The sequence below is a fragment of the Eulemur rufifrons genome, chromosome 16, assembly GCF_041146395.1.
Source record: "Eulemur rufifrons isolate Redbay chromosome 16, OSU_ERuf_1, whole genome shotgun sequence".
Lineage (NCBI taxonomy): Eukaryota > Metazoa > Chordata > Mammalia > Primates > Lemuridae > Eulemur > Eulemur rufifrons.
In genome coordinates, this window is record NC_090998.1 from 69,213,854 (window position 1) to 69,358,032 (window position 144,179).

General features: G+C 35.8%; 1 protein-coding gene across 2 annotated transcripts; it reads right to left on the reverse strand.

Moving 5' to 3' along the window:
• Positions 1 to 6,346: 6,346 nt before the first annotated feature.
• ATP2B1 (ATPase plasma membrane Ca2+ transporting 1) lies at positions 6,347 to 116,984 on the reverse strand. 2 transcript variants are annotated; one of them, XM_069490865.1, is made up of 22 exons: positions 116,915 to 116,984; positions 65,475 to 65,903; positions 55,322 to 55,519; positions 49,313 to 49,567; positions 49,102 to 49,227; positions 45,186 to 45,326; positions 42,573 to 42,611; positions 41,345 to 41,506; positions 39,416 to 39,630; positions 36,670 to 36,912; positions 35,077 to 35,318; positions 32,248 to 32,485; positions 27,076 to 27,255; positions 26,301 to 26,388; positions 25,833 to 25,939; positions 20,150 to 20,341; positions 19,703 to 19,916; positions 19,008 to 19,219; positions 17,471 to 17,578; positions 15,534 to 15,716; positions 15,071 to 15,157; positions 6,347 to 7,792 (listed from the first exon to the last, which is right to left on the reverse strand). In XM_069490865.1, the coding sequence occupies exons 2-22, from the start codon at positions 65,680 to 65,682 to the stop codon at positions 7,481 to 7,483; spliced, it is 3,750 nt and encodes a 1,249-aa protein (XP_069346966.1). In that variant the 5' UTR covers positions 65,683 to 65,903; positions 116,915 to 116,984; the 3' UTR covers positions 6,347 to 7,480. The 2 variants fall into 2 exon arrangements, with proteins under 2 accessions (XP_069346966.1, XP_069346967.1); XM_069490866.1 differs by lacking the exon at positions 15,071 to 15,157.
• Positions 116,985 to 144,179: the final 27,195 nt, after the last annotated feature.

Genomic DNA, 144,179 nt, shown 5'->3' on the forward strand with positions numbered 1-144,179 from the left:
AAATAATAGTTTAATATAGATGTAAAATCCTCATCTTTGGGACCAAAACCCAAAAACAAAATGACAAAAGGAGGCAGATGTCTGCTAAAATTTGTGAAAAAAATCAAAGGTCTGGTTGACAGTGAGAATGGAAAAAGGTACATTCTAGAGTCTTGAATCCTGGCTCTGAGGGAGATATAAAAGTTTGGAATAAATGCAAAACCAGAGACAAAGTAAACGTTGGCCTGCGCATCAGTGTGGAAAATCAGGAAACGAGTGTAAATTTTGGTCACCAGCAAGACTGTAAGCATACTCTAAAGCTATGAACAGGTACGAAGTTGAAGGTGGTTCAGGTTTAGGCCCAAGATAGTGTAGCTTCAAGGAGGCAGCCACCTAAGTCAGTGGCAGCAGGAGTGAGGTAGCCAACTTGGGTGCCTTGCTTAGGATGGAGTCGGTAAAGGTCAGTAGGCTACAAAAGATGGGACGATGGAGGAATCATGAGACTGGCAGTCATGCCTACTGTTAAGAATGAGATCAGCAGCTGTGAAGAGCTTTTCCAACGCAAGAAAAAGGCAGTAATCTTGGAGACTGAACAGCTGAGAAATGGCCATTTTCTATCTGTGACTATATTGCTGAATAACAGTAAAAATGAAGGCTATTGTGATGCATGTGGAAAATGAGATATAGGCTAAATGTAGGTTGTGAGATGACTACAAAAATGGTACCAACCTTGTGTCATCTGGATGACTGGGACAAGCATGAAGTTAACACAGATAAAGGATATAAGGGGTCCATAGGACTCTCTTTAGAAGGCTACACAGAAGCAGAAAAAGTTAAGCTGGAATGGAATGAGTCTGGAAAAGGTGACTGCTTCCTACCTTGTTTCCAAGCTTCTAATTCCACAAAGCAGCCAATGATCCTTTCAAAAGCCAGACTATATTGCTCCTCCATTCAGAATCCTTCATCAACTTCCCATTTCACTCAGCACTAGAGCCAAAGTTCTTGCCAACTGTAAGGTGTGGCAAAGTCTCCCATTACCTTAGTGTATCTCCTACCTTTGTCCTGCTGGTTCATGCCACTCCAGCTACACTGGCTTCCTTGCTGTTCCTCAAACTCGACAAGCACTGAATACTGGAACCTCTGCTTGGAAGCCTCTTCCAGCCCTGCAGCTGGCCCCTTCACTTCCTTCAGGTCTTGTTCAAATGTCACCTTACCTGTGAGGACTTCCCTGACTCTACTATGTAACACAGCATCATCCCCTCCCACCTAAGTCTGTCTGACCTACTCACTAGAGCATGAACTCTCCAAGAGGATGGGTCTTGTTTGGGTTTCCCCAGAGTCTAGAACAGTATGAATTCTCCACAAAGTATTTGTTGAATGAATGGGGGGTGGGAGATAGGGACAAAAAGCATGAGAGCACTTGGGCGTTAGATAATTTTTAGGGCAAGAAAACAGGAACAGGACACGGGGTAGTGTTAGTGGATACTGAAAGGGTCAGAGGCTCCCAAGACTTAGTGTGGCTTTACTGTTATAATCAATCCCCTTCCCTACCACACTTCAGAGGTTGAGACTACTGGTCATCTTAAGTGTATAGCAGAAAATTTAAGATTAAAGATTTTAGGTGCACCACAGACTTACCCTTCTCGGAGAGTTTGAAGTTCACTGAAAAGGCAGGCTTATGGTTAAAAATTTAGAATACTAAGTAAGATCTAGTATTCATACAATAGAGTTAATAATTTATTGCATATTTAAAAATAACTAAAGTAGTGGAATTGGAATGAGGTAATGAATACTCTGATCATTACCCACTGTGTCCATATCAAAATATCACATATACCCCATAAATATACAACTATTATGTACCCACAATTAAAAATAAAACCCATGTACGTATCTTTAAAATTTTTAGTTTAGTTTTGTTCTTTTGTTGGAACTTCATAAATTAGAATAAAAAATTTAGATTACTAAATTAAAAGCATCCTAATTTGAATTTCTAACTTCAGATACCACAGGTCTTCCTGAGCTCCCATTCTTATTTATTATTTTTTTGCATTCATTCTCAGGCCATTCTTTAAGATATGCTTTAGACTAAATATTTACGATTTCAAAAGCAGCCTTACAGGAAAGAAGTTTTAAAATATTTTATCTTCACGAAGATGGCTTAAAGACTGTAACAATCAGCAAGCATTTCATTTTTACAGACTAAGGGGTGCCAACTGACTATTCACATTTAAAATCCAATGTGCAATTGGGCTAAATGTTACAAGAGCATTAAGAATTTTCATCAAAATAACTGAAGGACAAAAGAATTCTTTATAAAAAAAGTAAATTGAAAGTAAAACATTCTAAAGTTTCACAAATTTCAAAAACAAAAAAATGGAGATGATCTCAATGTGATAATTTTCATTAAATACCCATCTTAAAAGTACTAAATCAAGACTATTCAAAGTATGCTATTAAAAACACCATTCCACTGAGTTTATTTTTGACTCTTCAGCTAGAGGAGGTCTGATTATGAGGAAAGCTTGGCTTATACATCTTAATAGGTGATTCTTCTACTTCAGTCTTTTGAGCTATCCTCCAGGAAGGTTATGAAGATTCTTAAGATCATGTCTGAAACATTAGCTACCAGAAAAGAAGAGCAACAAAAGTAACACGTACGAGTTAAGCACAAATTTTTGGGCTTGGGCCCTGACTCAGGTTAAGGAGATACTAGTCCTGCAGTAAAGACCAGTGGCTGCCAGCTTGAGCTCTTAAAAGCATGTGCCTCACATGTGAATCCCAGCTCTACCACCTCGCCATGTGACCTACAGCAAGTTAAATTCTCTGAACCTCGGTTTCCCCACATGTAAAATGACAGAACGTTCACAGGGTTATTTACATAACCCATGTAAACTGCTTAGCATATAGCAAATACTCCATAAATACTAATTTATGTTGTGACAGTATCCCTTTTAATAATTAAAGTATCAGTGCTTATACCTAATAATCTGAAAAGTGATCTGGAAAAAATGGGGTCGTTGTAACCCTGATTTAAATTAAGAAAATCTTAGGGACTTCCTGCATTGAACCCAAACCCAGACGTGTTACTGATCTAGAAACTAGTTTTCCTAGGATATTGTACTGGTTAAGGAAGTTGTGCCAGAGACTGATACTGTATAAGCACATACGCCCATTTTCTTAACTTTGTCCCTACTTTGGAAGAATATTATACTGTTTAATAATGACACATTAGGGCCGGGCACGGTGGCTCATGCCTGTAATCCTAGCACTCTGGGAGGCTGAGGCGAGAAGATTGCTCGAGGTCAGGAGTTTGAGACCAGCCTGAGCAAGAGCGAGACCTGTCTCTACTAAAAATAGAAAGAAATTATCTGGACAACTAAAAATATATATAATAATGACACATTGGAGAATACAGATTAAAATGATTACATTTAGTACAGTCATTTATAAACTGAAGTTTTTTTTTTTAAATAGGGAAAATGTCAAAAAAATAGTTAAGACAAAGCATAAAAGTCAACACTCAATTAAGAGTTTAAGGAGCAAAATTATCAATCTGTTTAAAAAGTAATTATTTCGATAAAGGTAACTTCCTTTTTGACACAATCTGATGAGAGAAGTACAGGAACACAACCAACCTCCCTTACTATTTGAAACAGTCTTTATGCTATAAACATGCTTATTCTAAAAGAAAGATTATTTTTCAGATTACTTTTAGTAAGGTGGCAGAATTATGGTAACAAGGGTATCTTTTTACCCCTTTGGTCTTCAAATGAGTGTAACAATAATTTAAAAAGATAAAAGCTGATATGGAATTTGGGTCTCAGAGTAGGTTAAAGAAAGAAGGCAGCTACAATAAGATATGAGTCCTCTAAAAACATGAGCATGGAGAAATGTCAACAAGCAAAGGCTTAAAGCAATTCCCCTTTCTTAGTTCATTTTACAAACAGAACTTAACTCAAAATTCAATTCTAATACATAATACAAATAGAAAACCCAATTTGACAAAATGGACAATCTCTTTCATGTCACAAATATGGTACTTAAATATACTCAATAATTTACTGATTTATATTATACTAATTGAAAAATATGGTGTTCGTAATCATTTAAAGTTTACTCAGTACTTCAACATAGTTGGTAATTTATGTTTAATAATTTATTATAAAAACCAACCAAGGGCAATTTTATTTTATTTTTTTTACCATAGCATTCAGATAATTGCTATTGACAAGTTTGGATTACTTAATGAAAAAATAAGCTCTTACAGGTAATGTGAAAAACGAATCTGTTCTAAAACCAAAACCTTTACACTCCCACAGACTGCAGAAATGACCTACTGTGCCTCAAGGGTTGAAGATGGTGGGTAGAGCTGTGTACCCACTTTCATTTTGGTGGCAAGATCATGCATATCAGAACACTGATTCACTGTAATATAACCATAACATTTCAAGTACATTATAGAATTTTCATCAATTAGATTTTTAAAATTTCAAGTAGAAAAAAGTAATTCCAAAATCTGATGTTCAAATCAATATTCAAAAAGTTCAGTCCCCATTCAGAAACAGATAAACAGTATATTTATTAAATGAGTTAAGACAAATAAACTTTACAAATAGACAAATAATAAAAGGCTCAGTGGCTAAAATAGATGGTAAGCATCATTGAAAGAAATCAACACCGTCACGGTATCTCAGTTGGCTTACACGTGTAAAAAGAAATTTTCAAAGAGCAATTTCACAGAAATGAAGCCAGTTTTTTTTTTTCTTATAAACAAATCACCATTTCTTGGTTCAAAACTGACATCTGTTATGAAAATTACCATATCACATATTTGTAAGATGACAAGGAGTAACTCATCTTCAAAGTGCAAGTAAGTCTATTTACAACCACAAAAAAGGCAATGATGAGGAGAAAAGGATTTTTAAAAAATATACAAAGATTAAAAACATTTGGGATGCAAAATTAAACAATTTTTTGGTTAGAGGATAAAAGAGAAAAAGTGATTGAATTACAGATTTCAGCTATACATACTATATAATGGGATCCAAGATCTTTTAACAGCTTGCTTGCATTTTTTTCTACTTACATAATGCTCTGGAAATTTCTGGTAGAAATTACAGTGTCTCAAAGAGAGAAATACACACTAAGCATGTCTTGCTACTACTTCATGGATGTCATAAGACCCGTTTATGGATTAGAGTTGGTGTAAAAAGCCATTGCCTTGAGTTGAAAAATGAATACTGTAAAAGCTCAATACAAATCCTCCAAAGCACATGCACTTCTAAATCTTTTGGTAATTACATTCATATTTAAGCATAACCAAAATAAAAAAAAAACTGAAAACATTTCCCTTTTCTCTATTCCCTATGCCTTGCAGGCTCTCCAGTTGATAGGGTCAATTTTTAGAGTTGAAAGGGTTCTTCAAGATAGAGTCTAGTCCACCACCCTCATTTAGGGTAAATGATTTTCCCAAGATCATGCAGCACATTAATGGCAAAACCAAGACTAGAAACCAGGTCTTGACTCCTAGTCTAATATGCTTCCCAGCATATCATGCTACCTCTTTTTACAGTATGATTTGCTATAAATACCTGATGAAGAAATATACAGTTACAAATGCTGACAGAGCCAATGTGTTTCTAAGACTTGCAGAGGATTACTGCAAAGATTTGATGGAGAGAAAAAGATTTCCCCCACCTACCAAAAATATCAAGCACCATCAACTAAATGTTTCTCTGCTGAGTCAGCACTCTCAGATGTCATAGTAATCCTCATAAACTTTATGTCAGTTTGAGGATTGTGTATCTGGTGAAATCTGGGCCCTAACACAATGCTAGTTTCTAAAGGGTAAAGACAGAGGCAAAAAAGGGAAGGTAGACAAAGGAAAGATAAAGAGAGCTAAAGAATCCAATTGGCTGAGAGACAGGCATTCCAGTATATGGTTATTACATTTAAATATATATTTTTAGAACCTTTTCCACCTTTTCATATAATGTCATTTTACCTAATCTGTTATTTGGCCACTTCAGAATTAAAATAAGTGTATCAGAGATAATGGTGGTCATTATAATTTTTTTTAAACTGTGAGAGCATTTTAGACAAACTAAATTCTATGAGGAATGTGTCAAATGGTGAAATTGTAATATTTTTTTTTTAACCTATTAGATTACCACCAAGAAATTAAAGTGATATTTCATGGGGCTGTTACCATCTTGAAATTCATTCCAATTGTAGTTAAAGAGAAAAGACTGATGCACTATATATGCAGAATTGAGTAAAGAAGCTGAAATGTCTTTTAAGAAAACATTGCCATGAATTTATTTTATAAAAGGGCATATTTATTTATGTTTACAAACAAGTTTCAAAAACAAAAGGAAAACATGTATGCTTCTACTTATTAACCTTTTTCAAAATGCCAACAGCCCTCATGCTGTAGGAAGGTCTCTAAGGATTTATTAGAAAAATCAATACAGTTCACTCACAGTTCACCAAGACATCACTGAACTAACATGTTTAGACAAAAACAAAAAGGACTAAAGTTCTCTTGTAGTTTGATAGTTTGATTTAATTTGATTTGCCTGAAATAACAAAAGCATTTCAAGCATCTTTCATTATGTAGTTGATGTCCTGCATTAAACAATCTACTAAATTCTGAACAAAAGGTTATTAGCAAGTTTTCAAAAATTTTAAAAATTAAACAGTTGTTTCAAAACCATTAAGTAGTAAATGTATTTAAGAAACTAATTAGGACAGATGCCATAACTTCATTAGAACACCACTGCTCATGTTTTTTTGTTTCGTTTTGTTTTTTTTTTTTGTTTTTTTAAACAAAGCATTAGTGTTATCTATTTGGCTATTAGTATTAGCAATTTATCTACAATATTTAACAAGGTAAATTGTAGGCAAAAATTTAGTACAGTTTCAATAGAAACACCCCTTTTTTTTCCTGAAAATACAGCAGTATTTGAAGGACTAATTTTTCTCTGCATCAGTTATAAGGAAGCTTCCCATCTATGAACAGGAACAAAAAAAGTATCTACAAACCTTGTAAACAGATCTGTATCATTTATAAACATAAATAATCCAAATTATTAACAGCCAACAGCAGAAATTAAAGTATCAATTCAATGATCCAGGGCTCTTTGTCTCGCCCAACTTTACTCCTCCCTCTCTCCCATCAAGGACTGAGATAAACTAAAGCTCTGCTAATACACTGTTTAGGACCGTTCTTGGGTACAACTGATGACCCATGGGTCACTTACGCTGAGTTACTGTTTATCTGTCAGTTCATTTCTCCCACCCCCCAAAAAGCACCCTCAGTCTGGCAGAAAGCTTTGCTTTTTTTTTTTTTAAAAAAATAAATCTACATTCGTACAAGTGTGTCTTCTGTTGAAGTCCAAAGACAAGAATACTATCTTGTCCGTCACAATATGTGAAAAGACCCAGTTTCAATTTGTTTCTTTACAATGCAGCTAGTGTGTTAACATTCAGCTTACAATCAGAGTGATGTTTCCAAACTATGTAGTGGGCTTCCTGGGGATGAAGAGGTAGCAGACTTGTTCATTTCTATTGTAAGGTGAATTCCACTGTCAACAGCATTGTTATTTTTGTTGGGAGAGGGTGGAGGACTGGAGTTACGTTTTGTAGGAGCATCATCTTCAGCATCAGTGTCATCAATAAGGGGGATATGAGGCTCTGAATCTTCTATCCTAAACTCAGGATGTGTCATAAAGTTGTGAATAGAACTTCTTGATTCCGGTTTTTCTAACCCTTCATATAAAGAACTACGAAATGCATTCACCACTCGAATCTGTAAATACCAGAAAACACAGAAAGGTATCAGTACACTATTAACTTAACTTAAAAATGATTTATTTATGAGTTTGAATCCACAAACAGCTAGGTATGAGTGAATCATATTTGCATGTAATGCAGTGGAACTTGCAATACACTGTAAAAAAATGAATATTTTAGTAGGACACTACAGAACAACAAAACCACATACTCTAAGACTTAAGAGGTACAGAATTCAAAGTAATACTAAGAATTTCATTGTCACTGGCTAAAAATTTAATAGCCATTTTATAGGATTTTTTTCCCTAAGAGAACAAAATCAAACAAAAAACAAACAAAAACTTAACCATACACAAGCTTAGCTGATTTTTTTTCAATTAAAAAGAATGTATTTTTGAAAACAATTCAAATAAGTTAAACAAAGTCAAGCACAAAGGGTTACTTTTTATCATGCTAGGAATCAGGGTGTCACCGACTATGAAAAAGCCAAGCAAATATATGCCGAATGCCACAATGAACTCACATCTACCCCACTATTCCCTTAATTAAAAATAAAAATAAAGACAAAACCCAAATATCTATAAAATGCCATTAAACAGCTATAAATGTTTGAGTATATGCCATTTATCTATAAAGTGTTAGTGTTTTTCTTTATAACAGATTAAAACTTAAATCAATTACTATAGTTCTCTGTAAAGACGAGATTAAAAACAAAAACAAAACCAAAATTCTTTGGGATTCTTCTGTGAAAAATTTCCCATAAGGAAGACAGAAAGTTTTAAATTTTCCAGCATTTTTTCACCCCTAAACAAAATCCCAACAATTCATCTTCCTTTTCAGAAGTCTGCTGAATAACCAAAGAGGTTAATGGGCAGACTCAAAAACATTACAGCACACGCTGATGTTAGGTTGTCATTAACCCAGTGCCATTCAGATTAAAAAAAAAAAAAGGACAAAATCCAAGCAGTTGAGCACTTACTATATATCAATTCAAATACAGTATTTGCTTTGATTCTAACAAAGCCTGTTTAATAATGAAGATACTATTTACTCATAATGTTAAGAGAAATAACTGACACTCTGACATTCTAAGAAAAAGATATATCACCAAAATAGTCTCATAACACAGTAATGAATAAATTAATAAATTTCTTTAAATGAACATTTTGAATATATTTTTGAAAAATGTAATATAGAGCTTAGGGCCATGTGCCCAACTTCTGATTATAAACTCATCTCTTCTCAGTCTTCCCTGATTTACCAAGCCCTGTTTGTAAGCTGCATTTAGCCCTTTATACAGAGTCTGCATAGCCAAGAGAAAGATAGAGGTAAATGTCTGGATGTGAACTCGGCTCTGCCACTTATTATCTGAGGAACCCTGGTCAAACAGGTTTCTTCAACTATAAAATGGAAAATAATAAAGGCCTTATGGGGTAGTTACAGAAGATTAAATTAGTATACTACAGACTTAGAACAGTGTTAGCTCACGAGTATCAATGCCAGGGCTTCTCAAATTTTAATGTGCACATAAATTAGCCTGTGATGTTAAAATGCAGATTCTGATTCAGCAGAGGCCTGAGATCCTGCATTTCTAACAACCTCTGAGGTGATGCTGATGCTGCTGGTCCACAATCCACACCTGGAGCAGCGAGCATCTATTGTATATTGTCTTGCAACTTTATCATATGCTATTTCATAATTCTATTCGTGTGCAAATGTACTTTAGTTCCTTAATTTGACTGAAGAATAGCAGCAAGTAATTTTCAATTTCTTTCATTGCTCTTGTTCCCCTTTCCCTTTACTAAGATGTAAAGTGCTTTATATCTGGAACATAAACAATGCTAGCACTAAGTATACCATTATAATAATTCATTCTGTGTTTTATTGTGAAATCTTAAAATTCACATTTTATATGTGTGACATTTAGCAAGTATCCTGTCATAATAATAAACTTCAAAGAACAAAAAGAAAACTTTCTGGAGGAAAAAAAAAAAAATCAGTTGGTGTCAGTAGCCAGTAGGCACAGAGAATACAAACTGAAGATCAGTTGGCAAACTTGATGGGTGATGAAGGCTGTTCCAGATGACTCTGAAACTGTTGCTTATTTGACGAGGTTGTTGGTACTGTTGCTAATGAAAATAGAGAAACAGTTAAGTGATCTCTGTGTGTTTTCTTTTTCTTTTCTTTTTCAAAGCAATCTGAGTATAGAAGGGAGCAATGAAGGGGGAAATAAATCCACTTTTTGAATATGTTAAATTCAGAAAATATATAGAGCTCAGAAGTTAGAGATTTGGGAGTTAGCAAAGCTCTAAGAGGGGCAGAGTGTAAAGACTGAACAAGTGAGGGCAACAAGTGTATGTGTACACACAATTACACACACACGCTGTGGCAGGCAAAACTGGATTGAATTCCTTCTTACCAAAACTTCAATTTTGGTGTAAGGTTTCTTTTTTCTACCTGAAAGAATTTGTTGAAACAATATTAGAGACATTTTATTCTAACCACTGTATAAATATTGAAACTAAAAACTCAGAGGATGGGTGGCTGACTTGTCAAGTAACTCTTAATTAGTGCTAACGAGTCTTAGAACCCAGGTTTCTGGGCTCCTCATTCCCGGTTCCTGGGAAGTCAATAAAAGACCATATGGGCATTTATTTTATCACTAAACTTCACTAGAATAAAACATTTCCTAAGATTAAGGTTAATGCTTCCTTCTTCTCCCTCTTCTACATAAGCCACATGACTGCGGTTATTGTTTCACGACATATTAAAAGAACAGCTCAGCAATGATCCAAAGCAATTTTCAGGGAACAGTTCTCACATGAGACACATACAATAAAATCTAGATTAACCAGAAATCACTGAACCAGATATGTTTTACTTTCTACTTATAAAGAACATAAGAAAGCACTCGTGATCTAGGGCATGACACTGAGTTAGTTTGCACTTGCTCTGATCTTTATTACTTTCCATATGTTAAATTCTCACAGTACAGTAGCAATTCTGAGGAAAATAATAATTATGAGCATAATACTTTAGGTAGGTAGGAAACTATATTAATACCGTGAAGAATTTAGTTTAAACAGAAACATAAATAACTCTATCCATTCTTGAAATCTAAGCCTTGCTATTTATTCAGTTTTTAATTCAATTGCTACTTATTATCTATTGAGACTTACTATATACAACTATACCTCCTGAAATTATCAGAAATAGGAAAAATTCAATAATTTTGATGTCAAAATTTTTTTGGAAAATTAAATTATTCAACAGAGGGGAAAAAACAGACAAGTGCAGTGCATGAAGCATATAAGGTAAATAAAAAGTCTAAGATATAGATTATGATAACCAAGAAATAAATTTAAGAAACTGCAAATGATTATCAAGGTAAGCAATACATTAAATTTAAGTAACAAATCAAAACAAAATCATGTACCCCGCAAAACCACTCACTTTTCTAAATACCATCCTAACTTTTAATAGTAGAAAAGAATAATACAAGGAGATAGCTCTAAAATACCAGACTATCTAATCACTAGCTGACATATCGTATTTTCTACAATAGATTGCCCATTTCTGATGTTTGTATTCAACATTACTTTTACTATATGCACTAACTTAAAAAGAAATGCAATGGTAAAGTAAAAGACATTTCTAACAAAAAAACTCTAGGCTAGTTTCCAAAATTGGGTATTTGTATATTGAATTTTCTCAAGGGGAGACACACCTGTGTAATGTCTTAATTGTCTCGAACAGGGGTTGGCAAACTTCTTCTGTAAAGGGCCAGCTAGTAAATACTTAAGGTTTTATAAGCCATACTGTCTCTATCATAACTACTCAATTTTGCCCTTATAGTACAAAATTGCCATAGGTAAATACTTTATAAATGGGCATGGCTGCATTCCAATAAAAATTTATTTCCAAAAATAGGCAGCAAACCAGATTTCGCCCATAGGCTGTAGTTTGCTGACCCTTCACCTAGAAGATCAAATTTTCTCTCAACTTTTCATTTCCAGGAAGACTTAGCTATTTATTCGGCAAAAAATATATTAATGGTGAAGACTAATATTAGAAAGATATACTTTATAAACAAAAACTACAAAATGTTTTCTCTAGAGACCTTTAAGAGTAAAGATCTGACTAATAAATGAGGGGAAAAAGATCTTTCCAGAGATGTTCCAAGTCTAGTATATGACAAAGTTGAAATGGATTATTATTCCTCCTACTTGGCAAAGCAAAGACTCCAAATAAAGGTCAAAAGAAATTTGACATCCACAGATATTTCTAAGACTATTCTATATTAAGGCAAGAAACACAGTGAGAAAATGAAATCTTTCATTAAACGTAGGAACACTATTAATTAACTCTATAAATTGGCTGATGTTGATTAGTGCCTAGGACAATGCTCCACCAGCAAGGCTGAAAGATATTTATGGTAACAGCAATATAATTACTGTAACTGTTAGTGTAAAATGATAACCTCATTAACAAGATATGATTCAGCCCCTGGATACCTCCTCACATTCCGAGAACATGGGATATAGAATAAAGAAGTAAACATCTCAAACCTGATGAAGCAACAACTACAAACCCTCCTCTGCCATTCTCTGAAGTGTATCCCTACTTCCCTGAAGTCTAACACTATTCCCCTGGCCACATGGGCCCGGCAACTCAGAGGTTTCATATATAGCTGTGCATCAGAAAAGAGTGTGAGGTGAATGTGCAGGGGTGTGTGTGTGTGTGTGTGTGTCTTAAAATGGTTTATGACTCAATTGATATTTAACATAGTAAATACGGTATACTTAAGGAAGTGACACCCCTCTAAATGATAAAATAATTATTTAAAATATTGCTGAAATAAAAATGAATAGAGCACACTCCACCCATGAGATATACTTGTCAAAAAAAAGGTAACATGAAGCTAATCAATAGGAAACAATCAGACAAATCCAGAACATAGCTCCATAAGACAATCTGGACTCTTAAGGGAAAAAAAGTCAATGTCATAAAAAACAAAGGCAGGGAATGGATCCAGGTTAGAGACTAAAGTGTCAGAACACACACCGTCAATGATCCTTTCTTGGATCCTGGATTTAGAAAGCTACAAAGGACATGGGGAAAACTGACGAAATCCAAATATGGACTGTACAGTAGATAACATGATGGTATCAATGTTAAATTTCTTGGGTGTGATAATATAGTGTGATTATACACAGAACTTCTTATTCTTAGGAAGTACATGTTGAAGTACTTAGGGATGAAATATTGTGATATTTGTCACTTTCAAATGGCTCAGGAAAAAAGTATATATTAATATATAGGTGGATACAGCCGATATTATAAAGTAATAAGTGGTAAATCCAGGAAAAAAGTATATATTAATATATAGGTGGATACAGCCGATATTATGAAGTAATAAGTGGTAAATCCAGGTGAACAGTATTCATGTATTAATTTTTCAACTTGTCTGTGGGTTTGAAATTTTAAATTTTGAAGGAAGGGTCTAGTCTTAATCTGACTCCCCTTACTTTCCATTCCAGCTTCATCGACCCCTTACATGTTATTACTCTTTTAGTACTGGCTATTATCACTGAGGTCTGCTTTCCTCAACTGGTGAATTCTATCAAGGGTCAGCTTGGATGTCATCTCCTTTAGGTAACTTTCACTGACTTCTCAGGGTGGGCTAAGGACCCTGTTATAATATTCTGTGTTTCATTGCCATGAAGAAATTTCCAACTACTTGTTTCCCTCACTAGACTGCAGGTGCTGGAAGTTCTAGCACAGCCTTGACATATGATAGGGCCTTCCATAAATGTTTGTGGTACACTTACCATCCAGAAACCCTAGAGAACCAGGCATAGTTTAAATCCATAGATGTAAGGAGGAGGGGATAATTGACATTGATTGTACCAGGCATAAGGCCAGGTAATTTATATTTACCATGTCATTCAGGTACGTAATTTTTAAAAGGAAGATTCTTATCAATCTATGTATGTAAATTTAATATCCTACTGTTACAGGGTCAGTTTGTCCTTAGAGCACTTCTCTGCTCTTTGCTTTACTATGGGCAAGTCATTTAAACTCCAAGTCAGTTTTCACAACTGTAAAATGGGAGCAGTTCTTATCCTGCCTGTTTTACAACATTGTTAAAAACATCAAATGAAAATTGTTTAAGCAAACAAAGAACAGACACTGAGTAAATAGTCTACACTGTTTTCGCCCTTAACTTGTTCTCTTTCCAGCTTCCCAAGAAGGTTCTTCTACTCCTTAACCGGATAAAGACCAAATGGAAAAGAAAGTTCTCTGCCTACTACAAGGCTAAGTTTACTTAGGTAACTCAGCAGATTTTTGGAGTGGGGTTGGGTTTTTATCTTTAATACCTCCAATATATTGAGAATCCACTATGAAATCAGAAGACCCTAATTCACAGTAAGATAATATAGCTTATAAGGCTTTAAGGGAGTTTGTAATTTACTGCAAATATGAAAGAAAATTTGTTATTGCAGTCAATTGATGAAAATTACAACATGTAATGGTTCAATAATTAATCAACAGTACACTCTCCCTATTTCTTTTGAAACTTAACAGAACATGCAGTTTTAAACTAAACTGATTATACATATGGGGAAAAAAAGCCATAAATATCAAGAACTTTGAAGTTTCCATGAGGAACCCACCCCTCTTTCAAAAAAAAAAAAAAAAAATTCAAAGCACGGCAAACAGATTAAGAAGGCAAGCAACTGCTATATATACTAAGAACTGTTCTTCAGGCTACTAACTTATTTTCCAAACTGGACAAAAGTCAAAATACTAAATTCATTTTTAGATTTAAAAATGCAATTTCCTGGTTCTGTTAGATCAGTTTCAAATCACATGCTTCTAGGAACCATGCAGTATAAACAAGTTTAAAGGCATATACTCAAAAATTTATAGTAGTTTCATAAATTCTAAGCTACAATTTTATTCCCCATATTAACTGTAATAGCACAGAGACAAGCTCACAGATTTCATATTTAATCTTTGGTTGCAATTGTTCCACCTGTTATCTAGCCCTCTAAGAAATAAAACAACAACAATGACAACACTTTGAGGTCTCAATCCACTTTACGAAAAGAAAGCTTTATGAAAAGCCTGAACAATGAATTTAAACATTAAGGAGAAAATGAGAAACGTTAGGTGTGTGAAGTAGGAAATGTTAATTTCATGCACTTAGGAACACACACTCACACCCCACAGTAGTAGAAGCAGTAGAAGAGGAAAACACTACATGTGTAGGGGTAGAAATATTTGTTACATCATGATGCTGGCTGGCGATGGAGGGTTGCCGCCTTAGAGCCCCCTGAATGGAACTTCCACTCTGGAAAGCATTCACTACATCCATCTGCAAGGAATCAGAGATTGTGACAGCTTGCTCAGCAAGAGAGAGAGAGAACAAGAGAAAGGACCATTCCATCTATCAACATATAAAAAGAAAAAGGCACTTTTTACAGAGCAGATAAATAGGCAAGAGTAGCATTTTGAGATGAAGGTGGGGGGGGGGAAGCTAGGAAAAAAGGAGCTTAGGGGCATATAGACACGTTCTTTCATAATCAGTTAAAAGTTTCACTCATTCCAGGCACCAGTACAATTTTTCAAAAGAATAAATTTTGTGGGTTGGGAAGGCTAGAAAGGAAGTAAAGGAGCACACTCGAACCTCCTCCCCAGGTCAAAAAGCCCTTGCTCCCAGCATCTCTCCTACCTCTCTACCAGGCCCATACCTGTGTTTGGATTCTGTTCAGACCTCTAAACCACAAGATTTGGCCACGCCGCAACTCCCTTTCAGCGTGATCAATCTCTTCGACATCTTCTGCTAATTCCTCCTCAGGTATTTCTTCCTTTTGTGTTCCATGACCAGCTTCTTTTAAGAATTTTAAGCGGCTAGTTGGAATTGTTGAAATAAGCTACAACATAGGGGAAAGAACTTAGAAATAAATCCTATCAAGTACAGTTAAACCGATCAATTTACTACTAAAGGTATTAAAAGTTGTGGGAGTAGCCAACTATCTTTACCAACGAAGCAATGAGGTCCTGTTGGTTAGTCTTTCTCTCCCAGAACAAAAAAATATTCTTCTCTTAGCGACACAAAAGATTTAAGTTTGAAGGGTAAAAAGTTTTCCTGAATGGAAATTAACCTGATTACATTTTCCATATTTTATATTAGGACATTCAAGACAGTTAATTATAAAACCATGCTTTGATATGCAACTTTATATTTCATTAATGCTGTTAAGAGTTCAATGAGAAAAAGCATACCAAAATTTGAAAAATCATCAAGGTTACACTGAAAATAGTTTTGGTTATTAAATATTATTTATTTTTATAAAATGCAAACATTTAAAATTGTATTAACACTGATTGATAATGACACCAAACAGAAACAGATGCCCTAGGAAACAAAGAATACAAAAATCACCAATAAGTATGTATTAATATTAGTTTGTGTTAACAGCCACCTAAGGAAGTTGGGTTTATCGGAGAGAAACAAGCATGCAGTCAGATACAGAACTGCTCAGAGAACTTCTGGTCCAGCCACCTCATTTCACATAGGTGAAACAGGCTCAGAGACATGGAATGACTAAGAACCGAGGTCTCCTGACCACCAAAGCCAGTGCTCTCTCCACCATAGCACACTTAAAATCAATAGACAATGTCAACCATACAGCAACTTAAACTCGTTGGGTATGTATGCAGTATTGAATTTCCTCTTCCTGAAATCGGCCAGATTATCAGAAAACATTATGAAATAATCAGAATGGTAATCAAAAAAGAAATGTGGACCAAGTATGGGTCCTACTTAGAATATCTCTATTAATAATTAGGTAACAGAGTAAGAGAAACCTCAGAACCTAGAAACAGAAGAAAAAAGGGAAATAAAAAGGCATAAAGATTGAGCTAAATTTAAGGAAAACCCGAAAGTTTGGTTTCAGTGACTTGCAGAATGACAATAAGTTAGCTCACAAATTATATACTGTAACATATGTTAACTTTCCTTTATGAAAGCATTAGCATAGATTCTCTACCCCATAGTTTTACAGTAATGATAACGGGCTTAAAAGGAACAATGTATATGTCATTACTATTTATCTTTAAAAAATAATGACATGCATTTGCAAGTAGGCTGCCTATAGTTAAGATGAGGTATATCTCATTTTTCAGGCATTGTATTTTATATATACACTGTTAAAGCTACTCAATCCTAATAATCTAAAATATAATTCTGTGACCCTTACTTGCAGATATCATTATTTTTATAAAAACATTCTTTAAAGAAAGCTCAAGGTTTTTCCTACGCTATATTTTGGATTAAATTATATAACAAAATGATATATACATTATTTTTACATTTTTGTAAAAAAGCTTTATTCTGAAAATGTAAAAATAGGTCATAGAATAAGATACAAATATTAGCATCCTAACCAGTTATAAATACATCTTTAATTAGAAATTAAAATAGTATTTGTATAGGCGTAATTTGTAATAAACACACAACATCCTGGAATAAATACAACATTAAAAAAAATCCTTAAATTCCCTTTCTTAACCTAGAATGTTAACTATTTAGAATCAAGTAACAGAATTGACTAAAGAAAATACACACTAAAAATTTTCAAAAAAAATCACTTTAGGTTTGTACAAAAACTGATGAGATTTTTACCTGGCCCCAGAGTAATGTTCCCATTCCTAGGAATATTGACCATAGCCATTGTTCTATTGAAAGTTCTGAACAACTGAAAGGTTTTCCACCAAACTGCACAATTATTATCTGGAGGAATAATCGAGAGTAAGTTTATTTAAATGGTTTAAATTTAAAAATTCATATACTTTAATAAACACTCAAATTTATGTCCTTTAGATCTCAAGCTGAACAACTACTATTCTGATAGTGTATTATAATAATCACAGCTGAAAACAAGGCAACTGAAATAAAGTAAAATCTCTGCCCAATATTATAAATGTATGCATATTTCATGTTCAAATTATGCTTCTAAAAATCAAAAATTCTCATGATCAATAACTTTATACTGTTTCTGATATAACCCCAAATAACTACATTTCCCTGTATTTAGTATAATTCTTTGAATAATTTATGCCTTTCCCAAACAATAGTGTACTTTTGTAGAAAAGACCATATGTTACAGAAAAGTGGACAAAATATGCAATCTTTTTTTCCATTCCACATAATTGTTCATTCCTAGTTAACATTTAGATGTGTTAGGATAAATATGAAGAGACTTACAGAGAAGAAAAGCAACTTGAATGTTTTATGAAATGTGGGCTAGCTCAGGTGGTATGCCCTCAGATTTGCTATCCTTTATAAAGAGAGTAAAGTCCAATGATGTGCATACATTAAAATTCATAATACAGTGATATGCTTCCCTCCTTTTATTCTAAATGACCTAAAACAGTGTGCATGGAAATATTAAGAATTAAGTAACAATATTTACCCTCTTGTGAGTCTGACAGGCCTCTCTTTGATATGCCAGTTAAGTAGCTCCCAAATATTAAAATTGAAAAGAATAATTTTGGTAGTTAACAAAAATTTTTTTTAAAGTTACCAATTCCATTCTGTTTAGCTCTGCTTTATTCTAATTCAAGTGATATGTATTTATTTGTTAATTCTACTATTTTTTAAAGTCAAGATTATTTGTATACTTGTTCAGATAAAGTCCCAACTGGTTTGGTCGTAGCCCAATCAGTCAGATCGTAACAGATTTGACAACTGGGTCTGGATTTTAATAGAGATATAAAACTGGAAAAATTTTCTTCTGTAAACCAAGAAAATAATAAGCATGAAAAAACTCAATATTTATTTGTACAAATGTTCTTAATTTTTTTCATTTAAACTTTGTCCTTATTTTCTTATAGTAAGGGATAAGAAAATAATATTAAGGGGTTGGGGAAACAAACCAATAATTAATGTGATGGGCTGATTTACTTTCATAAGAAAGACAAACCTTTCATTTAAGAGTTGGAAGAAATAAAATTGTCTAGTTAGTTGTGGCATTTACTTCTAAAAATTAGAGACAGAGTTTCTATATTCTTTAATATACGCCTTGAATCAACATGATACTATACACATCAAAGCAACAGCTCCACACACATAGCTGTCACGTAATTTCTGGAACAAACTACCTTTTAACCTAATGTCTCCCATATAATCAAATTTGAAACTATCTTTTCCAATTACCCACCTGTATAACAAAAGTGCCCAAAACAATTGTGCAGAAGATGGCATTATTAAAGATTCCTTCAAACACATTTCTTTCACCATGAATTTTCCGGGCATTTATTTCATTGAAAAGTTGCATCAGCACAAAAGTATTAAAAACAATAGTATAATGTTCTGAAGGAGGAGCATGCAAAGGAGCATTTCTTCCACTATCAATATCAAAAAACTTTTCTCCTGAAAGAATGAAAAATTACTGTTTTGTAATTATCACATAAAATAATTTAACATTTTGGGGTTAACATTTCAAGGAAATATACAATAATAAAACTTAGCCAGAGCTTTTATTTCGTCTGGAATGATAGCGTGGAAAGAGCTGGAAGGGACCTGGGATTATCTAGGACAACTCTCTTGTTTTATAGATGAGAAAACTGAAGCCCCCAAAACACTACATTGATTTGCTTAAGATCACATATCTAAGTTAGTGGCAGAGCCAGGATAAGAAATCAGAACTCATTCCCCCCACCAACTACCTTTCATATTGCCTCCCAAAGTCTACTAAGCACCTACTGATAAGGAGGAGAAAATTAAAGATGAATGGGAAGTCAGGAATAGAACTTAGGTTCTTGAAAAATTTATAACATTAAAACATCTTAGATGATATTATTATAACTTGTAACAAACAATTAACTGAATCTTTATTAGACACTGAATTCTTACCAGCAAATAAGAGTGTAAAGACTACTACGAGTTGATAGAATGCATGACCCAAAATATTCTTCATCATTGTGCGTGAAATGAGAGGCTTATTTCTACCATAAGGTTTCCGAAGCAAGAGAGACTCAGTGGGTGGTTCCGTTGCCAGAGCCAGGGAAGCCAGTGTATCCATTATGAGGTTTACCCACAGCATCTGCACAGCCTTAAGCGGTGAATCCTAGAAAAGATATGTTTCCTAATACACATTCACAACTATTCAGGGACTCAGCAATTCTCAGGAAGCCTTGAGGATTTAAAAACTTAATGAACAGAACAGGATTATATTTTTATATCAATTAACCTAAAATATTAAGTTTCAGCTTATTTAAATATTTAAGTACTTTAAAAAGGCAGATTGTATACATTTTTGCTTTAAAATAAACAAGTTTTAATAAACAAATCATCACCTACTTGAGTAATACAGGCGCCCGTGAAAGCAACAATCACTGCTACTACATTAACAGTAAGTTGGAACTGAAGGAATTTTGAGATGCTGTCATAGACATTTCGTCCCCACATAACTGCTTTAACAATGCTTGTAAAGTTGTCATCTGTGAGAATAATATCAGACGCTTCTTTAGCTACGTCAGTTCCAGCAATACCCTGTTAAAAAAAATTCTATGAATTATTTTTTATTTATTTATTTATTTGTTCTGAGACAGGGTCTCACTCTGTCACCCAGGCTGAAGTGCAGTGGTGCAATAATAGCTCACCCCGACTTTAGACTCTTGGGCTCAAGTGATCCTCTTACCTTAGCCTCACAAGTAGCTGGGACTTTGGTGTGCACCACCATGCCCAGCTAATTTTTTTTTTTTTAAGGGATGGGATCTTGCTATGCTGTCCAGGCTGGTCTGGAACTTCTGGCCTTAAGAAATCCTCCAGCCTTGGTCTCCCAAAGTGCTGGGATTATAGGCATAAACCATCATGCCTGGCCAAATTCTGTGAATTATACTAAATCTTTTAAAAGTAACTTTGAAATATTCAAAAGGATAATATAATTAATAAAAATTTTACCATGATACCTAATAAATACTGACTTAAATTTATGCTAAAAGAAGGTAAGACAGTTATTCTAAGATATTGCTGATAAAGACATTCTGGCTTAGCAGGATCAAAAAATGAAACATTAAAAATAAAGTTCAAGTTGAATTAAAAATGGAGGAATGAACAAAGGCCATTATTCAAGTTCCTTCTAACAGTCACACAAAAAGGTGTATTAAAAAAAAAAAAACAACTCACAAGACAAAGTTAGAGGGAAAAGGAGATTCTATCAAAACAAACAGACAGAAACTTAGAGGCTGGAAAGCAGATAACCAAATGGTAAGTAACTCAGCAGACCCAAGAAATCTGAATCCTACGCCAATGGTAGGGCAAAAAGAGAAATAGTCTTTTTTTACACTACAGAACCCTCCCTAAAGCTCAGGACTTGACAGCATCAGGTAGCACTGGAGGCAGTAGTGAAGGTAGGGATAAAAAAGGAAGATCTCTTGAAAGTCTACTGAAGACACTGAAGATGCCCTTAGCTTCAAACTAATAACAACTATGTTGTCAATAGGAGAATGGGATAGATTAATAAATCATTGATTAATAAAAATGAGTGAACTACAACTACATGTAACAGATGAATCTCACAAACAATACTGAATAAAGAAGATGGACTCAAACTAACACATGTGATTCTTTTGTACAAAGTTCAAAACTAGGCAAAAGTAATAATTTTCAAAATACTGGTCATCTTTGCAGGGAGACAGGGCAGTAATTAGAAGGGAGTATGATTCATTCATAAAAATTATGAAAAAGTTTAACTCTTATGAATCCTGCTATGGTTTGAACATGTCCCCCAAACTTCATGTGTTGAAACTTAGCCTCCAACGCAACAGAGAGGTAGGACCTTTAAGAGGTGATTAGGTCATAAAGGCTCTGCCCTCATGAATGGACTAATGTCATCATCCTGGGAGTGGCCGTCTTATAAAATTGAGCTTGGCCCCCTCTTGCTTTTGTGCTCTCTTGCCCTTTTACCTTCTGCCATGAGATGACACATAGCAGATGCTGGTGCCCTGCTCCTGGACTTCCCAGCCTCCAGAACTTTGAGCCAAAAGAAATTCTATGATTCACAAATTACCAAGTCTTAGGTATTCTGTTATAGCAACACAAAATGCATAAAGACAAATGCTTTCTCAGGAAGCAACTGGTGGACATGGCTCAATTAAATGAGGAAGTCAACCAAAAAAAGATGATGCCACTGAATCCAGGAAGTACAAGATCCAACACAAGGGAGAAGGTAAAGGAAATCCTTCGGTGTGGAGACTAACAAGACAGCTACGGCTATGCAATAAGTCTAGCAAACTGAGTCATGATTAAAGCATGTCAAAAGACGTGAGACAGGGATCTTTAAGCCAGTGAAACTGGTAAAACTGCCAGAGGTCTCTGATGTATTAAAAGCAAAATTTGGGGATGAATTAGTGTTAAGTACATAGAAAAACTAATCATAAATAAATAAATACATAAAAAGGAAACAAAGACAACTTACAGGGAGGCAATACAAAAAGTTGTGCAAAGAATGAAAAGTAATTGTATATATAGTAGACCACATGGCTCAGCTTAGAACAGCATTTACAGTCACAGTGAGGACTGAATATTGATCTAACATAAATTATGATGTAACCTTACTGGGAGAATGATGGCATAGGTAGCAAGCACAGATGTACATGGGCTGAATGTGGTAAGGGTGCTTGTGTATGTGTGCCTGTGAAAGCACCAAGTCCTCATTTTCCGTAATGAAAGTCAGTAGCTAATGCTTTACATTTAAAACATCAAAATCCACTAGAATTATGAGATTCAGAGATAGGAAGGTATACAACTAAGCAAAAGAAACAGCTTTTTAAAATAGCTGGTTTCCTCTGGGGAGACAAATTGGAGTGGAATAGATGGTATGTAGCAGGGGACTTTGCTATTAAGTCCTATAGAACTATCTGACTTTTTAAATGCTATGCATATGTTGCTTTGATAAACACAAAAACAAAGTTCAGATGAAACTTTTCTCAAAATAATGAAGAAACTATCTTAATTTAGAATCTTAGCCTCTAGTTTCTAATCTGAATATTTTACTGTTAATGTGCAGCATATTTAACACGTCCAAGCTCACCACGATTTCCTGATTCTAATTATGCCCATATTTTACAAATGCCATCATTCCCCTGTTCAAAATCCTTAAAATTTTAAAAGGTAACTCTAAGATGTTAATTGGTGTCCAAATAAAAACTAGTTCTATAGTCAAACAAGTTTGGGAAACTTTCAATCAAAAAAGGTTAAACAGTTTTTTTTATGAGCTTCTCAGAGTCGTATGTAAACATACAGTGTGAGACTCTAAATTTATCTTACCTCCAACAAAAGTCTGCTTGGGAAATGCTGGTCTACAGGATAAAAGAACATATTCTTTATCTTGGTAATTCAAGGCCCTTTTCATGTGGATCCTCTCAGCTTGATAACTCACTGCAACACCACACCCTCTTCTAGTTAGACTGAACTACTTGTATGTAATTTGCTGATGAATGGGGGCCTCCCGGCTGTCCTTTTCTACATGCTCTTCTCCCTCCTTCAGCTCAAATGGCACCTCTTTCAGAAAAACTTTCCTAGTCTCTACAGGCAGAGTTGAGGACTTCTTTCTTGAGACAGTCAATGTATTGTGTTTAGTCCTTCATAGCTGTCACTACCCCATGATTATTTCCATGTGCTGTGAACCTTGAGTACGCAGCTATTATTCACCTCTAATGTTTCCAGACCAGAATACTAAAAACAGCTTCTTAATATTTGGATAATGAACAAATGAATCCCTCATTAATTCAAATAAAGTTTAAAAAGACAGTATTTTAATTGTCTTAGATTTTACTACCATAGATGTATTTGGTTATTGAAATACACCATGGTATTCAGTCTTTGATGATAGAAATATCTCTACACATGGTTAACTGGTTTTTTGTAAGAGTAATATGTGACAAGGACTTTCTTTGACCAAAACTTGCTATGTAAATACTCATTATACTGTATTGTTTAGAGAATCAGAAAAAAAGGTCTGTACATGTTCAGTACAGATAGAACTACCCACTCCCCACCACCATGCATATTTTTGACCTGCAGCTGGTCGAATCCACAGATGTAGAACCCACAGATATGGAGGAGTGACTATGCATCTACATCACACACACTTTACTGACTGACTAAGAGAATATGCTCTAAAATGCTATTTCTACCTGAAAAACAGGAGACATATTTAGAAAGAACTAATCAATAGCAATATCTTGTGGATAACTAAAAGAAGTCTCTAATACAATAAGTCTGTCTTTAAGTTAACTGAACAAATACACAACCAAAGTAAATTCAAGCTTGAGCAGGAGTGGTTTTAAGTCTAAGCCATTAAGCACTTGTTCTATTTTTGAAATAAATTTAGATTTTTGATGTTATCATTAAAGAAAAAAAAGTAGTACAATTGGGCCTAAAACCTTCAGAGCTTAAGAAAATACAAACCAACTAGTCATTGTACTATATGTTTTTTTGCATTATTATATTTACCTGTATTTATTTAAAGCCTATAGTATCTGTCTTACACTCAGGTTCTGGGAAGAAAGCTTTTTTATTTTAAAACACATTCTACATAACTGCCTTCCTGGCCAGCTGTCCGGATGAAAGTTGAAATAAGAATCCTGCTAAATGCTCAGGAGTAGCAGTGAGGGATCCTGTGTTCCTAAAGGGAATGATCTTGTTTGCTTAAAGCAAAAGGGAAAGTGCTTAATTATTCCTCACCTCTTTTCAGCTACTCTTCCCAAGTCTTCAAAAGCTTGTGCCAATACAACTGCCAACCGTATAAATCTGGGTTGAGGTAGGGTAGATCTTGGATTCACTGTTTTTTTTTTTTTTTTAAGCTACTGTATAATTTTATTTTTTATTTCAGCATATTATGGGGGTACAAATGTATAGGTTACATATATTGCCCTTGCCCCCACCCTCGAGTCAAATTGGTTTTGACTGAGGGAAATTTACCCATATAATTTCCTTTTCCCATCCCTCACTCCTGTTGAAAGGCTGCCACCATGGTAGATCTTCTAAATTTCTATTTTAGCAGCAAAATATCAGGGCGACAAATTATGCAAATAAACACTGGTACACATAAACATTCTCTCATCTAAAAACCTTTAGGGCTAGACTGTGATTCAGAATTCAGTCTCTCATATTTCAGAAAGACGAGGCACATATCCTGTGTCATAAATCCTCCCAAAAGTGGTAAGCACCCCATAAAACCCTATTAATATCTCTATAAATATTCACAATAAGTAAGACAATAGCTTCACATTAGTTCAGAACAAGTGTTGTAGCCAAATGAGTCTGCTGTAAATTTAGGTAAAAAATTTCAATTTTATGATAGTTTTAGATTTAAGAACTGTCTTGGATTTAAGAACTGATTATGGACTTGTATTTTCCAAAACTAGAATAAAACTGAAAGAAAATAAAATACTTAAATTGAGGATGTGGGGTAAAACAAGTAGATTTTTTTCCAATCAAAAAAGATTACAACATATATAAAATGATGACATTTAATTACTTCTTTTACTTTTTTTTTTTTTTTAAAGAGTGTCTTGCTCTGTTGCCCAGGCTGGTCTCAAGCCATCCTCCTGCCTTAGCCTCCTGAGTAGCTGGGATTATAGGCAGGTGCCAGTGTGCCTGGCTCCATTATGCTTTAAAAGACATTCACATTTCAGTGGAAGATTCTCAATTATAGTTTTAATTTGAATACACATAACTGTCCTAAGCCCGTGTCCTGCTTAAGAGGGCTCTGGTAATGTTCAGATGAGATAACAGACATTTAAAAATTTAACAGAATACAAGGTAAATGTATGACATTGTAACAATTGTTCAAAAGGAATCATCTTCTAGTCAGATTTCATGTAAACTGATTAGACTTCTAAACCAATTTGGGCTTTTTAATTATCCTTCAAATTAATCTTGAGGGACAGTGTTTAAAATCAGTAGTATTTTAGTCAACAAATAAACAACCCAGCCAGTAAATTACATCTGAATACTTGAATAAATAAATTCCTACCATTGCAAATCCAACGTCTGCTTTCTTTAGAGCTGGGCCATCATTTGTACCATCACCAGTTACAGCTACAACCTGGCGTTGTTCTGAGACAGTGCTGTCAATTATACCTTAAATAAAAGTAAATATTTGTGCTGTGAAAACATTTTCTTTAATAAGGCGATTCTACAGAATATCCTGACTAGTCAGTTTATAGACTCAAGGTTAAAAATAAACAATTAAACAAACATGGAAATGGAAACTGCTTAGATGTTACATGAAGACCAACTCCAGAAACTATGGTTATATTAGGAGCAATATCCTCCTACCACTGAAAGTCAACACAATTCATCTATGATATCAAAAGAAAATGTATTTAGATTTTATATCCATGACTCAATCTAATATTCAGTATCTATTATTATTTCATGAAGCAGAACATATTTCTGTATTAAGAGATTGTGAAATAACAATTGTGAAAAATCTACTCACCTTTAACCAGTGTATGTTTATCAGTAGGAGATGATCTTGCAAGTACTCGAAGCTTTGGCCAAATCTTGTCTATCCGCTCTTGCTCAATCTATAAATTTTTATCAAAGTTAAAATGTGCCCAAACCTAGTTTCATAAATCCAAATTAGCTATCTAGCATATTTATCAGCAGTTTTCAAAGTGTGGTCAATAGACTAATAGCATCACGAATTCCTGGGAACTTGTTAGAAATGCAAATTCTTGCGCAAGGCCCTAGGTCTACCTTAGCCAGGGTGGGGCCTAGCAATCTGTTTTAACAAGCTCTCCAGGTGACTCTGATGTATACTCAAACCTGAAAACCACAGCTATATGTATCACTGTAAGATCAAATTTTAAAAATCTCTCTATTGCTTGTGAAAATGGAACTTTCATAACTTAGCATAAAAAATACAGAGTTTGGGTTCCCCTAAAATATGCCCCATAAGCCTTTCCAATCTCATCTCCCAATACTCCCTCATATGTACTGTACTTCTGAAATTGGCCTAGTCTCACTGCCACTACTTTCAGAAAACACTCACAGCAAGAAGTGCTCACTCCCTTTAGAACTAAATTTTTTTTATTACTTGTCACTTCTATCTCCCAGAATAATAGTTTTTGGTTTCTTAAAGCGTAGCTTGCATTTATTCATGCATGGTGCCTAACATAATGAATATTCAGTATGTACATGTTGAATGAAATTCCTAAATACTAAAAATTTGTCAACTAAAAACACTAAAAAAAAAAAAAAAAAATTCTTACCTCTCCCTTTTCATTTCGTATTCTTCTGTTAAAGTCTTTACCTTCTAGGCACAGAAAATCTTCCCCAGGATGTAAAATACCACATTTAGTAGCAATAGCTCGAGCAGTATTAATATTATCACCAGTGACCATCCGCACAGTAATTCCAGCCCTCTGACATTTTTTTATTGCATCTGGCACCTGGTTTACACAGAAAAAAAAAAAAAAATCATATTATGAAAGAAAATCAGTATTTCCAGAGGAAAAAAGATCCCACTGCACAAATATGCATTACTTTATAATCCCACAAATAATGACAATGACATAAATAATGACAGTGATAATGACTGATTTCATCTCAAGATACTCAGTGTTTCTTGAATTATTCCTAATAATCTTTTCCTTCTTATTCCATGGCTACAGTCTTAGCTCAGGCTTTATTTTCAGTTGTCATCCTACTCAATTCATTTGCATTATTTATTTACTGAAGGTTTTTTAAAGCACCTTTTCCCCCGTGGTAACTACTAAGCATTTCTTTTCTGGCTGGCTTTCTACTTTTCTGGTTTTACTGCCCAGATCACAGCAGAATAAAATGTTTCTTTTTTTTTTTTTCCCCTTTAGGGTTAAAGGTGGCTTTCATTTTTTTCCAGTCCATTTGTTTTACGGGTTACCTGCTGCCATACCTTCAATTACCATCTATGTGCTAATAATTTTCAAATCTACATCCTGTCCTTACACCTTACACCTGTTGAGAGCAGGATTCATAGTGCTACCTGCAAAGTGGATATCAATTCAGGTGTCTAAAAGGGAAACCATGTTTCCCTTACCTATCCAGCGAAACTTAAGGGTCATCTCCCTTCCCCTACATCTTTAAAGGGCAATGAGTCCTATGGATTCTACTGCAAACTTTCCCTGAATCCTGTCTCTGTTGTTTGCTGCCTGACCTATTGCAATGGTTTTTTAGTTGGTATCCCTGCCTTCATGTTTGTTCCTCCTTTAAAACACCCAATATACTTGATGGTAGAATTCTTCTTCTAACACACTAATATACTTCCTTAAAAATATATGATTCCTCAACCTCACCTCACCTCACCTCACCTCAACAAAAACCACAAAGTTCTCAGTATAACAGAGTATCACAATTTGGCCTCAGAACAGTTTTATATATTTATGTAAAATTTTTCTGTCTAACACACAAGTTGATAGATAAATAGTGAACATACTAATTCTGTGTCTCTGCTACTACAATTCCTTTTGCCTAGAAAATCCCTATCTCCTCTTCTCTAACCAGAACGTCCATACTAATGCTACTAGAGCAAAGACTGCAAATTCAAATACCTACAGGGACATGCAGGTAACATAAATGAGGAAAAGATGCTGAAAAATAACAAACCCGAGATATATGTCTAATGAAAGAGATACTCAGCTCCAGCCTATTTTTGCCATGGTGGACATGAGAGCCCTATGTTAGGAGAACCTACAATTTCAAGAGAAAGAAGAAATCCAGATTTGTTTCTAATCTCTTAATAGTTAATGTTGTACACACATGAGCATGCACAACTTGAGTGCAGGCTAAATTTGGCCTGCAGGCTGCCTGTTTGCAACTTCTATTCTATAATAAATCCAATTTAAATGTAATTTCTTTGGAGCTTTCTTGGCCTACCTACCAGACAAAATTGCACCTTCATCTTATACATACCTCTATTATAGGACATTACATCATATTATATTAATTTATTTACCTGAATCTTCAACAAGTCAATGAGCTGCTTGAAGGTAAGACCTTTACCTTATCTCTGCATCACCAATGCCTAGTACAATGCCTTTCATTCACTAAACAAAAGTGCATGGCATATAGCCAAAGCTTAGTATTTATTGAACTACTGAATTAAGTATCTTTGGGGAAATAGGCACCAAAGGGGCATTTCCAAAGGATGCACATTCCAGACAGAGGTGCACACCATGACTTAAACATGCATGCGATGTAATTACCAGCAACTTAAATATCTATAAATTTTAAGATTTACATTGTGAAATATTTTCCCTCCACCCAAATCATTGGAGGGGGATCTCACTTGCATTCACTCAACTAATATTTATTGAATGCCAAGCACTGTGCTAGGTCCTAGTGTTGAAGTGGTGAGCAAAAGGACAGAGCCTGTTTATAAATTTTCTCAAAAAAAAAAATCAATTATTTGATTTTTGACAACATTAGTCTGCTATATAAATGTAATATATCTCCTGATATCTCATTTCAGATAAAATGCCACTTAATTTTTTATATCTAAACAGTTACTGATTAGGTAGCATACTAGGATCATTTGGGTAAGAAATCAATGAGAAAAGGGAGAAACTGGTTTTAGGCTAAAACTATGTGGCAAGTAATTTAAGAAAGGCACATTAATATTTACTGACTGCTACTGATCATCAAATACTTCCAACTTAAAATTCACAAACTACCTCCACTTTTATAGATAAGGAACTAAAGCAAGGCCAAGGACCTATGCACATGCAATAAAACTGGATTTGTTTGGATATCTAACTATCCAAGATTCCCTATACCAGAACTGTAGAGTCCAGAACAGTCACTCCGAGAAAGTTGTTTCATATTATCTCACTTTAGTACAACAGTATTCATCTCACATCTCATTTTGTAATACTGACAAAAATAAAGTGTCACTCACATGTTTTAAAAAAGATAAAACTCTCCATCAATCTTGATGCCAAGAGGTAATAATAGGTAATACATTTTCCAAAGAACAAAAGTTGTAGATGTTCTGATTTAATATATTAAGATTTAACCCATAAGTAAATATATAAAACTTTGAACGATTTTCCTGTGACCAAAGGTTAGAAAACATTACTCACTTGAATGTTTTATAAGCATTTGAAACCATAAAATCCAAAACTAAATTTATCTTGATCTCTCAATAGCCTGCTTTTTCAGATTCTCTTATTCCATTGGTAATACCCTCTCTATCACCCACCAAGTAAGTTATGCAAATTAGAGACTGGTTCCATCTCCTCTATGAGACTTCTAATTGTGGCAACCTCTCTCAAGCCCTCTTCCCTAGCTACACACTTTACCCAAACTAAAAGATCTTCTTTAGTTTCACAGGTGATTTCTCCAGACTAGACCACTTTCAGGCTCTGGGGTCCAAATGCCTACTTGATATACATTTAGATGTCTCAGATACCTCAATAATGTCGAAAACAGTACACTCAAACCCAACTTATTAATTCCTATTGGTTCTACCTCAATTTACTTTGAAATCACCCCTTTCTTTCCATCTTCCCTACATAACTGTAGGCCAAGCCATGATCATCTCTTGCCTGGGAGCACTGCAATAATCTTATTAGCTTCTCTGCTTCTACTCCTCTTTATCTGTAATCCCTTTCTTACACAGTACCCAAAATAGTATTTTAACAACATAAATCATGTCACTCCTCAACCTGAATTTTAGAATAAAATTCACAACGCTTGTGTCCTAGTAAGGCCAGAGATCATCTCATTTCCTCCTCCTCCTTTACACTTATAGCCACACTGGCCTCCTTTCCACCTTTAAAATAGCTAAATACTTTTCTCACTTTCAGGCCCCTGCATTTTTTGACTGGAATGCTCTTCTTACAGCCATTTACATAGTGGTTCATTGTAAGCTCCATCAGATTTCAGCTCAAATGCCATATCCTCAGAAATTCCTAATCTAGTCTCCTTCAGTTACTTTATTTCACTACAAGGTTCATATCCTTTATAGCCTTTATTGCATTTGAAATTGTCTCATTTAGTATCACCCCTCCCATATGCCATTCAAAATAAAAGGCCCATGAGTGCAGGGACCAAGTCTCACTCCTCATAGAATTCATTTTCACTTGACATACTATCCATGTGTATCTATCATTCTAACTGTTTAGCTGTCTTCTTCCTCTAGAATATAAATCTCATGGCTATTTTTGTCACTGCAATATTTCTAGTTTCCAGAAGAGTACCAGCACTACACGTTAGGTGTTGAATCAATTAGTTGATAAAGTCATTGAACAAAAGCAGTTTTTGTGTTTGTGCTTTTATGTATGTTGTTTCTTTGCTCAGAATGTACTTACTGCCCTCTCTACAGTCTAGCTAATACTTCCTTATCCTTTAAGACTCAGATCAGATAATTAACCTTCTGGGAAGTCTTACTTGACCCCTCCAGTAGTTAATATAGCACAGTGGTCTTTTAAGCACATATGTTATAGACAGAGCTGGGATTTGAACACATTAGGTCTAAGGTCTAAAGCTCTATACATCTTAAATTTAAAAAAAATCTGTCAAGTGAGGGTAGTATTATTCATATCTCAAAGGTATGAAATAATATATGTAAAGCACTTGGCATAGTATCTAGCACACAGCAAGAACTCAAGAAAAAGATGCTATTACGTTAGACTAGGTTAGGAGCTCATGTTCTCTGCTCATATAGCATATTCTGCATATATATAGCAAGGTACTAACATGCTGAGTTGTAATTATCATGTGTTTGTCCATCCCCACTCAAGACAGTAACTTCTTTGAGACCAGGCACCAGATCTCAGAACTCTTTGCATCTCTAGTACCTATGATAGTGCCTAGCACACAGCACTTATTGAAGAAACTCAAAAAAACCAAATAGAAAAAAAAATGATTTAAAGAATAAAAGCAAAGTCTAGGATTGCATGCCATTCAATATGGTTAGCCACTTACCAGATGTTTAAATTTGAATTAAATAAAATTTAAAACTTCAATTTTCAGTTGCACTAGCCACACTTCAAGAACTCAGCAGTCACACATAGTTAGTGGCTACTCTACTGAACAACATACAGAACATTTCTATCATCACAGAAAGCTCTATAGACAGTTTTGGTCTAGAGCCTGTGAAAACAAACAACTAAATGGCATCTACTATTTAAGATAAATAAATATCAACTGAAAAACCTACCCAGTTTAAGGCACTGTGCTAGGTTATGGTGCTATTAACACACAGGATTCTCAAACAGAAGATAATTAAAAGCCATAAAAAGGTAGCATATGTACCATAAGCACTGTTTCACTTATCTTGGGTTCACACAGAAAAATAAAATCACAAACACCAAGATTTTTACTAGAAAACTGGTTATAGTTAAGGCGTAGGTCCTCTATAGTTATGAGATTCTGCACATGCAGAACACAGAATGTTTCACCACCTCAGGTCTCACAGGATCTTCAATCCCCACAACAGCAATGCATGTAAGGCCGGTGACAATATCATTTTCATTATCCCACTCTGGTTCTGGTTCTCCTGCTGGAAAATCTCTGAATGCAAGACATATGGTTCTCAAGCCTTCTGATGCCATCGGTTCAATCACAGTTTTTACAATATCATCACGGTCCCTTGGTCTGAATACTTTTGCCTCACCATTAGCACTCAAGATTTTGAAACACCTAAAAGGAAATGTTGAATCCAAACATCAATAATTAATAAAAATAATGGTTAATGCCATGTAAGTGAACTGGAAGGGCTAGAAATCATGGGAAATGATATCTGGAATTTAGAGAATTACATATGCTGCATTTTTACAGACTTGTATCATATTTACTTTTCACTTTCCCCTTTACAAAACACTTCTAATCTGTATGGTTCTCATTTGATAGTTCTTCATTTTATCACTTACTCTAGAAATTTTCTAAACCTTCTCTTTTGGAAATGCAGTGCTTTTAAATATTTACAAAGAATCACTGGAATACACTATATATCTCACCATTTTGGTATGGAACTAGGCATTAATTTTAATTAACAAAATAATCACAAATATTGTCTTCTTTTAAAGTAAAAGGCTACAGTCAACTCCTTACCTGAGATGTTGTTTCATCACCTATATTGTTTTAACCGTGAAGAAAAAAAAACTTACTGTTAAAATAAGGATTCTATCAGAGTGAGAGATAATGCTAAAATAGTTTTATTTTCAGTGACACTAACTATAACCTTTTAATTATGTATTAAATAAAAATTACACTGTTCACATCCCTATTGAAAGTTTGTTTTTCACAATGCCTCTATATACTCCTCTCCCTTGTTGATGCTACACCTCTTCCTGCTTCTACGGAGAAAATTCCCAAATCCACATCTTCTGCTTTGATTGTTTTTCAAAACTTCCCATCACTGCTGAAAAATTCCACCCAGATGTTGTCCTGGTACCTTAACCTTAATGCACAAAAGACTGGAAGTCACCTCCTCATTGTCAATGTAATAGGTATCAACATTATCTCAACCATTTTGATTTAAGTCTAAAATTTCACCTTAATATTTACTTTTTCATTATCTATATACTATTATCTCCTAAGTCCTATATATTACTCCTCTGAACAGTCTCCTGAATGTGTCCACTGTTTATTTACTTGCTACTACCTACTTCTGGTTCTTACTTCAAGCTAGAGCTATTGGAGTGGCAATAGCCTTTCAACTGATATTTATCTCCAGTCCATCCTCCCCCCCACATCCACTTTATTCCCTGATGCAAGAATTATCTTCATCAGGATGATTCCACTACCTGATGAAAAAAGTAATTCAGTTGCATTATCTGGCTTATTTAATTAATTTTAACTGCTCAGCCTAACATTTAAGAGTCTCTACAACAAAATGTAAATATTACTGTGGTAACACTTATTGTATGCTTACTCTACACCAGGCTCTATGCTAGACATTTTACATGCATTATTTTATTTCACGGTCGCAGAGATGGTGGTCATCAGTCCCTTTCTCAGTGGAGGAAAATGGATGCTAAGGGAAGAATCTGCCCACATACCAAAGCTAGTTAGTTGCAGAGGAGGAGTCAAAGCTTGACTGGTTTTGATTCAAAAATCTCTCCTATACCATCTGTCTACCACCGAGCAAGCCAGGGATGAGACAGATTTCTAACTTGTCACAGTGAAATCAGATAACTAAGTGTTCCGTGGAGACAAGAAAGCTCTATGTGGCCTGTGTGCTACAAAACCCCATCATGACCCAGCTGAACTATATGACTACATTCCCCCAACATGACCTGCAAATTCCCATCTCCTTTCCTCTGTTGTGGCTTCTTTCACCTTGATGTTCTCACTTCATACTAACACTCACCTTAAATGCCACATCCCTATAGTGTGATCTCTCACCTGAAAACTTGGTACCCATTTATCATACGTGGCCTTTTCAGTTATTTATTTACATACTTGTCTGTTAAACCTGTTAGAATACAACTCTCAAGTGATCACTAAGATAATACTGGCTTATAATCCACATGTAAGCAAATTAAAGTAGAAATATTTTAAATATTATAATTTCAAATGAATTCCAGTTTTCAAAATTGCTCTTTAAAAATTTAAACAGTTCTCTACTTCTCTATTGGAATTAAAGAAATCAAGATAATTCCAACACTTTTAATAACAGATAAACATTAGGGAAATTATATGGAAACATATAATTTCAAAATTGAAGCTACCAGTTTGTAAAAAGACAATAAAAAAGATTAGTATTCAAAATGACAGGAGATATTTAAATATGACACTGTAGTACCATAATATGATAAACCTAACTTTGATACAACAGGGAAAATTTCAAAATCTAGTTTTTACACTTTGCTATTCTAAAAATTAATCTATAATTCATTTATTACATTTTAGTCTACTATCTACAAAGCAGTATTGAAGACATAAACTTGAGTTTTGCTCCCCAGAAGGCTTTTACTTTTCATGATCCTATGTAATGATGAAATCAACATGTTCAACAACAAATATCAAAGTTTACTTCATTCAATCTGCCAGACTGAATGTAATGGGCTTATTTTCCCTATAACACAATACTAAGACACAAAAGAAGCTAGCGTGTGAAAATGGCAGAATACTATGGGCAAATACCTGGATACCATAAAATATGCTAAAAAACTCTGAGGCCCTATCAAATGCCCGATGTTCACAAAAAGAAAATAACAACAACATAGTAGGTATTCCATAAAGCAACTATAGTCAGCAATTTATTGATCTAAGCATTTTACTCTTACTTTTTCAGAATTATCTCAGATGCACCCTTGCTGAATATTCGATAACTTCCATCTGAATTTTTCAGGACAGTACTCATGGACTTCCTAACAGAATTGAAGGTGTAGACTTTGTACAGTGCTTCTTCTGGTATTTCATTTCTAACATCCTGATAATCCCGTTTTAAATCCAAAAGAAGTCCCAACAAGGCACATTCAGTTTTATTACCAACATGACGAGGTAATCCACCCTCTTTCTCTGGTGGCTATAAGAGAAAAAGGTTTAGAAGCTAGCATCATCTTGTTTCTCTATGAAAGCTTAATTAAAATAATGTAAAACAGAATAAAACATTCTAAAACAAAATTATATAGGAAATGTCTACTAATATCAGCATTTCAAAGAAGGACCCAGAAAAGTAAAGGTAGAAAGAAGCTTGGGGTGAGAATGACATGGACTCCAATCTCATCCCTGCCAGTTACTAGCTACGTGAAATCTGGCAATTACCCAACTGCTGTGGTCCTTGGCTTCAGCATCTGTAAAACAGGAGCCCTTATGACCCCAAAATTAAATGACATAAGATGTATAAAGTTTATAGTTGTTTCCTGATACACAGTGGGACTTAATTTTAATTCCTTTCCTTTCCTCTTTCTGTATATTAAATAATTCCAAATGAAATTTGCTTTACCAATTTTTATGGATTAAAAGTATATGCATTAAAATAAAGTACTGTTGCCTTATATGTATTGAAAAGCTTTGTTTCCTTCATAGTGCCTTCACAAATACTACCTCATATAATCATTATAATGAAGGGCAGATATGATTGTCTTTACTTGACAATTAAAGAAAGCAGAGTTCAGACATTCAGCTAGTAAAAGGCAATGTTAGATCTAGGCCCAAGATCCCATAACTTTCCAGTCCAGTCATCCAATTCATGTATGTCTTCACTAATTAAACAACTTGCAGTATTGTTTTTGTTCATGGTCTTCATCCATAAATCACTAGAAGATACATCAAGTCAAACATCACACTTTCTATTATAAATAAGATTTTTAAAAGTTGCAAGGTTAAAAATGTTTTATTCTAAGGTGGCATAAGTCTAGAATTACTATATTGTATCAGTTCTAAAAAAGTGCAAGGACCAACTCATTGGTAGGAACTACTGAGAAACCAAGTAACAGAGAATACAGCAAGCATATTTAAAACATGTTTAAGTTGAAATATGGCTTCAAAATTTTCTCTAGAAAATTGAGAGTTGACTTTCTATATATAGTAAGATAGCCTGGTGTTTCACAAAATAAGCTTAGTAAGAATTTAAAATTAAGAACATGTGGTTATAAGGCTTCAGAGTTTCTGAACACAGAAAATTCAAATATAGGAGAAAAATGCAAATAAATAGAATGTACATGTTGATCAACAGACCTTACTCATAACAAATAATATTTTCAAAAACCTTATGTGTATGTAATATATATCATATGGATATATGCCTTTTAAAAACTGAACATAATTCAGTTTATATATAGTAATGGTGGGTCTAAAGAATTAATACATATAGTCTAATCATTAAACATTTAAAAATTAATTTTCATATATATAAATTATTAAAGAAACCTTACCAATATTTTTGATGTATAAGCACAATTCACAGAAATTCCTGTTACAAGATAGGACAAAGTATTTGGTGGAATAGCTTCTGGTTCAGGAATCTTTTTATAATGTTTTTCATTTATGTAAGCTTGAACAACTGTCATTCTGTTCATTGTCAATGTTCCTGTTTTATCTGAACAAATAGCCGTAGCATTTCCCATGGTTTCACAAGCATCCAGATGCCTTACTAAGTTATTATCTTTCATCATTTTCTACAATAACCAAAAAAAGGAAAAAAAAAAAAAAAAAAAAAAAGCCGGTTAAGCTACACATAGAACAATTACCTCATTACATCAAAATGATTAAAAACTGCTTTAAAATCAGAACCAAAACTCCCAGCTATATAGATATACTGTATAATGTACCAATTTAATACTGGACCAATTTTAGCATATTGACCTATTTAAATAAGCTAAAGAGAATGCTAGCTTTTTGTGGTTTGAATCACCTTACTGCTGCGTAACATAATTTAGTAAATGAATTCAGATACCTGTACCCACATGCAAATCATGTTGACAATATGCCTTCAAGAGTTTCTGCAAAATGTCCTTATACTACAAGAGCAATGACAATCTGTACTGTTAGTACAGTGGTACTTATAGTAGCATAAGAGTATACTAAAAGATTAAATCTCTTTATTAAGTGGAAAACAAAAGATTCTTTATTAGTCTCCAAGAAAAAGCAGCTTTTTTTGGCTAAAATAAAGAGTAGGTGTGTAGTTGCTTGATTTCTGTTTTTTTTTTTTTTTACTCTGATCAATTAAGTTATGTATCAAAACCAGAATGGGTTGTTTTATCTATTTCATATGTTGGCAGACTTGATATTTTCATCCTCAGGATCAAAATGTATCTCATCTCCTTCTCTCATTTACAACAACGACAAAGATTGTTTCTAAAAAAACTAAGAGTTGTTACAGTAGTCCCAAAGGGCTTATAATTAATTCTCAAAACATGTGGAATGGGTTAAAAACTACACAGAGTTACTTTACAAAGTGTTTTCTATGATGACTAATATGCAAGATACTGCAAAACACTGGTTTCTTGAAGATAAACATGGGGAAGAGATGTGTACTTCCCAAATTACTCATGATTTGCATATTAAAGATTAAAAGAATGAAGTAAAGAAATTTTTTCTTCCCTGCAGTAAAGAAAATGTGTTCAATTTTGCAAAATTCTAACAGAGGATCCACAAAGACTATACCTTAGTGTAAAAAAATAGTAATTGGTAGTATTAGGACTAAATAAAACTCTTAATGAAAGCCTAAAGAACATTAGTTAAAATGCTCTTATTCACTTTGTATTTAAGAAACACAAATCAATCCTGTCAATACTTTTCTGATCAATTGAAAAATATCATTAATGACTATTCAAAATGAATGAATGACAATATTGGTAAAATGACCGTTCAATGTGTGTGAAACTTATATTTACCCCAAATATTTCTAATTTTAAAACATCAAAAAAAGGGACAAATACATGATTATGCTTTATTTCATCATCATTTTGATAAATTTATCATTTTATTTTTGAAACAAAGCTGTTAAATCCCTGAAAAGAAAATAAACTCAAATAGTAAGCAAAAAACATTCTTATCAGGACATGTCTAATACTGAAGATAACAGTGCTACAGCAGAAACTATGACTAATTATTTCGTATTGCTCACTGTCAGCAACGTTACTTAAGGAGAATTGCTAATTAACATTTGAAAATTTTAAAAGTAGCATTCTTCTGTTTAGCACAATTTTTTTAAACCTGTGAGACAATTTTGAAATAAAGATCAAAATTGTACAAGCTAAACCTTTTTTTTTTAAAAAAAAAAAAATCTCATTCACTTTTTCCATATAAGATAGAAAACTGGTAAAAATAAATTAACAATCTTCAAACAGATTATCACTTCAGGTAAACAGCAGTAAGCAGAGCCATCAAAGCTCATTTTTTTAGCCTTCTACTTAGAAAATAAGGACTGAACTACTTGTAAATTGAGTGGTCAGAGAAGGTGACATCTGAAGAGACCTGAATAAAGTAAGACAGCAGTTTATTCAAAGGAAGGAACAAGTGGGCCCTGAAGTGAGAACACAGCTGGGATGTTTGAAAACCAGCAGGAAGGCTGGGGAGGCTGGGCCAGAGTGAAAGAGGTCAGAAGATGAGCACTGAGTCCTCAGCAAAGGCCAGACTGGGCAAGGCCTCACAGGCCACAGTAAGGAGTTTGGATTTTACTCTAAGTGCGACGAGACGTCACTGGAAGGTTTTACACATGGAAATAATATGATTTTTTTTTTTTTAAGAAACATGAGTGTGATTACAAGTGTGAAGGCTAGATTGTGGTCCAACTGTGGGGGTGGAAAAGTGGAAACAAGGCCTTACTAGGTTGGACTTGAGTGAACCCTCTGCTCCTGTAATACAGGTAAATGACAAACACTCTCACCTTAATTTTACAACAGATGGGAAGGAAGAGGTGCCATAACTTGACAACATAACTATCACAGAATGAAAACTAGGCTAGAACTTTGCCTAGCAGAGCTGTGCTTGCTATGCATAGGCCTCTATGTACAGAGAAATTCAACTGGGGGGAGGTGCAGGGAATCAAGCAGAGTATTTCTAAAGAAAACAGTGTACATTTATGAAAGTCCTCCACTCTCAGAACCAGATGAACATTTCCTATACCAGCTGAGGCTTTAAACATAATTCATCTGTACTTAACTATTTTCTACTTACCTTGACTGAATAAGCCAGTGAGATAGTGACTGCAAGTGGAAGACCTTCTGGCACTGCAACCACTAAAACCGTAACTCCAATAATGAAGAATTTCACAAAATATTGTATGTAAATCGGTGTGCACTCAGCAAGCCATGGTCTCTTCTGAACCCAGAAGGTATCGATTACAAAATATAATACTAGAATGATAACTGTGATGGCAGACATCAACAGACCTTTCAGAATAGAAAAAAGAAAAATGTAATTATTTAAATTTCCAGATATTACCCCATTGGCAGTTACATATCAGCCACTGTGAGGAGTTGTAACTGGCTTGATAACATTTATTTTAATTTCCCCTAGAAACTGCCACCTCCTTTTTGCACCTAACTTACCACTTAACATTGACAGATTTAACTTTTGCTTCCAAGTATAGCCCCGTCCTCAGGAGAACTGGGAGAAAAGCGTTTATCATTCTTTCCTAGACTTAAGCTGAGGCAAAATAATAGGCAATGACAAGGAAATACCCAAAGCTTATCACAAGCTGGTGCTTTTCATGTTCCAGAGGCAACTTGCTTAACCCTGAAAGAGGCTGGTAAGAATCTGATCGGTGGGGAGACTTGGAATTAAATATTTGGCCCTGTGTTTAACACACTGACTGCCACGTGAGTTGGATTTAACTCAGGTTAGTTTTGAGCCTGAGGCCTTGTGAAGCAAAACCCTGCAGTTGGTTCACAAAAGTCTTACTTGTTTTGCTATAATTCATATTGACAATTCTAAAAATATGGATTGTGTTGCATATAACTTATGCACAGAAAACAACAAATTAGAAACGATTGTTCTGTTTTAAGAAAACACCGTGGGCCCAGGGAAAACTGTTTTTTTCTACTGTGGCAAAGTGTTAAAAAATACTTAATAAAATTATATGAATTATTATTATTTTTGGTCTACCCTTAGTGCTTCAGTAACTTAGAAAACCAAGAGTTAACCATGTATGACAAAACACTTAGCTCTACTTTGCAGGATACTTAGCCTCTTATATATTAAAAAACAAGGTTAAGTCTACATATCTGGGTTTAACATCCTAATCTAACATCTACCAAATGCCACCACCACCTCAAATCCACCTTTCTCTCAACACTGTATGAGTCAGTATTACCATTTGGCTACATATTCTAAAAAGCAAGTATGTGCTACTAGATAATAATTTTATTGAGGACAGAAGCAAAAACTTCACTTTTTTGTCATATTCCTAAGAAGCAGTAAAAGGATACAATTTAAGTGATTTTAATCATGCTTATTTATGCACACAATGTTCTTTCAAAAAGATAATAGTGCTGGAGGGGATGCTCATTTGTTTTTTTTATCGAAGAGCTCTGCTTTTTTTCCCCCAGTGGTTTTATTAACAGGTATTTTCTAGTGAGGGCAGTAATTTAGTAACTTCAGCCACACTACGAGTCCATTCAGTTGAACTAAACTCTAACATTTAGCAAAACAAATTTTTTTCATAGATAACCAGTAAAAAGATGAGCAAAATGTGTGATGAAATTTCTTTGTATTAAAATATAATTGGATAATCTCTACTGAATGACCTCATTGGTAGCTTTCTTTCTACTGCCCTCAGAAATCCAGAGATTAGGACATGGGCTTGAAAATTGGGTAGATTTAGGCACTAATCCTAACTTGACCACACAGAATTAGCGAGTCAACAGAGGTCAATTCCCTCTATGTAAAATGGGGATAATAACCCCTAAGCTGCAATGATATTATGAGTATCTACAGTAACTTGATGGGCCTGGGTACATTGTGGATAAAACTGAAAATATTTTTAAGTCTCCTTCTACTCACAAGGCAACAATTTCCAGCTGTAAGGGTGTCAAAAGTCAGTTTTTAAGCAGAAAGTTAGCATGTTTTAAAATAAAACATCTTATTTTCCTCTGTATGTCATACCTGCTTTGCCAATCTGAACAGCCAGTTTTGTAAGTTTTCCTTGTAAAACAGATTTTTCCTTTTTTGGCAAATTTGCTTTCTTTTTGTCTTTTTCATCACCATCTCCACCTTCTTCACTCTTCAATGGCTGCATTTCCATGGCTGCACCATCCTGGGCTTTTGCTACATGTAAGAGCAAACATAATTTCACTACATTTTAAGGAAACATATCATTATTCACATTTCAAAGCAATCAATTTCTTATATAAAGTAAAAAAGGTAGAAAGCATTCAACTTTGTGTGTGTATGTGTTTACAAGAAAAGAAGGTAATGGGAACAATAGGTTGCGAGAAACTCTACCGGATTTAAGAATGTTGTGCTAGGTAATGGGGATGAGGCATAAAAAGAAATACAGGGTCCTTACACTGAGAACTAAAGAATACTAAATCATTTCCTTTTCTGTGTGTTATATTAGGTAATATCTAAATACCATAAATTTCTCCCCTATAATTTATGACCATAACGTAAGGTTTATGTATGACTATGTCTATAGAGAAATGTGCGTATGTTTATATAAGTTTAAATAAATGCAAAAATATTTATGCCATATAGTTTGTTTCTTATGCAATTTTGCTACCAACTATATAATAACCAATGTTAAAATACCTGAAATACTTAAGTTGAAAGTTATCTGCATAAGCTTACTACAGGCTGACCATCCCTAATCCAAAAACCTGAAATGCTCCAAAATCCAAAACTTTGTGAGCACTGACGTGACACCACAAGTGGAAAATTCCACACCTGACTTCATGTGATAGGTCACAGTCAAAACTTTGTTTCATGCTCAAAATTACTAAAAATATTGTATAAAATTACCTTCAGGCTATAAGGTATATATGAAACATAAAGGAATTTTGTGCTTAGACTTGGTTCTGATCCCTTAGATATCTCATTACATATATGGAAATATTCCAGAATTAGAAAAAATCTGAAATACTTTTGGTTCCAAACATTTTGGATAAAGGACACTCAACTTGTACACACATCATAATTAAAATCTTACTAACATTGTAGAGACAGCATGACATGACTAAAGCACTGGCAGGAAGAGAGGTTAACCCAAGTTAACATATATTGATTTTCCCTGCCACATGTATCCTACTTTTGGATACAGTACACAGTAGATCTATTTTTGGGTATAATGAAAACAAGCTACAAGCTCACTGTACTTTTATCCTCTTGAATTTACCTTTGTTGCGATTCTCAATAGCTCCATCTTGTTTCTTATCTGTAGGAACAAAATGGGAATTAAAGCTTTCCCAGAGAAATAAATACAGCCATGTTAAATTATGCAGAGGTAGTTCACATTTCTATAAGAGAATTGTTACACAATGGGTGTGTGTGTGGAGGGGGGTGGGTAATCTGTCCAGAGATTAGAAAACATTTGGCTTGCAATGATCTGCTGAGTCAATCACTCCCTAGGTCTTACCCATGGAAAAATACTCCAAAAATAATTTAGGGCATCTATACTTGTTTGATTTCTCCATAAGACTTTACCCTTTTAGAAGCTATAATAAACCCAAATATAGTACAAGAGGTTTTCAAACTAAATACAGCTATAACTCTAAGAAAGCAGAAAAGGACAGGGATGGAGAAGGAGAGAGGAATGTTAAAAAACAAAACAAAACAAAAACAATAGGCACACAGGAGAGCTCTGATGAGACTGAGAACAAAAATTTTATGTATGAAAGATAAAAGAGGCAAGTTAGTAAAACTAGAATATGAATGTAGAAAGCAAGCCAGTAAGACTACCAGTTAAGGTAATTCTCCAAATTAGCTTCAATTTAGAGAACACAGGAAGATGAGCATGTCTGAAGTAATAAACTAATTAAGGAGGGGACAGGTCTATTATCTGGAGTAGGCAGTACAATATTTAAAACGACAGAGAGGCAGAACCATTCAGCCTATTTTCTTCCAACTTCTTTATCAAGGAGAACTATCCTCAAACTGGAAAACACAGAACAAATATGGTCAAGAAGGAACAGAAGCTCAAGTTAGATGAGGAGATTGTAAGAGAATACCCAGCTACTTTAAATGAGCTCAAGTTTGGAGAGACCAGACAGTCACAGTTCAGGCTACTGAGGGAACTGAGACAGATTACCCTGAACTGCTTTTGAGTAATTGCCAAAGTAGTCAAGGGAATGAGAGAAGGGCTAGAAGTCCATTGGTGGAAAAATGTTGTCCTGTTCTATTAAAAAAAAAAAAAAAAAAAAAAGGTAGATAATTAATTAGATGATTAGAGGTTAATTTGTTAACTCCTGTAGGAATATTCTGGACTGGATTAATAAAAACAGTTGTATAAGACTTTGAGAAAAAAAGTGCTTATTGGAAAAGACACAGTGGAATCAATAAGAATAAAGTCATGATGCAAACTTCCCATCCTTTTTTAACAGGGTCTGATGACTTTATCAGGCCCTGTTAATTAGTTTGGAGCACAGTATGTGGTTAGGGGCAGACTCTTGAGCTAGAGGAGAAAATATGATCAACCATTTACTAGCACTTTGACCTGGAACAAGTTATATAACCTCCATAAGCCTCAGTATACTCATCAGTAAAAATAATAATAATCTTTACTTTGTACGGTGTGAGGACTGATGAGACAGTACATGCAAAGTACTCAATAAATGGAATCATTACTACTGGTTTTCGAATTACACTCCACTCAGTCTTAGGAAACCTATGAAGGCACACTGAGGGCTGCCTCAAGGAGTGGGACAGAGAAAACCTAGAATGTGGAGCTTGCCACCCTCACCTGCAGCCCTGACTTTTCAAATACATTTTTGTTTGAAATAAGGATTTCACAGCTAAAGACAAAACTCAAAAAACAAAGCAAATCACTCAAATTTTAAAAATACTGCTATAGTTATGCAAACCAAGATTTTAGAAGGTGTTTATTTTAGAAGATCTCAAAATACGTATAAGAGAAAGAGAAATATGAGTTTACTATCATAAGTAAAATTAAATAAATCTAAGTGACTAAACCACAGTGAACTGCTATAAACCTAAAGGGAAAGGACTCCAGAGGAGTGATTTTGAGTGGGAGAGAAGGGTGGGACAGCAGATACAGTAGGGTGGGAAGGGCTTTTTAAAAGTGGCATGCCCCTTAACTAGGAAATTCTGAGATGTCTCCCATGCATGACATTGTTTTTTTTAAGATCCTTGTGGATAAATTATAGTTATCAAGTTTGCTGATGATAGATCACTGGGAGGAATAGTGGATACAATGGCTCGAAATAAAGATCTTGATAGCTAATGATGGACTGAATATACCAAGACAGACTAAGTATCAAAGTGAAGTCCTAGTCTTGTGTCCAAAAACTAATTGAATAAATATAGAATGGGAAATGTAAATAGTAGAAAACTTGAAAGAGATTAAAAGCATGAGACCAAAATGTGATACAGCTGATAAAGAATGCTACTACTGAAGTAGCAGAAAAAAATAAGCACATAGGTAGTGAGAGTTCAATTCATTTTGCTGATGAGATGACAGGGGAGACTCTTAATACTGGAGAACAGACAGAATAAAGCCAATGGAAGTATTCAAGCAGATGCTGAATTTGTCTGGCTATGGTAAAGGGGACTGATGTATTCCCTAATGGTCCTTAATGGACTATTAAGTCTAAAAGAAAAATTCTCTCTCCTTTAATTCTACCACTTGAAAGTACAATATTGAGTAATTAACTTTTTGTAGAATTTTTCGTATCAGAATCTCATGAAAAGAAGTCTATTTCCTGTACCAGTTCTTAGGATCTAGTTGCCAGATTTCCAAATATGAATCCTTATAACAAATTGTTATTCTTACTTTTCTTTTCCTTTTTCTTTTCATCTTTCTTCTCTTCCTCTTCACCTCCAGCTCCAAGTAAGGTAAAGATAATTCCAGTCTGAGAATTTACACCTACAGCCGTAACTACCATTCTTCCAGAGCCTTCCATTACATGAGTACCTACAACAAGAGAAAACTTGTTTGTTTTTTAAAATTTATAATAAATTTCCCTGCTATCACCAAATTTTAAACTTTAGTAATACTGTCTTTAATATCCTCAATATTTAATAAAACATATTTAATAAGACATTAAGGAAAACCTGAATTCTTATGTTTAAGGTTTAACTCAGTAGTAGGGTGAGTTCAAGGCTCACCCTACTACTCATTTACCAGGTGATTTTGGGAAAATTATAACATCTCAATTCCTTGTCTGTACACTTCATAAAAATACTGTGAGATTTACATTTCTCAAGTAAGCCTATAAATGTAAAGTGCTTAGAATTTGTAAGGGTTCAATGCATGCTCATTATTAATGATAACCTAAGGTATGAGGGATATTTCTCTGAGAAATACACTGCTTATAAAGAAACATACTTAAAACCAAAAGGACTCCACAGCAACAAATGTCACTTTTCCCACACCCAACTCCACAACCTCTCCAGGCTTTCATTTCAGCCTGCCTAGATTATTACAACAGCCCTCCTAGTTAGGTCTCTGCCTTCCCAATGCATCCTGAAATCAGTTTTAATCTTCCTGAAATGTGATCTCATCATATGCCTCTCACAGCTGAAAAATTTCTGATTCTACACTGTTTACTAGATTAAGTCCAAAGTCTTCACCTTGAGACCAACCAACTTTTCAAACTTTTCATCTACCACTCTAACAAAATTCTGTCACAGAAAGCTAGTGAGCAGAGATGGGAATACTGACTGAACTCTCTGTCCCTCATGACTGACCTTAAAAGTTGGCAGGCATTATTATTTTTATTTTCTAGGAAATTGCCTAAGGTTATACAACTATTAAGTGGCATGGCAAAGATTCAATCCAGCTCTATCAGAGGATAAAGGGTATATTCTTCTTATGATATAATGCTGATAAGTTTGCTTACAGTTTTCTAACTTGCACATCCACATTTCTGCATCTTTCCTTATTCATTAAAAGGCTTTCCACACCTCAATTCTAACCTTTTTTGTGAATTTTAATCAGACTTCAGAACTTCCCCTCCCCTACTTTTTTTTTTTAGCATTCAATAAAGTCTTCCTTGCAAATATCACTTATTTGTATTTTATCCCCTAGTTTACAACCTTTTGGAGGACATGGTCTGTAGCACCTACCACCATTTCATGTACCAAATGGATGGTCTGCTAATTAAGATAATAATTAGGCTATCTGCTAATTAAGATAATAAAGCATATGCACTTACTCCAGCATTTAAGAATTTATATTTGGTTATTAATTACTGAGTAACTTATCCAATGTGAATTTTTTAGGTTTTTTATTTTCCTGCTTTTAAAAAATCTATATTCTGTATATTTCATTAATTATTAGCTTCTTTTGCAGTGAAAGTGCAAGGAAAACAAGAAGTGAAATTCAAGATAGTGAAACAATATTTACTAAGTACTACATGTAAAAAACAGTTTATTTCTTTTAAAAGCTCTGGTTTCTTCCAGACATCAATTTTTCAGGTTCTGTTCTTCCTTACCATAGAAAATCAGATGTTGGCAGTTAGTGTGCTCAAAGTAAACAGTTTTTGGTCTTGGTCATATCCCCACTACTAACTGAATACTACTTTTAAAAATCTAAATTTAAGAAGCCAAGAACAGCAGTGAGAGATGGCATCATGAGAATAAATTTAAAAATAAATGCATGTCATGTTTTTTAGTACATTTTTGGAATAGGGAAATAAATGCAGAAAAACTTTCCCACCCATACTGCGATAAGGAACTCTGCAAAGTTATTTCAGTCTTTTCTTAAACATGGAAAATTTATAGAGGTCTCTTGGTATACTTGGTGTGTTAGGAACCTGAGTCTACATAAAGCTTACCAGTCACCTCTGTTAAAACAGAAAAAGACCAAAGTTCAGTTAAAGGAAATCAACCTGAAGAGCTAAGCTCTGTGTAAACAAGTCTGAGGTACATAAAAGTCCATGTAGTATATACAGCAAAAGGAGACAATTTCAGCTTGTCACACATATTGTGGCCCAGTTAATCTGAGGTATGATTAGATAGTTTTCCTCTCCTGTGGAAAGGATATAGATTTTATCTGGTTAAAATTAACTACAGTTTCTTAGAAGCACAACAAGGAGTACACATTATACATTATAGTATAAAGCCAAAATACTTCTATTTGGTACAAATTAAAAGCACACCAATACAAAGAAACACCCAAATAGAGTATGAATGTTCTAAGTGGAGTAGGATATTGAAGGTATACAAACCTCAAGATTTTTTTTGATGGAACATAAATCTATATTACAATCAGAACTTTTACCCTACCTATAATGGTGTTTATAAATATATACACATGTAATTACCATTTTTTTTTTTTTGCAATAAGCTCTTTTTTGGGCACGTATTTGCAAATTTTTTAAAAAATGATTAAACTTAGGTTTTGCTCCAAAGTTGTGATTCTAACTTAACTGACACTTGTTGATATCACAGGTTTAACTTTGGTTTCAGTAAAATCATGTTCAACCAATTAAAATATAAAGGTCACAGAGAAGGACTGAAAAATTATAGCTGCCACGTTATTAAATAGTTAAATCAGTAGGAACCTTCTGACAATGTATAAAATGTTAACATTCTATCAACATCTGATAATAGTAGAAGACAAGGAACATTTGGGTTCTCCCAAAATCTAGTATAAATTCTATCTAACAAATATAGTTCTGATAGACAATTTCATTACTTCTATAAAGAATACTGGAAAATTAAGAATAGGAATCTTGGACATTATTAAAGAATTACCATGCTTTTGGAGTCAATCTGTGGTACCTTGCCTTCGTCCCATTCAGTGTTTTAGAAGACAGCTTGTAATTTTTCCCACCATCCCTTTCATTTCATCTCCATGGGGTTGGGAGCCTATGGCCTTGGGGTCTACATGTGGCCTTCTAGATCCTTGAATGTGGCCTTTTGACTGAATCTAAACGTCCCAGAACAAATCCCTTTATTAAAAGTGATTGGATTCAGTAGAGGGGCTGCACTCGGGATCTGGAGGGCCACCTGTGGACTTGAGGTCACAGGTTCCCCACCCTATCACAGTTAGGCTATCATAAAAGCCTCCCAAGAAGACACCCACTTCTCCCTTTCAAATAATATCCTAACCTATGCAAACCCTCCCCTTCTCCATTCCTAGAACATGTCTTAACCATGTGCAAATTCAATCCTGACTAAATGTGGATGCTACTCCTGGACCTCTTGTTGGTTAGTCATGTATTATATAAATAGTTTGCATCTCAAGGCTCATTCTTCAGCAGTTAAATGAGGGAGTTGGATTAGGTAAATTTTAAGGATTTTATCAGTTCTTTCTGAAAACCTTGTCCCTTGTAGATCATCAAAGGGAATTCATTAATTTGCTTTAAACATATAATCATTCTTTAATTTTATACTTCAGCAGGCCCTAAGGATAAATGTGATACAGAATAATGAAACAATTCAATACATATCATTTGGCCTCTATTTAGTTTTATCATTATACTAACACCAATTCTCACACTTGGTTTTTTGGACTCAGGTTCCTTATTTATAAAATATAGCTTTGCATTTAAAGATCTCTAATGTTTCTGTTAGCTTACCCCCCCCCCCCCCCCCAAAGTCTCTATGTATTACAAGGGTAGAGGATAGCATAAAATACAGATTCTTGTTTACACTGGTGGCTCTTAGGAAAACAGTGTTTGCTGACAATGGTACATACTACAGGGCAGGAAAAAGTTCAAAGTTACAAAGGAAATTCATACCTGATAGAAGTAAGGGATCCTTATCTAAAGACTTCTTAACATGATCAGATTCACCAGTCAATGAGCTTTCATCAATTTTAAGATCATTGCCTTGAATAAGTATGCCATCAGCTGGAAGAAGATCACCTAAAATAAAAAGCAATGATATGCTAAACTGTAAACAAGAATAATTTCATGCTAAGTGTCAGATGTATTGTTCTTTTCTACTTACCGTATTTCACTTGAGCAATATCTCCAACAGTAATGTCAGCTACAGGTATCTGAATGACCTGACCACCCCTGATGACGGTGAACTTCTGTTCTTGTTCAATTCGACTCTGCAAACCTCTGAACTGTTTTTCCTTACTCCAGTCGTTGAAAGCTGTTACTAATACCACACATACTACAGACAAGAGGATTGCTGCCCCTTCAATCCAACCAGTTTCACCTTCACCTTCTTCCTCCCCAACAGAAACTTCTCCACAAACTATTTGGAAAGAAAGAAAAATGCTTATCAAAAAAAAAAAAAAAAAAAATCCAGAATTGATGACAACATACATATATAACTCCAAACCATATTTTCATTTTAATTATGCTTATTTACTGTATCAATTTTACTTATAACTCTAAATTCATTAGATTAAAAGCATTCTACAACAACAAAAACACTTACTATGTCAATTTCAAGTTCCCTGCTTCTGAGATTCTCAACCTCAGGACAGGGAAGCAGAATAGGGTACTAGTTAAAAGGATGGACATTAAAGGAGATCAAATCTCGGTCCTAAGGCAAGTTATTTATTTTTAAGACCTGGTTTCTTCACCTGTCAAATTAGGGTAGCACCACCTCTCCCAGAGTTATCGTGACGATACCTAGAAAGTAGGTAGAACAGTGGCTGAGACATCCTTCACACTCAACCAATTATTTACTGTATCATTTTTATTGGACTGTGATCAAAGCTTGGCTTTTATAACCTGAAAAGTTAAATTAACAAGTAGTACTTTGCTTAACTATTTGAGTACCTACTAGGTGACAGACACTGTTTTAGGAGCTAGAGATACAGTAGTGAGTAAGACATACAACTCCCTCTCGTCATGGAACCCACACTCAGAATGGTAGGTGGGGACAGCGTATGAAGAATTCAGACAAGAAGACATGAATCATTAACTTCAGGTATTGGTAAGAGCCACAAAGAAAATAATACATGGTGATGTGTTATCAAATGAAAAAAGAGGGCTGAGGTTCAGTGAGTAGAGAAGGCTCAGTGAGTAGAGAAGGCTCCTCTGAGGTGTCTATGACATTTGAGCTAGAAGCCAAATGCTAATAGGGAAACAGCCATATAGATCTAACGGAAAAGGATTTGAGGGAGAGATGAAAGTTAGTGCAAATGCTCTATGGCAGAAAAAAGTTCAGAAAAGGATGAGGGGGAAGAAAACTGAAAACCCAAAACCACAGAGTCAACAATGGTGAATAATAATGGAACCGTGCTTTTGGGACTTCAGGCTGTAATCTACTTGTGAGTCTAAAATCAATTCAGCAGTCCATGACCAGCATTCTGAAAAATGAAACAGAGCAAAACAGAAAGGATATACATGTAGTAAAGGTAAGTATTGCTTCTTGAAACTATACTCTGATCATCTATAAATTCAAATTATTTCTTACTGAGTTGAATTGAAATGTCTTGAAAGCCAACGGTTTTCCTAGGACAGACAAGGCAGGGGAGGGATATTCAGAAGAAAAGAATGAGTAAACAGATGACATTAAAAATGATTAAAGCATATTCCAGAACCGTGAGCACAGACTGAAGAAAGGATCTGCGGTGTGAGGGCACTGACTAAACATTAATGTTGTAGAGGAATGTTGGGCAGATTAAACGGAGAGAAGGCAGAGAATGAAGAAAGATCAACTGGGGATGAAAGAGAAGGCATGATACAAACAGTCACAAAAAATATCCTGAGAATCATCAGTAGGATTCCCACTTACTGGGTATAAAGGATGTTTTCTAAAGTAAGATAGAGACAGAATGATCCATTGACTGGTGGGGGCACCAAACCAAATACTAGAACTTCTATGTTAATTATTGTCAGGCTCAAAATATGACTATGTATCACTGTATACAATTACCAGTTAAGTGAATTGATGATTTAGATTATTTTAAACAGTAGAAGCTGTAAGGATAACATTCCCCTCACCCCCAGAAGACAGGAGAGTAATTGTAAATTAGAACAATTCTGGACTCAAGGACAGATGAAGGTTGAAATACCATTCTGATCACTTTCACCAACTCAGAAATATACCTAAAATATTATCCAAATAAAGCATTTCAGGGGGTTTTGATGTCATTTATTAAAAATATAAATGCAGTATTTCATAATAGTGTGCAAGAACAGACTGACATCAGGAGATGGAATTTACCGGTCATATTCTAACAAACACCTTTTTGTAATTGGTGGATAGGATGAAAATGAGTATCATAATTTAGTGACACACTTTTTCCACTTGTATTTATATAATGTCGTGTGTTTCTTTTCATCTATGAGAGACATTAAAACCAAGTTCTTAAATAAATCAAACTTAGACCCAAATCAGGTTAATAATAATGTGCTATGGCTATTAAAGATCAAAATTTTAAACTTTTTCTTTCAATTTCTATTTTTGTATATGCTTAAAAATACACAGATTACATAGATACAGTTTTAATTTATGTAATTAATAAATGCACCATTTGGAGGTATGTATTAAATTTTTTTCTTGATAAGAGTAAATAACCAAAAACCAATGTAACAGAGATTAAGTGGGAAGGAATTATGTCACAATTATGTAATTTTCATTTTAAAATCACATGTGCATATTTACCACTAAACTACTAAATATTTCAAAAGAAAACTTAAATTAATGACATATTTCATATATAGTTCTACTCTATATGATAAGATCAGAATGATCTTGAAATAGACAGCAGTATTTTAAGAAACTGAATCCTTTTCTTACTGACAACCATTACAAATTTAGAGAAGCTGTAGAGAAAAAAGAAAGTAATATAAAGATCAAGTTACAAAAGGACTATGGTTTATAGTTATAAAAAATTTTCTTAATAATGTTTTCAATAAAGTCCAAATATAATAATAAAGATCTATTTTATTAAAGGTGTTCCCTTGAAAATATATTCAACTGAGAGATATGCAAAATCTAAATTCCGTCTATACTCTCTACCTCAGGGCAAATATTCCATTTTAAAACCCCCTACTTGAGCTATTTCTTGAGTGATGTATCAAGTGTGTGCACTAACAGTATACAGAAGTAGTTCTCAAAGTGTTGCTGAGGAACCCCACAGGTATCCTTGAGGTCAACTCAATTTTCATAATAATAAGACATTATTTGCCTCATATTTCATTAATGTAAAATAGAATTTTCCAAAGATAACATTACATATGATAATGTAACACATTAAATGCAGAAACAGATATGAGAATCCAATTATTTCCAATGAAGCCAGACATTAAAGAGATATGATGAAATGAAAAACATTACCACTCTTCATTATTTCATTTAAAAATTCATTATGGGGGGGATAATTTTCATCAAAATGCTATCTATGCTGATATGTACTAGGTTATTATTTTAAAATGCATTGATATTTTTTCCAGTTTTATTGAGGTATGAATGATAAATAAAAATTGCATATATATAGGGTATACAACATAATATTTTGATATATGTATATATTGTGAAATGATTACCACAATATCCATCATCTCACAAAGTTATTTTTTTGTGGTGAGAACACACTGATAAATATTTTTAAATTTCTCCATTTTAACTTAGACTAAATATCTATAACTCATATAATTAAAAAGCTCTTTGGAGTCTTTAATACTTTAAGAGTATAAAGGGGTCCTGAGACCAAAATGTTTGAGAACCTCCAGTATGCAGGCACCAGTAACTATAGATTTACTTATGGTGTGGACTATAGCATGTATTTTCACACCAAAGAGTATGAATAAGAAATTTTGATAATTTAGATTCTATGACTATAGATTTACAAATAAAAGATTTCCTTTAAAACAAGTTACTATATCTTCATGTTAAAACATAACATGATAAAAAGATACATGTAGTATACTAATAAATGTTAAAGAAAGAAACTTCAACCACTAAATAACTTCTCACCATGTAGCAAAAATCTTTCCATGTTTCATTAACAACTTCTAGCGGATATGACTCTTCCTTAAAGGGTCTTAAAACACTGACAACTCTAGATTATCTTCTCAGTTGGACTCTAATACCAGTATCTCCGTTAACAAATTTGAGAAAGTACCTGTCACTACATCCTACAAATGAAGCAGTTCAAATTCCAAAAATTTGTGTTCTAGACTTTGTTGGTAATAAACTCCACTCTACTGAAAACATTTTTCTTTAGTTTTCTAAAAGTAAAGAGATTTTTAATACTATGATAACTCACTCAATCCTGGAATATCCACTCCCAGTATTCTATAGTGACAGCTAGGTAAATGGGAAACTAAAGAATTCAGCTGTATGTTGCTAAACATGGTATGACCTCCTTTTTCATACAAACACATACATCTACAGCCCCCCACACACGTCCACATTCACATATACAGCCACAAATAGAAATATAACATTTTTTAAAATCTGGACTGATTTATTAAAAATGGTATAGTGGGAATCTGTAAGAACAGCAGGAATCTCTAAGAAGTGGAATTTCTGGTGAAGATTACTTCCTTTGGACTGTCTCCCCATTCAGTTCTTTTCAACAGCAAAATATGTATTATTTCTTTAATAAAAATAAAAAGTTCTAAAAATAATTTAGCTCAACGCTGACAATAGTATTGCCTAAATCCCTTCTTACCTACATCATTGATTCTCAACCAGAAGCAGTTTTGCCCCCTGTGGGACACCTGGTAAAACCTGGAGACATTTCTGGTTGCCTTAACTGGGGGGTGATTGTCAACAGAACTGCTGCTGAGAAACTCTGATCTATACTGATCTCAGATAGATAAACTGGCTTATTCTGTGACCAGCTCTCTTAAAAAAAGAAAAAGAAGAAAGTTCTCATATGAGCCCTTGCACATCTTTGAAGGAATTATTTCATATGATTACCTTAACTTTTAGAATTAGCAAATATTCATTAAACTCTCCATAACTTGATAGTATAAGAATAAAGCTTTCACAAACAAAAATATTTTAGTGAATCAGTGTTTTGTTACAGAAAATACTACTGGTTCACTTTATAGCTATTCGAATATAGTAACCAAAACCCAGGATAGATTTCCTGTATTATAGAAATGTACCAGCAGGAATATTAATTTTAAATAAATTTTTTAAAAGGCAAAGAAGAAGAAATTTAAAAGAGAAATGAAGGCCATAGAAAGATGAAAAAATACAAAACCATTGGCAGCTACAAGTTAAAGCAGAACTAGCACTCTACAGTGTATTTCTCAATTGGTCAGGATAACTTAATACAGGCTGAGTATCCCTTATCTGGAACATTTGGGACCAGAAGCGTTTCAATTTTGTTTGAATTTTAGGATATATGCATATACATGATGTATCTCGGGGACTGGACCCAAGTCTAAACATGAAATTCATTTATGTTTCATATACACCTTACACACATAGCAAAGGTACAAAAATTACAAAGGTAATTTTACACATTATCTTTAATGATTTTGTGCATGAAACAAAATTGTGTTAAGTACTTATGTGTGAAATTTTCCATTTGTGGCATCATGTCCGTGCTCAAAAAGTTTCTGATTTTGGATTTTCGTATTAGGGATGCTCAACCTATAACGTAAACATTTCTATAATGGCAAGGTAATTATCCAAATGGTGTATATAACAAAAATTTTAAGAACTAGAAAAGTAATGGATTTGAGAATAGAATTTTGTTTTCATAATGATGTTTTCCCAAAGAAACCAAAATTAAAAACTGGAATTACTGTATAATAGAATAGTGTTCTAAAAAAACAAAAACAGTGATAGCACAGACCATGTCACATATATGGCTTAGGTCTGTGCTAGACACACAGTATATGTATGAACATATATATGGACAGGTTATTTAACCTCTGTGCCTCACTGTAAAATGGAGGTGACATGATCTAACTCATAGCAAACGTCAATAAATGCTGGACAGCTACTGTTATTATGTATTAATTAAATGAACAAGCTGAACTAGCATCACATATACAAGTTTTCCCCTGTCCCCCACCATTTACTTACGTGTGGTATCCCCTTCTGGAGGTTGATAAAAAGAAAGGCCTAATGATACTATGGCTGCGATTTCTAATATAATTAAAGTGACATCTTGTAATGCTTCCCATACTAATTGAAGAAAAGTTTTTGGCTTTTTAGGAGGTATAAAATTCTTTCCAAACACTGCTTCTCTTCTTTCTAAATCTGCAGGGTTTCCGCTTAAACCTAATAAAGAGAAACAAATTTCAGTGGACAGTTTTACTACTTACAAATGAAAATATCTATTTTCATTCAAAGTACCTTAATTCATTACTCTTTATATTGCAACTCCTAAGACCCTACCAAAATGTTTATTTCCGTGCTTTAGACTGAGTGTACAGAATGTAAATCACTGAAAAACATGTGCAGTGCTTTAAAAGAACATTTTAGACTGAGGACTGGATTAAGCATTTTCACTTTCCCAAGGGCTTATTTTTGATCATACTGCCTTATACCATCTTGTAGATTGCTGGAGACCAGAGCTGAGAAGACTGATGGTTTTTATATTGAAGTTAAACATTTCCCTGACCTTAGGATGTTTTCCTTCTAAAACTAGGGACATTTATATACAAAGATATGAATGTAGATTTGATTTAGTTACAGCATCTTGGAAAATTAGTGAAAGTCTTTGATTTTCATTCATATTTATTGAAGAACAATGAAAAGTTAATCCATCATAAGCTCTAAAAGCTTCTTTACTAAATGTCTCTGTCATACTTAGACTGATTAGAGATTTGCAAGTCACAAAACACAGGACACTTAAGATGACCTTTCTTAAAAGAAACAGGTGGTGCTATTGACTGTACCTACTGTCACTGTAAGGGAGATGATACACTGTAAGACATAATATTTATTGTTTGAGTGGAATAATATTTATTGTATTGAACTCAAAAGATATGAGGAAGGAGGTTGAGAGTTGGATGAATATCCATTTTGGCTTGCTTTTACTCTATTCAAGCTAGTCCCCTCTAATTTAACCCTGTTGATCCTGTAAAACCCAGATACGCCAATTAGTTAATGCAAAGTATGTACATTATTGTGGTGACAGAGCAATACAGCAGTGGCAAGTCACATTTTTCCCTAGTCTATTTAAGAATGCTGAAGGAAAGAGCAGAGATACCAGAATAATATTACTTTTAATTTATCACATCAAACCTGACTTCAACTTGTGTTTTTGGCAAGAGACCATTCCAAAAGAACAAAGACAGGAAAACAGATTACTGGAAGGCTCTTGGCTCTAAGTGTTTTAACTATCAATCTCAATGCTGAGGCAGGCCGAGAATAGAAGAGGAGAACTAATTACACTTTTAGAATAAATAATGAGCAATGAACATACAGGTTTAAAGTAATTATTTACTTTATTGAAGGTACCAAAAAAACATTTCAGAGAATGTTCTCACTAGCGATTGTAGCAGGGTCCACACCAGGCAGTTCAGAAAACATTTTAGATTTCTGATGACAGAAGTCATCCAACTGAAAGCTTCCAAAGAGCTCTAAACTTTGAGACAGAGTCAATGGAAAGCAAGGCAGTGAAGGATTATAGTTAATAAGGATGGTATTAGACAGTGGATAAGTTCGTCCTCTCTCATATCTTAATGCCCTCACTAGCAAAAAAGGAAAAAAAACAGATTGCTATCCCTCCCTTTGTTGGTCTCCAATTTTTTTTTCTAACAAATTTGTTTGGAGATCATCATTGTATCAGTTTAACTCACACTGAATAGAGACTACCATTAATTGTATGCCTATAACACCCGATAGTTTTAAATATCACCACTTTAACCAAATAATTGGTCAAATCTTAACTTATATTGGTCATAAAAAGAGCCAGTATTTTATGCTAATGCTGAAAAGAATAGCCACAGAGCAAAAGATAGCTTAAAAACACACCTGGGAGGAAATCTGGGAGGTAAAAAAAAGCAGCTGGTCCTAAAGGTTATTATAATTCTTCTAAACTACCACCACACACACAAGCATACACCTAGGGCAGGCACTCTACCAATAAAGCTGTCTGGTTTAGCAATTAGATGACCCTAGGTTCCAGTTCACCTACTGTAATCTTATACAAGACACTAAACCTCTTTGGGGGTCAAAGGTCGGCATTAATATTTGTTGTTTAACTTACAAAGTTGTTTTGAAGTACCAAAGGAGAAAGTATATAGTTTGCAAATCCTAAATTACAGGATAAGTGTTATTAAGCTAAATAAAGGGAAGATAAGTTACACACTAATTGAACACTACAGGTACTAATTCCATTTGGGGGACAATTTCTATTAATAATAAACTTACACAATCTAAATATAATAAACCTAATAGTTTTGATCAATAATCTATTTCCCAACAGGTATTTACTGAATACCTACTGCTTCCAGGAACTGTTCTGTGTGCTGAGGAGTCAGTATGAACAAGACAATTCCTACATTCAACAAGCTTGTATTATACTAGAGGGAGACAAACAAGTGGATAATTAAAATAATTAAAGACACAAATAAGTGCAATGAAGATGATGAAAGAAGGCCACTGGAACTCTCTTAGTAGGTGCCATTAGGCTCTCTGAGGAGTTGACGTTTGACTTGAATCTGAAGACGAAGAGTTAACCAGAGAAGCCTTTAGAGCAGAGTATATTCAGCAGCACAAAAGCAAATACAAAGGCCCTGAGACCAAAACACGGACAAAAGATTCAAAAGCCAGAAACAAAGCCACTGTAGCTAAAACCCAGTGACCAAGGAGGAAAGGAGAGAGGGTCAAAATGGAAAAAGTGGTCACAGACAAGATCATGGGGCTATGGAGAGAGGACTTGCGTCCACAAATGATTTTAAAGCAGGGTAGTGACAACTAATGTGCCTTTTAGAAAGGCCATTTAAATTGGTATGTGAAGGATAAATTGCAGAGTACAAGGGTGGGGGAAAATGACCAGTCAGGAGGCTGTTGCAGTACAAAGTAAGAGATGATGGTGCTTAAATCTAGGCTTTAAAAGTGGAGGCAAAGAGAGGTAACTGGATTTGCCAGGTATCTTGGAAGGAGATCAGACAACTTGCTGAAGGACTGGATATGGGATGAAAGGGAAAGAGAAGAATCAAGAATGATATCTAGACTTTTTTTTTTCTTTTTGGTCCAAGCACTTGAGTGGGTAGATGATGGAGTCATTTACCAAGATAGGGCAAGCTTTGGGAATTGAAGAATTGAAGGGGAAAGGGAGAGAGGAATTAATGGTTCTGTTTTATAGATCTAAATAAGTGGAGATGTCCAGTAGACAGCTGGCTATCCATATTCAGAACTCAACTGTATATTGATGAGTCTGATCCAAAGACTCATCAATATACAGATGATTCTAGAGCCACGGGCCGATGAGAGCTACCAGAAAGCTAGGGTAATCAGACAAGGAAGCAGGGCGGAGGCTGCAACCTTGAAGCACTCTAACATTGACAGTCAGATGGGGGAAGAGAAGTCAAAGGCAACTGAGAAAAAATAGCCAGTGAAGGCAGGGGGAGCAGGCAAACAAAACATGTTCATGCAGTACTACAAAAGACTAGAGAAGAAAAGAATTTTTTTTAAAAGATGATGTGGCTGACTCAGCAAATAGTGTTACAAGGTTGAGTAAGATAAAGACAGAGAATGGAACACTTTCTTTCACTAAATAGAGGCTGATGACCTTGACAAGGTATCTTCCAGTGGAGTGGTGTGAAAGAAAGTCTGATTAGAAAGAGATGAACAGAGGATGGGAATGAGCAAGTGGAAACAGTAAGAATAGAGAGTTTTTTCCAGGAGTATGATGCAATGGGGACAAACAAATTCGTAAAGGTGAGTTAAAATGGCTTTTACTTGTATTTCATTTTTTAAAGGGAGGTGACAGATATTAAGACAAGTTATTTAACCATTGAGAGTGATCAAGTAGAGAAGATGACATTGATGATGCTATAGGAGACAAAGGATAATACTAGAGGTAAAGCCTTTGTAGAGGGATAAGAGGGGAATGGAATGCAGGGCTGAGGTGTTAGCCCAGTATGTAGATACGAGGAGGCTAACACTGTAAGGAGGGAGAAAGTAAAGTGCGAGAGGAGAGATACAGCTAAGCTGGTAGAACTGGTAATGAAATTACCTGGACCTTGCTTTAAAAACAAAAGATATGATATCAAATTATTAGGAATATTTATGAGTCAACATAATGAGAAATCTTCTGCCTAATTAGCTCAGTTGATTGTAGCATTGTGACAATGAAGCCAAGGTCATGCATGGGATTGATCTCCTCATGGCCCAGTTAGCTTCACAGAAACAATATAACCAAAAAACATCAAAAGCAGCATCAGAATTATATGCTTTGGGGATCTGGATCCACCACTGTGGGGAGTAAGAAAAGCTTATTTGTTCTATGAGTGGATAATAGCTCAATAGTATCGTTTTTATATTTGAAAAGAAAAGAACATATTATGGAATAAAATGCAAATCATTTCAAGACCTTGATGTTCTACAAGAAAATGTAGCATCCCAATTGCTGGGACTAATAAAATTATGCCCCAGTTTAGGAAATGAAGAAGGATAGGGGACAGTTTACTGGAACGTTGGGAGCAGGTAGGTTTAACTAAAAATCATGGCTAATACAAAGCATATAGTACACTCTTATCAAATTCTGTACTTTAAATTATCTATATTTGTGCATATATTATATGTATGTGTGTCTGTGTGAGATGGTTGGCGTGGCAGCAGCAACCAACCTGACTTCTCTAAGTGAGGCACATAGGAAAACATGCAGACCAAGAAAGTATATAAAAATTTATGTTCATTCTTCTTCGGAAACAGTCTAATATTCTCACCATATTCTCAGTATCAAAAGAGGAGGTGATCCATCCTGCACTCCCAAATTTAAGAGCCACTGGCCTAAAGCCAGACTTATGTATTCTTTCCCAAATGCCTACCATGTGACAGGCACTAAGCATACTAAAGGAAATGAATCAGACAGGATGCCTTTGCCTGGCACTTGCCTTCAAGGAACTCATAATAAGTAACCAGTTAAACACACTGGGTTGTGTGTGTTTTGGGCTTTCAGACCCAAAGCTCAGGAGAAAATCCTGGACTAGATCTGCAAATGTGGCAATCACCAGTCTCCAGATGGCACATGAAGTTATGGGAGTGGATGGTATCATCCAGGAAAGTGTACAGATGAACAGAAATCTGAGGATAACCAGCATCTAAAGGAAAGTACAAGAGGCTAATGTGACTGGCCAGATAGGAACAAAGAAAACCCTAAGGGTACAACGCTATGAAAGCCAGAAGAGAATGTTCTGAGAAGGAACTATGTCTTGTAATCTGAAAACTGAACTTAAAAACAACAACAAAAAAACCCCTCTAAGGCCATGCTACCTCAAACTCTATCAAATGAGACTTTAAAAATATATATGCTGCAGAGTAGTAGTAGTCAATGTCACAACTATCTTCAAAAAATTCATCAGCAATGAAAACTAGTGACTAGAGCAGCTATTAAATTAAATGTATAATTATTACAGTGGCAATAAATTTCTAGGACAAGGTCATGCAGGATCATCAATATAAAACCCTCACTGGTAACTCTACACAAATCTTAAAACACATGCCTGGCACACCATGGCTAGGCAAATACTTGAGGAATGACTGTGCTAGCTAACCTGTATAACCAAGCATATATTGGGGCTTTAGAGCATTCTTATAGCAGCCTATAAATCATTGATTTATCCTAAGTGAAAGGCTGATTTTTTAAACAGTTAAATATACATTTCTATGTGTGAATGTTAATTTTATTCTATTATACCATGAAGACATGGTTAAAGTACACCATTACTAAGAGCCTTACTTCTAGTGAGTGAAAACATAAACCGTCACCTGAAACATTTTGGAAACATTAGGCAGCCAGGGACAATTGCTGTTGACTCTTCCTTGCTTTCTACAGCACACTGCTCTTTTGTTTTACTCTCTCCTGCTGTGATTTTTCTTTGGCTTTTTTTCCCCTCTTCTACCTAATTTCAGGAACCACCACCTAAAAAGCTTAGTGTCCCATTTGCTTTCTTGCCCCTTACAAGTCCATGGGCCATGCCTCTTACAAAATACAACCCAGCACCAGCCTTTTATGAATTTTTATGAATTCATTTTAATACTCTGCTTAATGTAGTAATACTGAATAATAAACAAGGTACTAGAGCTAGAGGTCTGTAACCTTATTATTAGCAAGTCTACCATTCAGTATACAATATACAGCTAACACAGGAACATATTAAAATGAAAAAGATACCAAAACCTAGTGTTAAACATGTTAAGGATCAAAAAATGTGATTCAGAATATAAATAAGTCAATGTAGGAAAACATCAAAGATACAAAAGAAAAAAATTGTGGAGGGAATTTTATGCAATTGGATGTTATAAGCAGGTTATTTTGGTATAAAAGTGTATTCTTCAATTCAGAGGACTGTAAGATAGATGCCTGCTCTAACAGAGCTAAAAATATGAAGTTGTAAGTCTCAATTCCAGTTAACCTTGCAATTTATAGTTCCCATTCCTTTAATAGCGATGATGGTCAGTAAGAACAAATGGGAAGTTTTTAACATGGAAATTAAACACCTCCTGTTGATGAGTATACATATAGCAGTCTATTCTGTTAGAAAACATTCTGCTAGAAACATATGCTGTTAAAAAACAACTGATAAATTGTTGGGACAAATGAAGAAGTACACAAATACAACTTCTTGAATAGGGCACATTTTTAAAGACCAGATCAATAAACAGAAGCTTAAGACAAAATTTTTTTCACCATGTAATTCGAAAAAAAATTTTTGTTTTTCCGTCAAAAAATACTACTGAGAGAAAGGAACACGGGTATCTCTTTCTCAATATCTCAACTCTATTACGAGTTGTGAAATGTATGTGAAATGAACTTTTATAATAGGGAGTATGCTATGGTGGTCAAAGGATAGTCTCTCTAGCCAGAATGAGACTGTAGCCAGAGAGTGACTTTCGATAAATTATCTTTTTGTGCTGTGGGTTCTTCAGAGGTAAAATAGGATAAAGGTGTCACATAATAAAAAAGATGTTAAAATATTAACTCATTTTAATATTTGTAAGTGCTAATAATCAAACTGGCATAAAAAGTGTTACCCATTACAAGTGTGACCTATCATTTTGGTGGTGGTTCCTAAGAAATGCCCTGGGTTCTTCCTCCAGATTTTACAGCAATCTACTATTGGCACCTCCAATATTTCTGATTTTCCTTCTCCACTCATTTTTCTCGTAAGCATGTATCTATCATCAACACACTACACATTTCATTTAGTTGTACTGTGAATTGTCTGTCTCTCCCATGTGAAAATAAAGCAGGGATTTTTGTTTCATTCATGGATGGGCACCCAGTGCCTAGAAAAGTACCTGTCACATAGCAGATACCCAATAAATACTATATTCCAGCAATTCTAAGATGCACATATTCTTACGTTTTATTAAAATCTCTGAAATTGGGATGTGCTCTAATCATACATTTTTTACCATCTTCCAATAACTGCCAACACTTTTTTTTTTTTTTTTTTTTTTAGGGGAGGTACATAAAACACATGACAATCACACCCCAGGTCTGATAAAAGATGGTATGTGTTAATGAATGAATGAATGAATGCAAGAACTAAAGGGACAGGCAAACAACTTCAGTTTTACCTATTCAAAATTCATGTCCTTTGAAGAATAATTTTAATTCTCACTCTCTCTAACTATAAACAGGTTATTCTAACAAAAGAATACTTGCCATCTAGATTATTTCCTTGGGCATACAAACTTCTAATTGCTTATCTTGATGTTTCATTTGTTATTGGTCTAGTTGATGACAGTGACAAAATGTTCACTGGCTTTCTGAGTGAATTATTTCTATTAAATTAAACTAAAACTATGAATATTTCTTTGGAAATAATATTCCTGTGAAGGCTGCTAGTTTTTATTTATACTTTCAACAAATGTAAACAGAAATATAATGCTTAAAATGGCTTGTTTCACATTCTTTAAAAGAACAGTTCAAACTGACAAATTGTATATATAAACAGTGAAGACAATAGTTTATACAAATTTTAGCAAATACTAAATTCACAATACTAAGAAGAACATGAGCAAAAATTTTCTAAGAATAAAAAAGGGGGAAATAATGCACACATTTACTAAATAGCAGAAAGTAGTAACAATTCACATAAAATTTTGAGTGTTAAAGGAATATTTCTAGAGGTTATCCATAGATTTCATCATGCTGCCAAAAGAGTACATAATCACCCCCTTCCCAAATTTTAAAAACCACTGTACTTAGGTGCAAAATTTTCAGTTAATTTCAATAATTAAACCAAAAATCAATGCAAAGAGTACATTTGCATTGCAGTTTCTTTTGTGCTGTTCTTTTGGGCAAACTAATGAGAAATCATGTCTATAAAAGTGAGAGGGCATAACAGAAGGGTATTCAGTTATTAGAAGACAAGAGCGTTGATTAACAGCAAAGAAATACAAAGACATGATTAGGGGAAATACAGTTAAGTGTAGATTTGAAACAGAACTTCAACACTTTTTATGAACAAACTATGTTGTTACACTGAGAGCTCTTTTATGTTAACATCTATCAACATAGGGCTCATGAAACATCCAACCACATTTCAGACTGAATGTAGTTAAGTACATGTTTAACATGAATTAATGAATCTACCAAATGAGAACTGCATATTAATGGGCAAATCACTAAGATGCTATAAAGTTAACTAGTATTTCAAGGTGGATTTGCATAATGAACAAGCTCAGGATTTTGTCAAATTACTATTAAAGTCCATAGGACTGTTCCATATTCCCTGAATCTACAGCAGTAACAAGGATTCCAACTACCTTAAAATGGTATAGTATATATAAGGAATAACTAAGTAGTTCATGTTTCTAGTGGTTCTGACTTGAAAAGATCCAGAGAATCTCGAACAGTTAACAGGTCTTGCAGAAAAAGAACATACTCCAACTAGTCTGAAGAAGCCCTTTTGGGACATGTGTGAATACTAACTCTGGCTTCCTTAAATCTCAGAGGAACCAAAGTAACTACCTATCTTTAAAATAATTAGCAATTCACATAGAATTATGTAAAGGTTTTAAGAATTTTTTAATGTGACAAAGTTATTTAACAATTTTAGAAATGATTTTTTGCTGTTGTATTAAATGTTATCAGAAGCAGTAGAATGGCATAAGATGTTTCAGAAAAAAAAGTTAAGAAAAACACTTTTGCATAATTTCTCTAGAATTGTTTTTGGAATACATACTAATATACTTTAAGATTTTACATTAATAATTTCTCATCCTTACTAAATTGTGCTCACCAAACATTCATCCTCATGTGTACCCTCCTCCCCACTCCATCTCTGCAATTTAGAAATGCCTTCTTGAAACTTTCAAACCTAATTTTATGTTCAACATGACCAGTGTATAAAAGTCCATCTTCTGAAATCATTTCAAAGACCATAATGCAATAAAGTTACAATGAATTTTCTTTTCTTGATTCTCAAAAAGAAACCTACTACAAATCAAAATTTATGAAACCAAAGGCTTCCTTGAACACAGGGAAATTCAACATAGACTGAAAACTATTTTTAATCAAAGGAATGTCTGGTAGGTAAAAAAAAAAAAAATCTTACTGCCAACTAATCTACTTCATTTGCTTTAGGACCTCCTGAACAAATCATTAATGTTTAGGTTAAGCTCCACAAGCTAAAAGCTACTTGGTCAGCTACTGGCAGTGACAACTATTTTAAGCCACCTGGCAAAATGAAGGATAGTGAGCAGAGTTTATTTCCACTGAATCCCCAGGAGACAACCAAGCCTGGCTCCTTCCTCTATAGCTCAAATGGAAAGATAATCTTATTATCATAAACAAGCTGCAATAATATGTACAATAGGACAAAATATTTCGTCCCTCCAATCTAAAACACACAAATTCATCTGCAGTACTATATTTTGATCTAAAGATACTTTAACTGCACTTATCTGATAACTAATCCATTTTTAATATCACTATAATTATGGCATAATTATACTACAGCCAAGACAATATAAGCACGTTTATTTATAAGCCAAACACATAGCACTCTCTGCACAAAGGACCAAAAATGAACATGGTAACACTTACCTTCATTGGGAGATGTTTTCAACTTGGTGCAAATTCCATAGACATCTCCATAGCTTTCCTGTATCTTTCGTAATGCATCTGTGGACCTAAGCTCCATGAGAGCTCGCAGCTCTGCGAGTGTAATTCCAAAGTCTCCATCATGATTAGCTTCCTTCAAAGAGTTTTTCACACCGCCATATGCAACTGAGTTGTTTGCCATGTCGCCCATTACAAGTATAATTTATTAGGAGGAAAATGTTTCCCAAAAGAATCTAATTTTCACTTGATATATTTCCAAGATGAAAATCTTTTAAATATGAAAGTCTTTCTCAAACCAAACACTCATTGTATGACTTGGTAAAACAGCATCAGCAGCAACAATTCCCAGAGAAGTATTCTAACCTTTGGCCCATGGCTAGTTTCTTCATATCAATCATGAGATGTGTACATCTGCAAGAAGAAAACATTTAAAAGTTAATAAAATCTTAGAGTATTATGCACATAAGAATACTTTCTAAATGTTATCAGGTAGTTAATCAAAGTACATCATTAAATTATAAAAATATTTGTGAATTATAGTCTCATGCCTCCGACATATTTTACATGATAAAATATCAAAGTGTAACTTCTAAATAAAATTATCTATCAAAAGACATTAGATCTTATTATTAAATGAAACTGCATTTCACATGGACTGAATTTTATGGTCCACTCAGTATTTACTGTTATTAATAGTTACCATTCACGCATTTACTTTCCAAGCACTATGCTAGTTGCTATAAATTCATTCTCTCATTTAATCATCACAATTTAATCCTATGAGGTGTTGCTACTACTCCCTACTCTACTAAGAAAAGTAAGGCTTTGAAAAATTGAGTTTTATGCATCGCTAACAAATGGCTAAAATGTCTGCTGAGCTGGACTCTCTCCAAGCCCATATTCCTTTTAATACTTGAACCTATCTCTTTAAACCTTTCATACAGAATAGCCCCTGAAAGTACAAAAACACACTTTAATGTGGTTTTCTACAATTTTCTTTGGCCACTCTGTGACTCCACCATCTTTTGGCTGTCTAAAACTATCTTCCACCATGATTTATGTCACACGTCACCACCTCATGTTTTCCTTTGACCTCCTATCTAAAGAAATTCTCTACTCCTTAGTTTTTCCTGCAACTCTTTTATTTTCCTTGACTATCCTCATCTGAAATTATCTTGTTCATTACCTTAATCTGAAATTATCTTGTTCACTTGCTTTTATGTTATTATTTTGTCTCCTTCCACCTACAGTATTGGTTCTGAAGGCAGAGTTTGTCCATTTTCATATCCTAGAACCCAGAAGTGTGTCAGACACATGACAGACACTAAGTTTGAGGAATGAATAGATACATTAATTTCTTTACCATACTTTCAAGGCCTCCTATTATTCCAATCTACCCAAAGATAAGCTCTCAGTTCTTCTTTCCGCATATATATCATTTTAACAATCACCTCAAAGTTTACATGCCCAACATTGGATCCATCTTATTCCTTAAACAGCTTTCTTCTGTAATCACCATTATCCTAATCACCTGGGCTAGAAATCATAAATCATCTTTGATTCCATGCTTTCCAGCTTCAGCATGTTACTGAGTTTGGTTAATTCTTCCTTTGAAAAGTCTCTTCTGTATAACCCTTTTCTTTCTTATTTTCAAGTCCCTCTATGAGAATTATAATTGCTACTCCCCAGGTTCTTCCTCATTCTAGTATCTCGTACATCCAATCCCTTGTGTATTTTGCTGTTACATTTAGTTTTTAAAATAGGCATCATGCCACTATATCTAAACCTACAGTATGAAAATGCAGTCTAATTGCTCGTGTGTCTGTTTGCCTGTATTTTACAGATTCAATTTTTCTCCTTTCTTAAGCAATCCACCTGTATTCCAAAACACTTAAAAAAAAAAAAAGTTTGATGATTAGGAACTAGAAAAGATACCTACTGGTAAATGCAATTAATCTTCAGCTACGAAATTGTTACGAGAATGTTTGCAAATCATGATATATGGTCCTTGTACTTCAGCATGTCTCAAAATCACCTGGAGGGCTGGTTAAATTACAGATTGCTGGGCCTCACCTCCAGAGTCTTAGATTCAGTAGGATTAGGGTGGGGCTCCATAATTTGCATTTCTATTAAGTTTTCAGGTGATGCTGACACTATTGTTCTAGGAGGGAGTACACTGTGAGAACCACTGGACTGAAAAATGGGCTAAAAACCTGGAATTCATACCAGTGTGAGGATGGCTGGTTGAGGCAAGTTTGCTTGCCATGGGTTAAATTTGCAAGAATGTGATAGCTATAGATTCTGCAAGACATTTTCTTTCGTTGCCTGCTTTCTCCCACTTCACAAATCTTTATGCTTGTCCAACTATTACCAATTTTATTCATCTCCTAGGCAAAGTGGGTTCCCTCCTACTCATACATCAATTATTATAACAACCTAACTTCAAGAACTGGAGGGGTTGGTTATTTGATAATCTCCCTAAGTTTCCATATCCAAGATTTTTGGCCTGAACATCACACCAACCCTAAAATAGATTATTTAACAGATAAAATAATTAAGATTCATAAATCCATGTGCTGAGGACATGAGTTCATCTGTCCTCTGGGTTCCATAAAAGGGAATTTTCCTCAAGAACTCCCAGCCTGCTACCCTACATATTATCACTGAGATGAAATAACCTGCCCTACAGGAGACTTTCCTAGAGAAAATAGACATATGTAACTTCTTCACCTCTCTCCCTTTTTTTGGGAGCCAGACGCTTGCAGGGGTCATGCGTTCTGGTCTGAGTTTTTAGGGGCAGACCCCCAAGTTAAAAAGCCTACAATTGCTCAAAGTGCTGGAGTAGAGGTAAATAACGGGTTATGGATTCATTATTAGAACCTCATTGCTGTCACACAAAAACTCAATCCTCCACCACTCTAGCTTTTATCAATAATAAAACTAGGGGGATGGATGACGAGAGACTGCTTGCTGGGTACAATGTGTGTTGCTTCACTGATGTATGTACTGAAGGTTCCTGACTTTACCACAATGCAATATATCAATGTAGTAAAACTGCACTGTACCACATGAATATATATATATATATATAAACAATAAATGGGAAGAAATAAAATAATAAAACTGATCTTTGAACTCCTATGTACCAATCTTTGTCTTTTGACAGAATTCAAACAGGAGAAAAGAGTGTTATTTTTTGGATGCCCTTTAAATTTCTCAACAATAGGGATACATGTGTGACTCAAAAAGCCATGCTTCTTCCATCTTACTGCCTCCACACTAAGTCTTCACGTTCATTAGGTCAGAATGGAAGTTTCTGCAGGTCACAAAACAGTCAAATAACATCAAAGGTACCAATTTATATGATAAAATCAGAACTGGAGGGGCATTATGTGCATATTTGTTACTTGCCACCTCAGCATCCTTTTCCTCACCTTTCAGCAATAGCCCCACTTTTCATTTAGGGATCTGTGCTTCCTGACTCTCCACAGAATCTGAGCACAGCTCCATCCCCAGCGGCTATGCTGATCACTGGTTCAGGGTGTGCATGTCACCCAACAAGAGCCAGTGGGTGGCAAGGAGACTTTTGCTGTGACTTTGGGGCACAGAGTTGTTTCTTCCTACTGAACTTAAATCTGAGAGAGATGTGAAGAGCTATCGTGGCCATCTGGTACTACAGGGGGAAAGCCTCTGAGAATGGATCCAACAGAGAGGATATGGAGCACAAAGAGTGAGTGACAGCGAATGGGGTGAGGGAGGGGAAAGCACACGCATGCGCCTGTCAGTCTGGTACATCACTTGAGCCCCTGGGTTAATCAGTGACTAAAGTTTGTCCTATCCCTGATCTTTTCAGTGATTTGTCAATAAATGGCTTTTAGAGGTTGTTTTCTATTACTTTATAACCCAGAAATCTTTAAGTACATGATTACCAATTATGTTCAATTCCCTCACTGTTTAAAGAAAAGTAAGTCAAGGCAAAAACACCAAATGCAAACAAGCCATTTTCCAAAAGTGAACTACTTTAATTATTGATTACCTACAAATTATACAGCAGGCTGTGGTCTATATCTAGATCATCTACAGCTTCTATTTTCCTCTTTACCTACTCTTCCATTTATCTAACTGGTTGCCTGACAAAAATGCTAAGGACAACAAAATAATTTTGCTTTTCATTTTTTAGCTACAATATGACAGATGAGATATACACTATTTGGGATCGAGGTACAAAAGAAAGCAGCACATCTATTTTGCTTCTGTTTGTTCTCTAAAAGATTTTTACTTTCTATTTGAAAAGTTTAAGAAATAGAAAGTGGAAGCTGAGGCCCCAGAAGAAGATTTTAAAGAAAATAAATAATAGCTACTCTACGTAGGCCTCCTGCCCTAACAAAACTTATCCCAGAATAAATTATCTTTGGTCAAATCACTTTTGGTAGTCTTTGAGGTATTATGAGAAAAGACACAGGTAGCTGAAGACTAGAGTTGGGCAAAAATGGTTACAGTCTTCAGAAAGGAGGGTAAGGTCGCTTCCTTACTCCATAGTAAATTAAGCTTTGCTATGAATGGGCAGGGCCCCAAAAGATGACAAAAAGATGATTATGAGATCCTAGTAATGAGTGGAGCTCATAAAAAAAGCTTTGTTAAAAACATAAATTCAATTCCTTCTTCACAGGGTCACTTGACTTCTAGATCAGGGAAAAATTGTATGAAAGGTATCTAGACTCAACAGCAACAACAACAAAAAATCACTTATTAGAAAAACTAACAGAAATATAGAATAGCTAAGTAAATTATGAGGTGAAATATGGAGCTCTAAAAATGATTATTATTATATAGCAACATGAGATTTCTTCAGGCAAGACAGCAAATATATGCTAATACAATTAAGTATATTAGAAACAAGAGGGACAACACGGAAAGAGGTGTTTTTAATGCACTGTTGAGTTTCTAATTCCTGAATAATTCTAAACCTTTGTTAAGTGATTCAAAGATCTAGAAATTGTGTTTTTCCAATCCACAGGTGACTTGAAGCTAGGTAAATCAGCAAATACATTACATGACAGAATTGGGATCCAGACAGATGGAACTGAGAGGCTAAATTTAACTGGTACAAAAGTATGATCTCCCACATTTAATTCCAAAAACATAACTGTACAAAGATGATATATAAGAAATGCAACAGCATATATGCAACGACAAAGGTCCAGTTTACTCAAAGCTAAATATTCATTAACTTGGTGTTAATAAGCATAATATAAATGCTTTCTCCTCTCACCCCCAAAATGAGAGTGTTCTTAGGCAGTAAGAACAGGAGCCTAGTATCTAACAAAGAGAGGTAACAGACCTATCTACTTTGGCTCAGACAAGCACACCTATTACGTTACAGGCTTGTCTGTAAAATAAAGATACAATTAACAGTGCACATATCAATAAATGTGTTAATACATGTAAAACACTTTGAACTTAGCCTGACACACCTGATACACAGTAAATAATAAATATATTTTAGTTACTTAAGAATATTTGCAGATACCTTCCACAGAGAAGCCTTCCCCAACCCTGCCCCCAGCCATTTCAAATGAGTAATGTGCAAAGAAATACAATTTTTAAACCTAGAGAAAAAGAAAATCAGTATATTACTGGACACACTGAAATAATTTAAGTGTTAAGTCAAATTTCTACTTAGTAATTCCACTATGTATCTCAGTAAATTTTTAAAAATGTAAGACTAGTATTTGCAAAGGTTTCTTAATCCACGACTGGTTCTATATGACACAAATTATCAATCTGGGGTTTTAAAGATAAAGACAGCTTACGTTCATTCGTTTAATGAGAATAAAAAATGCTTCAAACTCTTAGTGCTTTGGTGCTTAACTACTAGTTCATGTATAGTATCTCATAAATTAAAATGTATTTAATATCAACTTTGACATAAGTGCCCAAAATAAAGCTTACTAAACTGGATCCAAACATACTAATAGGAATACCTTGATAAGGGTAATTACTAATTTTTTAGGGTGATTAAGCAAGTATCAAATTTTATGAGTTATTAAATTTAAATCGAAATAAAATACTAACTATAAATAAATTTTAAAAGACTTCATTCTGTTTAATGGTTGCAAAGAAAGAATCCTAGAATTTAACAACTGAAAGGGATTTTGGAGATCAAATCCAATTGCTCACTTTATAGCCATTAAAACCAAAGACTCATAATTGTCTACTTCCAAAAAGGATAAAGATGCTCGTAATAAAAGAAAGCATTATTAACTCACAAAATCACTAAATGAATAAATGACCAAAATTTAAATCATGGCATAAACTGTAACAATGTACAGATTTTAGAAGGCAGCCACTACCAGGGAAATAACTGGTATTGTACTTTAAAATGGGTACTGACACCCTAACCGTTAGAGACACCATCTGATTGGTAAACAACTAAAGAATAGTTTCTGACTATAATCTTTCAAAAAAGAACACTGAAGAGATCTCATTTTCTTAGTGCTTTTTTTCCCTTTAACATTAAAATCAATTCCATTTCCTTTGCATATAGAGAATAGTTATGGAAAGACAGTATTAGCCTTTATAGTTGTTTTTCACTGTGTTTGCTATTGGCATTTTATTGACAATGAGAGCTGCCTCATAAATTAAGAAATCTGGCCCCACACCACCCAACCCTCCTAGATACCAGCAGTGACCCTCAGTCAACCTGAAATTTACCACCTTAAATAAACGTCCCTTATATGGATTGGGCAATATACTTACTACATAACTGAGCCTAAATTTAAGGCCCAGTGCACTGAAAAATTACTTAAAGGAAAAAAACCACGTCTTGTGCATCTTTGATCTCCATCTTAGCAAGCAGTATTATGATCTTTCAACCTTCTTATAACATCACTTTCTGCAGGAAAAAAATAACCTTTTACCCAATTTACAACCTAAACATTTGAGATCTTTCAACAATTAAAATATCTTTTAATAAATAAATATAAGTTCTTGTATTTAATAGTTCACACTAATGGCAGAACAGACGGTCTAATATTATTCATATCAGAGTAGATACTACAAGATTATGAATGATGGGGAGTTCTTTTTACAAAGTTTTGACATATTCAAATTATTTCATTAAAACACTCAAAAGAAACCAAGGAACTATTCAAATTTAGTATTACTCTTAACTCAAATTATTCACTTTTTAAGGGGCTTAAAACATACACACTCACATAAAAGAGCATAAAGCCTATACAGCTTGTTTAGAAAAGTAATTTCTATCAGATGAGTAAAGAATAACATAAACAAGAGTAAGTTCACCAAACAGGATTTCAGTTTCATAGAACTGATAAAGCAGAAAATAAGCATTGTCTACAATGCCTGATTTAATAGTCTCAAAGGATTCATAAATACCATTGCTGTGTCTGTGTTGACTAAAATTAGTCCCACTCTCCTCAGTAACTTACTTATCATCTAGTAGGCTCTTCCAGAGGCAGAAACTAAATACAAGACTTTAAAGGGCAACTTATAGCTGCTGTCGGTTATAAATTTGGCATAAATACTCTACCAAATCTCTCAGGGTAAGAATCAAACAGATTAGAATAGGGGAGGCATTAATTTCCTCTATTATAGCTTTTATCACACAGCTGCAATGATTTGTTTACTTCTCTGTCTTCCCCAAAGAACTGTAACTCAAGGTAGGATTTGTGCCCTTCATTTTTAAGCCCCAGCACTCTCTGGAACACAGTAGGTGCTCAATGTTTATTCAATACAAATGCTCTTGTTTGCACCATAAACTAAAATCAATTTTAAAAACAGATTTTGCAAAGGGAGCAATGGCAACTCAAATAGAGCACAACAAAACCTCATAACTACGTTTAAAATAATATACTAGGTGTGTTAGATGAGTTAAGAGAAATTCATAGCATTCAAGGAGTTTTCAAACCACCTTGGTACTCAGGATATATCGACTCAACTTTCCTTTAAGTTCTTTTAGACAAAAGAGTAAGTTAAAACATGTCAGACTGTCAAATGAATTATACAACTGCTACAAGCCAATGGTTTTTAACCAGGGTCTTAGATTCTTGAGGGTATGCAAAGTAATAATACCAGTTTCAATATTTCATAAAGCCAGGAGGAAATGATACATTTGAGGAAAATTTGTTAGGGTTATCCATGCCAAATAAAAACATACCAAATTAACATGGTAATAAAGTTAGCAAGTCAGTCTAAATAATAAAGAAATAAAAATCTCATCCAGGTAAAGGCCATTTGGTAAGAAAACCCTCATCACCAAATCTAGCTATCATCCTCTCTGAAAATTGCCGTTTCCACACTATCTCCCAACTCACTAGCTGATCAACTCATTCCAATCTAGCTGCTTCTCCTGTGCTGCACTGAAACTACTCTTCCAGGTGACCAACCAGTGACCCCTCAGGTGCTTAAATCTGATCAACACATTTAGTCTTTATCTGACCTACTGGCCCCTTTGCTACTGCTAACCTTTCCTTTACTCTTGAAATGTTCTGCTGCCTTAATTTCTCCAATGTTTGACTCTTGTTCCCACTACATTGTCATCACCTCTGGTTGCTATTTTCACTTCCTACTGCTTGTTTTTCTTCTGGAATAATTGGGGCGGGGGGGGGGGGGGCGCCACAGGGTGGCATGGTAAGCTTCATTATAATTTTCTCCTGTTTTTAGTCACAGAGATGAGGTTGGTTTACAGATAACAGTAAAAATTTGTTTGCATGTGCACTTGCAAAGCTTATTTGTTTCTCTCATATTTCAGAATTTTACAATTCAATTAAAATGATGAAACCATAGTATAACAATCTGGCTCAGTGAAAGTGTGAAAAAACCACCCAGTTTTGTTATCCTAACCCCACACACATCTCCTGTTCCCTTTAGCCTTTAGTCTATAAAGAACATCAGCTTGGTGATTCTCCCTCCCCTAGGGGCTGTAAGATAACTATGCTGGCTTCTGATAACTGTCATAGCTAGTGTATATTTATTTATGCCAAACAAAGTACTTAATTAAGCAATGTATATGATAAAATTTTAATGTGAATGATCCCAAACACAGACATCTTGAAGTTGATTATAAACATTTTTTGCTTTATGGTCAAGTCAATTGATACCGTCTTATCCCAAACACTGATGATACCTGTCTCTTGGAGTTTGGCCTAATTTTGCAAGGCTGTACTTACATAGTCAAAATAAAACAATCCCTCAATTTACCAAGACTAGGATAAATATAAAAGTTAATTCAACAGATTTGTGGTTCTCAAACTTCAGTATGCATCAGAATCACCTGAAGGCTCCTTAAAACACAGACTGCTGGGCCTCACTCCAGCTGATCTGCAGCAATGTGTGAGAATTTACATTTCTAACAACTTCTCAGACGATGGTGATATGCTGATGCCCCCAGTCTAGAGAACCAGTACTGTAGATCAGTGTACCCTGAACAAACTGTTGGAAAGTCATCTTGATCCAAAAGTTCCCTGACAAAAACATAAGCAAATTTCTCAAGTTCTTTATTATGTTATTCTTAATTTGTATAGATAACTGAAAGCAGACTATTTTCTAAAAATATTCTGTGAGCTGGTACTTTGAATTGTTTTGATTTTTAATACCAAGTATATTAATATTTCTCTATTTAAATCTTGTATTACGCAAAGACAGAAAATATTAATAATTTCCTTCATTCAAAGTAAAAACATGGAGACTCATATTGGCACATTTTGAAATATGTTAAAGTATTTTAAACCCCTAAAAGTATTAAATTAATTTTAACAAACTTATTAAAGAACTATAATTTAGATACCTACCTTCTTCTGCTCTCCCCCAAATAAATTACACTTTGTTTTCTCTTATTCTATTGTTCCATTTAGGCATTTTTATGAACCTTTCATCTTTACAGTAAATTTCCTAGTTAAAAAAAAAGCTTTTAAAAAGCTCAAAAATAAGGAAAGTTAATTTTATATAATCCTGTGCAGTTTACCAAATATATGAGCATACTATATCTCCAGTTAAATATGAGAACCAAATGTTCTATCATTTTCTAGTCTCACTGGTGTTGAAATTTTCAGCTATAGTCAAAGAAGAGATTTTCTAAATTAAAACTGTGTTTTTCCTTCTGTTCTGGAGCTAGAAGGCAATATGAACACTTGAATGTCACACCAGCTGCTCTGTCGGCCTACTCAGTTCTTAAGAGCTTCTATCCTGTCAATTCACAAGAACCTACACTTAACCGCTTAAGGAAACAGGATGCTCATTATGTCACTGAAAGAGCTCACAAAAATAAAGTTGGCAATACTGAGGGTGGCATAACTCTTATCTGTAAATTTAACACGAGCTTTCTGCTTTCTTAATTAAAAACTCTAGATTTCAAGGATGATCTATCCCAATATTTGAACTGAATACAGAACTAGGCACAGTAGACACTTTCCCATCTTTATCCCCTTTTTATTTACATATTTTGATAGTTGATGATCTTCTGCAATTTCCAGCTATGATTATTAAAGAACAGCTCAGTAAATCAATACTCACTTTGCAACACATTCAAATACTGTGGCTGAAAAATAAAGTAAGCTATATATAAAGAGGATGTAAGACAAGAATTTGATCTCTGGTTAACTCACCAAAGTGCAAACAATATGAATAACAGGGATGTGTTGAACCGTAACCCACTTCATCACATCGTATGTATGATCCTTCAAACTCTCTGGTTTCATACATTCCTGACTTTCATTCTGAGACTTTGATCTGTACTCTGTAATTGTTATTCAAGGGCAGAGCTGCACATTAAAGTCATCATCACTTGGAATTATTCTATTTTCAAGATTTTCTCCCCCACACAACTTACCTCCCTTCATTTCTCTTCACTTCTATGTACACATTCTAACCTAGAGGCTCACAAGCAGTCAGAATCTTTTCTGTTAACACTTGCCTCCCTAATGGTCAGCAACTTCAATTTTGCTCTTATGTCTCACTTGCTCTTTATCCTCCTACTATACCCATCTGGTTAATTAGCTACCCCTGAATAGACATACCATCTGGCTGAGCAATGTTGGTAAAATTTTAAAAACCGAGTTCTTAGTTCCATTAGAAACTTATTTTTCTCAGTCATATATGATCCACGGACACACCTCTAATTTTCTACCATGTTCCTCTTTCAAGTATTTCTGAAATTATTCCAGCTTTTGTCTCCACCCAGGTTACTCAAGTCACTCCAAGATCTTACTTCCTTGGTTGCCACTGCCACTTCAATCCCCTTTCTATTGAATCTCTCACTTAGCCTAGCCAATATTCAGATATATTCTACCACATAAAACTATATTCTACCACATAAAACAGCACGTTTCTGACCCCTGGCGTCGCTGCCCTCCACCAAAAGCATGCCTTCTCCTAGATTCTGATAACCCATCAAGTTATCCTTTTTCTCTTTTACCTCACTTTTTACAAAGGTCTATCCTCAATGCTTCCTTCCTGATCACCCACTCTCACCTTGACCCTGGCAAACTGGATCCCTGCTTTTGTCCACACATGACTGAGATGGCTCTCTATGGTGATTAATGATCTCAGGGATTTTTCTCAGCCCTCATCCTCCTCTATACTTGTGTGTCATCTGACAGTATTCAGGTTATTATAGAACTGAGAGAGGAAAAACATGAAGTTTTCAAAAGCTCTGGACTTCCTAATTCTTTGCTAACTGTTTAATACAGGCAATAGAAGTCATTTTATAAGACAAAAGAGATCTGCATCATCTTCTGAGAATATCAGAACATGTTAATTTCCTTTCTTAGCAATTGCAGAAGGTAAAATGAATGAACTAGGAAAATGATGAGGATTACTTTCAAGATGGTGATGGAAACTGGACAGCATCTAGCCTGTAAGCATTTCCCTTCTGGAGAGATCTTCAACAGACTACACACATAACAGATCGATAGCAGAGGTGTGGATATTGACAGCATCAGGATGGATATACCAAATCAGTATTCCTCCTCTTACCCATTTGTTCTGGTATAGCTCTCAGATTCTCCACCTCCTTTTTTTCTTTTTGGACAAGTTTCAAATAACAGTCTCCTCCTGTCATACTGAGAATTTCCCTAATGAAAGCTGGCCTATTCCCTTTGCCTTTCTATTAACTTCTTCAAGGAACAATTAAAATACTTCTACTCTGACCGTGGCATGGAACTAATATATTTCTCTCTACTTCTATAGTCCTTTAGAGCCTCTACAACATGTTCAATTTGTACTGTAACTACTTGTGTGCATAGCTTCCTTCCTATTAAACTGTAAGTTCTGAGGGCAAGATAGTTTTGTTCATTTCTCTATCTTCTAGTGACCATTCCAGCAACAGCACCTTGCCCATAGAAACTACTCAACGCAGGGCAACTGCACTGAGCTGGAGAACAATGCACCAATGCCAATGAAGACAAACAGCAATCCTTCAGTAAGGCCCATCTCGGTGCCAGCACAAAGACGGTCAATCCCAAAGAAGCAAAGATTCTTTCAGCACTCAAGAGGATACCTGCCCCAACGCTGAATCCTAAGTAGGATGATGGCAGGTCCACAGCTTCTTAGATTTCATTCCAGCACTTTCCCATACTAGCTGAGTGACGCCAAGCAATTTACCCAGTATTTCAACTTTCTCATTTGTAAAATGGGGATAACACCATCTACCTCATAAATTTTGAATGGATTAAGTAAATTCACACAATGTCTTAGAGCCAGTGCCTGGCACTTAATACTTAATTCAGTATTTGAATATGATGTCCTTATATGTAACATCAAACAGTAATTAAGAATTAAAAAGCAAGAGGACATCTATAATTTTATAACAGTTATTCTCCAAACTTGATTGGTCTACTTTAAAAAGAAAAGGAGAGTTACATCCCAGTGGGGGAAAAAGGTATTCTTCCCAAAATTAAAATGAGATGATTAACTGTTTAAGATTGTTACAGACTCAAAACTAAGGATGAGGAAAACTAAATATCAAATTGGAGAACTCTTTGTGATACAATTTTTAAAGGGAAAACACAGAAATATATCTATCCAGTGACTATGATGTAGAATTCATATACCTAAATGGATAAGAACAAAAAAACAGGAGGGGGAAATTAGCTAATCTGCTAGAATACCAATCCAACAGAATATTTTCTAACTAATAATAATGAAAATAAATAACAATTTTAAAAATAAATAATAAATGCAGATTATTTCCTAAATGCTTTGGATGTTATCTGTGCAAAATAAAACCGAAGTTTTAATTTATTTTTTTTGAGACAGAGTCTCACTCTGTTGCCCAGGCTACAGTGCCATGGCATCCGCCTAGCTCACAGCAACCTCAAACTCCTGGGCTCAAGCAATCCTCCTGCCTCAGCCTCCCTAGTAGCTGGGACTACAGGCATGCGCCACCATGCCTGGCTAATATATATATATATATTTAGTTGTCTGGCTAATTTCTTTCTTTTTTTTTTAGAGATGGAGTCTCGCACTCCTGAGCTCAAACGATCCCCCGGCCTTGGCCTCCCAGAGTGCTAGGATTACAGGTGTGAGCCACCATGCCCGGCCTGAAGTTTTATTTTTTTTTCCCCAACTGTTAGGCATTCTGACTTTGATCTATCAGCATTACAATGAAATTCTAATACAAGAGAAGAAATATGTCACCTCTGGTACTGACCCACAATCTCCTTACCAAAACTATGAGCATTTTAAAGTTAATGCTTATGATCCAGTATATCATAAACAGAACGTATACTGCATAACAAACACTGCTTTAACAATCTTAATAAATTTAATAATAAATGCACAGTGTAAACTATCCCTTAAGGAAGTAAAAGTAATCATTCATATGGTCAATGCTGGCCTGAGCAAATAAGGGACTAAATGTAAAGAGAAAAGGAAAAATGATACACTACACAAAAGACACATGCACACAAAGAAATGAACCTTCTCAGAACCTGATCACAGGGAAGGAAGTATAATAGTACAGGCCTTAGGCATTAAAAAAAAAAAAGGCTTTGGACCTCATCAACTGACTTAGAACAGGAACTGTCAGAATCATCTGAGATGAATTAAAATTTAAAAATCATTGTATTAGATTAAGCCGTATGACTGCCATTTTTGTAGATGAAAACCAATAGAATATCAGCAACTTCAAATGGTTCAACCTAATATAATGGATTGTACAGAACATTCAAAATGAGCATCCTAGAAAGAGCAAAATGGAACCCAGGACTCAAGATCTGACATTAGGTAGACTGAGTAAGTCATTTTTAACTCAACAGGAAAAAGAGCATTTAAAAGTCAGAAATGAGTTGGTCAACCAAGAATACATAAGCAAAGGACAGTCATCAGAAAAGGAAAAGAAAATGTGGCCTTTGGGGTGAGGAACCTATGGCCTTCTGAATTCTTGAGTGCAGTCTTTTGTCCGAATCCAAATTTTACAGAACAAATCCTTTTAATAAAGGAATTTGTTCTGTGAAGTTTGGATTTGGTAAAGAGGCCACAGCAGTGGCTGTGTCAGGCTCTGTACTAGGCAATTGACAGTACTGTCTACATGGATCATTTCACCTAATCTTCCCAATACCCTGTGAACAAGATACTAAAACTACCCCCAAATGCCAGATGAGGGACCCGGTCTTTAAGAAAAGCCCAACTCCATTACACATTCCAAACATACCACTTGTTCTGCCTGACATACTCACTAAGCAACCTCCTAATTATAATGTGGTTTCCCATGTGGCAAATCTACAGGGAAGAGAAATGTGCTAGATAAGACTTGAGAGTCTGTTTCTCAAGGCAGTTTTACTTTTTTACTATAAATTAATAAACTGATAGTCTGATTTTTGTATCAGTCTCATAAACTTTAATATGCCCTGATCAAAAAAAAATCAAGAGTTAAGAGTGTAGACAAATGTTAGTTTCAGAGCCTGCAAGTCTCAGACTCTTTACCATGATAAATCTACCAAGGGATGCAATCCTTTGAAGTCTCTTAGGGGACAGCAAGTAGCCTTTCCACCAAGAAAGGAGATACCTCAACATCATTAGTAATCTCTTCCTTTTTGAAATCTCTAGGGTACAATGAAGGGACAAAATTCTAATTCTGACTCTGCTGTGCTAGCACTTGATCCTGAGCAAATTATTAGAGTTTAGGGTCTTCTGCTCTTATTTCACTGGGACCCACAGTTACAACTCTAGGTTTATGTTTATAAGCACTACCTGTACCCCGCATTACCTGACTATTGTGGATCATATAGAGTCTAGTGTGATATTTGTATACACTTGAGGTATTGAAAAGCTGTGCCCTACCTGAAAGATCCACATGCAATTCAATAGTCATAGGTTTGGGATTACAACTGGATATTAGCATTTTCCTTCCCAAGTTTTGCCTCTTGCTTCCACTTAGTTGACCTACAAAACTTTACTTCCAAGCCTCATTTATCTCTCAACTCTAAAACCTTGACAGTAATATAATTTTTATTCTTAATCTCAAACTCAAACTCCACTCCTATTATCAATTCCCAAATTCCTGTAGACCAGACTTCCAAACATAGTATGTTAATAGCTATGCTGTGAAAGAGGTGAAATAGGTTTCTCCAGCCAGATACTTTTCAGGGACATGCACAAGAATCTACAAGAGGGAAATATATGTAGCATTTCCTGAACTTATTTTTAACTACGCTCCTTTTTTCCATGGGGCATTTATTAATACCTTGGGAAACTAGTGTTTCATAGAACACTTCAGGATATGCTGTTTTTGTCTTTCCTATTTCAAAGTATCCACCACTTAAGTGAAAAACACCTCTGATTTCTCACTCACTCCCCAATATCCAATCAGTATCTAAGTTCCTTCTCCCAACTTACCACATTCATCCTTTCTTTCTATGCCCTCTGACACCACTGCATTTCAGATTGTGTCATACATTAGAGGTACAGATCCTACCCATAAATGTTAGATACGTTGCTATCAACTCCTCAAGGCCATCATAAGAACTAAAAGAGAATGAATGTGATATCATGCATATTGTCTCTTTCATAAGGATCCAATATTTCTTCCGGAGAGTTAGTTGGAAATTGTTCTTTACAATGTCAAATTTTAATCAAAAGCTTATCTCCATGATAAGGGCAGTACTGGTCTTATACATACATCAGCCATGATTGGGAACTTTTAAATGAGGTAAATAGGAAATGCAGATAATATGAATATGGCATGAGTAACAACAGTGGTACAGGGAGTGTCACAGCTAGCACTGGGTCATCATCCACTCCAAAATATCAGGAGGTATAGAATAATATCAGTTTATAGCTAGCTAATTATTCAAGCATTTAAAGTCAGGCTTTTCTAACTCTTTATACCTGTATATTGCATACCTCAACTAACCTGTAAGTTTCTGAAGAGATGAAGGCTGTTATTCATGTACATTTATTGCTCAATCACTTACTGACGTTAGCGTGGAAAAGACCAGGCATTTAAAGATTATTTGTTCACTGAAGGCGTATCTGAGCGCTAGGTGGGGAGCAAGACACAATCACCCTGTCTCCGTGGAACTTATATTCCTTTGGAGGAGATACCTACCTACCTATGAATGAAACTACTAATTATACAATTATCAAATTACAATCGTGGTAAGTATACACTGGTTGATTCTTTTTAACCTTTGGTTGTTCACAGTTCAGTAAAAGGGAGAAAAAAAGTGGGCATGAAGCTCATACAAGGTTCAAAACAGTGTGTGATTAGAGCTTTTTGGAATTGACCAAAAAATGTAAGAAATCTGGAGAAAGATAGGAATGGGTAAGTGGAAAACCCTTGGCCATGAAGTAGTATTAAAAGTAAATTCTTTGAAATTGTTCCTACATTAGCAAACACACCTCAGACTACTACCTCTTTGGCTTGTTCCCAAATGTCAATGAAAAACCACCCAATTTTGAATGGTTACTATATAGAGAGCACTAGGCAGTCAGTTTTACATAAAGTGAATGATTATTATGATGATGGTGATAACTGCTAATATTCACATAATGTTTTGGTTTACTATGTGGAAGTATGAGATCGGCACTATTACTTTCCATATTACAGTAGAAGAAACTGAAGTGAGGCAGGTTAAGTAATCTGTTCAAGGTTACATAACTATTAAAGGGCAGAGCTATATTCATACCTTTTAACTGTAAAGTACAGTATGTGCTCTAACCCAGGCAGCCACTTAAATGTTCGTTAAATGTACTGCTTTATTATAGTGTTAGAAAAAGCATGCAAATATAAAATTTTCACTTTCCCCATATATTGCTGTTATATAACTTACAACTGAAGCAATGAAGTGTTTTTACCACATTCCAGAAAAGTGACCACTACAGCTCAAGTTCAGGACCACCAAAATATTTCACACAATTCAATCACAAGTTACCATTACACTAAAACAGGTAAGAAAGGAGTCCTTTCTAGACTGCCTCAGACGCCATTACAATTTCAATGGGAGGTGTTCTGTTAACTTTCTGGGGAAAGATACTGCTTTTACTTTAAAGTTCTGAAAAGCCAGGACTTATTTTTAGGTATCATTATTTTAAAAACAAATAATGAAAAGTTTTCAGAAAATAAGGTTACTGAAAGAGTATTTGACACACCTATTTAGGCCAGATGAATTTTTTTCTTTTTTACAACTTCAGAAATTTGTCATCCAATGTTTCCTCATTAAGAGGAATGAGCTAATTATGTCTAATATTTAAAACACAAAAATCAAGCTGGGGTTGGGGATTAGGAAAAGAAATGCAAGTGACGGAGAACCTCCCAATTTCTTCTTTCCCATCACAGGAGCTACTGAGAGGTTCTGAGGACAGATTACAGGGTTAAAATCAAAGGTTTTCAATTTACCCTCAACAATAAATATTTCCTAAATTCACTTTGGATGTAAAGAGCCACAGAACACATTGTAAAAGATACTAGAGACAAGGTTTACACAACTCACAGTTAGAATTATTAGTGATATATTTTGTTAGACTTTGAACTGCATATGCCTTGAACAATCATTTAAAAATTATAATATTCTAGAAAAGGTCTGAAAAAGCATAGCATTTACTGTATTGCAACTTTTAAATGAGAATAATGTTTCTACTACTGATGTTAATGTAGATATCATTTGCATTAACAGGATAATAAAGTGATACACAAAATATAGTCTTCCCTAAGTGAAGACACCAATTTTACTTAACCAAGAGCATAAAAATTACAAATAGCTTACTCATTTTATAGCTGTTTGCCACATCTGTATAAAACAAAACTTTCTGGTTCCTACATTCTTACAAGATAATTATCCTTCTAAAGTCCCATTCCAAAAAACAATTCTAATTCCCAGATTTACAAAGCAGACTTCTTTACTGTTGTTATAGAACACAAACAAAAAAAAGTGAGCCTTTTTTAGAGTGGCAAATCACATTCTCTCCTTAGATTTGCAGGAACTAGTACCAATCATGGATCAAAAAAATTCAGAAGTTACTCTCTCTTAAAAACAAAAACCACCACCAAAAAAGCCAATCATAGTGCTACCCTGAAAAGTATTTCGTGATTTTAAAGATTAACAACTACTTTGTATATTCAATAGTGCTGGGAAAGTAACACAAGGATCAGCAGATAGAAGTTTCCTTTATCACTGCCAAATGATACTGAATACAGACCCTGCAGGATATTAAACACCTAGTATTTTACATGGATCTAGGGCCCAGCTTTTGAGGTACTCCTATGCAGGAGCCAGCTGTTTTGAGTGATTTATCCACAGGAGTTTAATTTCAATTGTGTGTTGGGAAGTGGGAGGCAGTGATTATACCTTACCCCAAATCTTTCTAGCACACTAATGAACATTTTAAGGAATAGTCTCCAACTGAGATTAATTTGTCCTTCAAATATTCTCCTCTTAACTCACTAATGGCAATATCTGATTCACCACACTTTAAATGGAAGAACACAAGACCAAGCCTATAATGAAACTTATGTTTTACTCACTTTATGACTGAAAATGCCACAGAACAAAGGTACCCTTCCCTGAATCCTCCTCTATTATATTCAAACTGTACTGGAAGTAATACTACTGCTTACTTCCATGAAAATACATGAACCAGTCCCTACAACTCTTTTTTTCACTTGCTTATTTTTCCTAGTACCAAACCTCATACCAGTGTTCTTTTCTTCTTTTTTGTAGTATCAGAAAATCAGGTGTGGCTATTCAGAATTTCACCAGTAGAATATCAATTAAATTATATGTTCATTTTTTTCATTGTTTTTAATCAAAAACCTAAATGAAGACATAAAAGACAATTTTCAAATACCACAACTAGGGGAGAGCTCACATATCAGATGGTAGGCTACACGTTCAAAGAGTGGGACAAAGAAAGAAACAAATGAATTTTACAAATACTAAACTCTGCCTCTGGATTTCTTGGGGTGGGTGTGGAAATCATAAATAAGTACTGAACGAAGAAATCTTTAAGAAAAATCTTGGGGTTTAGGTTCACTACAAACTCAGCCTATGAGACTGCCTGCATTAACACTACATTAAGTAAGTAGGGAAGGCAGCAATAGATCTTCAAAGTTTTCTGAAGAAAACTAATTAAGGATAAAAATTATTTGCCTGAATAGGTCTTTGATGCTGAGAAAACCCTGGCCAGTTTCGGGGAAGGTTGAATGCAAAGACTTGAAAGCATCAAAACATCTCTTTTTGCGTGGGTCAAAGCTTGAGGCAACTTTAGGGGGAAGTTACATCTATAGAAATCTAAATTCAGATGCTCCAAGCACAAAAACCATCCCACTATTTAAAAACAAAAGCCATCCTCCTATTTTCTTGGCAACTCAAACAGAAGTACAGGTAAATGCAATTTTCTGTTAACTAATTTGTGGAACTGAATATTGAAAAAAAATTTTTTTAAAGGTAACTGATTATAAACAACTTTTCCCTCTGTAACAGTTACAGTGGGGAACTATTATCTGTTACCCTTTATGCTGAAATCTTCCTCCTTAAAAAAAGTTTACTCTTACAGCCCATTTATCAGAGATAGTCAAAACACGAAAGAGTTATCACCAGGCACATGCCGAGCTCACCCTAACTGGCCTTTAACTTTCACTGAGAGAAGTGGAGTGGGGGTGGGGGAATACACCACTGTTCTTATTTTCTCAATGAGAGATATTATAATTGAAATGAAAAAATCTTACAGACTGGCAAAAACCTCCATTCATTCCTCAAAATTAGTGTCTATTGTGTGCCAGACAATATCTTAGAAACCTAAAACTCAGTGGTGAACATGGCCATATTCCCGCTCTAATGAACCTTGAATTCTAATTTATCTGTGTCCCCCATCTATTTCCTAAGAATGAAAAATACCTGAAAGAAGGGCAGTATGTAAGCGAGGGGCTCCATTTTTGTGAGGATGAAGAGGAGTATTTGAGAGACTCAAACTATAACGAGGACATAGCCTCAAGAATATTTGAGGAAAAAGCATTCCTAGTGGAGGGAACAGAAGTTTCCAAGGCAAGGAACAAGGCTGAAATGTCCAAAAGGGATAGAAAGAAGGCCAATGTAGCCATTGTACAGTGCACAATCAGAGACCAGTTAGGCAATGAGTTGGGAGAGTTGGAAAGGGCCAGATACTGAAGGGCTTATTAGACCACGGCAAGGAGTTTCAATATTATTTTCACTACAATATGATATGGTTGATTTGTGCTTTATGATTACTCTGGTTTCTGTGAAAAATGGACCATAGTGGAGGAAGGGAATGAAGTTGTAAACTACTTCTATCCATTTTTCTTGTTTGCCAAGAAAATGAAAATCACAACAACTCCAAACAGTGGAGAATTCAAGTGCACTGTATCAAGCAAAATTACCAACCTCTTAACTGCCCCCTACTTGCCCTGAAAAGTAAGAGTCCATGTAAAATACTTTTAAACACTGACTGCATCCATGAATAATGAAGAGAAACAGGATGACTGATGACCAAAAATAAAAGTGACTAACATATTGCCTTTTTTTTTTTAAACCCCATACTGCAAACCATAGTGAATCCACAATAAAAATTAATCTCTTCATGGAATACAGAAGGATTAAATGATATTTTTTAAAGTGGCCATTTGGCCTCCATTTCATCTTTTTTCTAGTGGCTGGAGAAAGAAGAACCTGCCAGTGAATGACAATGAGAGATGCTCAATGACTAATAAGCTTGCAAACTAAGCCTTATTTGTTCTCACTTCTGTGCTGTTATTCATGTTATTTACCCTCCCAAAATGACTTCTTTGCTTAAGTAGACTTAAGTTAGTCTACTGCTGCTGGGGAAAAATCAGAAGTGGTAGGAATGGTCATCTACATAGTGATGACCAATATTCAGACATGGTGATTTCTCCAATACTTAGACAACAAGATGTCCTCTGGACATGGGAAACAGGAAGCTATTGTGTGTGTCTTACTAACATGCATCATGACGTGCCTTGAGAAGCAACTGAGTCTGTATACTGCCAGTAAAGTTCAATTTCAGCCATGCAAAAGTCAAAATCATTTTTATATGAAGCCTTAAAATTTAAATAAATAACCCTGAAGGGATATTTGCAACTTATTCTCTAAGGACTTCTCATTCACATATTTACATGCATACTAGGTGATAATCATTGTGGTGGTCAGTAGCTAGGCATCCATTAAAGTGCAGTGTTTTGTGAAATTAGGTGCTTTATAGCACTCACATAACGTTCTTTTGTTGTTGAAGCAGCTAACTGGTAACACCTACATTTATGTTTCCCATTTTATATTGTTACTTCCATGCTTTCTTATACTTGGTCTCTACGCCAGAGTAGATCCAATGCTGCTTAAGGCATTAAAATAATTTCATGTTCCAGGCTCTCAGAAAAAGACAAACATTCGAGTATCTTTCAAGCCTGTTTTTACATAGCCAAAGCTAAAGATTTTTTTTTTTTTACATTTTTAAAGGGTTAAAAAGAAAGAACACACAACACATAACAAAGACTCTGTGTAGTCTCTAGAGCCTAAAATATTTAATATCTGACCCTTTATAAAATAAAAAAAAAAGTCTGCTTAGTCCTGGTCTAAGGTAAGCAGTTCCCAAAAGCAACTCTGAATCCAAATCACGGAAAGAGCTTTAAAAATACAGTCCTAGGCCTCACTCCATACCAACATAATCAGTCTCTGGGACTAAGATCTAAGAATCTTAATTTTAAAAAGCTCTTCTGAAACTTTTGCATCAGGAGGATAATGGCAGCAGCCTGCATCCCAATCTCTCTCCCTAAAAAGCACAGTATCACAAGGAGTGCAAATAAAACCACACATGACCTCCAATATTACTAGAAGACAGAATACCACAAACTTCAAGTAGACAAATGTCAAAATCCAGCAGAGCTCCCATTGCCTCTGCAAGTCTGTGGGTGCATAGCAGGAGAGGGGAGCCTGAAGAGACTATGAAAAAGAGATGAGAAGACCAATGGACACAGATGAAACACAGAAAAAAAATCACTGACAGAAAAAGGAAGTCCAAAACCAAGTGCCAAAACACCGAACGCTGGAATTCGGTAGTTCACAACATCGGTAAACAGGAGATTGAAAGGGAACAGCAAAAGACAAGGTAGCCCTGAACAAATAAAAAGACATTCTTTGTTCATGATTAGGACTTCTTAACATCATTAAGATGTCAGTATTCACTAAGTTAATTTGTAAATGTAATGTAAGCCTAATAAGAACAATTTTTTTCCTAAAACTAGACAAGCTTATGCTAAAGTTGGAAAAAGAAATACACAAAAATAGCCAAGAAACCACAGCAAAGGAAGAAAGAACTATGACGGAAAGATTAGCTCTACCAGATACAAAAACATACAGTAAAGTTCCTATGAACAAAACAGTGTGGTAGTGATACATGAAAAGACCAATGTAGTGAAATAGAAAGTCTAGAAACAGACTCAACTACATATGGAAATTAATACATGACAATGGTAGTAACTCAAATCACTTGTGAGTGAGGGGAAGCAAAGATGAACTTTTCCATAAATTGTGCTGGGACTACTGAACAGTCACTTAGACGAAGACAAAATTAGATCTATCCATTCCCTATACCATGTAAAAATAAATTCCAAAAGAAGATGCAAAACTATACAAGAACTGGAAGAAAACATAGGTGAATCCCTCTGTAACTGGAGCACAGGGGAAGGTTTTCTTACTATGACTTAAAATTCAGAGGCATTAAATAAGATTGATAAATTTGACCACAAAATTAAACTTCTACATGGCAAACTACAACATTAACAAAGCTGAGACAGAAGTAATAAATTTGGAGAAAAATCAGCAACAACATAGAAAATAGAGCTAATTTCTCTACTATATTAAAAACATTTTTTTTAAGTTGAAGGAAAAAAAGAATCAAATATTCTCCCCCCCAAAAAAAGATCAAAAGTCACAGACAATTCATCAAAATATAAAAATAGCCCTTTAAAATTAAGAACAATGTTCAACCTTACTCACAGGAGAAATGCAAACTAAAACTATGCTGAAATACATCTCTCACCAATCACAATAATGGAAATTCAAAATGTGGAAAACGTACCGTTTGGCAAGGCTTTGGGCAAACAATCAACTCAGCAATGTATGCAAAAATGTCATATGGCAGTTTCAAAATTTAGTTGCAATTTTTACATGCTCACACGTAGAGAAGTATAGTCTATGTCCCTAAGCTTGAATCTGGGCAGACTTGTGACTGCTTCGGCCAGTAGTGTATCACAAAAGCAACATTATGGGGACTTGAAGCTAGGTCACAAAAGGTCATGCAGCTTCTGCTGGTTTTCTTGGAATACTCACTCTTCTGATATGCCCTCTCAGAACCCAGCCTCCAAAGTCTCTGAAGAAGCTTAAGCTATATCGAGAGGCCATGAGTACATGTTTGGTTGACAGTCTAAACTAAGCCCGACATTAGTCATCCCGGCCTAGGTACCAGATATGCGTGAAGAAGTCAACACATTATTCTAGCCCCAAACTATTCTAGTCACCCACCAGTGATTTGAGACTTCTCAGCGAAAGCTCCAGACACTCTAGAGGAGGGACAAGGTACCCTGCTGTCCTCTACCCAAATTTCTGACCGAGATTCCAGGAGCATAATAAAACACGGTTTTACACCATTAAGTTTGGGGTTGTTTGTTATGCAGCAATGGATAACCAGAACATGGAAAATCACTATGGAAAGGAACCTGACAATAGCTAATGAAACTACATGTTAATTTACCCTTCATCCCAGCAATCTCAGTTCTGGGAATTTACTCTGAAGATAAACCTTAGCAATATGAAAATGCGTAAGAACAAAATTATTAATTGTAGTATTACTTATAACTTCAAAATGCTGGAAACGACCTAAATGTCCAAACACAGGAGAGTGGTTGCATACAGAATGGCATATAGAGCAGAATACCACACAACTAGAAAAAAGAACAAGGATAATATCTACAAGCCAATATGGAGGAATTTCCAAGATATAACAAGTTGGGGGACAAAAAGCAAAGTACAAAGCACATGCCACCTTTTGTGTAAGAGAAAAGAAACAAGAAAACATGCATAAGTGTATTTATTTTGGGGAAAAGGAACAAAGAAAGAATAAACCAATAAACATGACAAGTTGGTTACTTATAAAAGAGCAGGGGTAGGAAAGTAGAAAAAGGACAGGACTGAGAATTGAGCGTATATTTTTTGTGTGTGCAGTTCTGACTTTTAGAAGCATATTAATGTTGTACATATTCAAAATATAAAATTAAAACAATGGTTGGGCATGGTGGCTCATGCCCCTAAACCCTGCACTTTGGGAGGCAGAGGCAGGAGAATTGCTTGAGGAACAGAGTTCAAGACCAGACTGAGCAACACAGCAAGACTCCGTTTCTACAGAAAACACAAAACTTAGCTGGGCATGGCAGCATGTGCCTGTAGTCCCAGCTACAAAGGAGGATTGCTTGAGCCCAAAGGAGGATTGCTTGAGGTTGCAGTGGGCTATGACGATGCCACTGCACTTTAGTCTGGGCAACAGAGTGAGACCCTGTCTCAAAACACAACACACACACACACACACACACACACACACCCCCACCCATGGCTGGGGCAGAGGAACTAAAGCTAAATGCAACATAAGTAAATGAACCCAACTGATTTTCAAATGAATAAAATGACCATTCTGAAAGAGGGGTGGGAGAAAACCTTCTGCGAGGAACTTTTAGATACTATTATTTTGAGTATATAAACCTAGTTTGACTGGAAAAAAAGGAATGTAAACAAATCTTAAACTTCTCTTAATGCTTTGGTTTTTTCACAATGGCATGGCTGTAGAGAAGTTCTGAAACTACATCATGTGTACCACAGGACTGAGTGAAGAATTAAAAGTGTTAATGCTGGGAGCTATAGTTCTCACTATGGAAGAACAAAGACAAAAATGGGATGGGGGAAGGTAGGGAAGAACCACATAAACTGGACTGAAATTGGAGTTATCAGTATGAATTCATGATTTCATATATATTTCTACATAGCCATACACACATGTACATGTCTGTACGCTTCTCAGAATACAAGGACCTCTAAGGATTAGGGAAATACTGGTCATTCACATGTGACTATAAAACAAATTAGGACTGTTTGAACACCCACACCCAGCTAAAATCAGCTATACCAGGAGTAATTTTTAAAGGGAAAAAGTTGGTTATTTTAGAGCACATAACGCAGAACTTTATGTTTACACTCTAAAACTTGATCTTCTCTTTTGGTTCATTTGGTATTGGACCGAGGAGGGAAACTTGGCTTCTCTCCCTCTCTCTCCCTTTTGCTTGTTAACTCATAATAATCTAATTGGGACTCCTAGATCTCAGGCTAGTAGTACCAGTGATTTAGCTTCCTTTTAGAATTTTGTTGACCAATTGTTTATAGTTGTATTTCTATGGGAAAATTTGTTTCAATCTCTAAATCAACAAAAAAGAAATTCTGGAGCAAAATCCAATTTTATTCACTGCTTAGACTTTAAACCCAAAAAGATTAAGTAAATTTTAAATTCTGAACTTTAGGCACCTCTCCACCTAATTTATATTTTTCACTGTAGCCTCTGCCTTTGCCCTATTTTATTGGGAGTGTCTCCAAACTTATAGATACAATTTAATAAAATGGTCAGGAATGCCTCACACCAAGAGCAGGACATTCGACTAAAGATTGGAAGGAGGTAATAAATATTCTGGGAATTAAGTTCCTTAAAGTCTAGAGTCAGTTTTCCTCCCATAACAGACAACAGAAGTGCTTGTTTTTAATCTCTAGTCAAAATAACTCACTGAATTGAGAGTAAACCTAAGTGTAGGTAAACTAAATCAATGTGTGCTCAACATTCCCACTGTGTTTTCTATTTCCCACTGCAATCCCTCTCATCCCCCCACCCCACCCTTTGGGGTATTCTTTACCAACTTCCCTCAATCCAAACAGTAAATATGACATCAGTGATTCTCACAGCATCATCCCCAGACTAGCAGCTTGTTAGAAATGCAAATTTTCAGATCCACTCCAGACTTAAAAACTCTGGGGGTGCTGCTGCACCAAACTTCCAGGTAATTTTGCTGCATACTAAAGTTTAGGAAACACGTTCTAGTTGACTAAAATTACACTTTAGTGTGAATTTCTTTTCTTTATCTGCTGTTACGGATTGATTTGTGTCCCCCTAAAATTCCTATGTTAAAGCCTTAAGTTCCAATGAGATGGTATTTGGCAGTAAGGCCTTTAGAGAGGTAATTAAGTGTTAAATGAGGTCATACGGGTGAGACCCTAATACAATAGAACTGGTGTCTTTAATAAGAAAGGGAAGAGACCCAGCAAAAAGGCCATGTTAGGACACAGCAAGAAGAAAGCCATCTGTTAAGCCAAGGAGAGAAGTCTCAGGAGAAAACCAATCCTGCTGATGCCTTGATCTTGGACTTCCAGCCTCCAGAACCGTGAGAAAATAAATTTCTGTTATTTAAGCCACATATTCTGTAGTATTTGGTCATGGCAACTCTAGCAAACTAATACATTCCCTTTTACCTCAAGCAATGTTTAATTTTAATACTTTTTCTCTCTAGGTATGGACTGAAAACACTGCCCATTATTAAAAGAAGAATATTTTCTAAAATTCCCTTCAGCTCTATTGAAGTCATCGTTCATCCTTTTTAGGTGATGAAGGATTGATTATGTTATACCCTACTCCCTTGAGAAGATAACAAAGTATATCCAGTTTAAGCTGTTAGAAACATATTTCTAAGTATAAAATGGTGCTACTTCCAATATCTATTAATACAATCCTTCCTGATTTGACTCTGTGCTACTCTTTTCCTTAAGACTATCCTTTTCTCAAACTCTCATTCTCTGTTCTCCCCTTCTACAAGAATGCCAGATAACTGCCATGCTTTTGAGTACACTCAATTTTACTTTGTAGTTAGGATTTCAAAACCATATCTCTCCTTTTATCCAATGTAATAGAACACATCGTTACGGCCTCCAAAAACCTTCCTAAAAGGAAATTTCAGCAAAAATTGTGCTACAGTGAGTAAACTCTTCATTAAGAAATACTAATACAATGAATGAATATTAGTCAACCAGTTATATTCATAAACAACCTAACTGGCCTAAGAACACTCTGTGGACAGAGGCCGTTTCCATATGCTTCACTATGCCGATATCAGTGCACAGCACATCCATGTTCAATCTCAACAGGAAACTATATGATTTGGGAAAAGTTTCATATTTCATGCATGTAGTATGTATACATGCACAGATGCACATAAATTTACATTAAAGTGACAATAAGTCATGTAAATTTAAAGTGACAATAAGTGCTACTACCATGGCCACGTACATAATAAAACAACTGAGTATTAATCCAAATTAAAAATATGATCCTGTCTCTACCACATATCCATAATTAATTTAATATAATACACCTTTGGGATTACCCATACAGTCGGCCTTTCATCTGTGGATTCCCATCCATAGATTCAACCAACTGCAGATCAAAAATATTCAGGAAAAAAAAAAAGATGTTTACCTCTGTACTGAATATGTACAGACATTTTTCTTGTCATTATTCCCTAAACAATACAGTATAACAATTTACATAGCATTTACATTGTATTAGGTAATATAAAAGCAATCTACAGTATGATTTAAAGTACAGTCACGCATTGCATAATGACATTCTGGTCAATGATGAACCACATATGGTCCCGTAAGATTATTAATATCTTATTTTTACTGTACCTTTTCTATGTTTAGATACACAAATACTTACCACTGTGTTACAATAGCCTACAGTTTTTAGTACAGTAACATGCTGTATGGGTTTGTAGCCTAGAAGCAATAAGCTATCATATAGCCTAGGAGTTTAATAGTCTATATACCAGGTAGGTTTGATTTCATTACACAACAATGAAATTGTTTAATGACACAGTTATGTATACAAGAGGATGTATGTAGGTTATATGCAAATGTATTTTATATAAGGGACTTGACCATCTGTGGATTTCGGTACCTACAGTGGGGGAGGTGTCCTGGAAGCAATCCCCCATGAATACCGAAGGAAGACTGTATTTTCTGCAAATACAAATCATTAGCTTCTTTCAACTTATGAGGAAGTAAGGCCAAGAAAATGGCCAATCTAAATACCTACTCCTTTTTTCTTTTAAATAATATTGGCAATATCATATTCCTATAAAGCTATCATGACACAAAATGCTTTTATATAAAATGGTATAAAACTTTAATTAGAATCTAACAAGAATATTTAAATAGAAAATTTTTGCTCCAATTTAAAGAGGTAGTGATATGATCTGTTTTAATAAACACATTCCAAATATTCTTGGAAAGTATAAATTTAGCTCATTCTTCCTTTCAATGTACATCAACTGATAAATAATTTGTGTTGAGAATGATAAAGTTGGGGTACCTGAATAAAAGAAACATTAAGTATTATTCCATACATTCTACCTAAGACAGAAAAACACTACTATTTTGGGAATAAGTTCAACATAAGATTAAAATAAATGTTACACAGAAATTTAGTTACAATAATATTTGCTTTTTCAATGTTTAAATCAAACCAAATACACTTCATGTATTTATCTGGGAACCACCGAAAGATGCCTTAGAACTCATTAGACTGTCAAAATTAGGAGGCAAAACTCACGCAGTATGTGCAATATAATTTTTCAATCAATTCAGTTATTAAAATACATGTAGAATGCTAAGTCAGATAGTTACTAAAAAAATAAGCAATAGCATATAAGAATACTTTCCTCAAAGTGAGGAAAGGAAAATCAGGACCATAGTGCTGCCAAATCTAGAGTACCTAAGTAAGCACCCAAAGGAACTCACTTTCTTATAAATTAGACATCATTCTGTATCAAGGCCCTTGGCAGAAATCTAACCCAAGGAGAGGAGGAGGCCTTCAGCCAAGGTCAGAATTCTGTCTGTTCCCTATCCCTGGCAATGAACTTTCTTTCATATAACCATTGAGTACATTCTTTCACATAACCATTGAGGTCTCATCAATATCACTCTTCATTAGTGAGGATAACTGAGTGAAACACAAATAAAGGAGCAGTTCAAGCCATCAGTTGCACAAATGTTTTAGGTTATAAAATATAAAATATCTGGAGACCCACATGAACTTTTGCACAACTATTATAAACTGTAGGACAGGGACCAAGAATCAGAGTCCTTGCTCTGGACCATACACTTTAATGAAACTATTTAATCCTAAATCTTGCTCATTTAGCACCAACTATTTATGATAAATAAATAGAAAGACAACATTTATATAGGACAGAGGCTACCTGCTTTAACCAGTATTATCCCCAGCATCTGGCATAAGTATCTGAAACTATAATTAGTTCAACATACAGCTAGCACTCAAATATTTTGTTGAATGAATACTATTTCTGTCAACGTTTAGGAAAGCTAAATACTGAACAGTGGAATGAGTATGAAGGTGGGAGTAAGATCTGGGTTTCCATCCTCACTGTAGGATCTTGGGCAGGCTGCCATATCCCTGGGACCCAGTTCTCTCACTTATGAAACAAAGGGTTGGACCATGTTCTCTAAGCTCTTTTCTAGCTCTAAAATTCTTTGTATACTCCCAAGTCCCCATTATGTCTCCCAGTCCAAGTGCAAAACATTGGTGTACCCATCCATGGGCCTAGGGCTACTTTTATCTTTTGCTTAGTCCCTCCTACCAGAAAACACATACAAAGAAGCCCCAAGCTGAGTTGCGATTTAGATAAAGCATAAAAATTCACTTTAATAGTTCAGAATCTTGGTTCACTGTGTTTATTGTAGCTGTTTTCCATCCTGAATTGAAAATCTCCTGTCTACTCTTACTGGCAATAAATAGATGTTCTTCAGACTGTGGTTTTTTTTTTTTTTTTTTTTTGAGACAGAGTCTCGCTTTGTTGCCCAGGCTAGAGTGAGTGCCGTGGCATCAACCTAGCTCACAGCAACCTCAAACTCCTGGGCTTAAGCGATGCTACAGCCTCAGCCTCCCAAGTAGCTGGGACTACAGGCATGCGCCACCATGCCCGGCTAATTTTTTCTATATATATTTTAGTTGGCCAGATAATTTCTTTCTATTTTTAGTAGAGACGGGGTCTCGCTCTTGCTCAGGCTGGTCTCGAACTCCTGACCTTGAGTGATCCACCCGCCTCGGCCTCCCAGAGTGCTAGGATTACAGGCGTGAGCCACCGCGCCCGGCCAGACTGTGTTTTTAATATTGGCATCCTTTTAAAAACTTACATGTGTGGTCTACATTTCAGCTTCCTGTTTTCCAATTCAGACAAGAGAAGAGATTCACCCCCTATTACCCCCTGTCTTATGAAGACCTAATAGGGCTACCAAATAAAATACAGAGCATCCAGTTAAATTTAAATTTCAGATAATCAATAAATAATTTTTTAGTCCCATGTTATATACCATGTAATACTTGGGACATTTATACTAAAAAAGATTACTCTCTGGGAACCTGATCCTGATTTCCTATTATTATAAATAATCAGTTTCCAAAGAAATGTAATTTTAAGATGTAAGGTAAACACTAAACATAATTTAATTTTCTTTGATTCAGAAGGAAATTGGGTCTTCCAGTAGCTGAGATTTACCTCACTCTGGTCCCCCAACCTACCACACTTACAAAACATTGGAAATGAACTGTAAAATAGCACTTTCCATATGGCCTGCCTACCTGCTCCCAAACAGAACTAATAACCAACATGCCTCTGGAGGGAACATCAAATTCCCAATCTGCAGCTCTGGGGCTTCCTTATTCTACATTTGGTCCATACTCAATATGATTTCTTAATCCTTACTCATTCTTTAATGTGCTTCATTAGTACTTATATTTGTCTATCTTACCTAACATAAAGCAATTAGGGAGATATTTTTTGTATGCTCACCTTCATCTCCTATCCTTCCCCATACACATACTACACACAAGTGTAATATATACAGAGGTTTGGTGTTTTCTAAATATTAAATGTCAATGTACCATACTGTAAATACAAAAGTTGTGATGTCTGCATTGAATTTGTACTAATCCTTTTATAGATCTACAATTCAACTTTTTAATAAATTCATATCAACTGCTTTACTTTTTTATAGTTTAAGCATAAAACATATAGAAACTCCAGTTACGAACTTTCTGGATCCTTCGATATTTTTTAGTAATCATTTATTAAGTATTTAATATATTCTAGACTCTGTCCTAGATACTGTTTACTATGCAGTATGACTATAAATATTTAAAAATATATATCAGAATATATACAGGCTAATAAATGTTTTTCTACCAAGAATTAATTAACTTAAGTCATTCTCATAATAAAGTTGCTATTACTTAAAACATTTGCACTCCTCTTTTGAAATTTCCTTTACAGCCTGGGGTACTTTTTAAAGAAAATATCCTCAATGACAGCAAATCTTCATTTTTTTGAAGATGTATCATCAAGAGTAATTCTGTAAATATGTCTCATTAATAAAGTGGGTGTTATGGAAATGTTGGTAAAAAATTTTATCACAGATACTGTTATTAGAGGCAAGGCAATACAGTATTTTGGAATACAGAATCTCCCGAATCAACTAAGAATGTCAACATCCTAAATCCAAATGAGCTGTTCATTCTTGTGGGATGAATTCAACAGAATTATACTTTTTTTAAAAACTAATAAACACTTATTTTACCTCTGATAGTATACACTCTCCCTTTAAGGTCAGGATAATATAAAGTCTTCATTGCTTGTCTGTTACTTATAAACGTGTGGTACAGTCTTCCCACAATCTGAGCAGAACTAGATTTAAATCTGGCTTTTTGCAGTCAATATTTAGAGTCAATAAGAATACACCAAATCTCTAGCCTCCTGTACATTTTTCATCAATCCTTGGGCTAACAGGCAAGCACTTCAAAAATCATCCAAGAACATTTTAATTCAAAGAAAAGGAAAAGGAAAAAAAAAAAAAACCTAGCTCCTGACATTATTTTAGACTTCTGGTTACATGTCATACACAGCTGTGCATAACAGAAAGAGAAGTACACCAGAGTTAGAGAGCTGGGCCCACACGCCTTTTCTGCCACACCACATTTGGGCAGGTAAACAGATTCATGTCTACTGTCTACAGAGAAAGAAACCATCATCTCGTTTAGATGGCTATTATACGAATTAAATGATACCAGTTGTTACATGCAACAGGCTTCTGACACAATCAGTCCTCTAAACTACAAAGGAAAATCAGAGTCTTCATCTTCACGACCTCAAATATTAAAGCTGGTAAGCCATATCCATTTTCTTAAACTAAAGCAATGGTCTGAAGTCTGGGACTGTCACTAACATAATTCCAAACTCTTCTCCACGTCAAAAGCACTAATCAGCAGAATTGGGTTAGGAGATATTTGCCATAAGCTGAAACTTACAAAGACAAACATTATTTTAAATATTTTACATAAAAATCTTCTGACAACATAACACAAGATTATTCCGGACAATTTTTAAAAGTCAAACATAACTAAACCAGCAAGTGATCTCTCAGGATTACTACTCATTAAGACCTATGTCAGGTACTATGCTAGGTCCTGGGGATATAACTATCACCAAACAGGGTTAAAGAACTCAGGCTATCTAGAGGAACAGACTTGCAAACAGATAAACATAAGATGATGTTCTAGAAAAACTATATTTCCTTGGCTCAAATAATCATTCTTTCCATTTCCCAGCATTCTTAGCCCATAAAATAGCAAATTCCACCCTTTTTTCCATGTTGAGTCCATGGGAATTTGAATCCCTAATTTTTGTTTAAAATATCTTTCAGAAGTCTGTAATTAAGAAGTAACACTGAAACCAAAAACTAGTTTATACAAAGATTGCCTGTCTCAAGTCAGGCAAAGCAATTAAAGGGAAAAGAATTTGCCAACTCTCAGAAAATCACAGAATTTTCAAACTAAGGACACTATTTCTTTTTTATGCATTAGCATTCAGGGTCACTATCACATTAAAAATAAAAATGAAAAAACACAAAGACAATAAAAAAAACTGAGATTAACCAATAGGAAATTCAAACAAAACCTATACGCTTCACTAAAGTTTCAAAGATAAGTCAACTGTAAAGACGTTAAAGAGGTTAAGATCACGAAATACAGGTTATAAAAAGCAACACGTTATCACGATGTTATTCTTAATCAGTGGCCAAAATGATTTAAGTTAACTTAAGACTAAGAAAGGCTTGGACTCAGGTTTCTCTATATTGAATAAACTGGAACATGCCTAGAATACAGCAGGTCCTCAAATAACATCTTTTCGTTCAACATCATTTTGGTACAACGTTAATGAGAAAAAAAAAAAATTTCAAAACCTGGCCAGAGCCAGTGTTATGTGTGGAGTTTTCTCTGGGTACCCTGGCTTCCTCCCACATCCCAAAGTGGTGCACATTAGGTTAACTGGTGTGTCTAAACTGTCCCAGCTGGAGCAAGGGTGGGTATCTGTGTGAGTGTGTCCTGCGGTAGCTTCCTGACCAGGACTGGTTCCCACCCTGTATCCTAAGTTGCCAGGAGTGGCTCCAGCCACCCGTGACTCTGAACTAGAATCAGTGGGTTGGAGACTAATGAATAAAAATTATTGTAAAATAAAAATCTGTAAAGTCTATGACAATCACACAAATGTATGCTGTATGAAAACGCTCGGAGAGCCTGCCATGTAAGTGGACTGTATTTGAACTACATGGTGGTAGAAGGTGTTCCTTACAATTTTCATCTCACACACACTTACTCCTTGATTCAACCCACCACCACTGCTGTCACTCACTGATTCACCAAAAATTGCGTAAATAATGATCTTGTTTTTATGAATCTTTCTTAAATGTATATATAGATCACATATATTTCAATGTTTAAAATATGAAAAGTGTTTTGAGTCTTGAGATTTGGTGATGTTTTTGTGACCAGCAATACACCGTAAGAACTTAACTCTTGCTTTATCAATTAACCTATGGAAAAATTGGTTTCACTACAGAGTTCCACTTAAAGCTGCAGTTTCCAAGAGCATATCAACCACACGTTGAGGACTTACTGTATGCTTCTGTCAGTTAGTAAAAGCATTTCTGTATGTATATTTAATTTTTCATTTTACCCCTTACAATTATTAATCAATTATTTATTTTCTGACATTTCAAGTAATCACTGACTTAATATAGTTATAGAATATAGACTCAAGTAGACCCTGATGTAATATAAAGCAATAGCATTCAGACACAGAAATGAGCCTACCTAGGAAGGCTGGAGGAATGCCTATCAAAGAACCAACCTTTAAAGTGGGTTCTGAATAAAGAGTGGTATTTTGTAATGTGAGGAATTCAGGCAAGAGGAGTATGATGTACAAAGGCATAGAACAATGAATAGAGTGGGCATGTCTGCAATACAGTATTTACAAACTCCTGGCATGACCAGGAGTAATCACTGTGGGGATGGCACAGTCTCAGGGGCTCATAGTCTAACGAAACACATGTTAATTCAGTAAGTAACAAGTGAGAAACACCTAATTTTCTAGAAAGGATGAAGGGCTTCTTGAAGGAGTTTCAGGAGGAGTCCTAAAAAAATGACTAGTCCAGGTGAGGATAATAGACAGGAAGAGCAGCACAGAACCACTGTGTTTTAACCAAATTGTCCATGACTACCAAGTTTTATGAATTCTTATTTTTTATCTTAAAAACCTCCTTCTTCAATATTAAGATGTCAATTTTCAATTGACAGATGTCAATTTTCTTTCTTGTGATATTTGTGCTTGCCTCTAAACAACTTTTCCAGTTCCTCAAATTTGCTCTCTCTCAACTGTAGTGTGTTGGGAAACCAGTTATCAAAACTTTTTAAAAATATTAGTTAGGCCAGGCATGGTAGCCCACACCTGTAATCCCAGCACTCCGGGAGGCTGAGGCAGGAGCATCACTACAGGCCAGGAGTTTGAGACCAGCCTGGGCAACACAACAAGACCCCGCTTCTACAAAAATGAATTAGTCAGGTGTAGTGGTATGTGCCTGTAGTCCCAGCTACTTGGAAGGCTGAGGCAGGAGGATGGCTTCAGCCCAGGAATTTGAGGTTACAGTGAGCTATGAATGCGCCACTGCACCCCAGCCTAAGTGACAGAGCAAGACCCTGTCTCTAAGAAAAAAAAAGTATTTAAAATATGAGTAAATACACCAAGTAAACACCTAAAGTGAGTAAGATGCTGAGAGTTTTGATACATGGGACTTCTGGCTCCTTACATAGGCTTTTCTGCCAACTTCCTAATTCTCTACTTTGTTTTACATGGTTCAGGAAGCTGGATAAATAATAGCCTTAGGCTGGAAGAGAAAATATCCCACACCTCTCCCCATTCTTCCTCTATTTTTGCTTTCTCTTTCATTCCTTCCCATTCCAGAGGCATTCCAGATGGCTATTAGTCCACTCTGTTGCATTCCAGGACAAGAAGACTGGTTTTCATTGACCTCAACATTAGATGAATGTCATGGTCCAGTTAATTCGGTACATTTCATCCTTTTACACCTATAACTTTTCTAAGTAATTAAGAAGTATTACCTGAGTAGGGAAAAAACCACACCTACTCTGAATGTTCAAATATATATATATATCTACTCACTACATGTAAAAAATTATTCAATCAACTACATAATCTGTCCTGTTATCTCTCCCCCATCACATCCCAATCCAGCTATCATCTTAATTTAAAAGTCGACAATGCCATTGTAATCTGTGACTTTCAACAATGACCCAAGGTCCCTGTGTACATTTGCAGCTCTAGGTTAAACAATCATCCCTCTAGACCCCCAAAACCACTCAAAGTTTCTTCCTTTCAAACTCCCTATAGCATGGGCCTTATGGGGCTACCTGGTGTCGAATATACTGAAGAGGCATGGCCAAAGAATCTCCTCAAAGGAGAACTTTTCCATCCATTCAGAACAAAGACCTTCAACCAATATAGCATCCCCTCCCCCAGGAAAACATTCAATTTAAACCTAGGCTATCAGGAAGGGAGACAGTGGGAGCAAGTCCAAGATTATGAAAAACTGATAGCCTGGGTCGCTACTTTGGCTGTGTATGGAAATACAAGCACAATTCAGCACAACTTAGAAAACATTTCAAAGTAATAGCGACAAAATAATGGAAAACACCATCAAGAATTCTAAGAATAGGACATAATGGGAGCAAAACTTGAGATTTGAAAGCACACTGCGGAATGCCTTTCTTATTTGCATAGTAATAGCTGGAAACAATATTCTCCCATTCATTACAGAAAAGATCAAAGACCAAGGAAGGAGACATGTGCACACACTTACACTGGTTCCTGGAAGCATATAACACCTGATGAATCACCACACAAAAAAGGAAACCAAGAAGGAACACACTGGACACTCAGTAAGGCAGACTTCAAGCTCTGCATAACAGCTTCTCTTCTTAGCAGGTCAGTTGTTACTGTCTAGCATAGTGATCATGTGGATTTTTTTTAAAGAAAACATTTATCTAAAATCTTAAATTCTCCATTCAAAAACCTGAGGATTAAAAAAAAGAAGATGGATACAATGTCATCGGAAAAGCCCACTAGGACACCATTAAACTTTCCTAAAGTTTTACTTCACTTACAATACAGAACCTTAACTTTTCTGGATTAACTCTTAACATATATTTGCACATAAATTTAGATGTTAAAGTTTTGTGGCTTTCTCCTCTTAAAAAAAAAGACACATTATTCTGTTAAGAAGCATTTTAGAAAAACATCTACTCATTAGCATTTTAAGATAACAGTAACATCCATTTCTATGGGATTCTTAGTATTCTGCTCTACTTAGTAAAATCTGTCTTGCTCTTTAGAAGCAGAAATAGTGGCATTCTTTTGGAAAGAATTAAATTTAGGTAGCATAGTTATAAGAAAATATTTCCTATCTTCAACTGTGTCACTCAACTGACACATCATTCAGCTAAAAGCTAAAAGAAACAGTTTACCTGTAATAAATTCTCACACCAAGCAAATTACACTTTCTAAGAGACAAAACAAGTATTTTACAGAAATCCAACGTCAGTGGATTCAAGCTCAACACTGGACACAAGATGCTCATTCAAGAGTCATTAAGAACCTCACAGGTATAAACAGGGCATTGCGCCAAGGGGAAGAGATGGAAAGATTAATAGTCCTTGCTCTCAAATTGAATATCTCATGGAGGTGTAAAACATGTAAACAAAATATGAATTTTAAAAAGTGCTCTGGGAATTTGAGAAAGTAAAGCAGACACCTAGAAGTGAGTGGAACACACTGTATACACACAGAAAGAAAAAACAAAGAATTCCCCCAAACCTGACCAGCCTCACAGAAGGGAGGCTGGAAGAAAAATTTCATCAAAAGACCATAAACTACCAAAATCCTTTAAACCCAGTAATTACATAGGAAATAATCATAAATGAAGATAAACATCTACAAATAAAGATGCTCGTCAGAGGAGTATTTAACAAAGAAAAACTCAAAATCAAAATATCTAAAAACAAGAGAACAATGGGATAGAATATTATACTCATTAAGATGATGTTAATGAAAAAAATTTAATGACGTGAGAAAATACAAAGTTTTCTAAAAGCATACAATTATACCTACGTTATCTCAAGCACCTCAATAGGTATACAAATTTTTTAAACAATCGAAATATTTTTTAAAGATCAAAAATAATTAAAAATGTTAAAGCAGGCTATTTCTCAGATGTAGGATAGAGTGATTTGTTTCACTTTTACATTGTTTTGTATTTCCCAAACATTGTACAATCAGTTTGTTATATTGGCAAAGAGGTTATGTAAGTTACTAGGTATCTTTTTTAAGGATATCCCTTTAAAACCATTAATAATTATTTTCATCTTTTTCTGTAGAGAATATCTTGTCTACAAATTCAACAGAACCCACTCAATTAAATTAAATGGTTTAGTATTGGTAAATTGCTTAGAACAGTACCTTAATGGTAGAAAGTAGCTACACAGGTCTTCATTTTACTCATTAATTTTAAATTCCTCATATCTAGTCAAAGCAACTAGTGTGTTTTAGAGCTGGTCTATTTTTCATGGCACCTTGACAAAAGAACATTTGTGTCTGTCCCCCGTGAGAATTCTAGCATCTCTGAAGGGGTAACTGCTGTCTCCCTGGAGATTCTACTTCCTTCAAAGAAAGAGCAAAAAGAAATGCAAATATCAAGTTCCTCAAAGGGAAAACAGAAAATTAATGGGGGGGGTGGTGGCATTTGAAAATATGATCAATTGTTAAGACACAACTATAAAAGTGTACACCTTAGTTTTGTTAAAGGGTCTCTCTCGTCAACATTTCATTGGACTAAACTAATACTAAAAAGAATATATACTTATAAAGATGAAGAAATAGAGAAATCATACACCAGACTTTTTTCAGGAAGAAGACTATATGTCATTATTTGGGAAAAAAAATGTTTTTATATGTTTACGGGGTGCCTGGAGTATGGGGGAGGGGGCAGTGGTGCTGAGGGAAATCCCAAGAGAACACTCAAAAAAACAAACATGGCAACCGAATGTCCTACATAACAAAGAAATGAAGAATTTGCATTTGCAAAGTGGTTAAAGACTTGAGGGAGAAATCAAGGAAAGATGAGTTACCTGTAGACTGTCTTCACTAAAGAAATGTGCACTCATGTCTACACTGCTTATTTATGCTTTTGTAAAAATGGTTTGTTTTTCCAAAGTAATGATGAGTTGTGCACCTAAATTCCATAAGACTGCACACAGAGGAAATGAATCACAGGTAACTTATCTGGGTTATCCACACATTTGAACTTATTCCATATGAGTATTCATTTTTAGTTGTGACAAACGTATGTACATAAAGTTGGGTTAGAGAAACAGATCCACAGTGCATTTTTTTTTTTTTAAATATCAGCAGTCCTCTTAGTTCCTCTATCTTGTTTTCCACTCAGAGGCAACTAGAAACAGTACTTTCAAATCCTTTAGCTATTTGTTTTAGTACCTAACTCCATCTTTACAAATAACGCTTACAGTGCTCCTACTTGCTGTTCAGTTTCAGAATTCATATATATCTTTCATCACCACTCTTTCTCCTACCTCCAGCACAAACACAAATGCTCCCCAAAGCATTTTTATCAAGAATATATAAAGAAATTGGAACTCAATAACAACAAGATACTGTATCTTACTGGGACCAAAATGTCTATCAATGGGTAAATGGATAAACAAGTTGTGGTATACCTATACACGAATCCTTATCAGCAATAACATGAACTATTAATATATACAACAGGGATGAATCTCAAAATAATTACGCAGAGTTTGAAAGCCATACCAAAAAAAAAAAAGAGCACATACTGTAAGATTCCATGTACATAAATTCTAGAAAATTCAAATTAATCTATAGTGACAGAAAGCAGATCAATGGTTGCCTGAGGAAAACAGGAGGTCGAGGAAGGGGAGGGAAGGAAGATAAAGAAGCACAAAAATTTTTAGGGGGATGATTGTGTTCATTAACTTGTCTGTGGTGGTGATTTGACCGAAATACATATATATATCAAAACTCAAGTTTTTCACTTTAACTGTGAAAGCTTACTGTATGTCAACCGTATCTTAATAAGGCTGTAACATTAGAACAGGACACAAATAAACTACACAGAAATTTTGGACCCAAAGGTGTGGCTTTCTAACTATGGATTTCATAGTAGCATGATCTGACTGGGACATTTCCTTTGGAGACGCACACACAGCCAATGTCAGAATCTTAGGTCTTTTCCCTTGAGCTGGTCAAGGTACTAAGATGCTTCTATTCCTGCCAGCATTCTGAAAGCTAGGTCAGGGACGAAGGCTGGGGATCTTAAAATAAATATGAAAACTTTTCAGCATGGTACCCCGGTTTACAACTGTATTTAGTCTTCTCCAGGAAATAAGCCTTCAGCCTTCTGCAAAGGTTGGGGAAGAGAGGTCAGAGAGCTACAGAGGGTGGGGAAAGGTGTCTGGGTATCATATTCTTAAATTTTCAAACTGTCCTCCAATTTTGCCCCACTGTCACCTCTTCACCACAGTACCTTGTTTTCCCAGCTCCAAGCCTTCGGGGAATTCTGTAATATAAAATGAGCTGCTTCTGGGCTTTTCCATCATCGCTTAGAACTTAGCTTTTTGAGTCTACTAAGTTGACTCCTTGCAAAATTTTGGTGTGTGTTCTCTTCTCCCTTGTGGCTTTTTTCAGAATTCCCTTACTCTCATTTTAGTATATGTTTGGCAGGGAGCAGAGTTAAATGCCAGTTATATGCCACTTCTTTAAATGGAAATCTTAGATAATTTAGCTTTTCAATAAATGTATTTATCTTCATGAAAGAAACATGGCACATCACAGATGAAAAATCAAACAATGATAAAGTAGTTGTAAGACAAAATTAGAAGGCAAACATAAAAGAACTAAATGGTTGAAAAAAATTGGAATGGGAGGGAAGGATCTGCTTTACCTATACAAATATTCTTGAAAGCCAAACTTTCAAGAAAGAAAATTAACAAACCCCCCCCCAACTTTATGCTTTTCTGGGGGGGGTAACAAAGAAACCAAGTGATTTATCCAAGACCACTAGGCTTTTTAGTGGTGAAGACAAAACTCAAATTTACATCTGAACAGTCCTTAACATACCACAAAATAAAAACCAAAACTGAAAGTTTTAGGTCTAATGACACACAGGAAGACCATAAAGATACACAGGCTCTAAGAAAGGTGGGCACAGCAAAAGGGACGCTGTCAGCAAGAGGGCCAAAGGTGAAACAGAATCAGGTAGGTCTCAGCTTTCAATTACATATATAAAACCAATGGTATTTAAGCTCAAAGGCAGGTTAATTTAAACTTTACCCTAAATCCACTATGCGTGTAGAGAAGGGTTGACTGACTGATCTTTGTTTTTCTGATACATTCAGAGGGTTTCATGCTGGAGAAGCTCCCTTTCTCACTTCATTGGCTGACCTTCCTTGTTTTCAGCACTCCTATCTCTACAGGTATCCTTAAACTCAGTAGTTCCCCACCATGGTATTAGCTGTCAAGAGTGTCCAAACTAAAGTACTTGAAGTTCATGAGTCACTTTTTAAACAAGTAAACAAAAAGGAGTAGTTACAGCATCATCCATTTGATTTTGAGCATGAGTAGAGAAGAAAAGAGCTGAATTACAGCAAAGAAACTAAAAATCTCACCTGACCCTACATATCAACAAGTCAGCATGGAGTATAGGCCAGTATCATCCATGTAGTCCCAGCAGAAAAAGATCAAGACTTACTGATCTAATCCATTTCACTTTTGTTGGTTCCATTGATCTCTGCCTTCAGATTTTTTTATTCTTTTCACTACCAAAACCACTTCTGTACTTTTCTTTGACCAACAATTTTATTATGATTATTATTGCAATGTGAAAGCAGGAGCAAGTCCTAGAATTCCTTCCATAATACCTCGCCAATAATTAGATCTATAAAATTTAAAAGGATTGGGAGAACACTTAACAGCAGTGCACCCATACAGTTTCAGCTGTGCTAATCACCAGAAAGTGAATTATTTCTGGAGAGCAACTCTTATTTTTTCCAAGCATTTTTAAATGCAATGGCTTATATACTATATCTACATAAATCCTCAATTACTTGAATGTTCAAAACTACTACTCTATGTATCACATGAACATTCAATAGAAATGATAAAGTACACGTTTTCCTTCTTGACCTAAGGCAGGCAGTTGAAGACTAACATTACTATCCTTTAAACTTTAACAGAGACTGTATACTTATACTCCTTCCCGATGCCTACAGTGATTCTGTGGCCAGTCATGAGCTAAGAGTTCACTCTCAGTTCATGGAAAAGAACAGTCTCAGAAAAATTAGCACCTACAATAGATTTCAAAACTTAGCTCCAATAGTGTTTCTATCAATAAAAACCATAAAAAGCAACTACGAGAATATAATTTAAAATTTAAACAATATATGCTTTAAATTAGAGCATTTTACATGAAGCAATGTACTAATGGATTATAGATCCAACAAGCACAACTTAATAACATCCATTATAATGCAAGGAAAAGATGTCACAAGCCAAAGAAAGTGAAATTAGTCATTTTAAAATATAAATTTTAACTGCTATCATAATGACTTATTACAATCAGAATAAACTCTAATATGAACAAATTAACTGCCACATTGAAATTCAGAAACGGAAAAGTACTTTCTATAGAGAAGCTAAATTCTACTGTCCTAGGAATATTCTATGAAATGTAGCTCCACCCTCCAAAAGTAAAACAAACTGTCCTAAGAACTCATCTGAGAAAAGTTAAAATTTCAAAGGTAAAAGGGCTTTAGAAATTCTCCCAGAAAAATTTCCTCAACCTTCTCCGCTTTAATAATACAAGCTATACAATCTCCAAATCCTAAATCAACATGCAAAAAAAAAGATGCTGACTGGACATTTGCTAGATAAAATTCTGTACATCTTCAAGAACCAATATCTTACCTCAATTCCAAATGAAATCACTAAGAGAAAAGGATATATAACAGATGAGAAGTTTACAACCCAGACCACAAATATAGAGGGATTTAGATAGGAAAATTAATGGAGATGACTGGAACGGTTGGACTAATGCTGAGTTCTGAAGGATGGACACATTTAGACAGATCAGAAGACTGAGGGTCCTCTCAGGTGAGAGGAAAAACAAAGTCACAGCAGAGGGGATGAGAGACTGCCAGACTCTACAGCCCACTTCAATCTTCACCTGATGGTCATTCTTTCCCTTTACCCTGTACCATCTGTCACCACTTAAATTAGCACTGATCCAAACACCTCCTGATGGAAAAATTTAGCTATTTTTCTTCCCCTTTGAGAGCATCTTCTTTTTGGTCCACCACAGCTGCAAATGTAGTATTGAGATCACCTTGTGTGGGTAAACCATGAGCACCTATTTTCATGGCTCATCTCAGAACTGGGAAGCTTAGCTCTTAGTCTGAGATGGAACTTCTCCTGGCTCTCCCTAAAGCAGCAGTCTCCAACCTTTTTGGCACCAGGGACCAGTTTCACGGAAGACAATTTTTCCACAGACGGGGGGTGAGGGGGCGAGAGGGGTGGGTGCGGAGCTCAGGCAGTGACACGAGCCATGGGGAGTGGCTGTAAATACAGATGAAGCTTCTTTGCTTGCTTGCTTGCCCACCCTGACGCTCACCTCCTGCTGTGTTCCCCACCCCCAACCCCCGCCAAGTTTCATGGAAGACAATTTTTCCACGGCTGGCACTGGGAGGGTGGCGGTGGGGGCGGCGAAGCTCTGCAGCCTGGTCCCTAACAGTACCTATTGGTAGTGGTCTGTGGCCTGGGGGTTGGGGACCCCAGCCGTAAAGGACTTTGGCTTGGTGATTTGAATAAAAAAACATCCCATGAAACATTTAATTAAAAAACTCTTGGATTTCCTTCATTATCAACAGATGGCAAGAAGGCCATAGTGTCCTTGACGTCATATTTGGCCTCTGTTTATGTCTGTATGTGTGTGTCTCTGTGTCCCTGCGTTTCTGGACTGTCACGTAGTGGACAGTCTGCAGTACTGCAGTACGCAACACAGCTCTCAACTCCAGGAAACACAATTCATTTTGTGTTCTATGTAAACAGCACCTCCTGGAGGTGTGCAAAGTAGTGATCCTGGTTAGGTAGTACAAACAAGTTAACAGGGGAGATGCTCCACCAAAAGGGAGACTGTGAAATAGGGGGGCAAAACACTAAAACATTTAGATAGATTCAGCTTGTATTAGATAATAAAGTATCAGAGAAGTTCCAGGAAAACTGCATATACTAGCATATCCTAGATTTTGGTTTTGTTATTTTCCCCCCAGGTTTTGAAACCCCTATTTTTATAATATTTCTTAGAATTAGTGTTCTAAAACATACTTTAGAAAACACTGAGGTATTTCATAAAAAGCCTTCAGAGTCAAGTTGAGTCTTGATGAAGAGAAAAATGAGGAACTAATGAAAGTGAAGTCAAGAAATGCCAACAGGTAGGTTATTTAAAAATAAAAAAATTCTGGCACAAATACGAAAGGTAGATTAAAACAGCAGATCTGAGACTTTTGAGAGTACAAGATTAAAGAATCCTCCTGGGAGAGAACTCACAGGGTTAATGAATGAATAATGAATGATCCACGTGGCTAATAATAAAAGTAAAAAGTATCTTTTAAGTTAAACAATCAAATCAACTTTTTAAGACCTACTTTTCAGGAAACATAAAATATACTCCTAAATTTATGTCTGTACAGTAGTCATGCCAGTTTACAGTTAAGCAGTGTAATCTCAGATTTCACAGTGTAAGCAAGCATTGGTCCACTCAAAACTATCCTTATTCTTTTTCCCAGAGGCCCAGGTGACTACTAATTCAAAAGTAGGTATCCCAAATTTTGAGAAACAATATTTTTGGAAGTTACTACGCTTAGAAATACCAAATAATATTCTTAGCAAACACAGGTAACTAAAAACACTGCATACTATTTAGAATAATTTACACCGTCCTAGGAGATTTTAATAGAAAACGGCTTTAAAATGCTATGGTAAAAAGTCTGTCGGTAGTTTATCTGAATCTCTGCCAGAAATCTTTATGAATTTCATTTCCAAAATCATTAGTAAATTATAACCTATGATTCCTAAATACATCTTAAGGTGGAGCCAACAAAACTAAGTTTTTGAACAAACAACAGATTCAGCAGCCCTGAGATGGACCTGCTTTGAAATTAATTTTATTATAAAATGTATACAGGTATAGGCTATTTACTACATTGTCATAAATGAAGCAAAAACAACCACATTTTAAAACTGGTCTTAAATAGGAAAATCATTAAAGACAAGTAATCCATGTGGTACATAGTATTAGATAAAACAGTTCCAAAAATCAAATCAGATGGACCTTAGATTGCTGAACTACACAAACTGTTATTCAACATTTAGTGAAACAGCAGTAATTTCTGTTTTAATGCACAGGATAGTAAACTATCAATTAGTCGGATATCATTAATATTCTTGAAAGACATTCAGCACTAACTTGCTGTTTTTGAAGGAGCAGCTGCTTGTTAACTGAAATTAATAAGAACCACTCTCTATCCACTAATTTATGTCCTTTTAGTTTGAAGGAATACCCAAAGTCTTTCCTTCTAACAAAAAATAAGAGCTAGACTAAAGCATAAACATACAGTACTATAATGGAACAGCATTCATAACCTTTATGAAAATAAGACCCTATGTTCAAATCATTTGGAAATGGCAGACATTAAGACATGAAAATAAAAAGAGAACATACTCTAGAGTTTACAGAGCTTAATGAGTAACTTAATAAGTAACCACAGATGAATCTTCTGAAAGAAGACTGCGCACACATAGATAATAGACGTATTTTCAAAATTTATCAGTTTTACAATTTTCACAAAACCTACCAACATCAACATATCAAACTTTCCTACAATAGTCAAATCTATTTGAAAGCACTTCTGATTTATAAAAGCATCTCAACTACAAAATTTTAACTTAGTTATAAATTCAACATCACTGTTTCTCCAAATGCAGACTACTGGGCCCCACCCCAGATCTGCTGAATCAGAAATGCAGGGGCAATGCCAAGGAACCTGCACTTTCAGTAACTCCCCAGGTGATTCTCATGCACACTAACCCTGGAGAACCACACCTTTCTTGTGAGGTTTATAAGGTTTTGGATTTCAGGAACTAAAATCTCTTCATCTGGAATCTTTCTAAACTAAACTTCATTACTAACAAATGAGTATTTCACAATGACTTAGGTATACATAGCGGAAAAACAAGTACATAAAAAGTTACAGCTGAAATTAAAACAAACTTCTAGTGCAGCACATTTTATTTTTAACTCAAGATTTAAGACACCCCTAGTCATTTCAAAGACCTTTGCAAACAAAAAAATTCCTAACTTTAAAAAAATCCAATCAACAACATGAAAAAATATAGTATTTCATGTATGTTCAAATTCATTTATTATGCTGTTAAATAAATCAGGGCATAAACTCTTTGCATTATACCAAATATAAGCAATGATTATGTAAAGCAAACCCAAATAAATCTATTTATATTCCACTATTAAATTTACTCTGATCAAAAACTGATTTTTCAGAAACTTACATAACTTTTATAAACTTACATAAACATGTATAATAAGAGCAGTAAGTAAAAACTAGAAGCCACCTAGAGTCCAGTTCTGGCTAAAATAGCTGCTTGTTATGTGGCCTTAGGGCCTAGACAACTCATTTTACCTACTAGGAACAAAAAAAGGTACAAGTGTCTACCCTCATTCATCTCACAACAATCAAATGAGGTTGTATGTAAATACATTCTGAAAAACTGTAAAGCGTTTCTTAAATCAAAACATTATTATGAAGACAGCAGAATTTGAAAGACTCCATGACGGTATCTTTAAGTACCTGCTGTGAAACAGACTGTCACCAGAAAAATTAAAATGTATATGCCATATAAACAATGAACATAAAAAGCGACCTTTCAAATTCAATTAAATACTAGACACCATTGAGTATATAATACTATGTAAATCACAAATATAAAACATAAGAATTTGACTCAATTATCTGTCCTATGTCCTCATTTATAATAGATTCATTTCTTGTGTCAAGATATTAATGAAATTAGATGGACCATGAGTTGGTAATTGTCAATCTGGTAGGTATATCATTCTCTCTACTTTGACAATTTCTATAATAAAAACATTTTTAACAAGATAATAACGTATGTGGTGTATATAGATTATATTTCTAAAATCTAAAAAATAAATCTTTTACAAGTTATTTATCGTTTTGAAAATTATTCCCATAACTATTGTATATCATTTTCCTTGCAATGTTACCTCAGATTCTATCTAGTCCCAAATAAGCTACTATCAGTACCTTTCCATATATCATGACAACTACTAGAAAATAATTATTCCCTTCCAGTTGGCCAATACTCTCACTTAAGATGCAAAAATTTAAATCTTAAGTTTCTGTCTCCTGATCTTTACTCCATTTACTGTTTTTGTTTATTTATTACAAAATGCCAGAATAAAAAAGTGAAAACATCAGTTTCAACTGTATGTATGTGTGAAATGTAAGGAAAAATAAGGCAAATACTTTTTTGTTTGGTATTACAAAAAACCACCAAAAATTATAAGTCACTTATTTCACACGGCAAGAGTCTGTTTCATCCAAAATGAAGTTAACAAGTCTATTGACAATGAAATTAGTAAATCTTAACTCTAAAATCAAGGATTCTATCAAAGAATACGTAACAACATATAACTACTCTGCATGCATCAACCTAATAGCTCAGATAATGTCCTTTAACCTGGGGCCATATTCCACAGCTTGAAATAGACCACGCAGCAGTAAGGGCATAAACCAACTTTTATCTCAAACAGATTTTTTGTTTAATTTTATCTTAATAAAGACTTATCTACAGCTCAATAGCTCATGCTTTAGTCTATAAAGAAATTTCAAGTGTTGAATTAAAAACTTATGTGCAGAAAAAAGGGCAATATTTTGTGGTTTGTAAATAAAACTATATTTGGAAATATCCGCATGTTAATTTATTCATTACTTGAAAGCTAAATCCTTTTTTCTCACTTTGCATCTATAGTATAACAATTGAAAAGTGTCCTGTGCCTAAAGAGACAGTGTTCCTTCCATTTTTTATTTGGGAGGGAGAGGAGAGGGAAGGAAATGTCACCAATGCAGCTGTCACTACAGCATTTATTTTCTAAGCATCAAAAATTCCATTTTTTATATGTGATGCACCTGGGAGGAGCCATATATAGAAGTCACTTTTCCCAACATGGTCTTTATTAAACTTTAAAAGTACTCCTGCTGGAAGTGTTCATTTGTATTATTTAAAAACAAGTAACTGTAAAAGCCCTCAGTAAACCCATAAAAGGCAAGTTGCTGGAAGACAACAAGCAAAAAAAGAATTACCATACCTATTCAATAGAGGTTAATAACCTTATCAATTTTGAGTGTTTATTTTAGAATCTGTTAATAGCCAGCAGCTAAAAAAAAAAACTGTAAAACCACTATCATGCTGGTAGGTACCCCTATTTTGGTGGCAATGGCTAGTTTTAAACACCTACTTACAATGCAGCTATTACTTTCCTTACTTCTTTTACTAAGTATATCCAGACTACCAATATTTCTAATATTTTATCAAAAGTACAAATCAAATCTAGTTTCTAACCTCATCGCAAAATGCTACACTAAATCTCAAGCTTCAATTAAAAAAAAACCACAATTTCCCATACAACTGCAGAAATTTCTCTCAAAAGAGTGAGAAATAACAAAACATAGAAAAATGAAGACAATTCTTCCTTATACGTCTAAATGGGGATGCCAGTAATGACAACTGCGATAAAAATCAAAACGGCGTACTCTGAATTTTCACCATTTTAATGAAAGAAAATCACGAAATTTTAAATTAAAGGTGGCGCTCTGTCCTCAACTCACCCGAATGTGACTCACTTTTGCAGACTATATGGTAGGAAATAACAGTTACTTTTCAAAGATCTTTGCAGTTACACCCAAGCCAAAATCAGGACAGAGATCCACCCTTAATTACAGCAATTTAACTGTCTTAGCCTAAGCAAGGTAGAAACTAAAACGTCCCCCTGAAATCATGGCTACATAGGCCCATTTCATATACTAGCTTTCAAAGGCTCCCAACAAGAAAAATGACTACTTATTTCAATTTTGAACTCACTAGGAGGGTTAAAAAAAAAAAAAAAAAAGAAGAGGGGGAGGGGGACTCAAATGAAAAGCATAAGTACAAAAAGCAGATTCTCCTGCAATCCCTCTTAATTCCCCCAATCCGCCCCTGCCACACACAAGAACAGAGAGTCTCGGGAAGGCTGGCATCAGGGCAAGTGGTGAAGGCCCTCCATTCACTCACGTGGGCCACCATCCAAAGGGTTATACACCCTTTGCCCAATGAGAGTCTTATACAAGCCAGGCCCTTACAAGTACTTCTTATAAAATACACTCACGCTGAACAAGAGCCTTATTTTAAATAAGACTGTCCTCAGGTGGGGGAGGTTAAACACAACAAAGGCTTCCATGTTGAAAGGCAGACAGTTAAGATATATGCATATACCTACACATGTATGAAAAAAATCCATATAACTAATTCATCACGAACAGCAATCGATACCAACAGGAGCCATTAGATTATTAATAAAACCAGAAAAGTACCATGCACAGCAGCCAAGCGTAGCTGTCTGCAGCGCTCTAACCCAACGGAAAGGTAAAAAAACCCAGCGTGCCTAGAGCGGTCGAGCCCTCCGCTTAACTGCAGACCCCCTCAGCCCACCCCGACCACCCCCTTGCCCTCCCCTCAGCACCAAGCACCGCCACACCGCACAGGGTGTGAGCACTCCCAGCGCTGCGAGTCCCGCAGAAAACTGGTGAATGAAATGCGCACAGAGACCAACCTGGTTAGTGACCGCGGTGCAGAACCAGGGGTCGCTAACTAGCTTGGCCACAGAATTCTCCCGCAGGATGGAATAAAGGGAGCACACCCCCAATCCCTGCAAATAGAATACCGCCCGCTTTCTTACTCTTTCCCAAAAATGGTGGGGGGCGCAGTTTTTTTTTCTTTTAAACTAAGTGAATAAACACAAATCGGAGGCAAGCGTGAACATCCTGGGGGGCCAGACGGAAGACGTGGGGAGCAAAGGCGAGGTGGCTCTCCAACTCTCGGGGAATCACCGTCCAGTTTCACACGCATCAACCAACCACCCCGGCCGGGGGGGGCCGAAGCCGGGGATTAAAGGGGTGACCCTCCCAGGGCGCGGGGAGAGGGAGTGCCGGGCACCGCTGCCCTCAAGGTCACCACTCGCCGGGGCGGGGGCGACCGAAGGCTGGATGGGCTGTGAGGCGGCCGAGGCGTGAAGCCGAGGACCTGCGGGTATAGACAAGAAGCCCGCCGAGCTCCATCCCTCAGGCCCAGAGCAGTGACTCCTGGCCAGACCCGGCGCTCAGGCGCACGGGGTGGAAGCCGCTCACCTTTACTATCTCCCGGACACAACCTGAGAGGGGCTCCCCGCCCGCCTCGCCAACTTCTCGCAACCCGCCGCAACCCGCCGCGCATCCGGCTGTCAGGACCCCAGCCGCGACGCCCCGACCTCGGCGTTCCGCCCGGCCTCCCCTACAGGTGACCTGCCCCGCCGCCCTCGCGGCGGGCAGGCGGCGGCTGCCACTCACCTCGCCCGGCAGCGGGAACCATTTTCCGAGGGAGAAGGAAAGGGAGGCTGTAGGAGGGTCGGGGGGCGGTGAGGGGCCGCTCGGTCCTGAGCGCGTCCGCAGCCGGCTCTCAGAGCTCGGGGCGCCACGCGGAGGTGCAGCTGCACCTCGGGGATGAAGCGGCCGTGGAGCCGAGAGGCTCGGCGTCCACCAGCCGGGGCTCCCTACTCACGCTGCACTGCGAGGAGGCGGCGGCGGCGAAGGAGGAGGAGGCGGCGCCCAGCCGGCCCCCGCCCAGAGCCCGGCAGCCGCCGAGTGGCCGCCCGCGTCCCCGCAGGACCCGCCTCCTCAGCTCCGCAGAGCCGCACACAGGGTGCGCCGCGCTCGCTCAGCACGGGCAGTTCCACCGGCCTCACGCCGCCGTCCGCAACGGCAGCTGAGGGCGGGGTGCAGCCCCCTCGGTGAGCACCGCAACCCGGCCCGCCCGGGGCGGAGCCCGCGGGCACCAGAGAGCGGACGGCCGAGCACAAGGGGGCTGCGGGCAGCTCCGGGCAGGGGCCCCGCTTGCACCGGGTGGCCCGCAAGATTGCCGTGGTGGGCAGGGGGAGGAGAACGCTCACCCGTTCCGGTCTGGCGCTCCCTTCTCTCCACACCCACACGCCTAACCGCTCCACGCTGGCGGCGCAGCTGCTCCCGCTGCCACTGCCGCCGCCGCCGCCGAAGCTCGCGCCGCCGCCGCTGCCGCCTTGGCTGGGCGCGGTCACGTGACGCGGCCCGCGGGGAGCCTGGGGGCGGGCGGGTGCGCGCGCGGAGGAAGCGCGGCTCGGCCGGGGACTGGAAGCCGAGCGGCACCGAGAGGGCGTTTAAGGGGAGGTCCCGGGGAGCGCGCCCCCGGCTGACGAGCGCGCGCCCAGCGATTAGAACTTGCCGCGCGGCCGGGAAAGGGTGGCCGGAGTGTGGGGCGGGGGAACTCGCGCCTCCGCGCGCCCCTCCCTCTCTTCCTTCCCCCGAGCGCCCCGGCTCGCTGCTGCCCCCGCCCCCTCCAGCTCGCCCCTTCCCTCCTGCCGACGCCTGCTATTGGCTGAGCGGCTCTGACGTCCGTGTTTCCATGACGTGTTGGTGCGGGAGGGAGCGGCGGGGGAGGAGGGGGTGGCTCAGGCGCGCGGGGCGGTGACTCCGTCAGTCACAGCTGCTGTTTCGGCGCGGGGCTGGGCCGTTCCCGCGACGTGTGGAGGCAGGAGAGCGATGACTGCCGCAGGAGTGCGGGCGCCCTTCACTTGGGGCCCCGCCCGAGCCACCCCCGGGCCCGCTCCCCTCCAGAGCCCAGGAGCTGGGCCAGCGCCCGGGCGAGAGCAAGCGCTCTTGGCGAAGACAGGTTAAGGCGAACCCCAGTCAGCGGACATTTGAGCGGCACCTCGCCGCGCCTCTGCCCCCACTGTGTACTGGACTCGATGCCCGTCCCGGGCCGTGACGCACGCACCGGACGACAAAAGTGCTTCCCGACTCGCTCCCTCTCTGGGAAGAGAGCTCACTCCCCCTGCGGGCGCCGGGCGCCACATCTCTGTTCTTCCCGGCCAGGTCCGCAGCCATCGGGGATCCCTGCTGCAGCGCCCGAAGGGTTAACGCAGGCGTTCGGCCGGTGCAAACCGGCCTCGCAAGATCCGCGCTTAAAATCCGGGTGTTTTCGTTTTGGGTTTGCTTTTTCTACCTGTGCCAAGCTGGTGGCTCTTTTATTAATAGTTCACTTGTAGCATCTCAACCCTGCACCGTTCTTTGCTGAGGGGAAAAGGAAATGAAAAAAACAAGGAATAGCGTGCAAGTATTTCGATGCTGAAAGGTAACCGGCTCTGCCCCAACCTTCAAGAGATTCTGCAAGTTAAAAAAAAAAAAAGAAAGAAAACCACCCGTTGTAACATCTACTTTGCAAACAAAACGGGTTTCCTTCCTAAACACACATATGCACATATTTAAAGATGTGTATCTTACCTAAGATACCGTGCTCCATATTCGTCTGATCTCCTCTATTTGAACTAACCATCGCTGCTCGCCCAGAGATCTTGTCAGTGTTATTTTCAATATCACTTAATCAAAACAAAAAGATAAGTTCTGCAATCTTCTTCTTTCTCTTATATCCAAAAATGGGAAATTAATATTTGCATAGTCTTCTCAAAAGCATACAGGCAATGAGAAAGTACTGTATTATGTTCACCATCTGATAGCATTTATTTTAAAATATTTTAAAGGCTTAAGAAACAAAATACGTAAAAGAAGTTTAAAAGTGAAGAATTCTAAGTCAATCCTGTTGAAAATAATTTTTTATCAGCTTATGTATCTCACTAGGTTAGACATTACCAACCTTCTGAGCTGTGCCCTTGAGTTGCAAAATTCACAGTGGGCAGAATGACAGCATTTTTCCTCCCTTTAATCACTGTTAGAGAATTGGTTGGTGTAGGACACAGTAAATAGCCTTTCTTGACACTATTTCAAATCTTCTTAACAGAAGAATAAATTAACTGAATTTCACTTAGGTAAATTATAGTGTTCTGGCCCCCCGAAATAGCTTTCAAAATGGCTCAGACATTAAGAATTGGTGGCTTTATTCCAACTTTTCCTCCAAGGAAGTCACAATAGAATATTGAATTATGCATTCTACTTTAATCACAAATTTGACATTAAAGTAATATATGAATCATTGCTATAGTACACTAGCAGAATGGATAATAAACTAAAATCTGTTCACTTTGTGGATTACTTGCAGTTCCACATTATAAAATATATGCTCTTAAAGTGTTATGGTCATGAGAAATTACTAACAGTCTTCATTTTAGAATATGATTTTAATTACGTTTTCATTTATGATTATATATTAAATGAAAACTGTATACAAATATACAATATCCCAGAACATATTTGTGTGTATTTTAATGAAATGTGAGTCACATACAATGATAAACTTTTACTGTCATAGTCAAGATAATTGTACTGTACAGTTTGATTATTTATATTTTTATTCTTCAAATAAAAGCTGAAAACAATATAGAAATAACTGTACATTACACATTAAGAAATTCACTTTTTTTCTCCCACAGGCTTAGTACTAAGACCTTCATAATAGCATATTTCTCAATGTAAAAATCAAGAAAGTATTGGATTGCTAATTAGTGTTTCCTAAAAAAAATTGAACTACCTGAGTTCAAAGATGCCACTGTGTATGATATAACCATATCCTCTTAATGTTAGACCTAACTTATCCCATGGATTTAATTGATCTAGAGATATATCAATGCATAGTAAGGAACAATATAATACATTTAGTGCTGAAATATTTAATCTTGCAAAGTGCATTAAATATCCTTTTTAGTTATGCAAAATTTATAAAAGAATTTAAACCCTATGAAAAGTTACTATTTGTGATGTTAACATTGAAGAGAGGCTGCATATTCAAAATAATATATTTGGTAAATTCGTAAAGTGCATTCCTTTTAATGGAGTAAATCTAAGGTATTGACATCTTTGTTGATAAGTTGATCGATTCAAGATGTCTAACTCACGGAGAGAGTTTTCTAAAATCCTCAATGTAATTAAGTGTAGAGAAACAAGAGGAACTTTATTCCCTCAAGAATTCTGTCACATGCATATAGCAATAGGACAAAATAAAGACATACCAACAGCAGCATATTTTAAAACCGTATCTTTCCCCAAATATACATGTATACATATGTGAATGTGTCAGTACTGATTGTTGCAGAATGCTAAAGAGGACTGACAGGTGCAGGGAGGCAGGAAAGGAATGATATTAAATCTTTCATATAAAATAGCTGTATATGTGCTCAAATTTCCATTAACCTGGATCACCAGAAAGAAATGTCAAGAGAAAGATTACTTAGCTGAAAAATCTCAGAGAACTATTATCTATTAGTAACAGATTAATTAAATTTGCTCAATTAAATAGAGTATGTACATGTAAACCTAAAATTAGAATTTTCAAGTCACATAATGGAAAATTTTTATGCATAAAAATGCAAAATGGTTAGATGTCATCATTTGAAAGGAAATATTTAGTACCTAAATACCATGTACTCTTCTAGTATAAGGCATTTTTTCTACCCCAAATGTTCTATAATCTAGATCATAGAGTATGGCCCTAAATAAAAATTCCAGAGAATCAAAGAGACATTGCTCATACTTAAATGTGATTGAGAAAGGTTTCCTAAATAGGATTTGGACTTGACTTGTGCCATGAAAGATACATAGGACTTAAGTTAATAGAAAGGAAGATGCACGGTAGAAATGCCAGAAAAGTACCTGGGAACTAACAATTTTACCATGTTCATTTTCCTATCCATTTATTATCCAAGAAACATATATTTGCTACCTTTGGTATCCCTCACCCCGATAAGCTGAACTCATTTATTTTCCTGTTAATAAGGGTTATGATAATAAGTTATGATGTATCATGGGGCTGTTAGGAGGTTTGGGTGAGATATTTGTATAAAGTTCTTAACATAGTGCTTGATGTGTAGTAAATGTTCAATAAATATCATTATTTTCATAAGCATTCATTCTTTACCCCTATTACCAAGTAAATGTACTGCAAAGAAGAGTATACATTTTTATTTGGTCAAATAGATTTTATATTAGAAAAGAATTGTTTGTTTGCTTCCTGTGAGACAGACACTATTTGTGATACTGTTAAAGCATACCAAGTTTAATCACTAATCATCACTTAATTTTATTGATGTAGTCTAAGCCTCCTCCCAGCAAATTAAATCTTAAATTGACTGAATCACTTAGACATGCTTTTGGCTGCAAGTAACCAAAAACTAGACTAATAGTGGCTTAATGAATAGGGATTTCTTACTCTTACATCAGAAGTTCAGAGTAAGTTATGATATAGTAGATTCAGCTGCTGAACACAGCCATCAAGGATCCGGGCTCACACCTTTCTGTTCCACCATCCCTGGTATATGCTATCAATAAGAAAATCAGCAGGACTGTCTAACATTTGTGGTGAATTCTACATTTTTCAGATTTTTTTAGTGCTTATATTTTTATGTAATTTTTCATTGTTGCCCACCTTTTCTTCAAAACTCCTTTTTTGAGGGTATGCAAAAGAATCACGTTTGAGCTTAGCGATACAGATACCTGGGCCACACTCCCAGAGCTTCTGATTGAGTCTGTGTGGAGTGGAGCCACTAGATCTGCATTTTTGAAACTCCCTTAATCTGAGTCTCATGCACCACACTAATTCCTTCCTCTGTCATAACATTTTTACATTGTGTTCTTCATTAGTAGTTCTTTTTCTTCCCCTGGCTATTTCAAATAGTAAATTCTTATATTACTTGAGCATTTCTGTGTCCCTACTTCTGTAAAGTTCACCCATTTTCATAACTTCAGTCCCTTGAAAACAAGGATAATGTCATTCATTTATTCATTATGTATTTGTTAATCCTGACAAATGTCCTGTCAGGTTACTGAAGTAGGAAATCAAGGAATATGTCTGTTTAGGAGGCATTAGCATCAAGGTGATAGTTCATCTATTCATTTATACAAAGAAACTTTTATTAAGCATTTACTATATGCCAGGCCTAACACAATTTGACACTTAATAGGTGCTTAAAATAAAAGTTCGGCTCAAATGAATGACCAAAGAAATGAACTATCACCTCTCTGATGATGAATTCCAAATTTATATCCATAGCCTTGTCCTTTTATTCTGATGACCTGAGGGAACTTCTTTCAGGGTCAATTTTTTTTTTTCTTTCAGATAGAAATGATGGAAAGACGCCAATTCACCAGTCATCAAAAGTAAGTCACTGAAAGCCAATATGTTGACCTATGTATTTTTGAGGACTTTGGCACTGATAGTGAGGCTGTATGAGTCTTCTTGAGCTTCCATAATAAAATGCCACAGACTGGGTGGCTGAAACAATAGATATTTATTTTCTCACAGTTCTAGAGAGGCTAGAAGTCCAAGATCCTGGTGCCATCAGGGTCGGTTTCTGGTGAGGCCTCTCTGCCTGGCTTGGAGGCAGCCACCTTCCTGCTGGGTCTTCACATGGCCTTTCCTTGGTGCAAGTGCGTGGAGAGAGATCTCTCTTTTCTCACTCTTCTTATAAAGACAATAGTCCTATCAAATTAGGAACACGCACTTATGACCTCATTTAAATTTAATTACTTCCCAAAGGCCCTATCTCCAAATAGTCACATTGGGGGTTGGAGCTTCAACATGTGAATTTTGGGAAGACACAATTCAGTTCACAGCACACACTCAATTGGTGAGCATTTTTCAGAATTCACATATCAAGGTCCTTCAGGTCTACTGAGTTAGACTTCCTGCTTTATGAAGTCCCTACCCTCAAATGGTTGTGTGTGTGTGTGTGTGAATGTGTGTGTATGAGACAGAGATGTGTATAAATGCTGGGGAAGATATAGGAAACTATGTTCATATATAACTGAGTACAAAAAAAAAAAAGAAGAAGAAATCTGCAGGGCTAGAAATAGAGAACTCAAAAGTGGAGCAAGTATACAGTAAGCAGATATTAGCCCAGGGGATTACCGAACCTGGAAATAAGTGAGAAATGTGTAAGCATGGAGTTTTAATGAAAGGAGATATAACTGGACCTGGGTGAGGCAGAGAGATGAAATTGAACCCTGATGTGTGATGGTTTGAATGTTTGTATTACCCCAAAATTCTTATGTTGAAATCCTAACCCTCACGGTGATGGTATTAGGAGGTAAAACCTTGTAGGAGGCTAGACAGAACCCTCATGAATGGGATTAGTACCCTTAGAAAATACGGTAAACCCAAGAAAGTTCTTTCACCCCCTTTACCTTTGAGGATAAGCTAGAAGGAGCCATCTGTGAACTAGTGAATGGGCCCTCATCAGCCACCAAAACTGCCTTCACCTTGGTTTTGGACTTTTCAGCCTCCAGGACTATGAAAAATAAGTTTCTGTTGTTTACCCAGTCTATGGTATTTTGGTACAGGAGCCTGAATGGAATAAGACACTATGTAAAGCCAGAATCCTACCTTCTAGCCAGTGGTAATGCTGGTACTAGTTCTACCAACTTGCCTAGCTCAGGTAGTATCAAGGAAGCTTGTCTTTTTCCCAGGACTTTGGGGAAGAGGTACCAAGGGCAAAAGACCTGAAAGAAACCCAACACAGATATATCACTATATCACTGAGAAACTGTGTGACACCAAAAGACAAAGAGAAGTCTTAGCAGCAACCAGAGAGGATAAAGCAACCAGAGAATGTACTTACCACAAACCAAGGGAGCAGGGTTCCCAAGAGAGTTACTTATAAACATTGGGTGTTTCTGCACACCCTGGCTGGATGTCTGCATAGGCAGCAGACGTGTTGATCAATACCTGCTTTTAGCTTAGCAGAGTAAAAAGAAATGGAGAGGGATGCCAGGGTGAGGTGAGGAGTGGCAGGAGAGTCATCTATTCATCTATCATGTAGCTCGGCATAGATGCCTAAGTTTCCTTGGGGGACACCTTAGAAAGTAGCTACCAGCTAGGTGAGAGCACCAAGGAGACTACCAAGTGCGGCTCCAGAGGAGGAAATTGGGATGAAGGAACAAGAAGTTGGTAAGAAGCCTATCTCCTATGATAGGAAACAGCAGTAGAAGGCCTTGTTTGGCTCTTGCAGAAACTCCCAGATGTAGCCACGAAACAGTCAGTGTTTGAATGCCTGTCACACTGAAGGCATTGACAGCCAGAGGGGTTTACAATGGAGCCTAGCCAAGAAAAGAGACTTTGCCCTTTTTCCTCTTCCATCCTCTCTGTCCTCAACACTGGTAGAGCCACAGCTTAGAGAAGAGAGAGGGGAGGGGAGCAAAAGTGCAAATACTGAGCACCCTCTTCCCCCAACACACACAGACAGTGATGAGGGCAGGGAAAGCCTTTGACTCAGATGGAGATTTAAGTTTTTAACAGTAGTAGACTAAATTTTCATAGTTAAAAGCGCCCAGAAAGTTAAAGAATTGGCTTCAGATATTAAGGAACAGGTATGGGGGATTCACTGGATCATGGTTGAAATCAGTAGTTCAAGAAAAACACCTTATTAAGTTGAGCTTGAGGCCATAGCCAAATAGGCAAATGTAATCAGAATTAGAATAAGTATGAGTGAATTGGAAGAATGAAGCAATTGAAAAATCATAGTTACATGAAAAATACCTTAGGAAGCTTTCTAGGGAGAGGGCTGAGGTGACAGATAAGGAGTTACTTTGTGATAGAGGCAGCAAAGAACACTGATTTTGAAATTTTGTAGATAAAACTGCTGAATGATTATCACCGTGAAAACCTGGCATAAGCTGTGTCTGGTCAGATATGTCTTCCTATTTCTCCTCTTGAGACCTAGAAAGGCTCATTTGTTTATGGTAATGATGAAGAAACTTCTGGGGACAGGCTGTTACAGAATCAAATTGTTCTACCTACTCTACCCATCTGGCTATTGTGCATTTTCTGGTTCCAGACCACCTGCCAAGTTCTGGCTGCTTGCTTTCTTTTTCTCTTTCGAAACCTGTGTCCTCTGGGTTCTCACTGTTTGCCCTGAACTCCAGTAACTGTGTCCTCTTAATCTTCTCCTTGCCCACCCAGTTTCTGACCCAATGATTAGACTTACTTCTCACATCTATTTATACTCACTTCTGCTTGCTTTTTGCTTAGTTTCTGACCTCATTGGCTCATCTTGAACCTTAATTATGCCTGTTTCTGAAAAAAGTCCTGGTAACTGACTTCCTTGCCGTCCCAAGATTCTTAACTTGTCTGTATTTCTGGCTTTCCCAGTTCCAAATTCTAGCGCATTTTGAATGCTTTGCTACCATCAGTCACAATCCCAGCATTAAGAGTTGTTTGTTCATTATCAATTTTGTTTCTTGTTTTATTCACTTAATTTTTTAAAAATTATATTTCTCAAATGTCTTTTTCTAATGTAAGCTCTAGGAAGTCACTCCACCATCAAACACAAAGTTTACCAAGCAAAATTGTTTTTCCTAAGAAATAGCATTTTTTTTTTATAGGACTTCAAGAACATTTCTACCTAAATAATCCGTCAAAAAGATGAAGATTTAATAATTCTAACTTGGTCAAGTTCTCTTTAGGCTTACTACTGATATAATTGTGAACCTTCTGTATTTGTGTTAATGTTTTTTGGGCTATCCCTAGTCTAAATAAAGATTAAGTTTTTATTTCTCCCATTTTCTTAAATATGGTGTGTCTTTCTTTCCTATTATTATTTGAATGCTTGTTTTGCATACATTTTACCATCCCTTTCTAACTGTGATATCCTTTCTCACTACCCTTAATATTAATTCTTCAGATCTTTAAAAATTAAATGTTGGACACTTAATAACCTCATATTCTCTCTATTTCTGTGCCTTAGATGTCTTTCTCCAGATTTCTAGAACCTTATCCATTATCATTATAAATAGAAAAATAATTAAGATGCCTCTCACATTTAACTCCTTTTCTTTTATCTGTAAGAATTCAAACAGTAAAACCAGGTATATTACATAAATATGTATATACTCTGTACTGGTTTTCCTAATATCTTTCACGTTGGACATAATATCATAAGATATTTTAATACTTGGTATAATTATCTGTATGTATGTATGCATATTTTTTCTAATTCAAATAATACAGATATGTATAGTATAAAAAGTAAAAGATCTCTATAATCACACCTCAACATAATCAGGGTAAAAAAATTGTTACGATTTATCTAAAGTGTTCTTGCTGTGGGGACATAACAGGAAGTAGAGGATATAGTGTATAGTGTCTGGTCTTGGGGAATTACACATCTAGTAGCATTGAAAAGTCATAAAACAGCAAGAAAAAGAAGTACAAAGAAATGTGTAAATATGTGACAGTATAATACATACTATATAAATTCATGCTGAAGGAATTCAAATTAACTGGAAAAATTATTAGGAGAAGGATGAATCTTAAACTTAGCTTTGAAAAGGAGGCAATGTGACAATTAAAAAGAGCCTAAGCTTTGATGTAAGGTAAGCCTGGATTTCAACTCCAGCTCTGAAATTTATCAGCCATGTGATCTTGGGCAAGTTCCTTAACTACTCTGATTCTTCAGTTCCCGCCTATGGAAAATGGGGACAACGTTCTGGGGTGGTTGTGAGGATGAAATCAGACAATGTAGATTTTCACAGTAGACACTCAATAAATACATGTTTAAATTCATCATTTACCCACATAATCTGTCACATTTTATGTTGTCTTCATACTTGCTAGTGTATATTATTATAAAAAATAATTTCCTAGAAAATATAGAAAATGTAGTTATAATCTATACAGCTTCAAAGGGAATTTTTAAATTTTATAATCCATAGTCATTGTGGAAAAGGAGGCTTTTTTAAGTTTCCAAGTGTTATGGGGGTACAAATATTTTTGGTTACATAGATCACTTTTATAATGTTTGAGTCATCATTAGAAGTGTTTCCATCACCCAGTGTTCATTGTACCCATTACATAGGTTTGCACCCATCCTGGCCTCCTCCCTCCCCCTGCTTGATTTCTGTTAAGTTTTACTTCCCCTCTATACACATATATGCACATTGATTAGTTCGAATTTAATAGTGAGTACCTGTGGTGTTTTTCCATTCTTTAGATATTTCACTTAGGATAATGGTCTCCAGTTCCATTCAAATTGTTGCAAAAGGCATTAAGTCATCTTTATTCATGGCTGAGTAATATTCCATGGTATACGTATACCACATTTTATTAATCCACTCATGAATTGATGAGCACTTGGGTTGATTTCACATCTTTGCAATTGTGAATTGTGCTGCAATAAATATTCAAGTGCAGGTGTTCTTTTTGATAAAATGAATCCTCCCCAACTCATTCTATGAAGACAGTATCATCTCAATACCAAAGCCATGAAAGGACATAACAAAAAAAGAAAACTACAGACCAATATCCTTTATGAATATAGATGCAAAAATTCCTCAATAAGATACTAGCAAACAGAATTCAACAGCACATCAAAAAAATAATCCACCATGACCAAGTGGGCTTCATCCTAGGGATGTGAGGATGATTCAACATATGTAAATTGATGTGATTCACCTCATAAACATAAGCAAAAACAAAGATCATATGATCATCTTAATAGATGCAGAAAAAACATTTGACAAAATTCAGCACTGTTTCATGATAAAAATCCTCAACAAACTAGACATAGAAGGAACATATCTCAAAATTATAAAAGCCATATATGACAAACCCAGAGGCAATATCATAAATACTGAATGGGGAAAAGCTGAAAGCATTCCCACTAAGAACTGGAACAAGACAAGGATGCCCATTGTCATCACTTATATTAAACATAGTGCTGAAAGTTCTAGCCAGAGCAATCAGGCAAGAGAAAGAAATTAAGGGTATCCAAATCAGGAGAGAGGAGGTAAAATTATTGCTTTTTGCTGACGATATGATCTTATATCTAGGAAACCCCAAAGATTCCACCAAGAGAACCCTAGATTTGATAAGTAAATTCCACAAAGTCTCAGGGTACAAAATCAATTTACACAAGTCAGTAGCATTACCATACACCAATAACAATAAAGCTGAGAATCAAATCAAAGACTCAATTCCATTCACAATAGCTACAAAAAAATGAAATATCTAGGCATATACTTAATCAAGGAGGTGAAAAATCTCTGTAAAGAGAGCTACAAAACACTGAGGAAAGGAATTGCAGATGATACAAACAAATAGAAAACCATATCATGCTCATGGATTTTTGAAATCAACATTGTTAAAATGTCCATACTACCCAAAGTGATTTATAGGTTCAATGTAACCCCCATCAAAATATGTCATATTTCATAGATCTAGAAAAAATAATTTAACACTTTGTTTGGAACCAGAAAGAGCCTGAATAGCCAAAGCAATCTTAAGCAAAAGGAACAAATCTGGAGGCATCACATTACCAGACTTCAAACTATATTATAAGGCTATAATAACCAAAACATCACGGTATTGGCACAAAAATAAAGGTATAGACCAATGGAACAGAACAGAAAACTCAGATATAAAACCATCCACATGTAGCCAACTGGACTTTGACAAAGCAGACAACAACATACATTGTGGAAAAGAATCCCTATTCAATAAATGGTACTATGAAAATTGGGTAGCCACATGCAGAAGAATGAAACAGGATCCATATCTCTCACCACTTACGAAAATTAATTTACGATGGGCAGAAGACTTAAATGTAAGGCATGAAACCATAAGAACACTAGAAGAAAATGTTAGAAAAACTCTTCTAGGTATCGGCTTAGGCAAAGAATTTATGAAGACTCCAATGGCAATCACAGTAAAAACAAAAATAAATAAAAGAGACTTGATTATATTAAAAAGCTTCTGCACAGCCAAGGAAATAATCAACAGAGCAAATAGAAAACCTATAGAATGGGAGAAAATATTCATAAGCTATACATCAGATAAAGGGCTAATAACCAGAATCTACAAAGAACTCAAGCAAATCAGCAAGAAAAAAAATCAAACCCCATCGAAAAGTGGACAAAAAACATGAACAGAAGCTTTTCAAAAGAACAGAGACAAATGGCCAATAAACATATGAAAAAATGCTCAGCATCACTAATCATCAGGGAAATGTGAATTAAAACCACAATGAGGTATCACCTTCCCCCAGTCAGAATGGCTTTTATTTAAAAGTCTAAATATAATAGATGCTGGTGTGGATTCAGAGAGAAAGGAATGCTTCTACCCTGTTGGAGGGATCACAAATTAGTACAACCTCTATGGAAAACAGTATGGAGATTCTTCAAAGAACTAAAAGTAGACCTAGCATTTGATCCAGTATCTCACTACTGGGTATTTACCCAAATGAAAAGGAGATTTTAAAAGTTTAAAGAACTTTGAAGTAGTAGAGAAGTTGAGATTTGGGTTGTATCTGTGTGGCTTATATATTACTTAAACTACAAAATCATATTTTTCTTTCAGATCATATAGGATCCTTCTATATCTAGAAGATTGATGTGATTTGGTATGTTAAGGCCAAATCAATGACTATGAAGACATGGCTAGAAAACTGGCAAGTGTTTCTGAGTAATGATTAAGCAAGAGTACATATGGTCTTCCCTGAAAACAAAGACAAGGAATTCTTTAAGAAAGCTTAAAATGACCACTGAACTCTGAACCAAGTCCAAATAATGAATACAAAGCTACCTCCTTGACAAGAAATGTTATCCCAGCAGTGCAGCTGTGAGCTAATTAAACAGCCCAGATCGTTGTGCTGAACTTTAGTACTGCATTTACAGAATTAATTTGGAGGACATGTTATTAAAGTCTAGGGTTTATCAGAAGAAGGCAGCCTCTTTTTTTTTGAGCAGCATTCAAAAAATTAACATACTGGATAAGCTGATTATTATAGATGGAGCCTATGACATCCTTCATATATATGCAAAAACTAAGCAACAAATTTCTAAGCTAAATGATGAGGCTATTGCACTCTGAAACCAAAATATAAAAATAGCACTTTAGATAATCTGAGAACACTTTCAAAAATAAATGTATACTCTATATGGCTATTTCTAAGATTTTAAAAGACATATTGATGACCACTAATATGCTAGAATGTAGCAGATGTGTATGTATTTACACACACACATATACATCTGAACTATGTAGCAGATTCTGTACTTAATTAACTTAGAAATAAATCAGTAATAATTGGAATGTATAAGGCAATTTTAAACTCGTGTGAAATATAATACCTTCCCTCTTAATTAATCTTAACAACTGGGCTTTAAAATTTATATCTAGAACCTAAATAATAAAAGAAATCCTACTTTATCAGAAAATGCTGAGGCTGTCATTATTGAAGTTATTATATATGGGCAGTAAGAGTGGAAGTAAGATACAGAGACGTTTATGACTAGAAACTTTGTTACGGCTTTAAAATATGTTACATCATTTCAAGATTCTTGTAGTAGACCCAAGAGGACATGGAGCAAGTCAGTGAATTCTTTACAATCCTATCCACTCATCTCTAAAATGCAGAGAGCAGCACTTATTTTATCTTCTTTTCAGCGCTGTAACAAAATGAGATATCAGTTTTTGAGTAGTTCAGTAACAGTAACAGGTAAAAATAATTCTGAAAAACCAGCAGGAGCCTAGATTAACACCTGATATAGATAAATAAGCCTCACAGATGAGGCAACTTCAAGAAGTTCATGGACCATTCATATAATGAAAACACTGCATGAATTTCAATTTTTTTTTTTTTTTGCAGCAAAAAACTCTTACTAACTTGTTATAACAAGTGCCTGAACAGGATCCAGTCTGAGGCACTAAGAAGGATGAGACATCAGTTTGTAAAGAGCCCCTATCAGAGCAACATGACTTCTACTAAAATAGACACCAAAAAAAAAAAAAAAATCCCATTAAATTTACAGTGAAGCTTGGTGTGAAGGAAAGGTGAAATCACCGATGCTTTATGAAAAGTTCATGGGGACAAGGCCCCAAAGAAATAAGCATTTTACAAAGAGATAACTTGTTTTAAGAAGGATAAGATGATGATGGTGTTGAAGATGAAGCCTGTAGTGGCAGACCATTTACATTAATTTGTAAGGAAAAAATCACTCTTGTTCATGCCCTAATTGAAAAGGACCTACAATTAACAACACAAACAATAGCCAACACCATAGACATCTCAGTTGGTTCAGCTTACATAATTCTGACTGAAAAATTAAAGTTGAATAAACTTTCCACTTGTTGGGTGCCAAAACCATTATGCCCGGAGCTGCAGACAAAAACAGAGCTTTCAATGGAAACTTTAATCAAGTGGGGTGAAGATCCTGAAGCATTTCCTCAAAGAACTGTAGCAGGAGATGAAATATGGCTTTATTAGTATAATCCTGAAGACAAAGCACAATCAAGGCAATGGCTACCAAGAGATTGGAGTAGTGCAGTTAAAGCAAAAATGGACCAGTCAAGAGCAAAGGGCATGGGAACAGTTTTTTGGGATGCTCAAGGCATTTTGCTTGCCAACTTTCTGGAGGCGTAACAAAAGATAACATCTGCTTAATATGAGAATGTTTTGAGAAAGTTAGCCAAAACTTTCATAGTAAAATGCCTAGGAAAACTTCACCAGAGTCCTTCTCCACCATGGCAATGCTCCTGCTCATTCCTCTCATCAAACAAGGACAATTTTGCCAGAGTTTCTATGGTAAATCATTAGGCATCCACCTTGCAGTCCTGATTTGGCTCTTCTGTCTTCTTTTTGTTTCCCAGTCTTAAAAAATCTGTAAAGGGCACCCATTTGTCTTCATTTAATAATGGAAAAAAGACTGCACTGACATGGTCAAATTCCCAGGACGCTGTGTTCTTTAGAGATGGACTAAATGACTGGTGTCTTGAACTTCATGGAACTTATGTTGAGAAATAAAGTGTATATTTTTTATTTTCATCCTTTTTTTTTTTTTTTGGACAGAGTCTCGCTTTGTTGCCCAGGCTAGAGTGAGTGCCGTGGCGTCAGCCTAGCTCACAGCAACCTCAGACTCCTCGGCTTAAGCGATCCTACTGCCTCAGCCTCCTGAGATGCTGGGACTACAGGCATGTGCCACTATGTCGGGCTAAGTTTTTCTATATAGATTTTTAGTTGGCCATATAATTTCTTTCTATTTTTAGTAGAGACGGGGTCTCACTCTTGCTCAGGCTGGTCTCGAACTCCTGACCTCGAGCGATCCACCCGCCTCGGCCTCCCAGAGTGCTAGGATTACAGGCGTGAGCCACCGCGCCCGGCCTATTTTCATCCTTTAATTCCATTTTTCCAGAACTTTTTGAAGTCGCCTCATACAACATATGCTCCTATAATTTATAAATTTTATAGATGCAAAAGGAATTAAGGAAAGCAGTGGGGTAATGTGAGGAAATTTTCCCACATATCTTTTAAAAGTTATTGTTAGTTTTCCCTTTTATTGGCATGTGTTTGTGTATGTAGTTTTTTTATTTTTATTTTTTAATTTTATTTCAGAAAGTTTTCATCTTGAATTATGAAAGTTTTAAACTTATAGATAATCATAGAAAATAATATACCAGATACCATACCTACATTTGAACTAGAGAGGCAAAGAAAATCTGATGGTAACCTTGTTAACAAGGTTAATTCAGCTGACTTTTTTTAAAAAGCAGGTACAGTATACTTACCTGCTTTTATTATTTCACATGGGTTCTACTGGAAGATTAGTTTCTAGATGAGTGATCAAGTCCTTTCTTAACACTTGAGTACCATACTTTGGTCAGGAGTTGACTTCTCTATATCCTCCAAACATTTTCCTAAATTATTCTAAGTAGGAATGAAAGACTTTCTCAAGGATTGACCTTTTAAAGCTAATTAATAGAAAACAGAAAGTTTATCAGCTCAGTAGGTTCTTCCAGTAGTTTTAACATTTTGAGCCAAGATACAGAAATTTTACAAATATACTACTCCCTAGCTCATCCAAGCCAGACACTCCTTTGAGAAGATGCTATTGTAAGCTCCTGCCCTTGTACCCCAACTATTGCTGCAGCTGGTTGATCAGTGGTTGTCTTGCCACATTAGTCTATAGATTAAAAGAAGGCTTTGGGGCAAAGATTAGATGACTTATAAAACAAAATATCAGCATTCTTTTTTGGGGGGAGGAGATAGCTTTAGGAATAAGAGATGATAGAGGAAATGAATTATTTAGAAGTCTATTGTTACCGTTAGGAGATGAATTAGATAAAATTTAGATGGTATACTAAGCAGTTTTAGAAGTACAGGGTCAAAAAACAAGATGAGATTAGACAGGAAATCTGCTCAAAAGGAGTTTGTGGTCACCAAGGCAAAGATGACCAGGATGCTGAATTACTGGAGATGTTGAGCATAATAAGAAAATAAATTTAAAGATAATAGCTGTCTTCACAATGTAGGACTATTACCTAGAAAAGGTAGTAGACCCATGCATAGATAATTTTTTGCTTAATAGAAGCAACCGCTCATGTTCATTCAACATTGAGTACCTAGCTATACTTCAGGCACTGTAGTAACACAATAGGTTCTGGGGATACAAGACTCACAGTCTAGTAGGAAAAACAAAGAAGAAAACAATTCTAATTAACTGTAATAAGTGCCAGGTATGCATGTGTGTTGTGGGAGCTTCATGGAGGAAATGATGTCTAAGTTCAATTTTGAAAAATTAGCTTGGCCATGAGAGGCAAGAGGGGAGGGCTTTTCATGTAGAAGGAATAGCACGTACAAAAGGATAGAGAGGTGTAAGAAAATACTAGCTCTTTACAAATTGCAGATTATTCAGCATGGCTGGAGCATAGAATGTAACTGAAAGTTAGATATGGAAATGAGATTGCAGAGATTGGCTAGGACCAGCGTTTTGAATATGATGGCAAGAAGTCTGAACTTTATCCTGAGGGCAGTGTGAAGCCATCATACGTTTCAAAGCAGTAGGTGACAGAATCAGATTTGTTTTTTAAAACTTACTCTGCCAGCACTGTGAATTAATGAGGGGGGTAGGGAACAACTCCACAGGAAGGCTGGACTATTTCAGTGGAGTGGTGAGGACATAAACCAGGGAAGTAGAGGTGGGGATGGAGATGAAGGGAAATATTAAGGAATTTCTATAGTATTCTGATATCAACTGAGTCATCTAGACATGAGTAACCATCTAGAAAAATTAAAAGTCTTGACATTAATGTTAATGTTAATGTTTAAAATGTGTGTATATGTCTCTTTCTCTTTCATAAAAAGTTGTAACAATATATATATAGTGAGATAACATTTTAATATTTGTTATATATTATATATAACATATATATACAAAAAGCAACAAAATAATCAAAGCCCAAAAAGGCCAATTCAATGAGTGACATAAAAGGATAGAAAACAGAACTCTCATTCTCTTTGGGCCAAATTCTTGGACAATATATAACATATATAAAAAACATATATTTGAAAGTTCTATATATACAAAAGTTTCTATATATAGGCATGTGGTTTCCATAATCCCTCTATTTGGACCAAATTCTAAAGATTTAGGTTAAAATAGATCTTGGATTTGATATAAATCTCTCTCTACTAAGGCATTTAGTCCATCTGAAGCTAAAAATTGTCACATTCAATCAATAGCCATTAATGATGATTGGAAGGGAACTGATTTGGAAAGGAGCCAAATGGCAAAATCAATTTCCAAAAAGAAGCAAAGCCTTTGTAATAAATACACAAAGCACAATTCGGTAAGCAGAAAAAATAAGTGAGGCCAAAAATGGCCAATTTAGTGAGTAATATCTTACTCACTGTTAGAAAATATCAAACTCTTATTTCCTTTGGGCCAAATTCTTGGAGAATATTAGGAAGAGCTGTTTTTGGTGCCTTTCCGTTTCCCCTTTGCTGACCTTTCTGTATCATCTTTTGAACACCAAGCACTCTCTTGCTGCCTAGGCTCCCTCTTTCTGGTCTGCCCTGGCCTCATTTCCCAACAGACCTAGGGTCTTTCTTTCCATGCTGTAAACCTAAAGAACCTAAAGTGATGGGTAATGGTGTGAATTTCAGGCACCTCAATCAATGGGAGACATATTTTTAGTTAGAGAGCAAGCACCCCTTTGGGTGGTCCTCCAATCATAGAACATACAAGGAGCTGCTTACATTTGTAACACTTTCCTTCCAGAACGATCCAGTATAATATTATACCTGAGTTGCCATTCAATTGTGTTCCATTGTACAAATATTTATCTCTCTACTTGGGCCTTAAGAAGTAAAAAGCACATATAGCAATTGATCAGTTCACATTCTTGCTAGGGTGATGACTCAGGGCATTCATAAGCATGTGACTTTCAGACTTTCTCCTGTCACTTTTCTACTGTATCTCATTTAGTGTATGTGCTAATCACAAAAATCTCAAGTGCAATAATTTGTGAAATTTTCTATGACTGTAAAGAGGTGTAGAATTTTAATACTCTCCATGGACAAAAGTCCATTCTCTTCTGTTGTTTTTTGTCTCCTTATTTGGCTGCCAAACTTGCTATAGTAACTTAATGAGCAAAGAGTAAACTATTATCCCTTTAATTGATCTCCACTGGTTAATTCATAGGGAGCTTTTAGAAATGTAATTATTACATAATTAAATGAGATTTGTGACTCCTTTATAAGTCATTGCCCATAAAAGGCTTTGTTTGATAATCACAGGTACCTCTTCCGTTGCTCTGTGTCCACAGCACAGTCTGACCCTCAGAGATTGCTTTCCTAAAGTCTTGGTTTTCCATGCTTCTCTTTAAGTTCTCTCTGAAATCTGCTCTCTTCAAGTTCCATATGCTTCTGCTCTTCTCTTCAATTATAAAAAAACAAAAATAGCTTCATAATTTTTAATATTAGAATCACAAGACTTTGTTTCCCTACTCGTTTATCTCTTACTTCTGTAAGTCTCATATTTTCTATTGCTTTAGAGAAGTCCTCCTACTCCAAGATTCAATACTCTCATTTGTAGCTTAGGCCATTAGAAAAATGTATGCTAGGGAACAATTTTGGTCTTTAAATGTGGTATTTGTAAATATAGCATTATTAGAAGTCAAGAATGTTTCTGTCTTCTGTGTTTGTCATGTCTTTGTCTAGGCTTCTATGCTGTACTATTCTTCATTTGACCTCCAGCTATTTTTTCCTCCTTCTTTTTCTTCTAATAGCTCTGAGCTTTCTCCTTGGGTCACCATAAGCTGTCCTACTGCTTCCCTTGTCTAATGGTACAATTATGTTCTGTATACTTGGACCGCCTGCCTGCTCTCAAGTTTGTTTCCCATCCTTATTCAGAAAGTACAAAACCTGAGAATGGTAAATGCAATTGATGTTCTTTGTTATTTGATAGGCAAGTAACTCATTTAAGCCTTAAAATAGTAGTGTAAATTATTATAGATAACAGTTATAAGTGGCTGAGTGCCAATCTTGTGCTTTTAGCTGTGGAAAGGAAATCATTTTCCTACAAAACTGTGGCTATACACTGTTGGTAATAAAATATTCATGCTAATCATATTGGTAAGATTGTGAGAGTCAGAAATACCGATATCCTAATATCATGATTTCCTTCCCTATGATACTTAGTAGAACATGGAGCTAGATATGAATCTAAAACATTTTTCTTCCCAATATTATTTTATAGGTCATGCTAATTCTAATTTTAACTAAAAAGTAAGAATTTTCTAAAACTATTTCTATTACCAGTGAAAATTTGTATTGATGGCTCCCTACTACTAATTTGTCAGTGGTAACCTTGCCTTTGTTAAAAGAATTGATTCTATTGTTCACAATAGGTAGGGCAGAAACTAAACTGACTAGAGAGACAGATAAATCTAAATTTCTGGAGCACTATTTTTTCTGTCAGTATAAATATTTAATTATGTCATAAAAAATTCTTCTGAAAAATTGTGACACAAAATGGGATTGATTCTCCCTGTAAGTAGGGCACTAGTTATGTATCTGAGAAAGGAACTAACACTTTTTAAGTCTAAGTGACGGGTCTATTCTAGGCACTTTAAAATATTCTCTTTAATCTTCACTGTATTCAACAAACTAGATATTATCATCCCTATTTTACAGATGAGTAATTAAGGCTAAATAACTTGCGCACAATCGCACAGTTAGTATTACAAAGAGTCAAGGTTATGACACACGGCTGACTCTAGAGCTCATGTCCCTTTTCACCTTCTTAAAATAGGTCCCTCCTGCTCATTCTCTGGGAGAAAATTAGCCTTGCAATATATTATAATGCCTACCTTGAGAGCCCTGTGGTTTGGTGGGTAAGAGTGTGAGCTCCAGGGTTAAAACATCTGGGTTCAGAGCTCAGTCCTATCACTCATTAACTGTGTAATCTTGAACATTGCTTCTTGCCTCTGTGCCTCAATTTCATCATCTGTGAAAAGGGGGTGATTATAATGATATCCACTCAATAGTGTGGGTTATCAAGACCAAATGAGAGAATACATATTCAGTTCTCAATAAAGTGGTTGATACATAGTAAATGTTTAACAGAGATTTTCCAGGAGTTTGATCTCCCTATAAAAGTTGGTCTTTTTGTGAGTAGAGAAAAGATGTATGGGTTGTAAATTCTTTTCTTCCTGCCTACTTATGTCTGGCTCATTTAGTAGTCAGTGTTCTGTTTTAGATCCCTGTATGATTATACATATTCATTTTTTTCCTTTCATACACTGTAGAAGATTTAAAAATGTCCATAAATTCTTTGCTAATTCTTCCTTTGAGAGAATTCTCCTTACTTTGAATATATGTTACATTTAGTGACTTACTTGATGAATAGAATATGACAGAGTGGGACTTTTGAAGCTAAGAAACAGGAATTGCCTCTTCTGCCCACATCTCTTTGAATGCTCTCTGAGATCTCTCAACCACCATGTAAGAAGTCTCTGCCATGTTGGAGAGACCATGTGTAGGTACTTTGGTCATCAGACCTAATTAAGTCCAGTCTTCTAGTCACCTCTGCCAAGGTTTCAGAAATTTAAATAAAGCTGTCTTGGACTCTCCAGATCAATCTGGTCCTCAATTGACAGAAGAATCTCCCAACTAAGCCCTGCCCTAATTCCTGACCCACAAAGGCATGAGATATAATGAAATGGTTATTGTTTTAAGCCACTAAGTTTTGTAGTAATTTATTACACAGCAATGGATAATGGACCATGCATTTATTTATTTTAAAAGAAACTGTTGTTCCAGCAACTGTTCTAGGTGCTGGGAGATATCCATAAACAACCTTAGCAAGGCTGCTGCTCTCATGAAGGTTGCTGTATAAGTCAGGGTTCTCCAGAGAAACAGAAGCAATAGGATAGATAGATACATAGGTAGAAGATTTATTATGGGAATTGGCTCATACAGTTGTGGAGGCCAAGAGGTCCCACAATCTGCTGTCTGCAAGCTGGAGAACAAAGAAAACTGGTAGTGTAATTCAGTCTGAGGCCAAAGGCCTGAGAATTGGGGGGCAGGAGGGATGGGTTGATAGTGTAAATCCCAGTGTGAATCTGAAAGCCCAAGAACCAGGAGCTCTAATATCTAAGTGCAGGAGAAAATAGATGTCTCAGCTCAAGCAGAGAAAGTGAATTCACCCTTACTTTCTTTGCCTTTTTATTCTATTCAGACCCTCAACAGATTGGATGATGCCCACTCACATTGGGAGGAACCATCTGCTCTACTCAGTTCACCAATTCACATGCTCATCTCTTCCAGAACACCCTCATAGACACACCCAGAAATAATGTTTTACCAGCTATCTGGATATCCCTTTGCCCAGTCAAGTTGACACATAAAATTAATCATCACAGCTGAGAGAGATGGACAATAAGAAAAATAGACAAACATATACATTCATTTCAGATATTAATAAATATTATGGAGTAAAATAAAGCAATGTAGAAAGAGACCAACCATAGTAGATATGTGGGACTATCTATATTGGCTGGTTAGGAAAGACCTCTCTGAGGACAGCTCATTTGAGCAGAAATCAGAATGAAGTTTTAGCAGTAGTAGCAGCAGAGCCAACATGGGCGCAGGGCCTCCCAAGGTGACTCATTTGACGGAAGCATCATTCATTTGGATGTTTAAATGATGCTTTTTTTTTTTTTTTTTGAAGAAACACTTGCATTACTTTACAATCATGTCATATTTTTGTGGGTATTCATTCAGGTGAGCTTGATCTCACTTGCTGCCCATCTTTTAAACTATCTTCTATGCTCCATTGAGTCCTTCAAATATGTTTTCCACTCCAAATTTCTGACTGACTTTTTAATCATCTACACCCAAAGGTTTCCCCAAGCCCTAAAACTCTGTTTATTCTAAGATGAGTTAATTTTCTCCTTTTCCAAAATTACTTCTCTTGTAATCCCTGCTTAATGAGTGATATTATCACCAGCCTAGTTACCAAAAGTAAAAACGTGAAAGTTATCTTGTATACCTTCTGTTTCCTCGACACTCACAATCAATTTTTTTTAATCAATTCTTATTGATTCTACTTTTAAAATATATCTTAGATTTCCAATCACCCTCCCCCATTACAATTGCTTTGATTCAGGATTTTATGTCTTTTGCTAGACTATTGTCTCTTCTGCCTGGAATGCTCTACTCCTCCCTGACTCTATGGTGAACACATTTTTCAAGACTCAGTTTAAGCTCATGGCTTCCATATTCCATAGTATCGGGGTCATGCCTCTGTAGTAGTCTTAACCATATTGTAGTATTATTCATTTATATTGAGGTCTGTATTCAACTATATTTTTCACAGCTTAGTATAGTACACGGCATTTCATTTGTTCATTCATTCAGCAAGTATATAATAAACATGGGACAGGCAGTCTGCTTGATCCTGATACAACCAAACAGGTAAGATCTCAGACCTTGTAAGACATAACAATAAAATGAGAGAGACAGATAATAAAATAAATTATTACAGTAAAGTGCAATAAGCATAATAATAGGTGGATGACAGGGTGCCATAAAAATATGTAATGTAATCATATGGGATTAGAAAAAGGTTTTCCTTAGGCAGTAACATTTAATCTGAGACCTGAAAGATGAGTTAGAGTCAGCCAGATTTAGGGATGGGAAGGTGGGATTAGGAAGAAGAATATTCCTTTCAGAGGAAATATCATATGCCATGACCTAGAGATCACAGAGAAGTAATTGAAGTCTTGAAGGGATTGAAAAAAACACTATAAAGCTATCAGTCAATATTTATTGCATAAATAAGATCTGGGGAGCATTTGTAATGCTGAGTTTTCTGAAGAACATGAAACTCTTTTTGGTTAAATGGTACAAAAAACTTTTAAAATGGTTTGTGGACTTCCCTGTACTCTTAAACAGAAACCACCTTGTTTCACTTTTATTTAACAATTCAAGCTAATCAATAATTGCATTAATGCAACAGCCATTGTTAGTTGCCTATATTCATATCCATTCCAGTCTCTCTTCTCCCTTGTTAAGAAAACCTGATTTTATTGGGGCTGTAAAATACTCTGTCTCAGGCAATGTCTTAGGATTTCTTTAGAGCTGTGATATCCAATGTGAGTAACCACTGGCCACATTGGCTACTGAGCATGCGAATTGACATGTCGTAAATGTAAACCATACACCAGAGTTTAAAAAGTAAGTATAAAAATGTAAAATATCTCATTAATAATTTTATATTAATTGCATGTTGAAATAATTTGGATATGTTGGATTAAAATATATTATTTAAATTCATTTCCCTGTTTCGTTTTACTTAAAAATATGCCTACTAGAAAATTACTTATGTGCCTTGCATGAGTATCTATCTATTAGAAAGCACTGATCTAGGTCATTAAAACAATCTTGCTTTTCTTTTCCCTTTCCCATCCTCCCTTAAAGGAAAGGATGGCTATGTTACCTAATTCTGGCCACTGAGATCTGAGCAGAATTCTGCTGGAGGCTTCTGGGAAAGATTTTTTTTTTAAAGGTACTGAAACTGCATTGCCCCTTTTCTTTCCATTTCCAGCATCTTTCTACATTGAGTTGTGGGTATGATGGTAAGATCTACCTCAGTTTTTTTAAAAAGCTATTTTAAACCATTTTTTTAATGCTCAATATTTATATGGGAGAAAGGCCAAGAGTCGAACAGAGATTTTTGTCTTTGAAAACATTGATTTATTGCTGCCATGTAGGAAAAATGACACCCTATTTATTTAAACTACTATTGTTTCCACATTCTGTTCCATATGGCAAGATGAATTATTAACTGATATAATTGTATCTGGTACTATCTTCAGGGTGGATTGGATTGCGTGAAACCACTCTGCCTGTTCTCAGCACCCTATGACTGCTATGTACTTATGTCTGCTTTTTAAACTAACATTTTTTAAAATTATCTTTTGTTGGATGAAATGTTCTGTAAATGTCAGTTAGGTCAAGTTGGTTTATAGTGTTGGTCAAGTCTTCCATATCTACACTGATACTTTGTGCATTTATTTTATCAATTATTGAGAGACAGGTGTTGAAATCTTCAACTATAATTGTGATTTGACTATTTCTCCTTGCAGCTGTATTTTTTTTTTTGAGACAGGGTCTCACTCTGTTGCTGAAGCTGGAGTGCAACAGTGCAATCATAGCTCACTGCAGCCACAAAACTCCTGGGTTTAAGTAATCCTCCTGCCTCAGCCTCCTGAATAGCTAGGACTATAGGCACAAGCCACCCTGCCCAGCTAATTTTTAAATTTTTTTTGTTGTAGGGAGGGAGTCTTGGTATGTTACCCAGGCTGGTCTCAAACACCTGGCCTCAAGCAATCCTTCTGCCTCGGCCTTCTAAAGTGTTGGGATTATAAGCATGAGCCACTGTGCCTGGCCAGCTTCATGTATTTTGAAGCTCTGTTATTAGGTACATAAAGATTTGGGATGGTTATATCCTCCTGATGAATTGATGCCCTTTATCATGATAAAATGACCTCCTTTATCTCTGATAATATTTTTGTTCTAAAAATCTACTTTGTCTGATATTAATATAGCCACTCCCACTTTCTTTTGATTAATGTTAGTATGGTGTATTTTTTCTCATCATTCTATTTTTAACCTATTTATGTCTTTATATTTAAAATATATTTCTTATAAGTAGCAAATGTTTGGGTTCTGCTATTTTATTCAACCTGACAATCTTACCTGCTAATTTGGGATATTTAGGGTAGTCACATAAATGTTTGATAGAATTTGCCAGTGAAGCTTCACAAATTTCATTAACCTCAGTAGCACCAAATTTCAATCTCTTTTTCCTCCATTTGGCAAAAGACTGTTGCTCAATGTTTGGGTTCTACTTTCTTGTGCTGGGTTGAGAAAGTGTCCTCAGGTAGAAACATAGGAAGAAGGGAGGGTTCACTTTGTGTTTTCCTGAAGTCAAGGATCACAGCCACGCAGGCCAAGTTGTCCAATGCCTGAAAACCCTTGCTTCATGTCTTTTATCTAGTTTTATGCTTGTGTATAGCTGAAGCATAAATCCAGCCACACACAACCATAGTCAGGACTGAAGGTAGAGTGATGTTTTGTAATGAAAATCCCATTGTGTCAGTTTTTGGCTCTAAGCTCTCTACCTAAGTTGAGAGTCACCTTATTCAGAGGAAAATTCAAATTATTTTCTATAGCCAACAAGACCCCACATGAGCTGGCTCCCTACTTACCTATCTATTCTCATCTTCTCACCATCTTCTCCCTTACTTTGCTGTAGCCATGCTGGCCTTGCTATTCTTTAACATACGAAGCTTTTCTACTTGTTCCCTCTACCTGTAAAGCTTTTCCCCCAGATCCTCCCATGATTTACTCACTCACTCCATTCATATCTTGGTTCAAATGTTACCTTCACAGAGTGGCTTTCCCTGAACACTCTGATGGAGAACTGTATCTCCCTAACATGTTTTATGTATGTTCATAGCTCGTAGCACTTTTTGGAAGGCAGCTATGCTCACCACTATACCGACAATGCGCTTAGCACTTTTTGAACTCATATTATATGTTATCTAATGTCTTCCTGACATTCACAACTTCCTGTTGCCACTTGCCAACTGTCTTTGTACTTCCAGACAGCTATAGACAATATGTAAATTAGTAAGTATGGCTCTCTTCTAAGACAATTTTATTTACAAATAAAAGTGGGCTGTAGTTTGCCAACTCCTGGTCTAGGTAATCAGTATGTTGTGTCTGACTTACACAGATATGACCTAAAGTTATTTCATGTGTAAAGATGACCTCTTTTATAAGCAGGACAGTTCTTCCGAGATAGCTATTACAGACAGCACTGGTGTAATCGCCAGACCTTCTCTATTGTCTACTGCAGAGATTTTGTATTTAAGAAAAAAAATCCTTGTGTTATAGGAGCTTGTGCCCCAATCCTATGGCAGAAAAATATCCCAAGCTTTTCAAAAGACTTTAAGGGTAATGTTAAAAATACATCATTCCCATTTTGGGCTTCTGTGATATAGCAATTAGGAATGCGTTCAGCTGTAAGCAACAGAAAAGCAGACCAGCAATGACTTAATCACAAGTACATTTTTTTTGTTTGTTTTCTTAATGAAAGTCTGGAGGTAGGTGGAAGTTCAGAGATTCAGTGAGGACACCGGATCTTTTCATTCTACCACTCTCAGCTTGTTGGCTTTTGTTTTTCAACTTAAACTCTCATGAGGACAAGATGGCTGCCACAGCTTTGAGCATTATGTCCTTACACAAGTGTCCAAAACAGAAGGGGATTGAAAAGAGCAAAAGACCTTACCCTTATATCTCGCCTCTTTTATCATGAGAGAAAATCTTTATCAGAAATCACCTAGCAGATTTCCCTTATGTTACTGAGCGGAACTAGGTTACTTACCTCTGCTTAGATCAATCACTGGCAAAAGGGAATGGAGCTTCTATGACTGCCTTAGACCAGGGGTTGACGAACTATGATCTGTGGAGCAAACCCAGCCTGGGTCCTGTTTCTGTAAATAAAGTTTTATTGGAACACAGCCATGCCCATTCATGTTCGTATTGTCTGTCTATGGCTATTTTTGTGCTACAATAGCAAAGTTGATTAGTTGTGACAGAGGCTATGTGCCCTACAAAGCCTAATATATTTACTGTCTGGCTCTTTACAGAGAAACTTTTCTGTCCTCTGGTTTAGGCTATGATTCATCCCCTAAGGCTGGCCACAAAGTAAGGATTCTCTAAACAAAAAGAAGCAGGGATGACTCTTAGGAAGGCAACTAATAGTGACCCCCATTATCATTTATAATCATTTATATGATAAATTAATGAAAACAACAACAGATGGCCAACAGATGTACTCTTTGAAAACCCTTTTTCAGATTCTCAGTTTGACCCTCTTGTTTCTGTTGCC

Bases quoted from the DNA above. Each gene is read 5' to 3' on its own strand.
- ATP2B1 (XM_069490865.1), bottom strand. From the start codon at position 65,682: ATGGGCGACATGGCAAACAACTCAGTTGCATATGGCGGTGTGAAAAAC. The intron at 26,389-27,075 runs GTAAGAATTTTT...AAAAATTTATAG, and splicing joins TACGAAATGAAAAGGGAGAG to ATTGAGCAAGAGCGGATAGA. The intron at 15,717-17,470 runs GTAAAAATCTCA...CCTATGTTGTAG, and splicing joins GAACATTACTCTGGGGCCAG to CTTATTTCAACAATTCCAAC.